This window comes from Oncorhynchus masou, chromosome 28 (assembly GCF_036934945.1).
Source record: "Oncorhynchus masou masou isolate Uvic2021 chromosome 28, UVic_Omas_1.1, whole genome shotgun sequence".
Lineage (NCBI taxonomy): Eukaryota > Metazoa > Chordata > Actinopteri > Salmoniformes > Salmonidae > Oncorhynchus > Oncorhynchus masou.
In genome coordinates, this window is record NC_088239.1 from 48,814,292 (window position 1) to 48,939,848 (window position 125,557).

Below are 125,557 nucleotides of genomic sequence, written 5' to 3' on the forward strand. Positions count from 1 at the left end.
ATGCAAGCCGCCTCACTTTCGAGGGGCTGATGCGGTTTCTTCTCTCAGTAATTATTTGTCCCGGTTTTGAGAAGACCCTCTCAGAGGGAACGGATGTGGCCACTGTGCAGTCTCCCTGTCATGACTTTAGTAAGCCGTGGGTAGACAGAGGCCTTGTTCTTTCACCAGCTCAGAGGATCTGCAGATCTTTGGAGGCGGGTCTCCTACAATTAGGATCGGACCTCCATTATGACATCTGCTGAGGGATTCCTTCGTGCTGCATTCCCAGTTGCTCTCTCGTCAAACAGCATCCAAACAGCAGACGTTTGTGGCACTACTGCTGGTGCTTCTGCTCCATCTGATCCCTCTTCTTCCTGTTGTCCCTGCTTGCTGCTGGGGTTATTCTAAGAAGAGCCTAATCATTCTCTCTGGCATCACTGAAGGCTAACTTCTTAAGCCTGGGGTCAAGTGCAACAGTTTCTGATAGCACTTGATTATATTCCATTCTGTGAAACTTTCTGTCCATTGATGAACATAGGGTGTCCACCAACTCTGTCACATGTCCTGTGGTTACATTTGCTTGTCTCTGGCAGCTGGCTGTGATAGGCTGCAGATGCTTACACAAGAGTATCATTTTGTTCATGTTGTGTCTACTGATACAACATTATTTAATCAAGTATTATACATATATATATATATATATATATATGTGTGTGTATAATACTTGATTAAATAATGATGTAGTAATAACTGCTTACTGTACCTCTCTCCACTGAACTCCACAGTAACCTGCTCAAAGGGTTCCAGGACTCTGTTCCAGGACCCCCCCCCCCCCCCCACCACCACCACCTCCCATTCCTCTTGGGTCAAAGCATCAACAGGTGCATTGACAAAGGCTAGGGTAAAGATGATGGCATCCTTTGACTCGAGAAACCGCTTCAACATGTAAAATATTGAATTCCACCTTGTAATGCCGTCTTGTTTAGGCCTCAGCTTAGACATCCCCATCTGGCGTTGTGTAGACTTTAGTTTTTCAGCACCTACTATGTTCCTGTGTATAATACAGCTGCTTTCACTTTGTCCACAGTGGGCTTCATCACCTTCAGAGCATCTCTTACAATCAGGTTGATTGTGTGGGCAAGACATGACATTCAAATTCTCATGGCTTTGGTCATGTTAGCTGCATCATCGCTAACTTAACAGACCATTTTTCCATCTACTTGCCATTCTCTGGCCACTCTCAACAGTTCCTCTGCCAAGTTCTCTGTGGTGTGTCTGTCGCTGAACTCATAGCAGTCCAGAAGACAGCTAGACATCGAAAAATCTTCAATGAAGTGACATGTAACCGACATGTAAGAAGTGGTTACCCTTGATGTCCAGCGGTCAGCGGTAAGGCAAACTGCAGTAGCTTTTTGGACTCTTTCCCGCACTGAAGCCTGTGTGCTCTCGTACAGTTGTGGAATAAGTGATTTCGAAAGGGTGTTTCTGCATGGAATTGTGTGCATTGGATTTAGACTATTGCTATAATTTCTAAAACCATTGTCCTCCACGATTGAAAATGGCTGGAAATCGGTGGCAATCATTTTAGCCAATGCAATATCAATTTGGCCTTGTTTTTTACAGACATAGACGTTTGGCATAAACTGGTTCATAGAAGACTACGTTGCTGTGGGTCGCGGAGTAGGCCTACTTGACTGAGTGGATCCACCACTATCACTGGCAGGCCCGCTAGTTTCTCAAAGCTCCGCTCCAGCTAGCTTCGCAGTTGGGTGCACAGTTCGCATTTGCCTGTGTAGGTTGTGTGTAGAACCGGCTTTATATGAGATTTTGTTTTGGCAAATTCTACACTGTGCTCTAACGTTGTCTACATTATTAAAATGCATCCAAATGCTATTGTGCTTCCAACTCATTTTCCAGCTGTTGTTTTCACAGCTGTCCTTACTCTCTCTCCTCTGCTGCTAAGTGTGTGACGGTGAGTGAGTTGGCTCGGCTCTCCCTCACGCATCTTTGGTTCATTGGTTGACACTGCGTGTCTGATTGACAGGAACAACAGGTGAGTCTGTTAGTCTGAGCAGACAGTCAGAACGAATGTGTGTGCTTGAGTATTTAGGCCTATATTATTTTATTTATTTTTTAGTTCTTTGAATTAGTTCATTCTATTCATTTAAATCTTTGAATTATTCATATCTTCATTTTTGTATATATTCTTTTTATAGTCTCGGCTCTTCTGATATGCAAGCCAGCTTCCAACGTTCACCTACAAGAGCCGGCTCTTAGAGCCGACCCATCACTACTGCAGATTCAATTTCTGCACTCTCTTGAAGGCTGCGCCTCGTGTTGGAGCACAAAAATAGCAACACTCCTGTCTGTATAAACTCCAAATAGACTTTGTAGTATAGTTGGCCGGGCAGTCAGTGCTGTGCAGTTCTATCTATTTTTCTGCTTTGCCCACCAATGCACATCTTTTTTTACTTCTGATACGGTTGGCTATGTCTGCTTTGATGCTCTGTCTATATCCCATGTAAACAACTGTGATATGATAACTCTCTTCTCCTCAGCAGCATGGTTTATTACAATCACAAACATTTAAAAACCATACTTCAGGGCATTTTGAATCATCCATGAATCCATGTTACAAAGACATTTGGCTGGATTAATGAAACAACAAAAGCTGCCTTAAGCAGTGGTAGCCTACATCTGTCGAAATACTAATCCACGTTGCCATAGGCTTTCACCGGCCTGGTTATGTTGTATATTTACAGTAGGCCTATGTCAACTGGAATGTTAATACTGTGATGGAACACTTCCTATGGGTCCCCACGACCAGGACTGAAGAACAGCCTATCCCAGACCCTACCTAACCCCAATTTTGTTTCAGCATGTTGGAAATTGAGCCAACTCTACCGTGAAGACTACCGGAGGAGTATCTCAATCATGATGTAACGGCAGTGAAATATCTTCCACTGAGGGTTTTGTGGCAAAACCGTCGGAGATTAATGAGGTCATGAGCAAAAAAAAGAGATTGATGTGTGTAGATCTACTTATTTTATCCTATTTCTTTAACTAAAACTGTTAACAGCGATGGGACATTTCTGCACCAAAACTTTCCTTCTATGCACCTTTTTCTTGTCAGGTCTGGCATTCCTCACTCAAAATCATCTATAAAACATGCCATTAATTTCAACTAATACTCACCCTGAGATTGCATCAATACTGCAGTTGTGTGATGTTACTCTGTGTGAGGCACTTTCTTAAATACTTTGTCCAGTAGATGGTGATAATGCTCTGTAATTTCCTCTCTACTCTCGTTCATCAGTATGGCGCTGAGGCCTGTGAGTCGTAAAGTGCGAGATGCTCTGCTCTGGAGATATATAACCATTGTGAACATAGCGGACCTGGCTATTAGATTGCCACTCTCTGGTCTCCCTTGGCTCAGAGATGAGATTGCTTGGCTGAGTCATAGTGGGCTGAAGTATGAACCCACAATTAGGCTTCTACTCTCTGATTGAATCAACTGTCAGACATGTTATGTGTTTCTCGTACTTACATTGATTGAAGCGTTTTACTTTGACATGACACACCCACAGAAAACGATCTCATGACAGCACAGGAGTGAGCTCTAAAAATGGTATTGAATTCCCTATATTTTTATCTTGTTATTTTTCCCAATTTCCCCAGGTTTTTGGGGCATAAGATTGGTACTGAAAGTTGCAATCCTCCAGCAAAGACACTTCTGCTCCCATGAGTCTCTCCTCTCATTAACATTGTCATCCTCTTCATCCATCATTAGTCTGATGTCAGTGTTATAGTATTTTAAAATCAAGAACATCTCTATATTAGTTTTAGAAATAATGGTAGCCAATGAGAAGTGTTGTTGTTGAAAAACTTTTACGTTTTACTGCATAATTAAATATATTTTGCAGACAGCACAAAAGTGAATAGTTGTTATTGTGCTTCTCTTTGCTGTGGTCTTTGCAGTTCATTCTTGCCCTGTGACTCTTTACATATTTGTATAATGTGAATGTGTGCTGTGCTGCACTTACCGAAGTATTTACATGGTTTCAACAGAGGGCATCCAATGCTTAATGTTTAGCTCAGCTTGAGAATGCATGGAAATTCTTCACACAATTTTTCAGTGAAACATGCATCCTCTAGAACAGTGGCGATTTTAGCATGTAAATCTTGTTGTGGCAAACACATTTTTGGGGGGGATACATGCCAACAAAGTCACTACACAACACAACACTAAACAATACATGAATTGCACTATAACGGTAACAAATTGTGCCCACAAACTTTTAGGCCCTACATAAAGCTGTCCCAACAGCAGTCCCAAAACCGTACCACTGCTACACCTGGCTATCAGCGGAGCCTTGTCTGGCAGTGAAACAGTTAATTCAGCCTAATTTACTACTCTTAAAAAGAACATAGCTGATATGATTGACTTGCTGAAATAAATATGTTTTCTACTGACAATTGAGATGTACAAACTATGGCATAAGAGGACAACAAGCAGATAAGAGGCAGACAAGCAGATAAGAGGCAATCCGTAATTTCGATTAAGACATTAATGAGCGAGCTAGGACAAACGTTGTCAATATAACTATTTGTTCAGCACTTTTTGAAATGTACAGCGACAGAATTCAGAACATGGGCTGTTCTTACAGCATTCTCCCTGTACATCAAGTCAGAACCATAAGATAAATCAAGGGGGCATATAAGCAGACAATTAAAGCTCTTACAATATTCAATGATTACATTTATTTAAAACAGGTTATATGCTACGTGTGCACCACCAAGTCAGAACAGTAGGCAAAATTAAGAGGGGAAAATGGACCAAATTATTAGGGTGAGGCACATGGGCTACTAACAGCTTACTACACAAAACACACTTAGTATTACTTTCTTAGCTGCAGTATACATATCTCCCTGGCATGTTACACATTTTTTGGACTCACCTTGTTGTGCTGTGCTCACTTGAACAGGAAGGTCCTTCGTGGGCAGATTTTGTCATCAAACTTTGTCATCAAAGTTTGTCATTCTCTGGATTTATGGTGTGTTCAAGACAACTGGGAATTCGAGAAAAAAACAGGAGATATATAATGACAGCAGTGACAGCAGTGATCTTCAGGTCGTAGCTCTAGAAAGAAACCAGAGTTTCTGACTAACAATTCCGATTTGGATGACCGTTCAAAATGTATTTTCCCAGTCGGAGCTCGTTTTTTCCCGAGTTCCCAGTTGTCTTGAAGTCACTGAAATCAGATTTCCCAGTTCTGAGTTTCCAGTTGTTTTCAGCACAGCAGAAATTATGCTAGATTTGACAGCATGGCCAATGTTGAATGTTTACCATTTTAAGCTTGGAAACGAGACCCTTAAACCCAGAATTGGGACCACACACCCACTCCACTGAATAGCAGGCTATGGATTGCTTTGCAATGCTTGCAGTTAGCCACTGATTACCTCCAAACCACTCATGTTGAATTTGCAATTTCCACTTTGTTGTGTAATGTTTATGTCCAATGGCCGATGAGCCCCGATATGTTTTATCTATAATTTCTCTTCATTATTTATTTTCAATTGACAAGGATAAAAAATAATTTGCCAGTAGATTGTCGACTTGATTCATGATGATGACTGCTAGCTAAAATGTTCAAAGTATCAGTCCAATCAAAGCTACTGTAGATATAACCTGATTTGATGTAATTTTATCTGTGGCCAATGACCTTGAGCCTTCTTGGATGGGCACTTCTAATGTAATTCTATGGCAGCACCCAAGGGGATTGAATTTTTGACCTCTACCCTTAATTTTGGCAGTGACGTAGTGTCCCCATGAGTGACAGAACACTGAGCCAATCACAGCCTAACTAGAGAACATTAGCAACCCCTACGCTCCGTATTTTCCGGTGGCGACCCCACCACCACAGAAACACCTGCATTTTGGAGCTGTCTTACTCAAGAAAGCAAAAAAGAGACCATGGTTGTATGTAGCTTTATTAACTCAATTATTTATTTTATTTTGTACATGTTTGCAAACTAATATGTGACACGTATTAATGCCAAAATAACAAGCAAAACAAGTAAACCCACCCACAAAAAAAATGTGGGGCTCAAATTGTTACTTTTTTGTTATTGTTTTTTTGCTAAAAATGTGGGGCTCACATTGTTAAGCATAGAAATGTAACCAAGCTGTGTGACCCACACAAGCAGATATACAGTTGTAGCCTGACGCTCATGGACAGTTCAAGCTATAAAAAACAGAAATGCCGGCGAGATAATGGATAGAGCTGAGCTAAAGCTGATGTCCTACAGAGATGTCCAACAGAGAAACCTTGTTTGACACATTGAGATCCAGCAAAGACAACCGCTCTCCCTAAAGGAAATACATAAATGACGGGTTGCCACTGCTCTAGAAGGAAAAAGAAAACTGTCAGGAAAAAGTGAACACCACTATAGTTGCAGTTACTCTTTATATTAAACAGAGAGGCAAACGGGTGATGACAGAAACACATGTATTGTATGAGCCTTTTTGGCCCAGGAGCTGGACTGTATTTGATCCAGGTTCAAACAATCTATGGTCTGACCCATTATATCCTTACAGTATGCCAACATTGGTGGTATTTGATTGATGTTTGATGATCTTGTGGATCCAATCCATGTGTCTTTTGGAGAACCGGGTGTACACTCCAGGCTTCTTGGGGTTGCCACAGCCCAGTCCCCCAGAAACTAAGCCTACAAAGGCTTTCTTACACTCCAACGGACCACCAGAATCCCCCTGGAAAAAGTCAACAAACATTTGACCTTTCATGCAGGTTAACATGGATGTTGGTTGGACCAACTAGAGCTCATGGCATGTGACTGGTTCAAAGGGTAATGCAACAAATTCCCATGAAAAAAAAACACACAGTCAGTATCTTGCAACAAAATGGTAATCAATGTAGTTAGATCTATCAGTTCCCCCACAAACCTTACCTTGCAAGCATCTGCCTGTCTTTTGTTGTTGCTAGCACAGAGCATGTCCTGGGTGATCACAGGGTTTCTGTTGTAGAAGCAGTCACAGAGCTTCCTGTCCAGTATGTCCACCTCTGCCACCTGCAGTGTGTCTGACGGCATGCTACCCGTAGCACTTACCACCCCCCATCCTATCACCTGGCACTGTGTGCCAACCTGGAGGTCTTTGCCAGACTTTGAAACCTCTTTCACCTTCACTGCCTTGCTGTTTACCTTGACTTTCATCTTCAGCTGTAAGAACAAAACACCCCCTACTGTTAAGCATCAGGTGATTAGCTTGTGAAGATGACATGCAGACTTGGCGTATCTTGCGCTGCGTGATGCAAGCGTCCTCATGTGATCTTCAATAAACAAATAGAGTTGAAGTCGGAAGTTTACATACACTTAGGTTGGAGTCATTAAAACTTGTTTTTCCACCACTCCACAAACTATAGTTTTGGCAAGTCGATTAGGACATCTACTTTGTGCATGACACAAGTATTTCTACCAACAATTGATTACAGACCGATTATTTAACTTATAATTCACTGTATCACAATTCCAGTGGGTCAGAAGTTTACATGCAATAGGTTGACTGTGCCTTTTAAACAGCTTGGAAAATTCCAGGAAATTATGTCACGGCTTTAGAAGCTTCTGATTCTAATTGACATCATTAGAGTCAATTGGAGGTGTACCTGTGGATGTATTTCAAGTCCTACCTTCAAACTCAGTGCCTCTTTGCTTGACATCATGGAAAAATCAAAAGAAATTAGCCAAGACCTCGGAAAAAAAATGTAGACCTTCACAAGTCTGGTTCATCCTTTTGCATCGCCTGGTTCAGCAATTTCCAAACACCTGAAGGTACCACGTTCATCTGCACAAACAATAGTACGCAAGTATAAACACCATAGGGGGCCTCCCGGGTGGCGCAGTGGTTAAGGGCCACCAGAATGTGCCACCAGAGACCCTGGGTTCGCGCCCAGGCTCTGTCGTAACCGGACGCACAATTGGCCTAGCGTTAGGGAGGGGTTGGCCGGTAGGGATATCCTTGTCTCAACGCGCACCAGTGACACCTGTGGTGGGCCGGGCGCAGTGAGCGCTAACCAAGGTTTCTAGGTGCACGGTGTTTCCTCCAACACATTGGTGCAGCTGGCTTCCGGGTTGGATGCGCGCTGTGTTAAGAAGCAGTGCGGCTTGGTTGGGTTGTGTATCAGAGGACGCACGACCTTCAACCTTCGTCTCTCCCGTAAGCGATGAGACAAGATAGACAAGATAGTAGCTACTAAACAATTGGATACCACGAAATTGGGGAGAAAATGGGGTAAAAAAAAACACACACACACAAAAAAAAAGGTATAAACACCATGGGACCATGCAGCCATCATAGCGCTCAGGAAGGAGACGCGTTCTGTCTCCTAGAGATTAACGTACTTTGGTGCGAAAAGTGTAAATCAATCCCAGAACAACAGCAAAGGACCTTGTGAAGATGCTGGAGGAAATAGGTACAAAAGTATCTATCAACAGTAAAAATGGTCCTATGTCGACATAACCTGAAAGTCCGCTAAGCAAGGAAGAAACCACTGCTCCAAAATCACCATAAAAAAGCCAGAGTACGGTTTGCAACTGCACATGGGGACAAAGTTTGTACTTTTTGGAGAAATGTCCTCTGGTCTGATGAAGCAAAAATAGAACTGCTTGGCCATAATGACCATCGTTATGTTTGGAGGAAAAAGGGGGAGGCTTGCATGCCGAAGAACACCATCCCAACCGTGAAGCACAGGGGTGGCAGCATCATGTTGTGGGGGTGCTTTGCTGCAGGAGGAACTGGTGCACATCACAAAATAGATGGCTTCATCAGGAAGGAAAATTATGTGGATATATTGAAGCGACATCTCAAGACATCAGTCAGGAAGTTAATGGTCGCAAATGGGTCTTCCAAATGGACAATGACCCCAAGCATACTTCCAAAGTTGTGGCAAAATGGACAACAAAGGACAACAAATTCAAGGTATTGGAGAGGCCATCACAAAGCCCTGACCTCAATCCTATAGAACATTTGTGGGCAGAACTGAAAAAGCGTGTGCGAGCAAGGAGGCCTACAAACCTGATTCAGTTACACCAGCTCTGTCAGGAGGAATGGGAATTCACCCAATTTATTGTGGGAAGCTTGTGGAAGGCTACCCGAAACGTTTGACCCAAGTTAAACAATTCAAAGGCAATGCTACCAAATACCAATTGTGTATGTAAACTTCTGACCCACTGGGAATGTGATGAAAGAAATAAAATATGAAATAAATCATTCTCTATGCTATTATTCTGACATTTCACATTCTTAAAATAATGTGGTGATCCTAACTGACCAAAGACAGGGAATTTATACTTTATTAAATGTCAGGAATTGTGAAAAAATGACCAACTAACGAGGCACAGCGCCCCAGAGTGCATGCTTTTGCTGTGATTAATTCACCTTGATTAACATGATGTCATCTTCCTTGGTTCTGTCACTGTAGGTGCCAGGCACATAATACTCCTCAATGGCTACACGCTGTGTGTTTTTGCTGCTTGTCAGAGAGTGGGCTCCAAGGAGGGCTTCCACAAATTTCTTAGACTCACCGAAGACACTGCAATTCAAGACCACGTTTTTCTTGCTCACATTACATAATTTCATCTGAGCTGCCATTTCCAAATACTTTATCCACATGCAAATGAGGTAAAAGCAAAAAAAGCACTTATTTTCTAAGCATGGTGTATGTACATGTCTGTATGTCTTTTTCTATGGTTTTAAATGTCTGTTTGTACACAATGTTTTCATGTTCATATGTTCACCTGCCGGGGACTGCAGATGTCAATTGGCTTTCAGATAAATCTGGTGCAACGTATCACTTCTCATACTCTGACACATATGTTTTGTTGTACACTGTCGCTGCCAAATAAACGTTATAAATAAAAATAAATATGGTGTCCTTGCCTGAACTCAGTAATTGAGATATTAACATGGTGTTAAATCCAAGTTATCAGCCAATTAACCTACCCCTTACAGTGAGCTGCCGTCAGAACCCACTGGTCTCGGATCAGAGTGCCCCCACATATGTGATTGTTCTTGACCTGAAGGGACACCATCCACGGCCTGGAGTGAGGCTTGACCTCATGTCCCCCCACGATTGTAACCTCAGAGCAAGCTGAGAGAAGAAGACATCATCATTGCAATGTGTCACAATAGATACAGCACAGCGCTTTAGAGTGGCACAACGTGACACAGCCAGGCACAGGTTGAAAGATAGACATAAAAGTGAATTGCCCTTACCTGCTAATTTCCAAACAGAGACAATCAAGAGGGTGGTTTGCAGCAGTGGTCCCCCAAAACGTATGATTCTGCTGAATCTCTCCATCTCAACTCACTGAGTCCATGGAAGAAGGCACATTTTATGAGTGTTCAGTAGGAGAGATAAGGGGGCTGAGATGGCTCTGCTTTTGCTGTGAGGTTGCTCTTGTGGTTTGTACAAACACATCTGCTGTTCACAACACCTGCAGACAATGCCTTGGTTTTGACACCTTTGCTCTCTCACTGTTACACGGCTTGCAAAATACGTGAACCTGAGCTGGAGAAATGTGTCATGTGTTTTAGAATTGTATAATTAAGAACAGAGTAAACATTGAAGTGGTGTACAAGATAGGTGGATAAAGGTTTGATTTAAGGAGGAACTTCTGAGATAACTTCTGAGATAAGTTCAAGACATACTCAAATGAGTGCTACCCCACTGGGCACAGACGCCAGTTCAAAGTCTAGTTTTGATTTACATTTGGTTGAGTTATCAACTAGTGTGAATTCAACGTGAAGTCAACAAACAGTTTTACCCTGTCATTCGATTTAGGTTAAAAGTTGGGTGAAAAAAAACCACACAATTCCTTTATGTCAATTAGTTTTTGCAAATCCAATCAGTTTTCCACGTTGAGTCAACGTCATCACATTGATGAACATTTTTTATGATGTGGAAACAACGTTGATTTAACCCGTTTTTGCCCAGTGGGGTGCTAGAATGTTATTAATCTTGCTTTTATATGACACCAGTCTAGGCTGTGGAGATGCACCTTTCTGGCTGTTTCCTCTGAGACAGTAACACTGTTGTTTTAGAAGCAGCTTGAGAGAAGGGCTTTCTTCCCAGCTCAGCGCTGCTTAGTCAGACACTGCAGAGCATGGTTCCTGTCAACACTGTTCACTCACACCTTTTTTGTCTTCACCCCTTGAGATCACACACTTGAGGTATACATTTTTTTTCACAACTGTTAATGATATACCTCAATGCTCATAACAGACGGCGATGTACAATTTCCTTGCAAAACTGACAGTGTGAGTTTGAAGACTTGATTTACTCTCTGTGGTGTTTCTCTACAGAGATCTCTAATATGTCGAATGATGTTAAATACATTGTCTTGCTTTATACATTGTCATTCTTGAAATGGCAGCCCTGTGTAAGTTTAACATCACAACTGTGCCAAATTTTACACTGGCAAATTAGCCACTTTTAAAAGACTTTGACATTGACACTCAGGGGTTGTCTGCTTGGAATGATATGGTTTTTTATGCAGAAAACCTTGGCCATGTCACAGACTAACCCCAGGCTACAACCCCCAGTTTCCTTTAAAAAGCGTTACCTCTCAAGTCTATTATTGAGAGCTTAAACAAAAAGCTGAGAACCATGTTTTCTCTTGTTAGAAAATGTCAGAATCACAGAAGTCAATACCATTGAACAGATGGTTCAGATTCTCTTATTTACCCCCAAATAGGCACAGACATTCAAATCACACCGAGTTAAAAGTGGAAGTGTGTTGAACTGCTGAAAAGTTGCATCAGGAAGAACACTGTCACCCACTTGCCCTGTGACAGAGTTTGGTAGGCTGCTACCTTTACATTCCATGACATCCCTATGTTATTTTCCTGCCGTGCAACAGTAGATCACCTTTCATCTCATTCCAGAACGATTTGAAGGAGAGTTTACCTGAGATAAAAGTGTCTTGCTTAATCTATTATTCATTAACTTATATGTCTCTGTGTAAGGCCTACCTCACACCTGTAGATTACACACATATTCATCTTTATACTGTCTGCGGTGAGTTTTTTTCATCTTCATGCCATTTTAATGTTGTTTTCCTGTTAGTTCTATCAAAGCAAACAAACAGACCATTAACTATGAATAACTTAACTTCATATAACACCATGGCCGGAATGTTCTTTATGCTGTGCCAAAAGATGTACAACACACCGCCCAATCTGGTTCCTTGGACACTCAAAGTTGACATGTACATTGACGGGTTCAATGCAAAGCAACAACAGTTCCGAATGTCTTTGTTCTACTTTCACCACAGATGCTATGGGTGTATAACCAAATGGCTGGTGATAATTACACTAAAGGGTGTGTACTGCAGACAACCTTTATAAAAGATGAAGACAGCCGACTGCAACTCCTCATTAATTATTGAAGGGATTTGGCCCTTCAATAATTAAGTTGCTGTGAGACACAAAAACACGCCAGATGACCTGGGACCAAGAGCACTACCATAAGACAGTGTGAATTCAGATCACCCGTTCAGAGCGTAAGGTTTACCGTTCAAACAAGGTATAGAGACTATGTTGTGTGTATGACTTGTGGATAACAACCCCCTATCCCCACTTCTGAAGATGATAGACAAAAAGAAACTAAGAGTTTACAATACACCACACAATACATGATCTTTCGCTTACTGTTTTATCATATTGATAATAACCGAACAGGGTATTATACCTCAAAAGAAACTGGACACAAACAACAGAGATGAGGCCACTGTATGTATTCTTCCCACACATTTCCCCAAGGCAAGAACAGGAAGGATAGAAGATAAAAGGACATGTTTAAAAGCCCATCAGACACAGCTCCTACTCTGACCAGCTCTATTGCCATGGCCATCCATTAGCCTTGAGGTAAACAAAACTAGAATAGTCTGAATGAATTGACCATGAATTGATACCTGTGCATTATCACCTTAATGGTCATTTAGACGTTTTCTTCACTACTGTAACTACTGTTTCCAAATACTGTACTTCATTTCTAACTAAATATAACAAGTTGGGGAAAAAATACTAAAATAAAAGGAAAAGGAAACGCTTACTACCTCCTGGGTATAACTAATATTATAGTTTGGATGTAAAATACCTCACACACTGTATTTTTCCAGAGGTAATTCTTATCATGTAAATTATAAATGTAGTTGAAAACAGCATGGAAAGCACTCTATTCAACTCTAACAAAGTTGTTATATTGCTTTTTCACTTCCAAGTCTCTCACTGAAATAATTGTAAAAACATGGTGGTGTCCAGCTGTCATCTTTCAGCTGAATATGTGTTTTCAAAGAAAGGTGGTACAATTGAATCAAAGGGACGTGTTTTAAGTTTCAATGCCCCAAGTGTATGTGAAAGAGGTTGCCAAGTGACAATGACAGAGGCCTTAGCAGTAGATAGTAAAGAATTACAGGCAGGCCTTGAAGTGAGGCACTCACACCTTGACAATGCCTTTCAGATCCTTCCCATTGGGATTGCCGTGTGCGTGTGTGCGTGTGTGCGTGTGTGCGTGTGTGCGTGTGTGCGTGTGTGTGTGTGTGTGTGTGTGTGTGTGTGTGTGTGTCTGTGTGTCTGTGTGTCTGTGTGTGTGCGTGCCTGTGTGTGTGTGTCTGTGTGTCTGTGTGTCTGTGTGTGTGTGTGTGTGTGTGTGTGTGTGTGTGTGTGTGTGTGTGTGTCTGTGTGTGTGTGTGTGTGTGTGTGTGTGTCTGTGTGTCTGTGTGTCTGTGTGTGTGCGTGCCTGTGTGTGTGTCTGTGTGTCTGTGTGTCTGTGTGTGTGCGTGCCTGTGTGTGTGTCTGTGTGTCTGTGTGTGTGCGTGCCTGTGTGTGTGCCTGTGTGCATGCGTGGGTGTGTGAAAGAGAGAGAAAAAGAGAGATGGGGTCTTGATAAAGCCTTTGAAAGTGTGCTTCTACCGTTGAGGAACAGGTTTTCTCTCTGGGACTAAATTTAAGCTTTTCATTAAGAGGTGAATATGCTGTAGCTTCACACTATGCCACTCAAAGCCTTCACCAGCGAAGCACAGTTCTCTGTTGAAAACAACTGCTTTCTTCTCCTTTCATCTCTTACTTTTCATCACTGCTCCAAGTACCACAGAGAGGACAAACCACCAAAACAAAAATAACTGATTAATCTTTATATAGCGATAACTCAGTTAACATGACATGTCTTATGGAAGATTAAAACATGTCCTTTGATGGTATGGTTGTTGTCAGCATCTGATGTCTTCCCTTTTCAAGACTGTACGATTTCATAATCCTTTTAAAACCATGCGTGTAACCCTGCTCATCCCAACTACCAGACTCTCACTATAGTAGATAAATAAATAAAAACATTCTCACAGATCATTCTGCATGCATACTAATAACTGTGCTGAGACTTGCTGAATAGCTTCAATTTGACTCTTCAACTAAAGCAGATAACTGATGATTGCCACCTTGTGGTGTCTTGCCCAAACAGCAGCGAGCTTGAACTTGATACAGTATCATTGAAAGTTGACATTTAGATAGTGCACAATATTGAGCGTCGACCACCCAGGTACATGCTTGTATGACGATCCCGATCACATAAATGCACCACTTTTAAAGTCAGTAAAGTCATCAGATGTATGAATAGGATTTCTCTCGACTCTAACTGTGACAATATTAACTTTAGTATATCTGAATATTGACTTTTAATTAATGTATGCCATTTAGCAGGTGTTTTTATCCAAAGCGACGTACAGTCATTCGTGCATACATAACCGTAGGACTTGTAGCGCTTGGAAATATTCACAGTCCTCGCGCTTCCTTATCACGTGGCATTTACTCAGGAAAATGTAAAAAGCAGAGAGAGAGAGTAGAGAGGTCGGAATTTAATGGAATAACACAAGCAGTGAATGTGAATAATGTGTGAGAGAAAATCCTTGATTGCCAACTGAGGGACGTGATGATTTACCATGGTGGTGTAAGATCGTTACAGGTTGTATCCAATATAGGAGGTGGTACCATGCACATACAGTACAGTGCAGGTATCCAGGTGCAACAGCCAGGGTTGAAGATAATTTCACAAATTAAATTGTAATTCAATCCTTTCTCCTTGTAAATGCCATTCAATTCAATTGAAATTCCAGGTCAGTCTTTGAATTCAGAGATAATTCAATTACTCGCAGTTCCATTGTTAGGTAAATTTCAAGAATTCAACCCCAATTCAATATTATCCCCAATAATTCCACAAATTCCTATTGGAATTAAATTCCCTCAGGCTTTTAGGCTGATCATGTCACTGTTCAGACAATTTAGCTATACTGGAAATATAGACATAATAGTTGAAATAATTTAAAATAAATCATGCAGTTAAATATTGATACTAAGTGCATTAATTCCATTAACTGGAAATGTACAAATATTGAATTCCAATTAAATTCAAATCCAAAGATTAAATGTTTTAACAATTCCAATTACTTTCCAATCCAAACAGTCCATAGAGTCTAATTCCAACTCAATTCCAATTAATTTCCAATCCAAACAGTCCATAGAGTCTAATTCCAACTCAATTCCAATCCAAACAGTCCATATTAATTCCAACTCAATTCAAAATTTCAATCCAAACAGTCCATAGAGTCTAATTCCAACTCAATTCCAATTAATTTCCAATCCAAACAGTCCATAAATTCCAACTCAATTCCAATTACTTTCCAATCCAAACAGTCCATAGAGTCTAATTCCAACTCAATTCCAATTAATTTCCAATCCAAACAGTCCATAGAGTCTAATTCCAACTCAATTCCAATTAATTTCCAATCCAAACAGTCCATAGAGTCTAATTCCAACTCAATTCCAATTAATTTCCAATCCAAACAGTCCATAGAGTCTAATTCCAACTCAATTCCAATTCCATGACTTGGAGATTGTGGCAATTGAATTGAATTAAACATGAACTTTCCACTTCATGAGTGAATTCAATAATTTAATTGGAATTTCAAATGAACACTGGCAGCAGCTGGCAGCATCAGTGTTAATTATACAGTGTCAAGGTGTAAAACAGGTGAGGATGATCAAGATAATGATTGCCAACTGAGTGACGTGGTGATTTACCATGGTGGTGTAAGATCGTTACAGGTTGTAATATATATATATTCTCTCACTGCACAATCAGTCAATTAATGAAGGCATTTTACATCAACAGTTGTCAGAAATGTATTTAGAGTGGATGACGGAGATTGTACAAAAATGGATATATACATATAATAAATAAAAAAAGGGGGGGTATTTGTAGCCTAGTGGAAGCCTGACTGGAAAGCATGGCTCTCTCACACAACTGTGGATAATGTGGCAGTGGAATTGAAACCACACTTTTAATTTTATAATATATTGAAGTTTTGCAGGTGACATGGAGCTCTCCAGAAATAATGGCAGAGTAATACCAATCATTGGTCTATGATTAATGCATGAGCTCAAACGGTTTAGGACTCCCTTATCGTTCCATTAAATATGTATTGTAGTGGGGAGCAGAGGAGAAGCTATTTGATTTTGATATATCCTTTGTTGCTCATGCACAGTAAATAAACTGCCCGAAATCAGCACTGCGGACCGTAAGTGCACATGCGTGAAAAAGGCAGATTGTCCAATCCCCGCGAAGACGCTTGACTAAAACGCGTCCCCAGCAGATCATTTCAAGTCATATTACAGTAAACACTCAGAGGAAGTGTCCCGTCATGTTGTCTTGATAATATAACTGGTCACACCATATGACTTTTCGCATGATAAATTGTAGTTATTAAAAAAAGAATCATAGTAAGTTTAGTGCTTCTATCAAAACTTGATAATGGATACATGTATGAAAACACTTTTACTTTTATGTCAGTTGTCATCTGGGATCGGGTTTCGACCATTTCAAAGTGGATTTGACACCTAGCAGGTTGTTGTGTGTTAGCACGTTGCAACAAGAACACTACCTATGGGATTTAGGGAGACTGCCGAGGCTGCAGCAGGTGCGTCTCAACAGTTGGGATACCCATAACATCCAAGGCAACTGGCAGAGCATGGAATGGATTTTCTTAACGGCAGCAGTGCTGGGCTGAGGTCGGAGATGCAGGGGAAACTTGCCGATGAAGGTTCCGGATTCTATCCTGTTTCTTCGTTGAACTTCTCTTTCATGCTTAATGAAACGAATCAGTCCTTTGATTTCGTGGGGGATGGATCCGCCGTCCTGAGAATAATCATCTCTGTGATTTACTCTGTGGTCTGTGCTTTGGGGTTGATAGGAAACATCCTTGTCTTATATCTAATGAAGTCTAAACAAGTATGGAAAAAATCGTCAATTAACCTTTTCGTGACGAGTTTAGCAGTGACTGATTTCCAGTTTGTATTAACTCTTCCCTTTTGGGCAATAGAGAACGCTTTGGACTTCACTTGGCTTTTTGGAAAAGCCATGTGCAAGATAGTGTCTTACGTGACGGCGATGAATATGTACGCAAGTGTGTTTTTCCTGACTGCTATGAGTGTGGCACGATACTGGTCCGTTGCTTCTGCGCTCAATAGCAGGCGGCGCCGTCCTCGCTGCTGCTCAGCAGGCTTTATGAGCATTGTCATATGGGTTGCTGCTATATTCGCAGCCTTGCCCCATGCGGTGTTTTCCACAACCGCGACTGTCTCCAACGAGGAACTGTGTCTTGTTAAATTTCCAGACACTGTCGACGCACAATTCTGGCTTGGACTTTACCATAGCCAAAAAGTACTGATCGGGTTTCTAATCCCACTGGGGATCATCTCCGTCTGCTACCTGCTCCTTCTGCGCTTCATCACATCCAAGAACGTGAACACCTCCACCGCAAAAAGACGCTCCAAAGTGACTAAATCAGTGACTATAGTGGTTCTGTCATTTTTCCTCTGTTGGTTGCCCAACCAGGCACTAACGGCTTGGGGGATTCTTATAAAACACAACGTTGTGCATTTTAGTTGGGCATATTACACCACGCAGGCATATGTATTCCCAGTGTCTGTCTGTTTGGCGCACTCTAACAGCTGTCTAAACCCCATATTGTATTGTCTAATGAGAAGAGAGTTCAGAAAGGCTTTGAAAAAACTTTTTTGGCAAATAACGTCTCCATCGGTGACCAACATGAGACCGTTTACGGCAGTGACCAAGCCGGAACAGGACGAGCACGGCCATGGGATGGTTCCGTTAGCTCTCTGTCCGGCAGAGCCAGCCTTGGTTTTCTATCCACCTGGTGTTGTTATTTACAATGGGAAAAACGATATGCTCCCGAACAGTACGTAGCCTGTCCTAATACATTTGCCCCAGCTGTCTATGGTGCCGATTTAAAAGTCGATTTAAAATGAATGAATTATTTGAATGAATGTATTGCTGTGTTGATCGATGTATTTATTCAATGTATATTTATAGATGTATTTATTCATTTCTATCACCACTATTTTGTCAATTTTACGCATCAATCAGAAGTGGCATGCTCTCGACTGATTGAAGCAAAAACTAAATAAAGGCTGTTCAAAATGTATTTAGATGCAAATCATTAATGTATAAAATCAGCCAGTTGGTTAATCTGTAAATTGTAGGCTTTAATGTATATGTGTGACGCATCAAAATAAAGACCAGGATAATCTTGACATTCACCCCTCTGGTGAATGATGTGGTAAATAAATCCTACACATGCTCATGAGTTGTACATCCCTAATTACTTGCCTTGCCTTTTTATAATCACAGTGCTAGATCTAACCTGTGGGGAATGTGTTCAGTGGGGGCAACATATATTTCAGTTGTGCAAAGAAGTTATAAATCACTAATTGAGGTGGAAATGAAATGGGCTATCATAGCCTCTCCTCTCACATTCATGTGGATGACCTGTCCTTTAACATCGTTTAGAGTTCATTTTAGAGGTGTAGTACAGAGATCGTCACTATAATAGGAGCAAACACCAGCAGTGACAAGTCCTTTATTCTGAGCTAATTGCTTCTAGGAAAGATGGGTATGCGAGTGGTGTGCAGGGATGATCTGTAGAGTTTCTTATGAAAGGTGGGCAGTTGACAGACACATACTCACTCTCCCTGGAAGTGGAACAACTGAAAGAGCACTGCAAGGGGCACATCATTGCCAATAACCCTTTGCGCAGAACACACGACATAATGCACCTCTGTGCATACATACCACATGATATACAGTGGCTTGCGAAAGTATTCATCCCCCTTGGCATTTTTCCTATTTTGTTGCCCTTACAACCTGGAATTAAAACAGATTTCTTTTTTTTGGGGGGGGGGGGGGGGGGGGGGGGGGTTGTATCATTTGATTTACACAACATACCTACCACTTTGGAGATGAAAAATATTTTTTATAAACTTGAGCGTGCATAACTATTCATCCCCCAAAATCAATACTTTGTAGAGCCACCTTTTGCAGCATTTACAGCTGCAAGACTCTTGGGGCATGTCTCTATAAGCTTGGCACATCTAGCCTCTCTGATTTTCTCCCCATGCTTCAAGGCAAAACTGCTCCAGCTCCTTCAAGTTGAATAGGTTCCGCTGGTGTACAGCAATCTTTAAGTCATACCACAGATTGTAGGCTTTGACCATTCCAAAACATTTAAATGTTTCCCTATAAACCACTCGGGTGTTGATTTAGCAGTATGCTTAGGGTCATTGTCCTGCTGGAAGGTGAACCCCCGTCCCAAGTCTCAAATCTCTGGAAGACAAACAGGTTTCCCTCATGACTTTTCCTGTATTTAGCACCATCCATCATTCCTTCAAATCTGACCAGTTTCCTAGTCCATGTCGATGAAAAACATCCCCACAGCATGATGCTGCCACCACCATGCTTCACTCTGGGAATGGTGTTTTCTGGGGTGATGAGAGGTGTTGGGTTTGCGCCAGACATATCGTTTTCCTTGATGGCCAAAAAACTCAATTGTAGTCTCATCTGACCGGAGTACCTTCTATATGTTTGAGGAGTCTCCCACATGCCTTTTGGCAAACACCAAATGTGTTAGCTTATTTCTTTCTTTAATCAATTGCTTTTTTCAAGCCACGCTTCCGTAAAGCCCAGCTCTGTGGAGTGTCTGGCTTAAAGTGGTCCTATGGACAGATACGCCAATCTCCGCTGTGGAGCTTTGCAGCTCCTTCAGGGTTATTTTTGGTCTCTTTGTTGCCTCTCTGATTAATGCCCTCCTTGTCTGGTCTGTGAGTTTTGGTGGGCGACCCTCTCTTGGCAGGTTTGTTGTGGTGACATATTCTTTACATTTTTTAAATAATGGATTTAATGGTGCTCTGTGGGATGTTCAAAGTTTCGTATATTTTTTTTATAACCCAACCATGATCTGTAATTCTCCACAACTTTGTCCCTGACCTGTTTGGAGAGCTCCTTGGTCTTCATGGTGCTGCTTGCTTGATGGTGCCCCTTGCTTAGTGGTGTTGCAGATTCTGGGGCCTTTCAGAACAGGTCTACACAGTTGAAGTCGGAAGTTTACATACACCTTAGCCAAATACATTTAAACTCCTGACATTTAATCCTGGTAAAAACGTCCCTGTCTTAGGTCAGTTAGGATCACCACTTTTTTTTAAGAATGTGAAATGCCAGAATAATAGTAAAGAAAATGATTTCTTTCAGATTTTATTTATTCCATCACATTCCCAGTGGGTCAGAAGTTTACATACCCTCAATTAGTATTTGATAGCATTGCCTTTGAATTGTTTAACTTGAGTCAAACTTTTCGGGTAGCCTTCCACAAGCTTCCCACATTAAGTTGTGAACTTTGGCCCATTCCTCCTGACAGAGCTGGTGTCACTGAGTCAGGTTTGTAGGCCTCCTAGCTCACACACGCCTTTTCAGTTCTGCCCACACATTTTCTATAGGATTGTGGTCAGGGCTTTGTGATGGCCACTCCAATATCTTGACTTTGTTGTCCTTAAGCCATTTTGCCACAACTTTGGAAGTATACTTGGGGTCATTGTTCATTTGGAAGACCAATTTTCGACCAAGCTTTAACTGATGTCTTGAAATGTTGCTTCAATATATCCACGTAATTTTCCTCCCTCATGATGCCATCTATTTTGTGAAGTGCACCAGTCCCTCCTGCAGCAAAGCATGGGATGGTGTTCTTCGACTTGCAAACCTCCCCCTTTTTCCTCCAAACATAACGATGGTCATTATGGCCAAACAGTTTTATTTTATTTTCTATTTTTGTTTCATCGGACTAGAGGACATTTCTCCAAAAAGTAAGATCTTTGTCCCCATGTGCAGTTGCAAACCGTAGTCTGGCTTTTTTGTGGCGGTTTTGGAGCAGTGGCTTCTTCCTTGCTGAGCGGCCTTTCAGGTTATGTCGATATAGGACTGTGGATATTGATACTTTTGTACCTGTTTCCTCCAGCGTCTTCACATGGTCCTTTGCTGTTGTTCTGGGAATGATTTGCACTTTTGCACTAAAGTACTCTAGGAGACAGAACACGTCTCCTTCCTGAGCGGTATGATGGCTACGTGGTTCCATGGTGTTTATACTTGCGTACTATTATTTGTACAGATGAACGTGGTACCTTCAGGCATTTGGAAATTGCTCCCAAGGATGAACCAGACATGTGGAGGTCTACAATTCTTTCTGAGGTCTTGGCTGATTTTTGTTTGATTTCCCCATGATGTCAAGCAAAGAGGCACTGAGTTTGAAGGTTGGCCTTGAAATACATCCACAGATAAACCTACAATTGACTCAAGTGATGTCAATTAACCTATTAGAAGCTTCTAAAGCCATGACATCATTTTCTGGAATTTTCCAAGCTGTATAAAGGCACAGTCAATTTAGTGTATGTCAACTTCTGACCCACTGGAATTGTGATACAGTGAATTATAAGTGAAATAATCTGTCTGTAAACAATTGTTGGAAAATACACAACTTTTCAAAACCATAGTTTGTTAACAAGAAATTTGTGGTGTGGTTGAAAAACGAGTTTCAATGACACCATCCTAAGTGTATGTAAACTTCCGACTTCAACTGTATATACTGAGATCATGTGACAGATCATGTGACACTTAGATTGTACACAAGTGGACTTTATTTAACTAATTATGTGACTTCTGAAGGTAATTGGTTGCACCAGATCTTATTTAGGGGCTTCATAGCACCACTTTACTGTTTAAAAAAAAAATGTAAACAAGTATTTATTTTTTTCTCTCCACCAATTTGGACTATTTTGTGTATGTTCATTACACGCAATACAAATAAAAAATCAATTTAAATGACAGGTTGTAATGCAACAAAATAGGAAAAACGACAAGGGGGATGAATACTTTTGCAAGGCACTGTACTGCACCTCTGTGCATACATACCACATTATATACTTTACAATACATCAGTTCAATATCTAGTTTTGATTAACATTTGGTTGAGTTGTCAACAAATGTGAATTCAACATGAAATCATCAGAACATTTCACTATGTCATTGGATTTAGGTAAAAAGTTAGGTAAAATAAATTAAAATCCCTTACATTGATTACTTTTCGCATGTACATTTTTTTATTTTAATTATTTATTTTCCCCCCCTTTATTTAACCAGGTAGGCCAGTTGAGGATAAGTTCTCAATTACAACTGCGTCCTAGCCAAGATAAAGCAAAGCAGTATGCCAAAAACAACAACACAGTGCGACAACATCATCACATCAAAGTTTTGGGTTGAAATGATGTGGAAACAATGTTGATTCAACCAGTTTTTGCCCAGTGGGATGCTTCTGTGCACATGTGTTTCAAAGGAGGTAAACCCACATGAAATAAGAGTCTAGGATTTCTAACTTCTTTCGTTTCAACGAATTCAATTTTGAGTGATGTACTTGACAGAATTCATTTGGGGCAACTTGGCTCGCAGTTTCGACTTTGATACAGATGGATTTATATTGGTTAAAAGCCTCGCCTAAGGGCACACCATTAGTATGCCCCATCTGTCTTCACCAACATATTTTTTAGAACATCTACTGGTATAGCAAATGGGGAACATAGGGAGGATGAGTGGAACACATTGATCTGCACAGTTTGTTTTGCCTTGCTCAAGAGCATATGAAGAAGCTTTTAATCCATTTACAAACACCTTTATGGGTTGTAAGGAAGAGGGAGACAATGTTAAAGGGTATAAGTAAATAACTTTATTAAGAGGTTATTCCACGTATCTGATGAAGAAGGCGATGAACAGACAGCCAATTAGAGACATTGTCGACGCTGATAGGACCACCACAATCACACTTCCTGCCATGTTAACCAATGCCCCCAGTCCCGCCCCCACGATGATCTGAGCCAGCTGCACCATACACGTGAGTGCAGCACAATCCACGCCGGTGCCTCGATCCTGTCCTGCAGGATTCCCTTTCCCCATCTTCCTCTGCACCTGGTGTCACAACAGGAAGAATCCATTTCAGAAATGCTACTTACTGTATAAAAAACACACTCTCATAGTCGCACATACAGTCCACCCAGTGTATGACACGTTGTGAAAGAACATGTTGTAAAACTAAAGGAAATGTAACCTGTTGTGACACATCACAAGAACAAGAGCAGCTGGGGAAGTCTTTTGTGAACATAGCCTAGTAAGCAGAATTACAAGCAATGCTTCAGCTCCAAATCAATAAACTAGTTAACACAAATCCCCTTCCAAGTCCTGCTCTAAAGGGCGTTAATAGATTGATAGGAAATGGAGCTGAAACAAGATATGTTTGGTTTGATATAAATTGGTGTAATTGACTAATCTTTCAGAGGGGAATAGTGGAAAAACAGACATGAACATGATAGTGATATGAAGGGAAAATACAATGGTGGAAAACACTTTTGCTTTGTCAGTTGGAGACATTGTTGGAATCTTCCATCTGTTTGATTATGCAGTATGAGTCTTTCCCTAACTCTTGGTTGTGCATTGGCAGACTGGACTACATTGATGTTCTCCTGTGGATAGCATATCACTTGCCTATAAAAAAGCAATATATGTTTGTTTTTTTAATCTAACTTTCCCATTTTCGTTGAGATAAAATGTGCGTTTCATCAATCTAAATGATTTGGATTAAAAGTATTTCCCCACGTCCTGAGATTATAGAATATATGCGTACTATTTTCACAATTAAACATGGAGCGCTGTCCAGAGATGCCCTTACTAAAGCTGACAGAATGTGTTGAATCCAAAGTGAAGTGCAGATTGGCTAAACTGAATCTCATTAATCCCTTTTTTCCATCCAAAGCCAAGCCTTTCCCTATTTACATAATGAAAGGGTGTTCACTGCTTAGCCAAAGCACTAACAGCAGCTTGTCTAAGCGAGGCCTGTTGAGCATCAGCATTAAGGAAAGGAACAGGTTGTCCAATCTGTCTGTAGAGACAGGGGAGGGTGTTTGAGAGGCCTGTCTGTTGTGAAGGGCACACCTGCTCTTAGCATGGGGCCCATGCTGACCAAAACAGCGTTGACCACTCAACATTGACAAGCTCAACAGATAGCTGGGATCTATGGCCTGGCAAAGAGTCATGCTCATGGGGAGTGGGGAGACGGGGGTTGGGAGGACAGAAGGTCACCCATCTGATGGTGAAGGGAAGTGGTAATGTAATCAGAAGTGTCCACTATGTCATCATCTCACTGTATTAAGACACATTTGGATGCCATTCCTCACCACTCCTTGTCTTATAATATGCTCTTCTTTGGAAGGGTGATGGGTATTGATTTAGACAGTTTGGGAATCAATTCAAAAGAAATGTGGGTACAAAGTTATTTCCCCTGAATGACATTCAAGTATTCCAGAGAAAGCAACCTATTAGTGGGAATACATTTGCATACAAGTGATTAATGACACTCTCGCAGGACTGAAAACAGAATAAAGACAAAATCAATCAATAGAATTAGAAAGTAACTCTACGCCTTCATGAAAGCGAAAAGGGGAGCTGTGATACCTGACTCATGGTGAGTATTCAAGTTACAGATGTGCATCACTCCATGTATGAGCTACAGACAAGTGGTGGATGAGGTTCGCAACTCCTAGACATTAGTAGCTTGTAACGTAAGCTGCTGCAGCCTCAGAATGTACTATCCACTATCAGTTCCAACTATCTGACGTGTGAGAGAGTAGCCTGGTCCCAGATCTGTTTGTGCAGTCTTGCCAACTCCTATGGTCATTGTAGTGGGACAACCAGATCTGGGACCAGGCTATGTGAGAGAGGGAACTGACCTCCTCCTCGCGGTGGTACTCTGAGATGAGGTTGAATGGGATGGTGTACAAGGTGCTGGACATGACTCCGAAGACACTGCACAGGATGAGGGTGGTGATAATGTTGGGGAACAGGCCGATAAGACTGGTGCCCAGACCAAACACAAAGTATCCTACGAAGTAGAGCCCCTTCAGACCGATGTAGGGCAGCAGCAGCCTCTGGACATCTGCAGACACATCAGAGAGAGAGGGAAGGAGGGGAGGGTGGAGAGAGGGTGAGAGGGAGAGCGAGAGAGCGAGAGAGCGATTTCAGCTTTAACCCTTCTGCTGTGTTCCGGTCAAATTGGAACTATTTATATGTTTTCTTTCTGAAAAATATAGTTCATTTCATCTAATTGTCACAAGGTTCCATGACTTTGTCCACAAAGGCCATCTGAACACACTAAATACATTTAGATGATTTTCATAAAATGTTGGGTGTTTTATTTAACTGTTGTACACCTGTGGTATTCTCAGTCAAAAATGACCGGTCATTAGAAATGAATGGGTGAGACTACAATTAGTGTATAAAATTGAGTTCAAGCACATGCTCAGATGGACCCACTTCCATTCCCAGAGCCCCACATGCATGTGTGTTTGAGCACACACACACACACACACACGGCAACCCCCACGGGAACCTTCCATGGCAACCCCCACGGGAACCTCCCACGGGAACCTTTCCTCAATATAATCTTTCCCCCACAGGAACCACACCTGTTGGCATTCTCACAAACAATCGCAACATTTTTTCAATAATAAATATAACTTTTCTCGCACCTCTGGTATATAAAGCTTTTTTGAGGCCTTGCTCACAATTCATACTGTGGCAGCACAATGACCAAACGATACACTGTATCTGAGGATCTTGATCATATCTTTGATCATGACACTGGTGAGGAGGAGAGAGTCCTTGTTAAACTTTGACACAAAGTAGTCTGTGATAAATAGCACAATATGTTTCATCTGAGTATTTGTTATAGTCAAAATAATCCATACATTATGCTGCTTTAAATTTTTTTTATTTTTACTCAAAACCAAGTTGTAGGAGCTCAGGTCAATGAGGCCTACAACTATAAATAGCAAATAGAAGTTCAAAACTTGTAATGTTCACAAGAACTTAAGTTGATAAAAAGATCTAACACAACATTAGGTATTATTATGGATTTAAAATCAGCTATATTGGGGCGGTCATTTTGGACCGGGAACACAGAATGAATTAACATGAAACAAACACAACAGAAGGGTTAAACAGTATGTGGACTGGTACTGCCAAGTAAGCATTTTTTTGTTACATTATATACTACTGTTAATAAACTGGGAGATTCGAGTCCTGAATGCTGATTGGCTGACAGCCATGGTATATCAGACCATCTACCACGAGTCTGACAAAAAAATGTATTTTTACTGCTCTAATTACGTTGGTAACCAGTTTATAATAGCAATGAAGCACCTCGGAGTTTTGTGGTGTATGGTCAATATACCACGGCTAAGGGCTGCGTCCAGGCACTCCGTGATAAGTCGTGCATAAGAGCCGCCCTTAGCCGTGGTATATTGGCCATATACCACACCCCCTCGTGCATTATTGGTTAAGTATAAGAACACAGAACGTGTCCAAGAGATTGTATGGGGCGGCAGGGTAGCCTAGTGGTTAGAGCGTTGGGCTAGTAACCGGAAGGTTGCAAGTTCACACCCCCGAGCTGACAAGGTATAAATCTCTCGTTCTGCCCCTGAACAGGCAGTTAACCCACTGTTCCTAGGCCGTCATTGTAAATAAGAATTTGTTCTTAACTGACTTGCCTAGTTAAATAAAGGTTAAACATTTTTTTTAAACAAGGTATAATTAAGTAGGGGATATTCAATGAGTGGCTATGCGTTCTATGGAAAATAATGAATAACGTGGAAGGTGTGTTCCATGACACGCTAGCGCTCCAGAGCGCTCAGGACCTCCGAATGGGGTGAAGATTAACCTTCCCACAGGACACACTCACTTCAAACTGAAGCTGGAAATATAGCAAACTAGCTGTATTTCGTTTAGTTTTACGTGTTTTTCTATTGACATTTCTTTGTATATATACAGTAGCAGTCAAAACGTTGGACACACCTACTCATTCAAGGCATTTTGACTATTTTCTTTATTGTAGAATAACAGTGGAGACATCAACATTATGAAAAAACACATATGGAATCATGTAGTGTTAAAATGTGTTAAACAATTCAACACGTATGTTTAGATTCTTCAAAGTAGCCAACTTTAGCCTTGATGACTGCATTCTCTCAATCAGCTTCATGAGGTAGTCACCTGGAATGCATTTCAATTAACAGGTGTGCCTTGTTAAAGGTTCATTTTAAGTATGACACCTTGACTTTTTCCATATTTTGTTACGATACAGCCTTATTCTAAAATGGATTAAATGAGATTTTTTTCCTCATCAATTTTCCTCACACAATACCACATAACGAAAAAGCGAAAACATTTTTTTTTTTACATTTCAAAACAAAAATACCTTATTTACATAAGTATTCAGACCCTTTGCTATGAGACTCGAAATTTAGCGCACGTGCATCCTGTTCCCATTGATCATCCTTGAGATGTTTCTACAACTTGATTTGATTGATTTGGAAAGGCACACACCTGTCTGTATAAGGTCCCACAGTTGACAATGCATGTTAGAGCAAAAACCAAGCCATGAGGTCGAAGGAATTATCCACAGAATTCCGAGACAGGATTGCATTGAGGCACAGATCTGGGGATCAGTACCAAAAAATGACTGCCGCATTGAAGGTTCCCAAGAACACAGTGGCCTCCATCATTCTTAAATGGAAGACGCTTGGAAACACCAAGACTCTTCCTAGAGCTGGCCGCCCAGCCAAACTGAGCAATCTGGGGAGAAGGGCCTTGGTCAGGGAGGTGACCAAGAACCCTATGGTCATTCCGACAGAGCTCAAGAGTTTCTCTATGTAGATGGGAGAACCTTCTCTGCTGTTGGATCTGCAGAGAAGAATGGGAGAAACTCCCCAAATACAGGTGTGCCAAGCTTGACTCAAGCCTGTAATCGCTGCAAAAGGTTTTTCAACAAACTGGTTGTGCCACCTTTAGCTGCAACCAAACACTTCCTGTAGTTATTGATCAGTCTCATGTCACTGTGGAGGAATTTTGGCCCATCTTCCATGCAGAACTGCTCTAACTCAGCAACGTTTGTGGTTTTCAAGCATGAACTGCTCGCTTCAAGTCCTGCCACAGCATCTCAATTGGGATTAGGTCTGGACTTTGACTAGGCCATTCCAAAACTTCAATTTTGTTGCTTTTTAGACATTTTAATGTAGACTTGTGTGTTTTGGAAAATTGGTCTTGCTGAATGACCCAGCTGCGGTTCACCTTCACCTCACAGACGGATGGCCTGACATTCTCCAGTAGAATTCTCTGACACAACACAGAATTTATGGTTCCTTCTATTAAGGCAAGTCGTCCAGGTCCTGAGGCAGCAACACATCCCCAAAACATCACACTATCACCACCATGCTTGACCATATGTATAAGGTTCTTACTGTGGAATGCAATGTTTGGTTTTCGCCAGTCATAATGGGACCCATGTCATTCAAAATGTTATCATTTTGATTCACCTGTTCATAGAACATTCTTCCAAGATTCTTGATGATCATCCAGGTGCTTTTTGGCAAACTTGAGTCAACTTTTTGGATGAGATGGGTTCCATTATGTGTTATTTTTAAACTCAGGTTCCCCATCTAATACTGGGTTTTGGTTGAAGATGTGATAACATTCAGTATCAAAAATATGCAAGTAGAGAAAATCAGAAAGGGGGCCTTGAGCTAAATCACATGTTGTGGACATTAGCTGACTCCAATAATGTCTTATGCTTGCTGCGATACGACTTACAGGAGTAAAGAGCAGAGGAGACGGCGTTGATGCAGAGACCCCAGCATCCAATCTCCACCCCCCTCTCATACCGCTCGTAGGCTGTGGAGTTATGGTCCGCATATGGGTTGCCCTTGTACACAATCTGTCAACACACACAATCAACTCAACCATTATTATACACAAGTTATGACAAAGTATGATAATTGTGATAATCACATACAAAATGGAGGCAAAGTCACCCCCACAAATAATCAATAAAAGTGGTGGTATGGGTGTTGAGGATTGACATAAAAGCTAGTGCCGGCATGAAGTGATGGATAATGATGACGATTATGATCCATTTGCTTTATAGTGCATGTGCTGTACAGTAGCTTATAACAGTTAACAAGCTCCATCCCATTTGTTATCATATAGCTGCCAAAGCCTGTATCAACATCATAAGCCATCTCTGTGCCACAGCTCTCTGTTGACACAGCCGAAGCAGGTTTTGTTCACGCCTGGCATGCTGCTCAATCTGCCTCAGTCTGCCTGCAACCACTAATTCACCATGACCACCATGTAACTGTGGCCTGTTTGAGAGTGCTTGTAGCATCCAGATCAGCCGTGATCACTATAAAGCCTGTCTGTCATTACAGACCAATTCATCTGAGCACACAAAACCAATCAGCTAATGCTGTGACAAGAGACTACCCACCAATCAGGGTTTGTTGTGATGGAGCTAAACCAATAGAGGAAGCGTATTAATGAACACGATGGCAAACATTTTGCTATCGCCTCACGTTAAAGACGACATGAGAATTTAAATTGAGTGAAAAGATTCACTTCTTTAATGACCACTGTCAAATAAGAGTAATCATTAGTAGTGCATGAGTGATAGCATTAGTTTAATGTTTAATGGTAGCGACACAGAACGAACGACCCACTCCTCCCGCCGCACATACATAGAAACAGACACGCGCGTACACACACTCTCACTCCATCTCTCTCTCTCTCTCTCTCTTGCTCTTCTCACCTGTCCCATGAAGTCTGTGAAGAAAAGCATGTTGCAGAGGAAGGCAGTCCAACCCAGCAGGTGACTGACACAGAGACAGCGGTAATGACTAGGCATGTTAATCATGGCCAGGAGACATGACTTCAGAGTCATCCTCTTCTGCTGCAGTACAGAGAAACACACAGGGTCAGGTCATGAGACTTCAGAAGGACTCACACAGGAACAGCAGGAGGTCAGAATAGAGGGAATTAAAAAAGAACAAGGAACAGTAGGGGGTCAGATAAGAATAAAGAAAGAGGTCAGATGAAGGCTTTTAGCTAATGATAGATATACTAGCCTTATCCTGCAAAAGTCCTGTTTTAACAAGTCAGGAACAGAGGGGCAAAAAAACTAAGGACAACGTATTAAAGACATGGGTGAAATAAAATGTACTTGGTGTTCAATTTCTGTAATCATGTTCTGGTTTAGTATAGTAACTAAGGTTCTTCTCGGATTGAAAGCTTTTGTATATTATGTAAATGTACACAGAGTGGCCTGACAGCACACAATAACTAATGTTATTATCCCCAAATAAATTGCCAATCAACATTTTCTAGGAATCCTGTAAAGTGGCTGTACCCATTGAAATAGACTATGAAAATCTATGGTTGCACCAAAGAACCCTGTCTGACTACTGTGATAATCGAGGACCCTTGCCTGCTGGAATAGTATCAACTAAGGACATACAGTAATCATTCCAGTCTCTTTTCATAAAATGTGGGAAAACTGAAAAGTCGGTCAGAATTCATTTGCAGCTATAGTTACACGCTGGGCGTGAATACAGTCATTACATTTCCATTGTTATGGTGCTGAATTAGATTGTTGAATACTCGTCTGGGTTTCAATGTGTCTCTTTCAGAGCACTGGTTTGAATGGCTGCCTGAGCCTTAGAGGTCATGTAATTCATTTCATTCCAGGGGCTGAGCTACCTATACCTGTAGCAAGTGGCGGATTTAGGTAGAGGCGACATGGGCAGCCGCCCTGGGCGGCATCTTGCCAGGGCCGGCACAGGGTGCCCGCACAAAACAATTAGGAATGGTGACATTTGCGTGATCGGTTTTCTATCGCTCATTTGCACGTCATGTCAATGATATCATGTCACCGTGTGGGACTGTGGGTCAATTAACCTTGTCGGAGTGGGCGCCCTGATTCTAGTTTGTGAGCTTTGCAGGCTACTGCCTGGGAAGGTCTCCCATACAGAGGTATGAGATGGGAAGGGGGGGGCGGGGCGGGGGTAGGTTGACCTCAGGTCTCCCCACTGGAAGCCCGAGGTAGGGGGAGCGGGAGAATCTATCAAAATGTGCACCTCTAAATTTGTACAGTCACACTACGAAATGCTACCAGATAAACCATAATTAATTCATAATACTGATAATATATAGTTTCACAGACATATTGTTGCAATTTTGTCTGGTTTGTGCGAAATCGTTAAGAATAATATAAAACCAGTCTGCACACCACCAAGGTGAATTGGTTTAGTCTTGACACTTGGTTGACAGTGTTGGGGGATGGGTAATGTATTGATGCTCGAGTGCCAAATCAACATTTGTCTTTGTTACTTCTTTTTGATATTTATTAGTCTTAATTTTGTATATATTTTTATATAGTTTGAAATGTTATGATTACAAGCTAGACCCGCCACTGCCACAGTACAGTATAATGATGGTTTACATGGCTTTCTCGTGTGAGGTGACATTGCAACCTTTTAGTGGTTGTTTTACACTCTAGCCAGACCTGATGACTGCCTGGTCTAATCAGCATCAAGGTAACCATGCATGTAATCCAGCTGACGCTGGTAACTAAGAAAACCTGTTTCCTCCATTAACACTGGGTTTGGGAACAGACAGACACTAGTTACTGTTTCCTGCTTCTTTAAATAACTGCATGACCCTTGTCCTCTAACAATCCTTCTGTCTCCAATCCCCACCGCCCACCTTCTCTATCCACTCTCCTCCATCCAAACCATATATGGAAATTGTACACATTGAAATACTGTAAAATACTAATTATGTGGTTACTATGGCAATGCCGGTGGAATTGTCACCATTGCCACACACAAGAGCAATGCTACACCATAGAGATGTGAAAGCACATATCTCACACAGCGATACCACATTTGACTAAGGACACAGACCACTCACAATGGTCCAAAGAGAGGTATGCACACCCAGACTGTTTGCGTAGTCTAATATTGAGAGTATTGACACTCATGGCTTTATAAACGACTTGTTCTCATACTTAAAGCTCAAGTATTAATTTTGCATTATCAGTATACAACAGAGTCATTGTTACTAAAACATAAGTACTTGACATAATTCCCAGGCTTTAACCTATCAAAGACAAACCTAAAGTCAGAGCCTGGAGCCTGGGGGTTAGGGCCTGCGTGCGAGCACGGTTTAGTGAGACGTGTGTCAGAAAACACAAAGGTCACACTATACTGTGTAAATAGTATGTAATTACATATCTCCTCACGAGGAAATCAAGAGCTTTTACCCAAGGAGATACTCGAGAGGTAGTCACCTCTTTTCAAATGCCATAGAAGTGCCATGAGATATGAACATAAAACCCTAAATCAAAGCATTTATACTTCAGTGTACATTAAGATTACTCTACAGTGTGATCACATTCTTCTTAATAAACACTTATGCCATGACACACTGATGTGTTTCAAAGGATTTGACATTCCATTAGTGTGTGTAGTTTCATAGACTGATCTCTTTGTTTTGTTACCTGTAAAACACGGTATTGGTATCAAAGTCAGGATCTCATAGAGAAGCTCCGCCAGACTAGACTTCATGGTGTGTCTTTGACATACCTCTTTGTTGGGTTGCTTGGCACTGGATGTGACGGAATTGGCTTCCCCCAGGGCAGAGAATGAACGAGGCCGGAGGTCTGCCTCCGACTCTTGGGACATTGATCCATGCAAGGATCCATAGCCACCACTGCTGCTGTGTGTGCTGAGGAGGAGGAGGGCATTGGGGGTCAACACGTCCAAACTAATGTCCTTGGCCAGGGGTGTCTCTGGGATGCTGAAGAGATGCACGATGAGGAATACCATCCAGGTCAGAGCAGAGAAGAAGTAGATGACCTGGTACTCTGACCCCAGCAGTCGGCCCAGGGACGAGTGACCCCAGTCCATGGCTCCCACGAGGTACCCAAAGGCACCCCCAAGCCCTACAACAGACAACAGGCACAATAGAGATTGGTTATCAGGTCAGTTGGTGGGGGTCCTAGGCCATTGGTCATAGCACAGTCATCAGACGGCATCTGCAATCCAGGAATTGTAGTGAATATTTTCAAAAACATTTCATCATTAATAATAAGAACTTGGAGGGTGGTTATATTTGTCCTATTTCACACATGTACAAGTATGTATCATACACGTGTGAATTGGTATGTGTTTTTGGCATATGCAAACTCCCCGAGACACCCTCTGGGAGTGGGGTCACGGCTAAGGTCTTAACATTAGGATTAAGTGTCTTGCTCAAGGGCACATCAGCAGATTGTTCACCTCTGTCTGATCTGAATTTGAACTATTAACCTTTCGGTTACTGGCCCAACGCTCTAACCGCTAGGCCACCTGAGACCATTTTGCCTGTGGTGGTTTTGAATTTTCCAAGGAAGATAACGTGGGCTGTATTTAATAAATACAGTGTCTGATTTATAAAATAATGCTTCTTGCATCTCAATTTAAAGCTCATGTCACAATGTAACGTTTAGGCTGGGTGTTCTCAGAGAAGCTGGGAGTAATGTTGTGATAAATGCGTTGTCACGGAGTACGATCCTGCACACAGATAAGTGGCTTGTTCTGTCAGACATATCCCTATAATCTGGACATACTACTGTCTGTTCCCTAAATTCTTACACCAGCATCCTACATTGAGAAGCCTGTAACACAAACCTTCTCATAAATTATGCAGCAATTTTGAGGACGTCTAACGAGGATTTTACATCAACTGTGTCTGCATTCTAATGAACATACAGTACAAGTCAAATGTTTGGACACACTTACTCTTGCAAGCAAAATATATGGAATCATGTAGTACTCAAAAAAGTGTTAAACAAATCCAAATATATTTTAGATTTTAGATTCTTCAAAGTAGCCACCCTTTGATGACAGCTCTGTACACTCTTGGTATTCTCTCAACCAGCTTCATGAGGAATGCTTATCCAGCAGTCTTGAAAGGGTTCCTGCATATGCTGAGCCCTTGTTGACTGCTTTTCCTTCACTCTGTGGTCCAACTCATCCCAAAACATCTCAATTGGGTTGAGGTCGGGTGATTGTGGCCAGGTCATATGACGCATCACTCTCCTTGGTCAAATAGCCCTTACACAGCCTGGAGGTCCTGGTTGAAAAACCGATGATAGTCCCAATAAGCGCAAACCAGATGGGATAGCATATCGTTGCAGAATGCTGTGGTAGCCATGCTGGTTAAGTGTGCCTTGAATTCTAAATACAGTTGAAGTCGGAAGTTTACATACACCTTAGCCAAATACATTTAAACTCAGTTTTTCACAATTCCTGACATTTCATCCTAGTAAAAGTTCCCTGTCTTAGGTCAGTTAGGATCACCACTTTATTTTAAGAATATGAAATGTCAGAATAATAGTATAGAGAATGATTTATTTCAGCTTTTATTTCTTTCATCACATTCCCAGTGGGTCAGAAGTTTACATACACAATTAGTATTTGGTAGCATTGCCTTTGAATTGTTAAACTTGGGTCAAACGTTTCTGTCACGACTTCCACCGAAGTTGGACCCTTTCCTTGTTCGGGTGGTGTTCGGCGGTCGACGTCACCGACCTTCTAGCCATCGCCGATCCACTTTTCATTTTCCATTGGTTTTGTTTTGTCTTCCATCACACCTGGTTCCAATTCCATCAATTACATGTTGTGTATTTAACCCTCTGTTCCCCCTCATGTCCTTGTCCGTAATTGTTTGTTGTAGTGCTTGTGCACGGTATGCTGGTATTTACCGGGTGGTTTATGGTTATTAAACACAACCGTTGTAAATCAGTTTCCGCTCTCCTGCGCCTGGCTTCTCAGCCACCAGTAGCATCGCATTACAGAATTACGGACCAGCTATGGAGTCAGCAGGAGCAGGTACCCCGGGTATAGGAGTGGAGGAGCGCATCCGGGAGTACACAGCAATGCTCCAAAATCTTGGCACGGCCATGGACCGCGTTGTCCAGACAATGGACCGCTGGGAGAGACAGGGAGTTCTGCCAGCGCCTCCACCAGCACAACCGGGGTCTCCACTGAGCGCCCCTCATCATCCTGGTCCCAGTGGGATTCGTCTCTCCCTGCCCCAGGAACACGATGGGAAGGCTGCGAACTGCCAGGGGTTCCTTCTACAACTGTACCTATACCTGGCCACCGTCCACCCGGCTCTGTCGGGCCGTGAGAGGGTGTCTGCTCTTATCTTGTGCCTCACCAGGAGAGCCCTGAAGTGGGCCAACACAGTGTGGAGAGAGGGAGATGCGGCGTTGAACCAGTTTGAGCAGGTCACCCGTCGTTACCGGGCAGTCTTCGACCACCCGCCGAGAGTTGAACAGCGGGTGAGCGCCTCTTCCATCTGAGGCCAGAGACGAGGAGCACCCAGGAGTTCCTTTGTGGGATGGAGCGACAGGGCCCTGATGGACCATTACCGCTGCAGTTTGCGCGAGGATGTCCATCGGGACTTGGCCTGCAGAGACACCACCCTACCGTTTGACCAGCTGGTGGACCTGTCCATCCGGCTGGACAACCTGCTGGTTACCCGCAGACGTTCAGATCGGGGTCTGGTGGTTCCATCCCCTCGTACCCCCTCCCCGATACCTATGGAGCTGGGAGGGGCGGTGCGCAGGGAGACCGGAGGGAGTTCCAGCTCGTGCACCATCTGCGGCCGCAGAGGTCACACTGCCGGTCGGTTGGTTCCTCTGGGGACCGAGGCAGCAGGCAGGGCGCTCTGGCGTCACCCCTGGTGAGCCGGGACCATTCTCACCCAGAGCCCTCTGTTGCTCATATGTTTGTCTATGTCTCTTTTTATGTGTTTTCCCCGCATTCCCAGCATAAGGCGCTCGTCGATTCAGGCTCGGCTGGGAACTTTATAGATAGATCGTTCGCCCATAGTTTAGGGATCCCCATCGTTCCCGTGGCTGTGCCCTTCCCCGTTCACGCCTTAGATAGTCGACCATTAGGGTCAGGTTTGATCAGGGAGGCGACCGCTCCTCTGGGCATAGTGACGCAGGGGGGGGCACAAGGAGAGAATTAGTCTCTTCCTTATTGACTCTCCTGCGTTTCCCGTGGTCCAAGCCTACCCTGGTTAGTTAGTCATGACCCCACTATTTCTTGGCCACAGAGGGCTCTCACGGGGTGGTTGCGGGATTGTTCGGGGAGGTGTTTAGGGGTTTCTGTTGGTGCTACTACGGTGGAAAGTCCAGACCAGGTCTCCACTGTGCGCATTCCCCCTGAATATGCCGATTTGGCTTTCGCTTTCTCTGAAAATAAGGCGACTTAATTACCACCCTTTCGACGGGGCGATTGTGCGATAAATCTCCTTGTCGACGCTGCACTTCCAAGGAGTCACATGTATCCCCTCTCACAAGCGGAGACGGAGGCTGCGTCAGGGGTACATTTGGTCCTCCACTTCACCCATCTCGAGTTTCTTTTTTGTGAAGGAGAAGGGAGGTCTGCACCCGTGTATTGACTATCGGAGTCTGAATCAGATCACTGAGGTATAGTTACCCACTACCACTCATAGCCACAGCTCAATGCACAGGGCGCGCTTCTTCACCAAACTAGATCTCAGGAGCGCTTACAACCTGGTGCGTATCCAAGAGGGAGACGAGTGGAAGACGGCTTTCAGTACCACCTCAGGGTACTATGAGTACCTCGTCATGCCATACGGGTTTATGAATGTGCCATCAGTCTTCCAAGCCTTTGTAGACGAGATTTTCAGGGACCTGCATGGGCAGGTGTAGTGGTGTATATTGATGACATTCTGATATACTCCGCTACACACGCCGAGCATGTGTCCCTGGTGCGCAGGGTGCTTGGTCGCCTGTTGGAGCATGACCTGTACGTCAAGGCTGAGAAATGCTTGTTTTTCCAGCAATCCGTCTCTTTCCTAGGGTATCACATTTCCACCTCAGGAGTGGAGATGGAGAGTGACCACATTTTATCCGTGTGTAATTGGCCGACTCCCACCACGGTAAAGGAGGTGCAGCGGTTCTAAGTGTTTGCCAAATACTACCGGAGGCTTATCAGAAGTTTTGGTCAGGTAGCGTCTCCCATTACTCACTGCTGAAGGGGGGCCCGGTGCGTTTGCAGTGGTTGGCTGAGGCAGACAGAGCTTTTAATCACGAGGGCTCTGTTTACCTCGGCTCCAGTGCTGGCCCACCCAGATCCCTCTTTGGCGTTCATAGTGGAGGTGGACATGTCTGAGGCTGGGATAGGAGCGGTGCTCTCTCAGCGCTTGGGTACGCCACCGAAGCTCCGCCCCTGTGCCTTCTTCTCGAAGAAGCTCAGCCCGGCAGAGAAAAACTATGACGTGGGGGACCGGGAGCTGTTGGCTGTCGTCAAGGCCTCGAAGGCGTGGAGACATTGGCTTGAGGGGGCTAGACAGCCTTTTCTCATCTGGACTGACCTCCTCAATCTGGAGTACATCCGGGCAGCGAGGAGACTGAACACTCGCCAGGCAAGGTGGGCCATGTTTTTCACATGTTTTGTGTTTACCCTTTCTTATAGACCAGGCTCCCAGAACGCTAAGGCAAACGCATTGTCCCGACTGCATGACACAGAGGAGCGGCCCATGGATGCCACTCCGAAACTCCCCGACGCCTGCCTGGTGGCACCGGTAGTGTGGGAACTGGACAAGGACACAGAGCAGGTGTTACGTGCAGAGCCCGCTCCCGTCCAGTGTCTCGCTGGGCGTCTGTACGTCCCGTCTGCTGTCCGTGACCGGTTGACCTATTGGGCCCACACGTCACCCTCCTCTGGTCATCCTGGGATTGGTCGGACAGTGCTCTGTTTGAGCAGGAGGTACTGGTGGCCTACCTTGGCCAAGGACGTGAGGGTTTATGTTTCCTACTGCTCTGTGTGTGCCCAGTGTAAGGCTCCTAGGCACCTGCCCAGAGGTAAGCTACACCACTTACCCGTTCCACAGCAGCCTTGGTCACACCTGTCGGTGGATTTTCTGACTGATCTTCCACTCTCACAGCGAACACCGTGATCCTGGCCGTTGTGGATTGTTTCTCTAAGTCCTGTCGTATCCTCCACTGCCCGGTCTCGCTACGGCCCTACAGACTGCGGAGGCCTTGTTTACACACGTCTTCCGGCATTACGGGGTTCCTGAGGATATAGTGTCTGATCGGGGTCCCCAGTTCACGTCTAGGGTCTGGAAGGCGTTCGTGGAACGTCTGGGGGTCTCGATCAGCCTTACTTCAGGGTTTCACCCTGAGAGTAATGGGCAGGTGGAGAGAGTGAACCAGGATGTGGGTAGGTTTCTGCGGTCCTATTGCCATGACCGGCCCGGGGGAGTGGGCGGCGTTCGTGCCCTGGGCCGAGATGGCACAGAACTCGCTCCGCCTCTCCTCCACTAACCTTTCTCCCTTCCAGTGCGTACTGGGGTACCAGCCGGTTCTGGCGCCTTGGCATCAGAGTCAGACCGAGGTTCCTGTGGTGGACGACTGGTTCAGGTGCGTGGAGGAGACATGAGAAGCCGTCCGTGTCCGTGTCTTTCAGCAGGCCCTGACGCGCCAAAAGAAGAAGGCAGATCACCACCGCAGTGAGACTCCGGTGATCGCACCGAGGGACCGGGCCTGGCTCTCGACCCGAAACCTGCCCCTCTGCCTACCCTGCCGGGAGCTGGGTCCGCGGTTTGTGGGGTCATTTAAAGTCCTGAGGAGAGTGAACGAGGTTTGTTATAGGTTACAGCTTCCACCTGATTACCGTATTAACCCCTCGTTCCATGTTTCTTTCCTCAGGCCGGTGGTGGCTGGCCCGCTCCAGGAGGTTCCTCCGCCCCCTCTGGACATCGGGGGGCCCCGGCGTACTCCGTTTACTCCATACTGGATTCGAGGCATCGGGCGAGGGGCCTTCAGTATCTCGTGGAGTGGGAGCGTATGGTCCAGAGGAGAGGTGCTGGGTTCCGGTCGAGGATGTGTTGGACCCTTCAATGCTGCAGGACGTCTTAGGCCGGATCGCCCTGGGCCTCGCCCTCCGGGTCGTCCCCGAGGCCGGTGTCGACACACTGCTGGATCCGCTCGTCAGGGGGGTGTACTGTCACAACTTCCGCCGAAGTTGGTCCCTCTCCTTGTTCGGGCGGTGTTCGGCGGTCGACGTCACCGACCTTCTAGCCATAGCCGATCCACTTTTCATTTTCCATTGGTTTTGTCTTGTCTTCCATCACACCTGGTTCCAATTCCATCAATTACATGTTGTGTATTTAACCCTCTGTTCCCCCTCATATCCTTTTCCGTAATTGTTTGTTGTAGTGCTTGTGCACGGTATGCTGGTATTTACCAGGTTTTGTTTGACCCATCTATTGTATTATTCTGTTTACGGTGGTTTATGGTTATTAAACACAACCATTGTAAATCAGTTTCCGCTCTCCTGCGCCTGACTTCTCTGCCGCCAGTAGCATCGCATTACAGTTTCGGGTAGCCTTCCACCAGCTTCCAACAGTAAGTTGGGTGAATTTAGGCCCATTCCTCCTGACAGAACTGGTGTAACTGAGTTAGGTTTGTAGCTCTCCTTGCTCGCACATGCCTTTTCAGTTCAAAGACAAGGACACTTCTAAGCGACCCCAAACTTTTGAACGGTAGTGTATGTATTTGTGTATTTTCATGCATTTATCCACTAATTGACTCTCAATTTCATCACCTCTAAATTCACAGCCTAGTAAAGTTTTTGAGTTGTGAGGATAGTCAAAATTAAGTTTGGGGTGTTTTTTTATGTTTAAGTCGTGTGACTGCAATGATAAAACAGTACAAAAGAGAAATATCATAACAGCCAATTCTTGTGTATTAAGAAAACACACACACATTCATCCACATACCAGGGCTACGGTGACTAGCAGGTCATGTGCCTCCCCTCTCTCTCTTTCTCTCAGCTCCAACTCATGACTCCAACACATGACTGAGAATCTGCTGGATTAGAACGTACTGCACAAGCTCACACCACCCCGTGCCGGCTTCCCTTGCCATCAGCTGAGTCCACGCACTCGCTCGTTAGCACACTCGAATACTTACTCATGCGCTTGTTGACTGACTGACTGACTCCCTCACTGTGCGAGCTCTGAGGGCTGGGCTCCAGGTTACTAAACAGCCACTTAAAAGCACAGAGCATACTGAGAGGTATTTACATCACATGTGAATATGCACTCCGTGCTGCAATGTAAATGTAAATGCAAGGACCCTCTCCTCCCCACACCCAGACATACACTCTGCACTGAGCCAGTGATCCCAGTCCGGCTTCCACACATGATTGGGATGCCAGTTTTCTTATTCCATAACAATCACATTAACTACATGATAACACAACACAAAATATACATATAATATGAATAGAAAAGCAAACCTATATCAATAAGGACAGCAAATAAAGCAATGAATCTCCACATTTGCCTACCAATTTGAATGTCTATATTCCCACAAGCATAACAGTAAGAGCCTATCACTCAAACAATATTGAATCTGACTAATGGGAGTGAGGTTATATAATATTTTTCTTACCTGTGAGAAGGGCATGGTAGTGCAGTCCTCTTTCCTTGTCTGTGTACGAGCAGACGTCAAAGAGGTAGGCCTTGACTGGCCCATCGATGAAGTCTGCTGCAAAGTCAAATAGCACCACTCCAAACATGACTATGACGATGGCCCATATCCTCTTCAATGACCTATCCTGTACTAAGGCTGCAAAAGAGGAGAAAGACAGAAGTTTACTTCAAGTTACGGTTTCAGTCTGTCCGATTTTTCACTCATTACTACAACTAGATCCACTTTCAATAGCAGATAGTTCTGAATGCTTTTTGTGTGTTTGTTTAGGATGAGGCGTAGCAGCTGAATCATGTCAGTTTGCCTTAAGAAGTACCACCTTCGCTCATCCATTAACTTCAAGACAGACACTGGCCCAGCTGACATTTACAGATGCGATGAGACATATTTTCCAGGGCTTCTGAGGTAAACAGTGGATTTGTGTACAACTTGATCAAACCCTTTAGATCATGTAGTTTCAGTACATTGGTTCTTACGGTTTCGTCAAGATCGACGGGGGCTAATACAATCATGCATTCACCATATAGCAACGAACAGCATGTTTGAAACCACATTCCTTTTCTTCAACACAATGCAAGGGCAGTTCAAAAGGCACATGATTCATGTTTTGGGGTCTTTAAAAAGAAAATGAACTCAAATTGAAACAAAACATTGCCAGCGTGGCTCTGTCTGGCTAGAAAAACAACTCCTACTTAATTGTACGTTAATATCCTCAATCTGACACTGTGTCACAACATTTGTATAGGTAATCACAGTATCTAGTGTTGATGCTCATCAAAAAGAGATACTGTAGCAAATCAATCAGAATAATTATCATAATTATGTTGTGCACACGGCGGAGCGCAAACAAACAGAATGATGTCCTCAATCTTGAGTGAGAAACAATTGGCTGACAGATTGCAGCAGAATTAAAACCTACACAGCCGTATTTAAATTTGGGTGATTACTAATCCATTATAAATCCCAGTTGGGTGTTGTGTTGCAGTTGTATTAGGCATGCCGCATGCATTGAGGCCGACGTTTTGATCTTGGAGAAATTCAAGAACTTTCCTCAAAGCTTCGTTTTATCCCATTGTATCTACATATACTGTCCTGTACACTACAGTAGCTAACACACAGGGTGTGCATTGTCACAGATCCTGTTTTATTATTTACTACAGTGTTGAAGAATGGAAATAATCACCTTAACAAAAGTACTGTAAGTGGTCACACTTTGTATTGTACAGTATTATTACAAAGAAGGTGAAATCCGGCATAACTGAAACCAACAATGAAGGCATTCACTGAAAACAAAAAGTTAGGTTGTCAGATCAACGTACGATAGTGCTGCAAAAAGAAATCCAATCCAAGCCCTTATGGAGAGAATGGAGAGATTTCCATATTGTAGTATTATTCTACTTCCATTTATACTTTTCAATACACAAGCACAGCTCAACTATTTAAAAAGTAAAATAAATATGTATTTTGATACAGGTCTTATGAGCTAACCACAGACCTGACCCAATAAATTAAACAATCCCTTTTCAATAAGCTCAATTTCATGGACGGACAAGAAAATGAACAACATTAACAACAGTGGATGTAACAATGTGTGGAAAGAGGTACGGGCCGAACATATACACCGAGCAAAAATAGAAATGCAACATGCAACTATTTTAAAGATTTTACTGAGTTACAGTTCACAGTTCAAAACTTGAGACATCTGTGGCATTGTGTTGTGTCACAAAACTGTACATTTTAGATTGACCTTTTATTATCCCCAGCACAAGGTGCACCTGTTTAATGATCATGCTGTTGAATCAGCTTCTTGATATGCCACACCTGTCCGGTGGATGGAGTACCTTGGCAAAGGAGAAATGCTCACTGACAGGGATCTGTGCACAACATTTGAGAGAAATAAGCTTTTTGTGCATATGGAACATTTCCTGGATCTTTTATTTCAGCTCATGAAACATGGGACCAACACTTCACATGTTGCCTTTACATTTTTGTTCAGTGTACTTCTCAGGTGTAAAGATATGCCATATGTCTTTCATTTCTGTTCTTTGCAGACGATGATAGTTAGTTTTCCCCTTGAGACACAGGATTGTGTCCAGCATGTTTTTTTCTGAAATAATTGCTGAACATCTTGTGCAATCAACTTGGTGAAGGGAAACAGTCCAGTCAAAATAATAGGAACATTTGACCCTTCTGTCTAGACACACTAATGCACCCTCTCATTAATGGTTATGAAACAAATTCAACAGCCAGACAAACACACACACACACACACACACATCTAAATTATGCAGTAACGTGTCTGTAAATATGTAATATTATCATTCTTCGTTTTCAGTTATTGACCTCTTCTGGCAGATGTTAATTATTTTGACTATCTCAGACCGTGTCTGAGCAAAATGTTCAGATCATTTAATTAGCAGTTCGAGTTCAGAGCGTGATACCCTCATGTTTTTCCTAGGGTAGGGGTGGCTCGGGCAGGGCGTTAAAACAAATATTTACATTTTCTATCAACATTGAAACAGCCCATTAATTAAGCACAAGTTTAAATTAAATATACTACGTATGTTACAGTGAAAGTATTTTGGTTTCTCATATCCAGGCTAACCAACTCCATGACAACTATTGAAAAAACATAGACTAGTTCTCACATACATTTGTAGAACACTATGCCTGATAGCCATGGGCTCTTACCTGATATGACTGCATCTCCATTTAGAAACAAGGTAAGGCCCACCAGCATCATAATCCCCAGTGCGAGGATGTAGGGCCTCCGTCGGCCCCAAGGGGACCTGCAGTAGTCGCTGGCCGAGCCGATGATGGGCTGCAGCAGGAAGCCCAGGATGGGGCTGATCAGCCACACAAGGCTGTACAAGCTCTGAGGGAGTCCGACACTAAGCAGCACTGGGGTGACGAAGGCTGCCTCCACCGCATAGCAAAATTCCCTTCCAAACATCACCATGCCATGCAGCAGCAACCTCCCACGAGACCGCCTCGGTAGCTCCACCACCCCAAACACAACGGGCTCCATACTGTCCAAGTAGTCCTCCTTCGTAGACTCCCTACAGTCCACACTCCCCACGGAGTAACAGCCCAGACCTGTAATGTGTGTTCCGGGCTCCGGAAGCCTGCATGGCTGGGGTTGGTCCCCTGTGAGGAGGGACATAGCTACTGGGGGAGTTGGAGGTTGTATGGGTATAGCGCTCAGCCCGCTTGTCAATGGCAAACAGCCCAATCTCTGCTTCTTGGCTCAAGCTAATTCTCTACTGCATAGTTGAGCAATGAGACCAAGTAGCCTCAAGTCCTGATCTGAGGCAAGGAGAGGAGAGGCTGAGGAGATTGGAGGAGAGATGGGGTGTGGCTGTTGGTTTGATTTAGATGAATGAAGTTTCAACTTTCAGTTTTTTCTTTTTAAGCACGTGACTAGGATTGTGGCTTTTTAACCCCATCTCACAACACTATATTCCTTTACATCAAAATTATTCCTGGAATAAGGTGGTGTTCCATGAAATTATCACTTGATCGATTACCAGAAATTCAGTAGTCCTAACAGAGAGAATTGGATGGCAGGAGAATGACAAGAGATTAATTTACTACTCTGCTAAAGCATGTTACATTGCATGCGTATCTGAATCCTTGCTTTCCTGTTTTTATGCAGTTTGCTCACAAGGGCTCTTTTTTGGTCTGCCCGTGTGCACATCAGGTTGATCAAGTGATGTAGCATGTGATCCCCAGGGAGACAAGGAGGTGTAACCCTTTGATGGAAGAGTGGAGGGGGGATGGAGGAGGATGGCCAGCCAATGTATTTACAGTTAACAATTCCTGGAAGAGAAGCCTGGATGCCCAAAGACAAGGATGACAAAGTTATTTCCTCTATGTATTAAAATTCTAAAACGCTGTTAGTATTTGTCATGAGACACTAGCTAGTTGCCCTGCCTCAGTCATGTGAGACACTGAGGCAATTCCCAGGGGTTCTCATGGGAACCATGCCCACCGCCCACGTCAGAGGAACCTAGGGAGGCGTCAGACAGATTTAAAGGCCACATTCTCACCAGACCCCGAGTCCTAGGGTCACTAACATAGATACATTGTGTTCCAGAGTTAAAAATACCAATGAGTGAGGGCTAGGTACGGTCACGTGCTAGACTACTTTGAGTGGAGGAAGGAAACATTCTTATAAATGTGGTCCATCACGATTAGATGAATTATGCTAGAAAAGTGAAGGGGTCTGAATACTTTCTGAATGTACTGTGTGTGTGTCAATATGCCGTAAATGACATTCCTGATTTAAAGCGCTGTATCTATAGCTTTGGGTGATACTTCAATTATCAAATGTAATTCTAGGTTTCTGAACATCATGCATTCAATTGATCTAATAGCTGTACTACAAAATAAAATAAAAAAGAAACATCTCTTTAATTGAAGCATTTTAATACAAATTGTCAAGAAATATTATTAATGGGGTGCCCATCCATCTTTGAAAACATTCAAGATAAAATACAGGCATTTCAGTCAATAGCTGAGAATAATTTCTCACCATATTTATAGAATTACAAAAACTATTCAGAGGCACATTATGACACATTAATGTATTCGGTACTGGTACTCCTTGTATATACCCTCATTGTTTTTTATTGTGTTACTATTTCTTTATTTAGAAAATATTTGTCTTACTTTTTAACTATGCATTGTTGGGAATGGGATCGTAAGTAAGCATTCCATTGTAAAGCCTACACCTGCTGTATTCGGCGAATGTGACCAATAACATTTTACTTGATCATGTAAAAAAATCATCACAAACCCTTGGATACAGATAATAACTGATATGAAAGAGTACTTACAGTCAAGGGTCATCATTCTCTCCGCCTCCTCTATCTCACTCTAGTAATGACTGACATATTGTCATTGCTATCTAGCTATCAACATAATTACATCAATTACAATTAAGTGCTTACAGTCCAAACACATACAAAGGCGACAGGGCTTGCAGTTGGTGGAAGACGTTCCACTGAAGCAATTATTGCATGTAAGAGGGAAGCCATTACTACAAACACCAGTAAGTTACATATAATAATAACAATTATATGAATGAATTGCATTGGCAGTGTGATTTATCCAAGGGCTCCAAGTACTTAATGATTGAATAGCTAATCCATCCAGCATGGCACACCATGTATCAAAGACGGTTGTCCAACTTATAAACACTAAAGTGTACATTGGAGAGCCGGGGTGTTTTTCTTAAAGAAGGACAAAGGGACGGAGGGAAGAGGAGAGAGGCAGGAGAAGAAGAAAGGCCTGGCTACAACCGTGCTTTGGCTACGTTACACTCAATAATACCAGCTGAGAGCAACTGGTCTACCTCTGCTAGTTTGAAGCCAAACTCCTCTAGAACGGGGCGTGTGTGTTCCCCTATAATGGGGTCCTGGGCCAGGCAGGGGTCAGCAGGGGTACGGGACAGGACAGGTGCGGGGCTCGGAGTCACCTCCCCCTGGGCGTCCCTGTGGAAGGAGGCCCTCTCCTGGTTATGGGGGTGGGAGATCACTTCGTCCAGGGAGAGTACGGGAGTCACACAGGCATCCTTTCCGTCGAACACGTGACCCCACTCCTCCTGTGTCTTAGTCGCAAACTGCTTAGTGAAGATCTGCCTCACCACTGGCCAATCAGAGAAGCTCATCTGGGGAGGAAGGTTGGCAGCATCTAATCCCAGGCCTAGAAAAGGTGATATACAAATGATGAGATATGAGTAACACAGAGATATGGATGCAGTCGAGGAAATAGGTTCCCACACGATGTGGCAAAGTCAAAGAATTAGCTACATCTTAAAACATTAGATAGATTTTTTTAAAGTTAAGGTAAGATTTAAAATCAGATATTAAGAACAGAAGTTGTAAAAAATAGTTGGGGTTTATAACTTTGCCACTTGCCCAGATCGTGAAAATAGTTGGGGTTTATGACTTTGCAACCTGCCCAGATCGTGAAAATAGTTGGGGTTTATGACTTTGCAACCTGCCCAGATAGTGAAAATAGTTGGGGTTTACAGTGCCTTGCGAAAGTATTCGGCCCCCTTGAACTTTGCGACCTTTTGCCACATTTCAGGCTTCAAACATAAAGATATACAACTGTATTTTTTTGTGAAGAATCAACAACAAGTGGGACACAATCATGAAGTGGAACGACATTTATTGGATATTTCAAACTTTTTTAACAAATCAAAAACTGAAAAATTGGGCGTGCAAAATTATTCAGCCCCTTTACTTTCAGTGCAGCAAACTCTCTCCAGAAGTTCAGTGAGGATCTCTGAATGATCCAATGTTGACCTAAATGACTAATGATGATAAATACAATCCACCTGTGTGTAATCAAGTCTCCGTATAAATGCACATGCACTGTGATAGTCTCAGAGGTCCGTTAAAAGCGCAGAGAGCATCATGAAGAACAAGGAACACACCAGGCAGGACCGAGATACTGTTGTGAAGAAAAAGCCGGATTTGGATACAAAAAGATTTCCCAAGCTTTAAACATCCCAAGGAGCACTGTGCAAGCGATAATATTGAAATGGAAGGAGTATCAAACCACTGCAAATCTACCAAGACCTGGCCGTCCCTCTAAACTTTCAGCTCATACAAGGAGAAGACTGATCAGAGATGCAGCCAAGAGGCCCATGATCACTCTGGATGAACTGCAGAGATCTACAGCTGAGGTGGGAGACTCTGTCCATAGGACAACAATCAGTCATATATTGCACAAATCTGGCCTTTATGGAAGAGTGGAAAGAAGAAAGCCATTTCTTAAAGATATCCATAAAAAGTGTCGTTTAAAGTTTGCCACAAGCCACCTGGAGACACGCCAAACATGTGGAAAAAGGTGCTCTGGTCAGATGAAACCAAAATTGAACTTTTTGGCAACAATGCAAAACATTATGTTTGGCGTAAAAGCAACACAGCTCATCACCCTGACCACACCATCCCCACTGTCAAACATGGTGGTGGCAGCATCATGGTTTGGGCCTGCTTTTCTTCAGCAGGGACAGGGAAGATGGTTAAAATTGATGGGAAGATGGATGGAGCCAAATACAGGACCATTCTGGAAGAAAACCTGATGGAGTCTGCAAAAGACCTGAGACTGGGACGGAGAATTGTCTTCCAACAAGACAATGATCCAAAACATAAAGTAAAATCTACAATGGAATGGTTCAAAAATAAACATATCCAGGTGTTAGAATGGCCAAGTCAAAGTCCAGACCTGAATCCAATCGAGAATCTGTGGAAAGAACTGAAAACTGCTGTTCACAAAAGCTCTCCATCCAATCTCACTGAGCTCGAGCCGTTTTGCAAGGAGGAATGGGAAAAAAATTCAGTCTCTCGATGTGCAAAACTGATAGACATACCCCAAGCGACTTACAGCTGTAATCGCTGCAAAAGGTGGCGCTACAAACTATTAACTTAAGGGGGCTGAATAATTTTGCACGCCCAATTTTTCAGTTTTTGATTTGTTAAAAAAGTTTGAAATATCCAATAAATGTCGTTCCACTTCATGATTGTGTCCCACTTGTTGTTGATTCTTCACAAAAAAATACAGTTTTATATCTTTATGTTTGAAGCCTGAAATGTGGCAAAAGGTCGCAAAGTTCAAGGGGGTTGAATACTTTCGCAAGGCACTGTATGACTTTGCCACTTGCCCAGATAGTGAAAATAGTTGGGGTTTATGACTTTGCCACTTGCCCAGATAGTGACGACAGGAAAGAGAAGTAATATCTATTCAAACCCATTCCATATGTAATGAACAAGCACCCATCAATGTTTGACATTACAGAAAGGTTAAATCACTGATATTCCTTTTATCTGGCTCAAAAAGAATGGAGTGTCAATTCAAGCTGTGTGAGAATGAGGCACATTATTTTAGAGTTTAGAGAAATCTTTAAACAAACACAAATGCGTTAATCAAGAGGTGTCCTGTGGGTATTTACAGTGTCTACAGAAAATATTCATACCGGTTGACTTATTCCACATTTTCTTGTGTTACAGCCTGAATTTAAATATGTTATTCCCTCACCTATCTACACACAATACCGCATAATGACAACATGTTTCTAGACATCTTGGCAAACTTATTGAAAATGAAATACAGAAATCTCATCACACCCGATTCAATACTTTGTAGAAGCACCTTTGACAGTGATTACTCTAAGAGCTTTCCACACCTGGATTGTGAAACATTTGCCCATTATTCTTTTAAAAATTCTTCACGCTCTGTCAAATTGGTTGTTGATCATTGCTAGACAACCATTTTCAGGTTTTGCTATAGATTTTCAAGCAGATTTAAGTCAAAACTGTAACTCGGGATATTCACCGTCTTCTTGGTAAACAACAGTGTAGATTAGGCCTTGTGTTTTAAAAAAAATCTATTTAATTGATTTGAAATGAAGGCTGTAACACAACAACGTGAATAAGGTAAAGGGTGTGAATATGTTCTGAAGGCTCTGTATCTGTCCAGTTTTTAAACATGGATTTTCACAGCTGCAAGACGGTTACATGAAAAAGAATGGTGTGAGTGTTGTTTGCAGTATCTTGCTGTGCACGATGTTTTTGCGTGTGTGTGTAATATGCATTATACATGACGGACTGTTAGATGTGCTCAGTATGCCAAGGGAGGAAAGGAGGGATAATCTGCAGAGATGCTGATCAGCCTGTCTGGACACAGTTGGGAGAAGCGGTAGAGGAGCAGGAGGAAGGACAAGCAAGAGAGAGAAGCGGGAGAGAAAGAAAATAAGACAATCAGCGAAAGTAAAGTTGAGCAAAACTGACCATGGATGAGTTGGTTATAGAACTGCGTCTCAATAGCCCCGACAGCCATGTATTTCCCATCAGAGGTCTGGTATGTGTCATAGAATGGAGCTCCACTGTCCAGCATGTTCTCCCCGCGCGAGTTGTTCCACATGCCAATACTACGAGATTTCCACACAAACGAGCCGACATAGGCAGCTCCTTCTACCTGGAAATAAGAGGGAATATACTGTTTTACGATTGGCTTACAAACTGTAAACAAAGTTGCACTGATTCCAACATCATCCATGGCCTACATTTCCCTAAACATGTTTAAATCAAATGCTTCAGGGAAAATCTTTAGACCTGTCAATCAACGGATTAAAGGAGACGTTTACCCAAAATCTAAAAACGCTTAAGTGATTCCACACATTGACACTACACTGTACAAAAATCTAAAAACGCTCAAGTGATTCCACACATTGACACTACACTGTACAAAAATCTAAAAACGCTCAAGTGATTCCACACATCGACACTACACTGTACAAAAATATGAAAATGCAACATGGAAAGTGTTGCACTTTTATTTCCTGAGCTGAAATAAAAGATCCCAGGCATTTTCCAAACACACAAAAATCAATTTCTCTCAAATTCTCAGCACAAATGTGGTAGTGAGCTGGAGGCTGACAGCGCTAAGGGAGCATATCTGATGAAGGTTAGTGATAAAAAAGCGAGTAAATGTTTAAGCTTTCAGTTAAACTTGTACAGCATGTCTTACTTTTGTTAGACATAAATAAATTATGTTCATGATATCTTAAAGGGTCATGCAGAAATAGAGGCTTCTGTGCAAGGCAGAGATCAATATTTGAGCTGTTTAAGTGAGAGAGAGCAAGCATGCCCAGAGAAAGAGGGGCAACAAACAGATCGAGAGAGAGACAACAAACAGATCCAGAAAGAGAGGGAGGGACAACAAACAGATCCAGAGAGAGGGAGGGACAACAAACAGATCCAGAGAGAGGGAGGGACAACAAACAGATCCAGAGAGAGAGAGACAACAAACAGATCCAGAGAGAGAGACAACAAACAGATCCAGAGAGAGAGAGAGACAACAAACAGATCCAGAGAGAGAGAGAGGCAACAAACAGATCCATAGAGAGGGAGGGACAACAAACAGATCCATAGAGAGGGAGGGACAACAAACAGATCCATAGAGAGAGGGAGGGAGAACAAACAGATCCAGAGAGAGAGGGAGAGACAACAAACAGATCCAGAGAGAGAGGGAGAGACAACAAACAGATCCAGAGAGAGAGGGAGGGACAACAAACAGATCCAGAGAGAGAGGGAGGGACAACAAACAGATCCAGAGAGAGAGGGAGAGACAACAAACAGATCCAGAGAGAGAGGGACAACAAACAGATCCAGAGAAAGAGGGACAACAAACAGATCCAGAGAAAGAGGGACAACAAACAGATCCAGAGAGAGAAGGAGGGACAACAAACAGATCCAGAGAGAGAGGGACAACAAACAGATCCAGAGAGAGAGGAAGAACAAACAGATCCAGAGAAAAAGGGACAACAAATAGATCCAGAGAGAGAAGGAGGGACAACAAACAGATCTAGAGAGAGAGGAAGAACAAACAGATCCAGAGAATGAGGGAGGGACAACAAACAGATCCAGAGAATGAGGGAGGGACAACAAACAGAGCCAGAGAGGGAGAACAAACAGATCCAGAGAGGGAGGGACAACAAACAGATCCAGAGAGAGAGGAACAACAAACAGATCCAGAGAGAGAGGGACAACAAACAGATCCAGAGAGAGAGGGACAACAAACAGATCCAGAGAGAGAGGGACAACAAACAGATCCAGAGAGGAAGGGACAACAAACAGATCCAGAGAGGAAGGGACAACAAACAGATCCAGAGAGGGAGAACAAACAGATCCAGAGAGGGAGGGACAATATACAGATCCAGAGAGAGAGGAACAATATACAGATCCAGAGAGAGAGGAACAACAAACAGATCCAGAGAGAGAGGGAGAACAAACAGATCCAGAGAGAGAGGGAGGGACAACAAACAGATCCAGAGAGAGACGGACAACAAACAGATCCAGAGAGGGAGGGACAACAAACAGATCCAGAGAGGGAGGGAGGGAAAACAAACAGATCCAGAGAGAGAGAGAGGGACAACAAACAGATCCAGAGAGAGAGGGAGGGACAACAAACAGATCCAGAGAGAGAGGAACAACAAACAGATCCAGAGAGAGAGGGACAACAAACAGATCCAGAGAGGGAGAACAAACAGATCCAGAGAGGGAGAACAAACAGATCCAGAGAGGGAGGGACAATATACAGATCCAGAGAGAGGAACAATATACAGATCCAGAGAGAGAGGAACAACAAACAGATCCAGAGAGAGAGGAACAACAAACAGATCCAGAGAGAGAGGGACAACAAACAGATCCAGAGAGAGAGAGACAACAAACACATCCAGAGAGGGAGGGACAACAAACAGATCCAGAGAGAGAGGGACAACAAACAGATCCAGAGAAAGAGGGACAACAAACAGATCCAGAGAAAGAGGGAGGGACAACAAACAGACCTAGAGAGGGAGGGACAACAAACAGATCCAGAGAAAGAGACAACAAACAGATCCAGAGAAAGAGACAACAAACAGATCCAGGGAGAGAGGGACAGCAAACAGATCCAGAGAGAGAGGAAGAACAAACAGATCCAGAGAAGGAGGGACAACAAACAGATCCAGAGAGGGAGGGATAACAAACAGATCCAGAGAGAGAGAGACAACAAACAGATCCAGAGAGAGAGGGAGGGACAACAAACAGATCCAGAGAGAGAGGGAGGGACAACAAACAGATCCAGAGAGAGAGGGAGGGACAACAAACAGATCCAGAGAGAGAGGGAGGGACAACAAACAGATCCAGAGAGAGAGGGACAACAAACAGATCCAGAGAGAGAGGGACAACAAACAGATCCAGAGAGAGAGGGACAACAAACAGATCCAGAGAGAGAGAGACAACAAACAGATCCAGAGAGAGAGAGACAACAAACAGATCCAGAGAGGGAGGGACAACAAACAGATCCAGAGAGAGAGGGAGGGACAACAAACAGATCCAGAGAGAGAGGGAGGGACAACAAACAGATCCAGAGAGAGAGGGAGAACAAACAGATCCAGAGAAATAAATTAATCAAGCCCCTGCAGCAACTCCTTCCAGAAATGAGAGCGATTTAGGTGACACTGGGCCCAGACAAGTGAAGCTGAAGTTTTGGTACATTAAAAAGTGCATTTCAGCACTGCTGGTTTGAAATATACAAAATTGGGTAGCGTACTCTGTCCACAAAAACGCAGCATTCTGCTTTCCATTTTCTTCGGTAAACATGAGATGGCACACATACACAGAGACAGTGTTGTGGCATGGCAAAGCTACCAGGTAACTTGCAAAGGTACAATTATCCATCAAATGTGATGTCTCGATCTCCAGAATCTCAGAATGACAAGATTGAATGCTGTGCTCTAGAGATTACAGACACCATAGTCTCTGAGAAAGTCTGGAATGTATACCATTATGGTGGATGAGGTCAGGGATGGGCCGTCTGAACAGTTAGCTCTGTGTGTAAGATATGTGACAGAGAGGACAGTTAAGGAGCGTTTAGCACTAGCAGAAATCAAGTCATTTGATGCAGCTCCAAATGAGTCGGGTAGCAGGCCTAAAGTGTGTTGACCTATGATGGGGGTTGCAGGCCTAAAGTGTGTTGACCTATGATGGGGGTTGCAGGCCTAAAGTGTGTTGACCTATGATGGGGGTTGCAGGCCTAAAGTGTGTTGACCTATGATGGGGGTAGCAGGCCTAAAGTGCACAGACCTATGATGGGGGTAGCAGGCCTAAAGTGCACAGACCTATGATGGGGGTAGCAGGCCTAAAGTGCACAGACCTATGATGGGGGTAGCAGGCCTAAAGTGCACAGACCTATGATGGGGGTAGCAGGCCTAAAGTGCACAGACCTATGATGGGGGTAGCAGGCCTAAAGTGCACAGACCTATGATGGGGGTAGCAGGCCTAAAGTGCACAGACCTATGATGGGGGTAGCAGGCCTAAAGTGCACAGACCTATGATGGGGGTAGCAGGCCTAAAGTGCACAGACCTATGATGGGGTAGCAGGCCTAAAGTGCACAGACCTATGATGGGGGTAGCAGGCCTAAAGTGCGTTGACCTATGATGGGGGTAGCAGGCCTAAAGTGCGTTGACCTATGATGGGGGTAGCAGGCCTAAAGTGCGTTGACCTATGATGGGGGTAGCAGGCCTAAAGTGCGTTGACCTATGATGGGGGTAGCAGGCCTAAAGTGCGTTGACCTATGATGGGGGTAGCAGGCCTAAAGTGCGTTGACCTATGATGGGGGTAGCAGGCCTAAAGTGCGTTGACCTATGATGGGGGTAGCAGGCCTAAAGTGCGTTGACCTATGATGGGGGTAGCAGGCCTAAAGTGCGTTGACCTATGATGGGGGTAGCAGGCCTAAAGTGCACAGACCTATGATGGGGGTAGCAGGCCTAAAGTGCGTTGACCTATGATGGGGGTAGCAGGCCTAAAGTGCGTTGACCTATGATGGGGGTAGCAGGCCTAAAGTGCACAGACCTATGATGGGGGTAGCAGGCCTAAAGTGCGTTGACCTATGATGGGGGTAGCAGGCCTAAAGTGCGTTGACCTATGATGGGGGTAGCAGGCCTAAAGTGCGTTGACCTATGACGGGGTAGCAGGCCTAAAGTGCACAGACCTATGATGGGGGTAGCAGGCCTAAAGTGCACAGACCTATGATGGGGGTAGCAGGCCTAAAGTGCGTTAACCTATGATGGGGGTAGCAGGCCTAAAGTGCGTTAACCTATGATGGGGGTAGCAGGCCTAAAGTGCACAGACCTATGATGGGGGTAGCAGGCCTAAAGTGCACAGACCTATGATGGGGGTAGCAGGCCTAAAGTGCACAGACCTATGATGGGGGTAGCAGGCCTAAAGTGCACAGACCTATGATGGGGGTAGCAGGCCTAAAGTGCACAGACTTATGATGGGGGTAGCAGGCCTAAGGTGCACAGACCTATGATGGGGGTAGCAGGCCTAAAGTGCACAGACCTATGATGGGGGTAGCAGGCCTAAAGTGCACAGACCTATGATGGGGGTAGCAGGCCTAAAGTACGTTGACCTATGATGGGGGTAGCAGGCCTAAAGTGCGTTAACCTGTTGAAACTCTGGGGGCGCTATATCATTTTTGGATAAAAAGACGTGCCCGTTTTAAGCGCAATATTTTGTCACAAAAAGATGCTCGACTATGCATATAATTGGTAGCTTTGGAAAGAAAACACTCTGACGTGTCCAGAACTGCAAAGATATTCTCTGTGCGTGCCCTAGAACGTGAGCTACAGGCAAAACCAAGAGGAGACGGCATCCAGGAAATGAGCAGGATTTTTGAGGCTCTGTTTTCCATTGTCTCCTTATATGGCTGTGAATGCGAGAGGAGTAAGTCTGCCCTTTCTGTCATTTCCCCAAGGTGTCTGCAGCATTGTGACGTATTTGTAGACATATCATTGGAAGATTGACCATAAGAGACCACATTTGATTTGATTTGATTTACCAGGTGTCCGCCCGGTGTCCTGCGCCGAAATTGGTGCGCAAAAGTCAGCTGCAAGTATTTTTCCACAGAATTCAGAGAAGAATGCAGGCTTCCACGAACGATATATCAATGAAGAGATATGTGAAAAAACACCTTGAGGATTGATTCCAAACAACGTTTGCCATGTTTCGGTCGATATTATGGAGTTAATTCGGAAAAAGTTTGACGTTGTAGGTGACTGAATTTTCGGTTCGTTTCGGTAGCCAAATGTGATGTACAAAACGGAGCGATTTCTCCTACACACAGACGCTTTCAGGAAAAACTGCACATTTGCTATGTAACTGAGAGTCTCCTCATTGAAAACATCTGAAGCTCTTCAAAGGTAAATGATTTTATTTATTTGGTTATCTGGTTTTTGTGAAAATGTTGCGTGCTAAATGCTACTCAAAATGCTAAGCTAGCTTAGCATACTCTTACACAAATTAGTCAATTGCTATGGTTCAAAAGCATATTTTGAAAATCTGAGATGACAGTGTTGTTAAGAAAAGGCTAAGCTTGAGAGTAGGCGCATTATTTTCATTTTATTTGCGGTTTTCAGAAATCGTTAACGTTGCGTTATGCTAATGAGCCTGAGGCTTTAGTCACGATCCCGGATCCGGGATGGGGAGTTTCAAGAGGTTTTAATCTATGATGGGGGTAGCAGGCCTAAAGTGCGTTAATCTATGATGGGGGTAGCAGGCCTAAAGTGCATTGCACAGAACTATGATGGTGCAACTGTCATGAGTGGGTCCAAAGGAGGTGTGCAGCACATTTCAGAGTGCTGCATCCAGAGGCAATTTATGTACATTGCTATGCTCATGAGCTGAACTTGTACAACTCTCAAACACTCGCTGGGCATGCCAGCTGCGGTCCAGAAATGCAGTCCTGGACAATTTAACTGCTATTTTTGATTGTCTATCTGCCATTGGATCCCCCACGGCTATTGGTCTAAGAGCAAAGCTTCATCAGTTCTCCACCGAGTATTTCCTACTGATGTTTCAGTCTCATCTTTCTGTAACTGAGGGACGACACAAGTTCCTCCAGAAAGAGACTGTAGACCTGGCAGAAGCTCGTTTCAGCAAACAAGCTGCATGTGACACACTGATAGGCAAACGCACAGATGCATTTGCCACAGAACTTTTTAACAGAACCAAAGCACTCAGTGAAATTCACAATATTCCAGAGGCAGATGCAGCAAGAAAGCACAAACAAAGGAAAATGAGAGATTTTGTGGTGGAGACCTCCTTGGGTTTAGGCACAGAATTGTCATGTTCCCAAACAATGAAAACAGAGTTGTTGCTCCCCTGCTTGGACAGAGTGGTTTGTGAGCTTGACCATCTATTCTCGACTGTAGATGCAGGTCTGCTCAAAAGGCATACAGGCATGCAGCCCCAACTCAAAAAAACATCCTAGATACATCATGCTTAACGGAGTTTGCCAAGCACCACGGTATTGATGTTAAAAACAGAAGAGATGTTGGTGGCCAGAAACTTTCTTGCCCGGAAAAGAGAGGCTGGACGTCCTCCCAAAGTTATGCTTGTTGTGCATAACCTCCTGGATGATGATGTATCCTTCTCTGAAGGAAATTATTCAGGTTGCCCTCACAATTCCTGTGAGCTGCTGCTCCTGTGAAAGGTCCTTTAGTGCACTGCGCCGGCTCCAACCCTGGTTGCGTAAGACAATGGGTCCGAAAAGGCTTGCAGCCATGTCCATTGAGGATGAAGTACGTGGGCCACTAAGCGACAATAGTGTTAATGACCTGCATATCACTCACAGTATTTTGGCTACATAGTACAGCCATCTTTGTGCCTTTTGTTGGTGTTGGATGGACGCAGGGTTTTGAAAAAATTTCTAAATATGCTGTGTCCGTCTCGCAATGGAGCCTTCAACCGCAAGAGGGCGTTGCGTATGGCATATCGCAGGTAAAGTTAGCTAAGAAAAGTGGATGAAGAGATGGCAGCAACAGCAAGCTGGTGTTTGGTCCCTGGCTTCACTTTATACACGAAATAGGGAAGCCGGCACCAAATTTGACTCTTTTCAGATAAAAGATACAGAGAGATTGTCGAAGATTGTTTGGTAACAATTGGATGCAGTAAATATGATGTAAATACTTCTGCAGCCACCCTCGCATCGCTGCATGTGTACAGCAAGCACTTCAGCCATGATGTATATGAACGAGATATGAAATCTGAAGTGATGGGGAGAAAAAACCAAAGGACACAGCTGTTGCTACTGTAATTCCATGAAATGGATCTGGCCGGGGACCCCTTTCGTGATAGCAAATTCATCAGGGACCCCCTCATTATCAAAACACAACTCAAGTGAGATAAAAAAAATAAGAGTTATACTATGACATTTGGCAATGCACAGTTTGACGAACCAAGTCTTGGGCCCTGGGAAGGAACATTTAAAAAAAGGCCCATCTCTTATGAAAATGTTGCTGCTTTAAAGCTAATATCCTGCAATTCTACACATTTTGCCATGAGGACAGAGATAAACCTTTGCAGTTTTGAAACTTAAATTACAGTGCATTTATGTTAAAAGAAATGCAATTTTGGGGGGAATACAAGAAGTATTGAGTTGAAAAGTGCATAGAATCGGTATAGTACTGTGGATCCCATATCCCTGTGAGCCTCCCATGCCCATGTTGCCCAGGGTTAAGAACATACAATACAATGTTATTCTAAAATGTATTACACCATCAACTTTCTCCACGGATCCCTTGGCCAAAATTAGTCTAAATCTGTCATTGTTGGTGATATTCACCCCAATTATAATTATTTTTAAACTAGATTTTGAGATCTGGCCGTGGACCCCCTGCAGTACAGTGGACCCCACTTTGAGAACCCCTGCTATTCAGGTTATCATATGTGTCACCTTACATTGCAGAATAGAATTAACAAAAAACATTGTGATAAATAAACATAGGCTATACAGTGTTTGGACGAATGTGCAAACATAAACCCACTAAGGGTCCCTCTCATAGAGGTTAATGATAAGAGATCATTCAATAAAGTAAAGTTTAGCTATTTACTCATTTGGCCCAGCTGGAACAGGGTTGGGTCTCCAAATAGTTTTTGACGCATGGACTCCCCCCCAGGACATTTATGTGGGCTGCAAAATCCCTTTGTTTGCAAAAGCAAACTAACTGCTCTTCATCATCATCATCATCATGTTCCTCCATTTCCATAACTATTGTAGTCACATATTCAATTTCTCTGCAACGCAAATATTCCTTGGGTATGTGTTGGGGCTGTGGTCCAGCTGCTGCGGCGGCCATCTGAAGCTCAATTTGCCTCAATTATTGGTCCGAATACTCAGGCTCAAATAAATACGGGTTGACGACACCATCATTGTCCCTCCAGTAGTTTTCTTGATCACTCGCAAGTATTTTGTCGCCAGACATATTTGTAGGCTGTTGTTAACTTTGCATAAATAATGTGTAACGATGTCATCACTTCTCTGCCCGAAAAAACGTACATCTTTGAATAAGGGCATAACGTGCTGTTTCTACGTAGCAGGGATTCCCTCGAGAGGGTCCATGTGCAGTTGTTACCCATCTCCACTGCTATGGCAGTCGGCTACATAACATAACAATATAAAAGAATCACAAATGTTTAAAAAAGGTGGAAAAGTACACATTCCCTGACTCAAAACGGATATTACTTTTAACAAAAATAGGTAATTTGACCGTATGCTTTCAATAAAACAATGAATTTGCCCACACTTCGTGGATTTCTGAATCATGAATTCACTGGCAATGGAGCTGAGCGAGTCCTGCATACAGCAATGCCACGAGTCACGTGACCCGTTTTTGCAGCTGTTTCAGTACAGCACTAGAGAGAGAGAGAGAGGAGGGGGGACCTCCACTGAATTAGTTTCAATGTATGGAACTATTTGAGAGTTTCTGGATTTTGGGTGAACTTCTCCTTTAAATATTAGTCTTTAAAAACATAATTAGCTGTCGGTAGAGAGACGCTGGCACTCTATTGCAGCTGCAAAGAGGGCAATGTGTGAGAGATGGGAGAAAGCTGAGATGGGAGAAAGCAGAAGGAGGGACGAAGGCATCTCGGCTACAGCCAAGACTAGCTAACCTGTTCTCATCCTCCTAGATCTATCCTCTGCCTTCAACACCGTGAACCATCAGATCCTCCTCTCCACTCTCTCAGGGCTGGGCGTCTCAGGCTATGCACACTCCTGAATTGCATCCTATCTGACAGGCCTCTCCTACCAGGTGACGTGGAGAAGATATGTGTCTGCACCACATACTCGCACTACTGATATCCCGCATGGCTGAGTTCTAGGCCCTCTCCTCTTCTCTCTATACACCAAGTCACTTTGATCCGTCATATCCTCACATGGTCTGTCCTATCGTTGCTATGCGGATGACACTCAACTTTTCTCCTTCTGACACCCAGGTGGCGGCACGCATCTCTGCGTGCCTGGCAGAAATCTCAACTTGGATGTCGGCCCACCACCTCAAACTCAAAAACACGGAACTGCTCTTCCTCCTGGGGAAGGCCTGCCTGCTCAAAGACCTCTCCTTCACGGTTGACAACTCCAGTGTCGCCCTCCCATTGTGTAAAGAACCTTAGCGTGACCCTGCACAACACCCTGTCGTTCTCTGCAAACATCAAAGCAGTGACCAGCTCCTGCAGGTTTATTCTCTACAACATCCGTAGAGTATGACCCTATCTCACACAGGAAGCTGCGCAGATCCTAATCCAGGCACTTGTCATCTCCAGTCAGGACTACTGCAACTCAAACTTCCCATGTTCTCTCATGTCACGTAACTTTATTCCATCTTGCATTGCGTTAGTGAACTCTAACTCCACTTGCGACACATTGGGCCTCTTTGCCACTGATTGCCCAACACATTTTTTATCTCACCTTTATTTAACCAGGTAGGCTAATTGAGAACAAGTTCTCATTTACAACTGTGACCTGGCCAAGATAAAGCATAGCAGTGTGAACAGACAACACAGAGTTACACATGGAGTAAACAATAAACAAGTCAATAACACAGAAGAAATAAAAGTTAAATTAAAATAAACAACAAGCTACACACGTGAAGGCTACTGGTTGGGGCTACCAGTCTTTTTATGGTGCGCATGTCATAAAAACTACAATGAAAAGTTTGTTTTGTTAAATAATGTATCCTTGTATGTAAATAGTTGTTTTAACTCAGAAGAAGCCCTTTTAAAGTTAAAATAGGCCTATAATTTTATTTTGTATCAAATATTAATACTCGCACAAGTATTTGAATACTAATGTCCATTTGAATATTCAAATAACCGTGCACATCCCTAGCATTCGGCATTCACATCCCAGTTGTTGGCTTTATGCATTCATTATTATTAATGAATGATTAGCATCCGGCTATTAAATATATCATCATGCCTACTGGGAGAGGCCTCATATTAGTCTCTAGTACTCAGAAATAAGAATAGAATGAGAAATTAATTGTATCTACGTTTGAACCTCACCAGAGTGTTTATTACATCATTTTGGGAAGAACCTTCACAGTCAGCTTACTACATACTGGACTCTAGGGTTCAAAACACAATAAATCGATACAAAAAAATTCAGTCAGTGCCTTTACATTTTGTACCTCAACATATTCTGCATTTACGTCAACTTGGGAATAGCCCAACAGTGACAGCGTTCTTCCTTTTACACAGTGGATGCTTTTAAGCAAAAACCACAATGTGTTTCTGTCATGGCTGTTGAAGGAAGAAGAGGACCAAGGTGCAGCGTGGGGAGCGTACATGGTCTTTTTATTAGACAAGACGCCAAACAAAACAATAAACACTACAAAACAAACCGTGAAGCTAAACGCTATGTGCCATAAACAAAGTCAACTTCCCACAAAGACAGGTGGGAACAGGGCTACCTAAGTATGGTTCTCAGAGACAAGGATAGACAGCTGTCCCTGATTGAGAACCCTACCTGGCCAAAACATAGACATACAAATAATAGAACATAGAATACCCACCCCAAATCACACCCTGACCAAACCAAATAGAGACATAAAAAGGATCTCTAAGGTCAGGGCGTGACAGTTTCGTATGTTTTTGTTGATAGATGTAAATCAACTCATTGAAGGCACATTGACAGTGTAAAGCTATTTCCAGGGCGTTGTTGGCATGCTGGTTAGGTGTCCATTTCTCTAAAAGTTTGTCCACACTACTGGATTATGAAAAAAGCAGGGGACAGATCAAAGTGAAAACCCAGCATGCACCGACACTGAACTGTTTTGTTGGAGTGGCGAATCAGGGAGCTTTTGAGAAATTCTCCTTTGAAACAGCTTCTTTGTGGGTCACAAACCAGAGCCATGCACAAAACACATGCATTTCAAAATTTTGGACCATCAATTAAATCAATTCCTCAAAGGATCAGTAACCATCTCTATGCCAAATGATGTCAGGAACACAGTGCTAAATGTTCAAGAAGCCATCCAAAAGCATTCTAAGCAGTACTTTTCAAATAAAAGCTTGTGTGCATCTTCAGCCTTTTCCCCCAGTATTTTCCTTTGAGTGTGATCAGAAGAGCATCTGCCGTATGGATTTCAATTCCACATATCTTATAGCAACAGGAGTCCAGGAATAAGAAGTTGTTGGTACTTAATCCTCCTGAGTAAAAAAAACATTCATATGAACAATTTTCATATGAACCGTCCATTAATCTTCTCTTACTGGGGCGAATGAGTCAGAGAGAGGATGAGAAGAAAGAATGAGAAGAGGCTAAGGATTAACCGTTCTAGAAAGTGGGGAATCATACAGGCCTCCAGAAAGTATTCATATCACTTGACTCATTCCACATTTTGTTGTGTTACAGGCCGAATTCCAAAATGGATTAAATTGTTTTTTCTCACCCATCTACACACACTACCCCGTAATGAAATGTGTGCAAATGTATTGAAAATTAAATACAAAAATCAAATTTACATAAGTATTCACACCCCTGAGTCTTTACTTTGTAGAAGCACTTTTTGGCTAAGTCGAAGAGATTTCCACACTTGGATTGTGCAACATTTGCCCATTATTCTTTTGAAAATTCTACAAGCTCTGCCAAATTGGTTGTGGATCATCGCTAGAGAACCATTTTCAGATCTGGCCATAGATTTTCAAGTAGGGAGAGGGGTGGTCAACCGTGCTCGTAATTGATTTAGGCTTGTCCAAAATTGTTTATTTGGGGTATCAGGTTGATTGTGGAGGTCTGCACACAAAATAATTGAAGGTAATTTACTCTACAAATGCATTGAGATTCCGATCTGTCATTAACATGCCTCTCGCGACAAAAGCTCCAGCTGAAATGTCATTGCCAGAGTCCATAAATGAAATTGTGTAATGAAGCATGTGGAACTATATGAAGCAATGGTCTAAAGCCATTGTTTTACAAGTTGGATTGTACAACACTGAATGAAGGTTTGAAAGGATGAAGTGTCTGGTTTTGTGTTTATTTTGTCTACAACCCAGAATGAAGAGTTTGAAAATGTCTGTGGTTTTATGCGTCGATTTTGTTTACTTACTCCTTCGATAGTTTACAGTAATAACCAAATGAATGAAATGTTATGATTATTATCACAGAGTAAGTGATAAGAGGGAATGTGATGGAACATTTTATGTTTGTGCTTTTCTAATAACCAATTTCTGTGTTCATGCAAGTGACTGAACGTGCCTGGGAGCAATCCTCCCTATCAGTGAGGTATTGGTCGGTCACATACATGAACCAAACATTAATAATGAATGAATTATGAATAAGCTAAATCATGCAAATATAACTTGTCTGTGTAAGCAGTATATAAGAGAACTAAACGAGACTGCCCCAGTGGAACTCACTTCAGACCGGTACTTAATGCATCTAAGTTTGACTGTGACCTCTCCGGCATGCTGTTAATAAACAAGGACTCATTTAAGTTTGAAGTGTCCCTGTACAGAATCCAGTGCAATTTATGTGACTTGTTAAGAACATTTTTACTCCTGAACTTATTTAGGCTTGCCATAAAAGGGGTTGAATACTTACTGACTAAAAGACATTTCAGCTTTTCATAAATTTGTAAAAAAACATAATACTACTTTGACATTATTATTGTGTGTAGGCCATTGCAAAAACATCCAAATGTAATCAATTTTATATTCAGGCTGCAACACAACACATGTTTAAAAAGTGAAGGGATGTGAATACTTTCTGAAGGCATTGTAACGTGAACTAACTCACTTTTGTACATCGCGCTGGTCCGTACAATTGACCTTATTTTAGCGCCCAAAAAATGTAATACTTCCAGATCAAGTGTAACATCAATACCATTGTAAAGCACAATTTCTCTCCAATAAAATCAATGACAAGACCTTCATGATGTCCATCTCTGCATGATTCAAGAAGGCAATGAGCTCGGTCTGGTCTTTTTAAAAATTGCGAGGTGAGGAAGTGAAACCTATTGCGTGATAGCGAGAGGAGGAGAGATGTCGTGTGGGGAAATGGCTTTTTCACTCGATCTGCCCAACTTATCACCTTATCGCCTCTAAAAAGTAAATAACGCACTATAAAGTGTCATTACGCACTTATATAATGTGTCATTACATACCTATTTGAAGGTTTGTGTTGAATTTGAATGTTTTTTTTGGGACGGTGCTAAAGTGATCTTCAGAAGTAAACAGCGGCTTTTGAGAGTCATGATAGCTTGTAGTAATGACGCAAAAAATGACTCGGTATCCCACCGTACCCTGTCCCTTTCTTGTTTTAAACAGCGAGAGAAGTGCTACACCTGGTGGAGAGAGGCTGTAAGACAGAATTAGTTGCTTTATGCGTGCTGTACGTTACGCAATGACACGTCAAGATATAACGTACAGCATCGAAGGGGTCCGTTTTTTAAACTTTTCTGCAATAGTATAGAGCCATTACCATGTCAATCAACGCTTGAATAGAAATGTAGTTCACACCCCAGATTTTGATGTTAACACAGTCGCTACAGTCCCATTAGTTCTCTTTGCAGCCTCGTTTGAATGTCGCGGTTGCGCACATTTGTACAGAATGGGGTTAGCATACGTTAGATGAGTATAACACTAAGAAGCTCATCTCCACATGATGAATCTGCTTGCTCAGGCTTCCTGGAGGCACACCAGACATGTAACTGTGAGTAATCACTGAGCATCATCAAGTTGACCGCCAAGATAAACCTGCAAATGGTAACTCTGCAAATGGACGTCTGATGAACATGACATGTGAAACTGACGTACAAGTGTCAACACATGGACTACCAAAAGAAAACTGCATGAATTTGTGGGTTCAAGTTGTAGAGTTAGAATTCATTTGAAGAATCTGGAGGCGAATATCACTTGTCGTTGACTTTCATGAAACAAACATACAGTGCCTTGCGAAAGTATTCGGCCCCCTTGAACTTTGCAACCTTTTGCCACATTTCAGGCTTCAAACATAAAGATATAAAACTGTATTTTTTTGTGAAGAATCAACAACAAGTGGGACACAATCATGAAGTGGAACGACATTTATTGGATATTTCAAACTTTTTTAACAAATCAAAAACTGAAAAATTGGGCGTGCAAAATTATTCAGCCCCCTTAAGTTAATACTTTGTAGCGCCACCTTTTGCTGCGATTACAGCTGTAAGTCGCTTGGGGTATGTCTATCAGTTTTGCATATCGAGAGACTGAATTTTTTTCCCATTCCTCCTTGCAAAACAGCTCGAGCTCAACAAGGTTTTCACACACTGTTGCTGGTATTTTGGCCCATTCCTCCATGCAGATCTCCTCTAGAGCAGTGATGTTTTGGGGCTCCAGCAACATGGACTTTCAACTCCCTCCAAAGATTTTCTATGGGGTTGAGATCTGGAGACTGGCTAGGCCATTCCAGGACCTTGAAATCCTTCTTACAAAGCCACTCCTTCGTTGCCCGGGCGGTGTGTTTGGGATCATTGTCATGCTGAAAGACCCAGCCACGTTTAATCTTCAATGCCCTTGCTGATGGAAGGAGGTTTTCACTCAAAATCTCACAATACATGGTCCCATTCATTCTTTCCTTTACACGGATCAGTCGTCCTGGTCCCTTTGCAGAAAAACAGCCCCAAAGCATGTTTCCAACCCCAGGCTTCATAGTAGGAATGGTGTTCTTTGGATGCAACTCAGCATTCTTTGTCCTCCAAACACGACGAGTTGAGTTTTTACCAAAAAGTTACATTTTGGTTTCATCTGACCATATAACATTCTCCCAATCTTCTTCTGGATCATCCAAATGCTCTCCAGCAAACTTCCGACTGGCCTGGACATGTACTGGCTTAAGCAGGGGGACACGTCTGGCACTGCAGGATTTGAGTCCCTGGTGGCGTAGTGTGTTACTGATGGTAGGCTTTGTTACTTTGGTCCCAGCTCGCTGCAGTTCATTCACTAGGTCCCCCCGTGTGGTTCTGGGATTTTTGCTCACCGTTCTTGTGATCATTTTGACCCCACGGGGTGAGATCTTGCGTGGAGCCCCAGATCGAGGGAGATTATCAGTGGTCTTGTATGTCTTCCATTTCCTAATAATTGCTCCCACAGTTGATTTCTTCAAACCAAGCTGCTTACCTATTGCAGATTCAGTCTTCCCAGCCTGGTGCAGGTCTACATTTTTTTTCTGATGTCCTTTAACAGCTCTTTGGTCTTGGCCATAGTGGAGTTTGGAGTGTGACTGTTTGAGGTTGTGGACAGGTGTCTTTTATACTGATAACAAGTTCAAACAGGTGCCATTAATACAGGTAACAAGTGGAGGACAGATGAGCCTCTTAAACAAGAAGTTACAGGTCTGTGAGAGCCAGAAATCTTGCTTGTTTGTAGGTGACCAAATACTTATTTTCCACCATAATTTGCAAATAAATTCATTAAAAATCCTACAATGTGATTTTCTGGATTTTTTTTCTCATTTTGTTTGTCATAGTTGAAGTGTACCTATGATGAAAATTACAAGCCTCTAATCTTAAGTGGGAGAACTTGCACAATTGGTGGCTGACTAAATACTTTTTTGCCCCACTCTAACAATTCCCCAACAACTACCTAATACACACAAATCTAATGAATGAGAATACGTACATATAAGTATATGGATGAGCAATGGCCGAGTGGCATAGGCAAGGTGCAGTAGATGGTATAAAATACAGTATGTACATGTGATATGAGTAATGGAAGATATGTAAACATTATTAAAGTGGCATTATTTAAAGTGGCATTATTTAAAGTGACATTATTTAAAGTGGCATTATTTAAAGTGACTAGTGATCCATTTATTAAAGTGTCCAGTGATTGGGTCTCAATGTAGGCAGCAGCCTCTCTGAGTCAGTGATTGCTGTTTAGCAGTCTGATGGCCTTGAGATAGACTGAAAAACAGCTTCTCTCTGTCCCAGCTTTGATGGGACCGAGATGATAGATGATAGATGATCTGGATGATAGCGGTGTGAACAGGCAGTGGCTCGGGTGGTTGTTGTCCTTGATGATCTTTTTGGCCTTCCTGTGACATCGCGAGGTGTAGGCGTCATGGAGGGCAGGTACTTTGCCCCGGTGATGTGTTGTGCAGACCGCACCATCCTCTGGAGAGCCTTGCGGTCAAGGGCAGTGCACGATCATCTCCTTTGTTTTGTTGACGTTGAGGGAGAGTTTGTTTTCCTGACACCACACTCCGAGTGCCCTCACCTCCTCCCTGTAGGTTGTCTCGTCATTGTTGGTGATCAAGCCAACTACTGTTGTGTCGCCTGTAAACTTGATGATTAAGTTGGAGGCGTGCATGGCCACAGTCGTGGGTGAACAGGGAGTACAGAAGAGGGCTGAGCACACATCCTTGTGGGTCCCCAGTGTTGAGGATCAGCGAAGTGGAGATGTTGTTTCCTATTCTCACCACCTGGGGGTGGCCCGTCAGAAAGTCCAGGACCCAGTTACACAGGGAGGGGTTGAGGCCCAGGGCCTCCAGCTTGATGATGAGCTTGGAGGGTACTATGGTGTTGAATGCTGAGCTGTAGTCAATGAACAGTATTCTTACATAGCTATTATTTTTGTCCATATGGGATAGGGCAGTGTGCAGTGCGATGGCGACTGCGTCATCTGTGGACCTTTTGGGGCGGTATGCAAACTGAAGTGGGTCTAGGGAGGCCGGTAAGGTGGTAGTGATATGATCCTTGACTAGCCTCTCAAAGCACTTCACAATGACAGAAGTGAGTGCTACAGGGTGGTAGTCATTTTGTTCAGTTATCTTTGCCTTCTTGAGTACAGAAACAATGGTAACCATCTTGAAGCATATGGGGACAACAGACTGGGATAGGGAGTGATAACAGCCTCCACTCTCCTGGGATTTCCAGTAGATGTTGAAACATTGCTGCGGGGAATTGCTTCCATTCAGCCATAAGACCATTTGTGAGGTTGGGCACTGATGTTGGGCAATTAGGCCTGGCTCGCAGTCGGTGTTCCAATTCATCCCGAAGGTGTTTGATGGGGTTGTGGTCAGGGCTCTGTGTAGGCTAGTCAAGTTCTTCCACACCGATCACAACAAACCATTTCTGCATGGACCTCGCTTTATGCACGGGGGCATTGTCATGCTGAAACAGGAAAGGGCCTTCCCCAAACTGTTGCCACAAAGTTGGAAGTGCAGAATTATCTAGAATGTTGTAGATTTAAGGTTTGCCTTCACTGGAATTAAGGGGCCTAGCCCCAACCATGAAAAACAGCCCCAGACCATTATTCCTCTTCCACTACTGTTGGCACTATGCATTGGGGCAGGTAGCATTCTCCTGGCATCCGCCAAACCCAGAGGCATCCATTAAAACAGTCAGATGGTGAAGTGTGATTCACTGCTCCAGACTCCAATGGCCATGAGCTTTACACCACTCCAGCCAACGCTTGGCATTGCGCATGTTGCGCATCTTTTGTGCAGCTGTTTCGGCCATGGAAACCCATTTCATGAAGCTCACGACTAACAGTCCTTGTGCTGACGTTGCTTCCAGAGGTAGTTTGGAACTTGGTTTTGAGTGTTGCAAACGAGGACAAATGATTTTTAAGCACTACGCGCTTTAGCAGTCCCATTCTGTGAGCTTGTTTTGCCTACCACTTCACGGCTAAGCAGTTGTTGTTCCCAGACGTTTCCCCATTCACAATAACAGCACTTACAGTTGACCAGGGAAGCTCTAGCAGAGCATAAATTTTACAAATTGACTTGCTGGAAAGGTGGTCTCCTATGACCGTGCCTCGTCAGCAACGGGTGTGATTGAAATAGACAAATCCACTCATTTGAAGGGTGTCCACATACTTTTGTATATACAGTGTATTCCACAACTACCGGGTAGATTTGCTTGTTGAGTTCACATATGTCAGCTGCTACTCCTTCCTATGGGGGACTGGGGAGTGGAGATCAGAAGATCCCTCCTCTGAATAGGTTTGGACACCTGACTGACTACTTCCTGGATGTGTTTACTTATTCCAGGCAACCACACACCACTATCTAGCTCGCTCCCAGCGCTTCAAAACACCCTAACGTCCGTCATGTATGTGCTCTAACATCTAATTTGTCATGTTTTGTGGCACTACTATTCTATTACCATACAACACTAGTCCTTGTGAGGTTGAGAGGTGCTGTCGGCAGGTGTAGTAGGCTTTTAACTTGTCTGGCATACCTAGGCCATCTTGTTGTCACACTGTTTCACCATCTGCAGCTCTGCTTCTTGACGACGTCAAATGCGGTGGGTGAGATAGCATGCGGATCATACAGCATGGCCTCATAGGCCTCGATTTTACTGGTCAGCTCTGCAATCTTTTATGTAACAGCTGCCTGCAGATGTCTGGAACGGGTGTAGGGTTCTAACGCATCATGCTCATCAACGGTCTCTGGCTCCTCAAAGGCACTAAGTCAAGGTCTTTGCAGTGGAATGAGAGGTCTGGTATATCACAGTGTGAATGCATCTAGGCCATACAGATACCTGGTAAACTTCTCACATGCCCAGACAGCTGCGAGACACTACTTTTCCATCTGTGCATAGCGCTTCTCTGCATCGGTGAGAGTCCTGGAGCAATAAGCTACTGACTAACTGTCCATCGTATTTCTGTAGTAGGACCCCGCCTAACCCAGAACTACTGGCATCTGCACTGACTATGATAGGCTTTGTCATGTCATAAAATGCCAGAACAGGATGAGTTGCTTTAACTTCCTAAAGGCCTCCTCCTGCACTGCAGCATCACTCTTGAGCAACTCGTTGAGTGGTTTGGTGACATCAGCTAGACCCGGTAGGTACCTGCCTAGGTAGAGGATCATACCCAGGACACTGCTCAGATCAGTCACGTCGCTTGCCGGCTCCGGCAGGGTGACGGCCTGGATCTTGGCATCATCAGGAAGAATGCCATTCTCGTCAAAGCGAAGTCATATGTAGTTGAGACGTTTCTGTCGCAGTAGATGTTTGTCTGGGTTGAGCTTCAAACCTGCATCCTCCAGTGTGTATAGGAGTCTCACATCATCCTCTGGTGTGTGAGTAAATAAGGATCTCATCCATGTAAATGGCCACGCCCTCTTAGTCCTTCAGGAGCCCTGTCATCTCATGCTGGAAGATTTCTGGGGCACTAGTGATTCCAAATGGAAGTCTTCTGAAATAGTACCTTCCAAAAGACATTATGAATATGTTAAGCCTGACACACTCTCTCTCTAGTGGAATCTGCCAGAAGCCATTTCCTGCATTTAAAAAGAGAAAACACCTTGGCACTAGCCAGCTTTGGCAGGATATGTAGGTAGAATGTGTGACTCTCTTTTTACTGAGTAGTTTAACATTCTCAGATCAGCACATAACCTCAGCTGATTTTTGTTCTTCTTGGGCACTAGGAGCACACCGCTGTATGCTCCATGATCACGCCACTCGCCACCATGCGGTCAAGCTCCTTTTTCGCCTTGGGGGAGCATGGGCAGTGACACACGCCTGGAAGGGTTTACACTGTAGGGTACCCCATCATTTTTATTTTTGATTGTTTTTATCTTCAGCCTGTTCAGGTCTGCAGGATTAGCACTCGAGCGCCTCCGTGCTTTTGACCTCTTCTATTGTCTTTATCACATACACTTTGAACCTAAAACGGCTGTCCTTTCCAAATAGTTGTAACTGTAAAGTGACTCACAGTTCAGTTTACCCCCTGGGCTGTCTAGTTACTGTGCTCTTCAGTGGTGGCATGTTTTTTTAGTCTGCTATAAGTCTTTTCTGATATGACAATTGTATCTGCCCCCGTGTCAACCTAAAGGTCTATTGCAGTACATTTTACTGGCAGTTTCCAATGTCCATGCATTGTTTGAGTCACCAACATCTGACTTCTCCCAGGAAATAGAACCCATTCTTTTCTCCTCCCTCGTTGGCTGCAGTGACCTCTGACCACACAGGAGCGACAAACAACCGCAAAAGGCGCCGGCAACGCTATAATAAAATAGTTCCAATACAACACAAGGCCATAGTGACGAAATAATTACAATTTAGCATTAACACTGGAGTGATTTATGTGCAGATGATGATTTGCAAGATGAGATACTGGGGTGCAAAAAGAGCAAAAATAAATAATAAATATGGGGATGAGGTAGTTAGGTGGGCCATTTACAGATGGGCTGTGTACAGGGTGCAGTGATCGAGTTGACTTTGGGGATGACCAGTGAAATATACCTGCTGGAGCGCGTGCTACGGGTGGATGTTGCTATGGTGACCAGTGAGCTGAGTTAAGGCGGGGCTTTACCTAGCAAAGACTTATAGATGACCTGGAGCCAGTGGGTTTGGCGACGAATATGAAGCGAGGGCCAGCCAACGAGAGCATATAGGTTGCAGTGGTGGGTAGTATATGGGACTTTGGTGACAAAATGGATGGCACTGTGATAGACATCTAATTTGCTGAGTAGAGTGTTGGGGCTATTTTATAAATGAGTAGCAGAGTCAGTTTTACGAGGGCATGTTCAGCAGCATGAGTGAAGGAGGCTGTGTTGTAAAATAGGAAGACGATTCTAGATTTAATTTTGGATTGGAGAAGCTTAATTTGAGTCTGGAAGGAGTCTAACCAGACACCTAGGTACTTGTAGTTGTCCACATATTCTAAGTCAGAACCGTCCAGAGTAGTGATGCTGGACGGGTGGGTAGGTGTGGGCAGCGATCGGTTGAAGATCATGCATTTAGTTTAGCTTGCATTTAAGAGCAGTTGGAGGCCATGGAAGGAGAGTTGTATGGCATTGAAGCTTGTCTGGAGGTTAGTTAACACAGTGTCCAAAGAAGTATACAGAATGGTGTCATCTGCATAGAGGTGGATCAGAGAATCACCAGCAGCAGCGACATCATTGATATATACACAGAAAATAGTCGGCCCGAGAATTGAACCCTGTGGCACCCCCATAGAGATTGCCAGAGGTCCGGACAACAGGCTCTCCGATTTGACACACTGAACTCTATATGAGAAGTAGTTGGTGAACAGGCGAGGCAGTCATTGGAGAAACCAAGGCTGTTGAGTCTGCTGATAAGAATGCGGTGATTGACAGAGTCGAAAGCCTTGGCCAGGTCAATGAAGACGGCTGCACAGTACTGTCTTTTATCAATGTCGGATATGATATAATTTAGGACCATGAGCGTGGCTGAGGTGCACCCATGACCAGCTCGGAAACCAGATTGCATAGTGGAGAATTCAAAATGGTGGAATTCAAAATGGTCAGTGATCTGTTTATTAACTTGGCTTTCAAATACTGAAAAGGCAGGGCAGGATGGATATAGGTCAATAACAGTTTAGCACCTCTGACAAGATTGTCAGCAGTACATTTTTTGCTGTTAACATAGAACAGATCTTCCACAGTCAGCCTCGTTAAAATCCTCCAGACCCCAAAATGTCAGTACCGTTATTTTTGCCTGCTTAAAATTTGTAGCTAGATAGCTAATTAGCCAGATGCGTTAGTGTGGTTGCTAGCTAGCTAGAATTTGTAGTAAGCCCTTGTTTATACTAGCCAGATGGCCACAATTAGCTTAGCGAGTAACATTACAATTAAATCAGTATGGATATGTTTTTGAATGAAGCAGCTGCCTGTTAGCTGACGAGAGTCAGACTTCTAGATAAATAGCTAGTTACCTATTTTGTGTTAATTCCCATGAGTCTATGCCGTTGGGGGTGACATATGGAATTGTTTTTAGATGGTCATAACATGATTCATTTAGCTATTTGATTTAGAATTTTAGGACCCCTTTAACTGTTCCCCCCAAAAATATATACATTTGATATATTGAATTTGGCCTTTACTACTACAGCCCGTAGACCCACATTGAATAACACATTCATAAAAATGGCAACAAAAAGGAAAAAAAGGAAAAAAGTGGTGGATTACCCTGGGAAAAGTGCCGCTTTTTACCTCACGCAGACAGTAGTGCTCTTTGATTGGCTTTGCTGGCCACCGACAGGCAGACGATTCTACATTTTGAAACGTCTGGTTCGTTTGTACTCGGTCAGTACGCAGCAAGTGGTGTCTTTTGTTCTAGCAAGAGAAGGAATTACCTCCTACTGTGCTAAGTACCTATCGGCAGTCAGTGTGACCCCTCACAGTTGTGTTCATGTTTGCCTGGTTTTGATTGCCTGTGGCGATAGGTTAAGGGAATCTTTTGAGATGGTTGCCATTGAACAGAATGTCAGGGGTAATTGCCTTGCAGACCAACAATAACGATGTGATTGTCATGGCCCCTCACTGAGGCAGTTATCAGCATATTACATGTACTCCTTACTGATAAAGCATCAATCCTCTACATCCTCTACTAGGCATGAACAGGAAGTAGCCGGCAGCTTGTATACAATTTGTATGCCGACAGATGCTGTCTGGTTTACAGAATGCATTTTAATAGCTACAATATGATTTTTCCTGTAACTTAAACAGTCTAATTATTTGTAGGGGTCCATTTGGAGATCTCCTTAATATACAGTATTAGCCTTAAAATTGGGGTCACTAACTTTAGAAAAGCTATGGAAAAGTACCAACAATCCCTGGAGGGAAAAGAAAAGTACAAGCCTTAGGCAAAATGTAATGTTGACAGCGATCATGGAGGGGACGTTAATATATTCATTGAAAATGGTGCTTCAGGCATCGTGGCGTCGAGGGAGCTAATAAAAATATGACATAGTGAGGTGCGGCAAAAGTCAATAAAACCACATCTTGAGCACATCTAGTGCTTGACTTGGACTGAAGTAGGTGCTGGTACTCATTTTAAGTGCTAGTATCGTTTATGTACAGAACAAAAATATAAGCGCAACATGGAAAGTGTTGCTCATGTTTCGTGAGCGGACATAAAATATCACAGAAATGTTCCATATGCACAAAAATATTATTTCTCTCAGATTTGGCGCACAAGTTAGTTTACATCCCTGTTAGTATTACTCCTTTGCCAAGATAATCCATCCACCTGACAGGTAAGGCATATCAAGAAGCTGATTAAATAGCATGCTCATTACACGGGTGCACCTTGTACTGGGGACAAAAGGTTACTATAAAATGTGTAGATTTGTTACGCAACCCCATAGATGTCTGCAGTCAGTATGCCAATTGCAAGCTCCCTCAACTTGAGACATGTCCACCAGAGCTGTTGCCAGACAACTGAACGTTAATTTCTCTACCAAACGCGGTTTTAGAGAATTGTGCAATACGCCCAACCGGCCTCAAAATCACAACCTCCACATCCGGCTTCTTCACCTGCGGGTTCGTCTGAGACCAGCCACCCTGACAGCTGATGACATTTAGGAGTATTTGTCTGTGATAATGCACTTTTGTGAGAGAAAAAAGAAAAAAAGAAGTCTGATTTCCTGGGCCTGGTTCCCAAGTTGGTGAGACTATGTTCTCCCAGGCCCACCCATGGCTGAGCCCTTTCGCAGTCATGTGAAATCCATAAATTAGGGCCTAATGAAATTATTTCAATTGACTCCTTTCTTTATGAACCATAACTCAATAAAATTGTTGAAGTTGTTGCGTTTATTTTTGTTCGGTATATTTAGATGCAGGAACTCCTCAATACTATTCTATACGAGGCGCAAGTACTCAGTTCCGGTGAGCTCCTGCCTAAATCAAGTACTGAGCACATCTTACATCCCACCTAATCTCCATACTGGACATGAATGGCATTTAAAATTCACATGCTACTGTACATGAGAATGCTTAAAAATATCACAGATACAGTGCTCTTTACTTTTTTCAGTTGTCATTGTGGTACTGGGTTAGTTTAGTGATGGAATTGATCTGGGATTTTACAAAGTGTTGTGAGACTGTACTGAGCTAACCACAAGACATGCTGATTGTGTTGTGATTTCTGTGCCTGAGCAGTGTTCAGGTTAAAGGGGTAGGAAAGAAAAAAACAGTTTGGAAGTTTCTGCTGTTGTTGAGTGCCCTTGTTCAATGTCACAGTGTTATCTACTGTTAAATATACATTATATCAGTGGTGGGCCGTCAGGGCCAGCAAGGCCTTCTCTGCTGGCCTAAACATCAGAATATAATATAATAAAATATATATATATATATATATAATTTTCCCACAAATATGTATTAAATTATTCCCCGGAGTAAGAGTTACACTCTTCATTTCATAGCGTTCCTCTTGGTTGCACTGCTTCCAGCCCCAGGTTGAGATTTGGAGGGCTGGTCTTTATGTTAGATATTTTATCCTATCATATTCAGCCATCATGTGTTGCCAGGGGTCTAGAAATCTGCCCTCAGGCCTTCAGAATCAACAGTGCGGGCACTTGTAGCTTAAAGTGAATGGAAATTAAAAATTAGTGTCAACCAATCAGCTTTAGAGTTGGCTATTGTACGCCTGCTGGCTGGCTCCAGTGTTACACAGGAGCCAGCTAGCAGGCGTAGTGCCTGCACGTCTTTTGATTGGATTACCAACTAGGAAACTGAAATTGATCAACGATTGATCAACAAATTAATTTGGGTACTACTAAACTGTTTTTTCAACCCACAATGGCGGAAGGAGAAGATATCGATTTGGTCGAGGATATAATTATAACGCCCTTCTCAAGACAAACTTTTCAAGAAAAGTTAGACATTGTCAGGAGAGGTAGACGCCGACACTACAAAGCCGACGCTATAAAGACAGGCTCCGAGGAGCACTGCAAACTGTACTGCTGGGAATGCCTATTATTTGCAAGTGATCGATTTGGTGTTTGGAGCCACACTGGCTTTGCAAACCTGAGTTGTCTAACCAAGGCAGCAACGAGACACCAAAGTACAGTTGGGCACTTCCAAACAATGGTGCTTTTCAAAACTTTTGGGGACACCCGAGTGGATCTACAGCTCAACGAACAAGCACGCAGGGCAACGAAGCTGCACAATGAAAAGGTATTGTAGTCTTCCCCTGCAATTCTCTGAATAAAAATGTCAATTTCATGGTGACGCAACGCCTGGTTATACTGCGTTTGTCTAAATGTATAGTGTCTAGAGCCATGGCATCATAATGATGGTAAGAGGTGGATTAATTCGGGTGGGATTGTGTAGGACTTCACTGAAGGCCCAGGCCCCAGAACCACGGCACGCTACTGCATTATAACCTACGGCATTCTTCAGGCAAAAATCTGTATGCTGCAATGTACAAGCCTTTAGAGGATATGGAGGTGTACAGAAAACAGTACTGTAGGTGTTGTTGATGCCTGGCAGCGTACTGTGAACAGCACTGTGGGTGTAAATGTCGCTTATGAATCTGCTCAGACCTCAACTGAGCTGATGTGATCTCGTACTCACCATGCTGGTATCAACGACCTGCCCTCTTCCCGACCTGGTCCTCTCCAGCAGGGCCAGGACCACCCCGAGGGCACAGGTCAGACCCCCGCCTGCAAAGTCAGCCAACAGGTTCAGAGGAGCGTAGGGCTTCTCGTGGCTCCGGCCCAGCATGGACAACAAGCCTGACACAGGAGGAGAGGAATACATGGAGTGAGAAGCAGAGATGGAGGAGGATACATCATCCTTTCTTAACGTCTGTATGAACCATGGTATAAAACCTAAACAAAGTAAATGATCTAAAACAAATCTCGTCTAAATGAAAAGTCCTTACAGTGGCTTGTGAAAGTATTCAACCCCTTGGCATTTTTCCTACTTTGCTGCCTTGCGACCTAGAATTAAAATAGATGTTTGGGGGGGGGGGGGTTGTATGCCTACCACTTTGAAGATGCAAAATATGTTTTATTGTGAAACAAATAAGAAATAAGACAGAAAACTTGAGTGCATAACTATTCACTCCCCCAAAGTCAATACTTTGTAGAGCCACCTTTTGCAGCAATTATGGCTGCAAGTTTCTTGGGGTATGACTCTATAAGTCTGGTACATCTAGCCACTGGGATTTTTGTCCATTCTTCAAGGCAAAACTGCTCCAGCTCCTTCAAGTCGGATGGGTTCCGCTGGTGTACAGTGGGGAGAACAAGTATTTGATACACTGCCGATTTTGCAGGTTTTCCTACTTACAAATGTAGAGGTCTGTAATTTTTTATCATATGTACACTTCAACTGTGAGAGACTGAATCTAAAACAAAAATCCAGAAAATCACATTGTATAATTTTTAAGTAATTAATTTGCATTGTAATGCATGACATAAGTATTTGATCACCTACCAACCAGTAAGAATTCCGGCTCTCAGACCTGTAAGTTTTTCTTTAAGAAGCCCTCCTGTTCTCCACTTGTTACCTGTATAAAAGACACCTGTCCACAAACTCCAACCTCTCCACAATGGCCAAGACCAGAGAGCTGTGTAAGGACATCAGGGATAAAATTGCAGACCTGCACAAGGCTGGGATGGGCTACAGGACAATAGGCAAGCAGCTTGGTGAGAAGGCAACAACTGTCAGTGCAATTATTAGAAAATGGAAGAAGTTCAAGATGACGGTCAATCACCCTCGGTCTGGGGCTCCATGCAAGATCTCACCTCGTGGGGCATCAATGATCATGAGGAAGGTGAGGGATCAGCCCAGAACTACTCGGCAGGACCTGGCCAATGACCTGAAGAGAGCTGGGACCAAAGGAAACCATTAGCAACACACTACGCCGTCATGGATTAAAATCCTGCAGCACACGCAAGGTCCCCCTGCTCAAGCCAGCGCATGTCCAGGCCCGTCTGAAGTTTGCCAATGACGATCTGGATGATCCAGAGGAGGAATGGGAGAAGGTCAAGTGGTCTGATGAGACAAAAATAGAGCTTTTTGGTCTAAACTCCACTCAGCATGTTTGGAGGAAGAAGAAGGATGAGTACAACCCCAAGAACATCATCCCGACCGTGAAGCATGGAGGTGGAAACATTCTTTGGGGATGCTTTTCTGCAAAGGGGACAGGACGACTGCACCGTATTGAGGGGAGGATGGATGGGGCCATGTATCGTGAGATCTTTTACCAACAACCTCCTTCCCTCAGTAAGAGCATTGAAGATGGGTCGTGGCTGGGTCTTCCAGCATGACAACGACCCGAAACACATAGCCAGGGCAACTAAGGAGTGGCTCCGTAAGAAGCATCTCAAGGTCCTGGAGTGGCCTAGCCAGTCTCCAGACAGGAAACCAATAGAAAATCTTTGGAGGGAGCTGAAAGTCCATATTGCCCAGCTACAGCCCCAAAACCTGAAGGATCTGGAAAAGGTCTGTATGGAGGAGTGGGCCAAAATCTCTGCTGCAGTGTGTGCAAACCTGGTCAAGAACTACATGAAACGTATGAACTCTGTAATTGCAAACAAAGGTTTCTGTACCAAATATTAAGTTCTGCTTTTCTGATGTATCAAATACTTATGTCATGCAATAAAATGCAAATTAATTACTTAAAAATCATACAATGTGCTTTTCTGGATTTTTGTTTTAGATTCCATCTCACAGTTGAAGTGTACCTATGATGAAAATTACATACCTCTACATGCTTTGTAAGTAGGAAAACCTGCAAAATCGGCAGTGTATCAAATACTTCTCCCCACTGTGCATCAATCTTTAAGTCATACCACAGATTCTCAATTGGATTGAGGTCTGGGCTTTGACTAGGCCATTGCAAGATATTGTTCCCCCTTAAACCACTCGAGTGTTGCTTTATCTGCATGCTTAGGGTCATTGTCCTGCTGGAAGGTGAACCTCCATCCTAGTCTCAAATCTCTGGAAAACTGAAACAGGTTTCCCTCAAGTATTTCCCTGCGCCATCAATCATTCCTTCAATTCTGACCAGTTTCCCAGTCCCTGCCAAAGAAAAACATCCCCACAGCATGATGCTGCCACCAACATGCTTACCTGTGGGGATGATATTCTCGGGGGAATAAGAGGGGTTGGGTTTGTGCCACACAGTGTTTTCCTTGATGGCCAAAAAGCTCAATTGTAGTCTCATCTGACCAGAGTACCTTCTTCCACATGTTTGGGAAATCCCCCACATGCTTTTTGGCAAACACCCAACGTGTTTGCTTACTTTTTTCTTTAACAATGGCTTTTTTCTGGCCACTCTTCCGTAAAGCCCAGCTCTGTGGAATATATGGCTTAAAGTGGTCTTATGGACAGATACTCCAATCTCCACTGCGGAGCTTTGCAGCTCCTTCAGGTTTATCTTTAGTCTTTGGTCTCTTTGATGCCTCTCTGATTAATGCCCTCCTTGCCTGGGCCGTGAGTTTGTGGGTGGCCTGTTTGGAGAGCTCCTTAGTCTTCATAGTATCCCTTGCTTAGTGGTGTTGCAGACTCTGGGGCCTTTCAGTACAGAGATGTATATATATATATACACATACATACATATACACACACACACTGAGATCATGTAACACTTAAAGTCCACCTGTGTGAAATCTAACTAATTATGACTTCTGAATGTAATTGGTGGCACCATATCTTATTTAGGGGCTTCAAAGCAAAGGTGGTGAATACATATGCACGCACAACATAAGTTTAAAAATAAATCAATTAAAACACGTGATTTTTTCCCATTTCACTAGACCAATTTGGACTATTTTGTGTATGTCCATTACATGGATTCCAAATAAAAATCTATTCAAATTACAGATTGCACCAATATAGGAAAAGGCACAGTATATGCACACACAAGGCCAAAAGTATGTGGACACCCCCTCAAATTAGTGGATTTGGCTATTTCAGCCACACTTGTTGCTGACCGGTGTATAAAATCGGGCACCTCCATAGACAAACATTGGCAGTAGATTGGCCCGTACTGAATAGCCCAGTGACTTTCAATGTGGCACGGTCATAAGATGCCACCTTTCTAACAAGTCAGTTCGTCAAATTTCTGCTCTGCTAGGGCTGCCCCGGTCAACTGTAAGTGCTCTTATTGTGAAGTGTAAACGTCTAGGAGCAACAGCGGTAGGTCACAGCGGTAGATCAGTGCACAGTACGGGACTGCCAAATCGCCTGTCCTCGGTTGCAACACTCAGTTCCAAACTGCCTCTGGAATAGAGGTCGACCGAGTAAAATCGGAATGGCCGATTGATTAGGGCAGATTTCAACTTTTCATAACAATCGGAAAATCTGTATTTTATTCGATTTTTATTTTATTTCGTATACCTTTATTTAACTAGGCAAGTCAGTTAAGAACACATTTTCATTGACGGCCTAGGAACGGTGGGTTAACTGCCTTGTTCAGGGGCAGAACGACAGATTTTCACCTTGTCAGCTCGGGGGATACAGTTTTGCAACCTTACAGTTAACTAGTCCAACGCAATAACGACCTGCCTCTCTCGTTGCACTCCACTGTTACGCGAATGCAGTAAGCCAAGGTAAGTTGCTAGCTAGCATTAAACTTATCTTAGAAAAAACAATCAATCATAATCACTAGTTAACACATGGTTGATGATATTACCTAGCGTGTCCTGCGTTGCATATAATCTGACTGAGCATACAAGTATCTGACTGAGCGGTGGTAGGCAGAAGCAGGCGCGTAAACATTCATTCAAACAGCACTTTCGTGCGTTTTGCCAGCAGCTCTTCGTTGTGCGTCAAGCATTGTTTAGGACTTCAAACCTATCAACTCCCGAGATGAGGCTGGTGTAACCGAAGTGAAATGGTTAGCCAGTTAGCGCGCGCTAATAGCGTTTCAAACGTCACTCGCTCTGAGCCTTCTGGTAGTTGTTCCCCTTGCTCTGCTTGGGGTAACGCTGCTTCGATGGTGGCTGTTGTCGTTGTGTTGCTGGTTCGAGACCAGGGAGGAGCGAGGAGAGGGACGGAAGCTATACTGTTACACTGGCAATACTAAAGTGCCTATAAGAACATCCAATAGTCAAAGGTAAATGAAATACAAATGGTATAGGAGGGAAATAGTCCTATAATAACTACAACCTAAAACTTCTTACCTGGGAATATTGAAGACTCATGTTAAAAGGAACCACCAGCTTTCATATGTTCTCATATTCTGAGCAAGGAAGTGAAACGTTAGCATTCTTACATAGCACATATTGCACTTTTACTTTCTTCTCCAACACTTTGTTTTTGCATTATTTAAACCAAATTGAACATGTTTCATTATTTACTTGAGGCTAAATTGATTTTTATTGATGTATTAAATTAAAATAACTGTTCATTCAGTATTGTTGTAATTGTCATTATTACAAATACACTGCTCAAAAAAAATAAAAGGGAACACTAAAATAACCCATCCTAGATCTGAATGAACTAAATACTCTTAAATACTTTTTTCTTTACATAGTTGAATGTGCTGACAACAAAATCACACAAAAATTATCAATGGAAATCAGATTTATCAACCCATGGAGGTCTGGATTTGGAGTCACACTCAAAATTAAAGTGGAAAACCACACTACAGGCTGATCCAACTTTGATGTACTGTCCTTAGAACAAGTCAAAATGAGGCTCAGTAGTGTGTGTGGCCTCCACGTGCCTGTATGACCTCCCTACAACGCCTGGGCATGCTCCTGATGAGGTGGCGGATGGTCTCCTGAGGGATCTCCTCCCAGACCTGGACTAAAGCATCCGCCAACTCCTGGACAGTCTGTGGTGCAACGTGGCGTTGGTGGATGGAGCGAGACATGATGTCCCAGATGTGCTCAATTGGATTCAGGTCTGGGGAACGGGCGGGCCAGTCCAGAGCATCAATGACCCTCCTCTTGCAGGAACTGCTGACACACTCCAGCCACATGAGGTCTAGCATTGTCTTGCATTAGGAGGAACCCAGGGCCAACCGCACCAGCATATGGTCTCACAAGGGGTCTGAGGATCTCATCTCGGTACCTAATGGCAGTCAGGCTACCTCTGGCGAGCACATGGAGGGCTGTGCGGCCCCCCAAAGAAATGCCACCCCACACCATGACTGACCCACCGCCAAACCGGTCATGCTGGAGGATGTTGCAGGCAGCAGAACGTTCTCCACGGCGTCTCCAGACTCTGTCACGTGCTCAGTGTGAACCTGCTTTCATCTGTGAAGAGCACAGGGCGCCAGTGGCGAATTTGCCAATCTTGGTGTTTTCTGGCAAATGTCAAACGTCCTGCACGGTGTTGGGCTGTAAGCACAACCCCCACCTGTGGACGTCGGACCCTCATACCACCCTCATGTAATCTGTTTCTGACCGTTTGAGCAGACACGTGCACATTTGTGGCCTGCTGGAGGTCATTTTGCAGGGCTCTGGCAGTTCTCCTCCTGCTCCTCCTTGCACAAAGGCAGAGGTAGTATTCCTGCTGCTGGGTTGTTGCCCTCCTACACGTCTCCTGATGTACTGGCCTGTCTCCTGGTAGTGCCTCCATGCTCTGGACACTACGCTGACAGACACAGCAAACCTTCTTGCCACAGCACACATTGATGTACCATCCTGGATGAGCTGCACTACCTGAGCCACTTGTGTGGGTTGTAGACTCAGTCACATGCTACCACTAGAGTGAATGCACCGCCAGCATTCAAAAGTGACCAAAACATCAGCCAGGAAGCATAGGAACTGAGAAGTGGTCTGTGGTCCCCACCTGCAGAACCACTCCTTTATTGGGGGTGTCTTGCTAATTGCCTATAATTGCCACCTGTTGTCTATTCCATTTGCACAACAGCATGTGAAATGTATTGTCAGTGTTGCTTCCTAAGTGGACAGTTTCATTTCACAGAAGTTTGATTGACTTGGAGTTACATTATGTTGTTTAAGTGTTCCCTTTATTTTTTGAGCAGTGTACATTATTTTATTTTTTTAATGTGTCCTTGCAACACCAGGGTTGTGGGTTTGATTCCCCCGAAGGACCAGTATGAAGGACCTGTAGCACACGCTCCAGCAGGTATATCTCTAGTCACCCCCAAAACCAATTCTTTCTTTGGCCGCCTCTCCTTCCAGTTCTCTGCTGCCAATGACTGGAACGAACTACAAAAAGCACTGAAACTGGAAACACTTCTCCCTCACTAGCTTTAAGCACCAACTGTCAGAGCAGCTCACAGATTACTACACCTGTACATAGCCCACCTATATTTTAGCCCAAACAACTACCTCTTTCCCTACTGTATTTAATTTATTTATTTTGCTCCTTTGCACCCCATTATTTTTATTTCTACTTTGCACTTTCTTCCATTGCAAATCTACCATTCCTGTGTTTTACTTGCTATATTGTATTTACTTTGCCACCATGGCCTTTTTTGCCTTTACCTCCCTTATCTCACCTCATTTGCTCACATCGTATATAGACTTGTTAATACTGTATTATTGACTGTATGTTTGTTTTGCTCCATGTGTAACTCTGTGTCGTTGTGTGTCGAACTGCTTTGCTTTATCTTGGCCAGGTCGCAATTGTAAATGAGAACTTGTTCTCAACTTGCCTACCTGGTTAAATAAAAGGTGAAATAAATAAATAAATGGGAAAAAGTATGAAAATGTACGCACTCACTACTGTAAGTCGCTCTGGATATGAGTGTAGGCTAAATAAAAACAAAATGTAAACATGACACCACATTCATGTCAATAGGAATTACACTAATTTAGTCTTCCATTGTGTAAAAACACTCAACAAAAAAAATAGATTTTAAATTGTAGTAAACTTCACAAAATTACTAATTCAAGAAGTATAATTATATTATACTTAAATATTATCTACATATAAATATATATTGTGGTACAGCAGGTCAGCCACCAGGGGGAGACTCGTTGAGGCCTGGTGACAGACGGAGTATACATCACGAGGCGATGCCTCCATCTGCTGGACGTGCCAGGCCTCGAAGGGCTGATTGCTCACCAGCTGTACAAGCCACATAAGGTGCCAGAAGGGCAGCACACAGAGGAGGACTGCGGGAAGTAAGGTGACATCCGTGTAGTTGGAGACGGTGCCCGAGCTAAGACAAGGGAGTTGAGTTTGTGTGCCCGACAGGATACAGCGAGACCCGGAGCCCAGAAGACGGTATCCTGGAGAGGGTCTCATGAGGGAGACATATCCTTTTCTTTTGATTTCTTATTTAATAAACACCCTTGAAACAGAGCTAATCATACTCGGTCCGTGTCTGATCTGTGTAAACATCTTGACCAAACCCCCTGGTCTGCCACAAGTGGTAGAGAATGTGGGAAATCTGATAACGTGGTCAGATCAGGGTTGACGCTTACGCAGCACCAGCATGGAGAAACAGCGATTACAAAACATCCACCTCGTTGAGGAAATCAGGAAGCTGCAAGGAGGAGCTTCTCCTAAATCACATCCGTTAGTTTGAGTAAAAACTGGTTGAAGACGATGACGTTGAAACCTACCATTGTACGTTTGAACGGTTCCACGACTGGAGGTTTGTAGCCGATGCATCCCCCCGAGCCCAGATGAGCGACCTACTGAGGGTTACCAGGGCATGGCTACCAACCCGACGCATCCACCCTCTCCATCCTCGACAAAGTGGTCCTGGATCGCTTCTTACAGGCGCTACCCCACAACATGAAGAGGGAAGCGAGCTTATGCGCACCCCAGACCTTGGAGGGCCTCCTGGAAGCAGTGGAGACGCATCAGAACACTCAGGCCCTGCTGAGTGGGAGCCGGGCAGAGTCGGCGACCAGTTTGAGGGGAAGGAAGGACAGCCCCACCGCTGTGTACCCCGAACCGACAGTCGGAAGGGCCAAAGGACCGCAAACCCGCGGAGAGACGGCTGGGGTAGGGTCGGCCCGCCACCGACGACCCCAGGTAGAAGGAGACCAAAGGAGGTGTTTTGAGTGTGGCTCGACGGGGGCATATTGCCTGGCATTGCCCGGGTCGAGAGGACTTGGGGCCATCAGCAAGCCCCGGAGGCGTGGTGGGTCACGCCGTGAACTGTCACCTCCTGTTGGGCACACCCCGAATCAACTGCAACCATGGTCCCGGTGAAGGTTGACGGACATGACACGGAAGCACTATTGTACTCCGGAAGTATAGTTACACTCATAACCACGAGCCTGCTGAGCCAGGAGACCGAAAGGGGTAGGGGGATGTCCATTTCCTGTGTTCACGGTGACAAAGCGGAATCCAACCGTATGGACCAACATCGTGATCGAGAAGTACCCCCAATCCTCCACTGCGTTTTTCCCCGTTCGAACTCTACTTGAGGAGGCCTAGCGGCCTACTGGCCCTCGCAAAGGAGGTGTGGGAAGCCCAAGACGATGAGCGAGCGGATGACAGCCATATGGCCTGTTGTGAGGGAACATATGGAGAAGGCCCGACGCGCCCAAGCCCAGGTCTACAAATCGGGAAGCCCAGCCACGAGAATTCCAGGTAGGAGACAGGGTGCTGGTCTTAATCCCCTCGGCCGAAAGTAAGTTCCTGGCAACATGGCATGGGCCATACGAGGTGGTCGAGTAGCTGGGACCTGTCGATTACCGTGTACGGCAACCGGGGAGACGGGAACCTCAGATTTATCACATGAACCTGTTGAAGAAGTGGCACGAGAGGACAGCCTTGGCCGTGTTATGGTCGGGACCCAGGATTCCAACGGTACCAGTGGAGGTCCCGAGCAATGAAGACCTCGACCCGGCCCAGAAGCAAGAGCTCAGGGAGCTTGTCGATCTGAACACAGCGGAATTCTCTGACAAGTTGGGCCACACGACCCTCATTGAACACCACAGCCGTACCCGGCCCAGCGAAACGGTAAGAAAGAGGACATATCAGATTCCGTAGGTCCGAAGGAAGGTTGTGAAACAGGAAGTGGAGGCTATGCTGAGGATGGGGGTTGTTGAAGAGTCACACAGTGCATGGTTCAGCCCCATCATGTTGGTGCCCAAACCAGACAGTAGCCTCAGTTTCTGTAACAATTTCCGGGGGGTGAAAAACATCAGCTTGTTCGACGCCTATCCCATGCCGAGGGTGGACGAGCTCATCGACCGATTGGGAAAGGCCCAGTACATCAGCACCCTTGACCTGACAAAAGGATATTGGCAGGTACCGTTGGCAGCCTCCTCCCGGGAGAAGGCAGTGTTTGACACCAGACGGGTTGTATCAGTACCGGCTGTCCCATTCGGTCTCCACGGAGCCCCGCCCACATTCCAACGGCTGGTGAACAAAGTACTTCGACTCCACCAGCAGTACGCAGCGGCCTATTTGGATGACATCATCATCCACAGCCAAGGTTGGGAAGAGCACTGGATGCGCTCAGACGAACCGAGTTGACAGCGAACCCAAAGAAATGCAAACTAGGTTTCGAGGAGGTGGAGTACCTGGGGTATTTGATCGGACGGGGGAACGTCAAGCCCCAGGAGAGGAAGGTTCACGCAGTACGCGACTGGCCCGTTCCACACACCAAGACACAGGTCAAGTCCTTCCTGGGACTGGCAGGATACTATAGCTGATTTATACCCAACTTTGCGGCTATAGCTTCCCCCCACTCACCGGATCTAACCAGGGCCCACCTCCCGAAAACAGTGAAATGGACGAACGAGACAGAAGCGGCATTCAGCTGTCTGAAGGAAGCTCTGTGCTCCCATCCGAAACTCGTAATGTGTGTGATACGGGACTAGGCGCCGTTCTGTCCCAGATACATGGGGTGCTCCTCCCCATCGTACATCAGCAGAAAGCTGGTTCCTAAAGAGAAAATGTACTCCATTTTTGAGAAAAAGTGTCTAGCGATGAAGTGGGCGCTAGACACTCAAGTATTACCTGTTAGGTACCCACTTTACCCTGGTCACAGACCACGCTCACCTGGTCTGGATGGCCAGGGGAAAGGACAAACAGAGTTACCAAGTGGTTCTTGTCCCTTCAAAGCTTCTCTTTTTCTGTTGTGCACAGGTCAGGGGCGAAGCATGGAAACGCGGATGCCCTATCGAGAAGGGAGACATACGTCGCACTGACGACAGTCCCCTCCCCAACAGAGCTAAGGGGGTGGCGTACAGCAGGTCAGCCACCAGGGGGAGACTCGTCGAGGCCTGGTGACAGACGGAGTATACATAGAGGCGATGGCTCCATCTGCCGCCTAGGACTAATTGTGACTGATTGTGGAGTTGGTGAGTAATCAAGGGCTGATTGCTCACCAGCTGTACAAGTCCCATAAAGCTGCCAGAAGGGCAGCACACAGAGGAGGACTGGGGGAAGTAAGGTGACATCCGTGTCGTTGGAGACGGTGCCCGAGCTAAGACGAGAGAGTTGAGTTTGTGTGCCCGACAGTATACAGCAGAAGACAGTATCCCGGAGAGGGTCTCATGGGGGAGACCTATCCTTTTCTTTTGATTTCTTATTTAGTAAACACCCTTGAAACCGAACTAATCATACTCTGTCCGTGTAAACATCTTGACCAAACCCCCTCGTCTACCACAATATATATTTTTAAATAATCATAAATGTGACCAGAGGACAATACTCAAAGTATTTCAAAACCCAATTTCCCTATAAGATTTGTAGGACAAATTCATGTCAGTGTTTGTATTTAGCCTACAACATGTCATGAAACTTCTTGAAGCACAGCTCCACCCTACAAAGTGGCACAAAATGAAAAAAAAAAGATAAAATAAAAAAGTACTTTGACAATAATTCAGTAAATGCAATAAGTATTAGATTGAGAAAGATTTTTAAAAATGCACCCATACAAAGTAGGCTATTGTATCGACAAAGATGTTTACTTTAATGTAAAAATGCAAACTTAATTACTGACTATTGTCCCTCCCCATGGGGAAATTTTGTTGCAGTATCATGTACACTTTAATACAGTAGAAAACAAATTTACAATACAACATTCATAACATACCACTAAATAAGAGACCAGCCTGCTGCCCTTCCTGGGTCAATAGGAGCATTAGCCCGAGCTGTTTAGGAGGGATATCACACCTGGCACAAATGATTGTCTAGTTCCGTTTTTCCTTCCGGGGGTGCCCTACACCTGCACCCAGAGGGGAGTAGTTCAAAGTTCAGGTACAGGGGATGGCTTGAGTCTAAATAATTGTGAGCCTTGCTGAGGGCCTGACCTTACAGATCTCATCCAAGCTGCTGTGGTGATAATCCTTCTCCGCATATTTTTCTGGCTGACAGTGGCATTGCCAAACCAACAAGCAATACAAAAAGTTAATACTCTCAATTTTACAGGTTTTAGTAGGCACAATTGACTCTCAGAAGTTTACATAGTCTGAAACGATGTGTGAGTTTGTTAAGATCAGAGCTGCTGTCCTCATACCTCTCACATAGTACATTCAAAACACCCTTGGAGACGAGTGATACTATTATCGTTCCAGATGAGGACAGTTTTAACTGTAGGCTTCTCCCTCTCCAGGAGCAAACAGTCGGTTGGCCGAAGGTAGACAACATTGTGGTCTGAAGTCCCCAGTGTAGGTCTGGTGGTGGCAGCAGAGAAAGCATTTGGTATTGTCCCATTGCACAAATTTTGAGTCTTATATTTCCTGGTGTGACATTTCACTTACTGTTGGTACGTTCGTAGGACCTTGTGCAAAGTGCAGTTGTTAAAATCCCCTAAAATGTATTTCGGGTGTGTCGGGGAGATGGATTCCAGTTTCTGTGACAGAAAAATAATGTCTGATCACAGTCCGCTCTGACCAGTGTGAAGCCGGCCGACTTCCCTGTCCGGGACTCTTTCATCCAGCCAAGTCTCAGTAAACGGCAGCAAACAGGCCTCCCACTATTCATGTTGGAAGCGCAGAGTCGCTGACAGCTCATCGGCTTTTACCCTCGCTGACTGGGCGTTGATCAGTAAGGGAAGTTAGTTCTTACATATTTTTTTAAGTCTGATTCCCCCGCGTTCTACACATTTGGGTTTGTAATCCACTCGCAGACATTCAGGGATTAGATGTGCCACTGGGATATCCATTGCGTTCATGTTTGAGTTGCATTGATGTAGAAACTATCTGCTGTATATTGGAAACTGCTGCCAGCAGTGTTTTCCTAATTTAGTCCTTTTGTAGCAGGTATGTACATGATCAGTCCAACACCACTGTAAAGCCATCGTTTCTCTCCATCTCCAATTCCTCCCTGCTTTCTGCTGTTGATCCGACTCCCCACATTACTTCCCTTGTTTTCACTGAACCGAGAGGAACAGACTAACAGAGGGAGAGAGAGGAGTGGAGCAACAAATAGGCTACAGTTGTGGTCTAGAACATCATCTCTCCTTCTCACACGTCTCTTGCTTCTTCCTTGGAAGAGAGCATACACATGAGCTCTTCCAAATAATCACCTCTTAGGGCAGCGGTTCCCAAACTTGGGGTTTCAACACCATGTGGGGTCAACTGATATGAAAATGAGGTCGCAGGAGAATTTCCAAAACTGGTCTCAAAATCATTGTAATATGGTTAACCTTAAGGACAATTATTTAAATCTAAAAAGTTCACATCAACCACATTACTTGCATCATGGGAAAAGGCAGTACTTGACCGTTGCACTTTAATCATTCCCACGGTGAATGGCTAAGCCTGCTATGAAACCACAAACTATTACAGAGACTTATATTACCGGCCACAAATAATATAGTCTTATTTTATTTAACTAGGCAAGTCAGTTAAGAACAAATTCTTATTTACAATGACGGCCTACTCCGGCCAAATCTGGACGATGCTGTGCCAAATGTGCGCCGCCCTAGGGGACTCCCAATCACTGCTGGATGTGATACAGCCTGGATTCAAACCAGGTACTATAGTAACGCATCTTGCACTGAAATGCAGTGTCTTAGACCGCTGCAACACTCGGAAGCCCGGGAGAAAATAGTGAAAACAAATGTGTGGGGAGGCAGAAGCACAGACACTCACATCAATACCTTTGTCAGATAACACTGAAACTAAGAATTGATGCTATAGTTAGCAATCAAGAGGAAACTCTGAATGATTCAAAAACATCCCACCTTAATCTCTCCAAATGGACGTTAGATGTGGAAACCGCGATGAACAAAAGTCAATGCATGTCGGGGGATGCTATTCACGAGGACATATTGTTCTGTCTCACTATTCCCGAGCAGGAAACGGCACAGGGGATGTTCAGTGTGCTGTGTGGCGATATTGACGAAAAACAGATTCCATAGGATCAAATGGTGGGATATTGCACAGATGGGGCACCATCTATCATGGAACAGTGGGCAGGCCTCTGCATTTAAACTCATGGCACGCAGATTCAGTTCTCTCGTCTGCATTAAAAACAAATATCAATTCAGGTTGGATGTGACAGGAGAGATTAGGTCAACCACATCCCCTGACTTTGAGGTGCATCAAGCATACCCATCTCATTAGTGGTGCTGAGATAAAATTGTCAGACTAATTTGCAATTGACTGTCATAGCCCCATATTAAAAGTACAGTTGAAGTCAGAAGTTTACATACACCTTTGCCAAATACATTTAAACTAGATTCCTGATATTTAATCCTAGTAAAAATTCCCTGACTTCAGTAAGTTAGGCTCGCCACTATTTTAAGAATTAAATATTAAGGAGTAGAGAGAATGATTTATTTCAGCTTTTATTTTTTATTTCATCACATTCCCAGTGGGTCAGAAGTTCACATACACTCAATTAGTATTTGGTAGCATTGCCTTTAAATTGTTTAACTTGGGTCAAACGTTTCAGGTAGCCTTCCACAAGCTTCCCACAATAAGTTGGGTGAATTTTGGGCCCATTCCTCCAGACGGAGCTGGTGTAACTGAGTCAGGTTTTTAGGCATCCTTGCTCACACACACACTTTTTCAGTTCTACCCACAACTTTTCTATAGGATTGAGGTCAGGGCTTTTGATGGCCACTCCAATACATCGACTTTGTCCTTAAGCCATTTTGCCACAACTTTGGAAGTATGCTTGGGGTCATTGTCCATTTGGAAGACCCTGACTGATGTCTTGAGATGTTGCTTCAATATATCCACATACTTTTCCTAACTCATGATGCCATCTATTTTGTGAAGTGCACCAGTCCTTCCTGCAGAAAAGCACCCCCACAACATAATGTTGCCACCCCCGTGCTTCAGTTGGGATGGTGTTCCTCGGCTTGCAAGCCTCACTGCCTCTACTGTGGATATTGATACTTTTGTACCAGTTTCCTCTGGTGTCTTCACAAGGTCCTTTGCTGTTGTTCTGGTATTGATTTGCACTTTTCGCACCAAAGTACGTTCATCTCTAGGAGACAGAACGCGTCTCCTTCCTGAGCAGTATGATGGCTGCATGGTCCCATGGTGTTTATACTTGCGTACTATTGTTTGCACAGATGAACATGGTACCTGCAGGCATTTGGAAATTGCTACCAAGGATGTACCAGACTTGTGGAGGTCTACAATTTTCTTTCTAAGGTCTTGGCTGATTTCCCCATGACATCAAGCAAAGAGGCACTGAGTTTGAACGTAAGCCTTGAAATACATCCACAGGTACACCTCCAATTGACTCAAATTATGTCAATTAGCCTATCAGAAGCCTTGACATAATTTTCTGGAATTTTCCAAGCTGTTTAAAGGCAGTCAACATAGTGTATGTAAACTTTTGACCCACTGGAACTGTGATACAGTGAATAAGTGAAATAATCTGTCTAAACAATTGTTGGAAAAATTACTTGTCATGCACAAAGTAGATGTCCTAACCGACTTGCCAAAACGATAGTTTGTTAACAAGAAATGTGTAGAGTGGTTGAAAAACGAGTTAACGACTCCAACCTAAGTATGCAAACTTCCGACTTCAACTGTATACACTCCAATTTAGGCACTCCACCTTCTCTCCAATCCTTACATCTTTTATGGTTCGACAGGAAGATGAAGTAATAGGGTAATAAACCATAATTTCTCCCTTAAGGGGATCTGACCTGACCTCAACCCCTGATTTGCCTAATCCACAGATGTCCATCCGTATCCTCTGTAGCAATCCTGTGACTTCCTACCAGCCACCCAACACATTCCAAAGCCATCTGGCTCCTACAGAACCATTAACTTCTGATGTAAAAACCAGTCTCACAATCCTTAGATACGATACTTGAGTATAATGTTCCAAGTTTAACCCAGAATCTAACAAAAGTAAAAGATTAAAGTTGACACTATTTGCAGGTTTAATATAATGAATCTATTTTGAAGACGCATAGTTAACTAATTGTCTTTGTAGGGAGACGATCAAATGACAGGGTCGCAAGTGAAGCACAACGGTCTCCAAATCTCATTTTCTTGCCTGACATACTAAACTACAGAATTCTCCAATGTTAGCTGATTAGTTACGAAGCTGGGACAGTATCCAAATGAATTGCGTCGGTAGAAACAGGACAAAACAAGTACCTTGTTAGCTGGCTATGTAAACAAACATCACAACAACTCAATATCATATGACCTCCACTACGCGGGCATCTGCCCTAAGTAACATGACAGCTAAACTGTAAAATAATAGGAAAACAAGGCAATGTATAGCCTATGAATATCTGTGCCTAGTAAACATGACAAATCATAGCATAAGCCCAAAAGAAAAACCCAAATTACTTGAATCTCCATTTCTGTGGCTAGTTAGCTGGTTGTCTGTATGGCTTGCTTGTGAAAGTGACAGGTGAGGTTGACGCGTTGCAAGCGCAGCCCAAATTTAAAACCAAACTTTGTGTCTGACAGACTAGCTAGCAAGCAGATAGGGCCATTTCCATATTAATTACATCGGTAGAAACAAGATAAAACAACCAACTAGTTAGCGGATTATATACACAGCTAAACAGTGCAACTATTTGAGACATAGAGCAATCATTCGAGCTCCTGCGCCACAGCTGTGTTCACCTGTACCAGCCAAGTCATCATGACAGGATTTGCTAAATCTGAGAGCTATTCCCCAAGTTTCACAGCATCAAAACACCAAACATATCTGCTGTTTACTTATTTCACTCACCTCGACATCATCGCTTTGAACGTGCAAGGACATGTTCGAATCCGTATTACCAGATACAACCTCTTCCACAGTGAAAAGTCGTGGCCGCATCGGCGCCGTCATTTTTAGTAATTAATTTGGGGTTTTTTTAAGTTAAATTTCCGGTTGATGACAGACTCGCAAATACGAAAACAGGTTGCTAGAAAGTTAATTTTGCTACAATGCTGTTCGCGAGCGCTATAGTAATATAAAGACCATTGATGGAGGAAGGGGTTCTAAAGGGTCTTCCATATCACTCCTCATCATCAGCAATGCTGTTCACAGCCAAGGCATTCCAGAGCTGCCTTTGATTTGCAAGCATCAAAGGACACATCTTGGTGATGATGTCCATCTTTTTGAACTCATATAGCTCTACTGCATGAACGGACATTGACAGGAATAAAAACCTAGTGGCACCTTGGGTCCGCATAGATACTTTTGAAATCCTTCCAGCTTTATGCAAGTCAACAATTCTTAATCGTAGGTCTTCTGAGATCTTTTGTTCAAAGCATGGTTCACATCAGGCAATGCTTCTCGTGAATAGCAAACTCAAATTGAGTGTCTTTTTTTTAAAATAGGGCAAGGCAGCTCTAACCAACATCTCTATTATCTCAATGATTGGACTCCAGGTTAGCTGACTCCAATTAGCTTTTGGAGAAGTCATTAGCCTAGGGGTTCACACACTTTTTCCAGCCTACACTGTGAATGTTTAAAATTATGTATTCAAGACAGAGAAGAAAAATACAATAATTTGTGTGTTATTAGTTTAAAACACAATGGGTTTCTATTTTTGTGACTTAGATGAAATCAAATTTCATGACCAATTTATGCAGAAATCCAGGTAATTCCAAAGGGTTCACACACTTCTGCTTGCCACTGTGCAGTACCAGTCAAAAAAAAAAAAAAGTGGGCACTTATTCATTCCATTTAAAAAAAACTATTTTCTACATTGTAGAATAATCTAAACTATGAAATTATGTAGTAACCAAGATATTGTTCAACAGATCTAAATATATTTTATATTTGAGATTTAAAATTAGCCTTGATGACAGCTTTGCACACTCTTGGCATTCTCTCAACCAGTTTCATGAGATAGTCACCTGGAATGCATTTCAATTAACAGGTGTCCCTGGTTAAAAGTGAATGTGGAATTTATTTTCATCTTAATGAGTTTGAGCCCATGAGTTGTGTTGTGACAAGGTAGGGGTGGTATCCAGAATATAGCCCTATTTGGTAAAAGACCAAGTCCATTTTATGGCAAGAAAAGCTCAAATAAGCAGAGTAACGACAGTCCATCATTACTTTTAAGACATGAAGTTCAGTCAATCCGGAACATTTTCAAAATCTTTGAAAGTTTCTTCAAGTGCAGTTGTAAAAAGAGCTATAATGAAACTCTCTCTCATAAGGACTGCCACAGGGTAGAAAGACCCAGAGTTCTCTGCTGCAGAGGAAAAGTTAAGAGTTACCAGCCTCAGAAATCTATAATTAACTGCACATCAGACTGCAGCCCAAATAAATTCAAGTAACAGACACATTGTTCAAACTGTTCAGAGGAGACTGCGTGAAATCAAGGCATCATGGTCAAATTGCTGCAAGGAAACCACTACTAAAGGACACCAATAATAAGAAGAGACTTGCTTGTGTTTCTTGGCCCAAGCAAATGGACATTAGACCAGTGGAAAACTGTCCTTTGGTCTGATGAGTCCAAATTTGAGATTTTTGGTTCCAAACATGTGTCTTTGTGAGATACAGAGTAGGTGAACGGATGATCTCCGCATGTGTGGTTCCCACCGTGAAGCATGGAGGAGGCGGTGTGATGGTGCTTTGATGGTGACATTTAGAATTCAAGGCACACTTAACCAGTATGGCTACAACAGCATTCTGTAGCAATAATCCATCTCATTTTGTTTGAGCTTAGTAGGACTATAATTAGTTTTTCAACACACCTCCAGGCTATGTAAGTGCTATTTGACCAAGAAGGAGAGTGATGGAGTGCTGCATCAGACGACCTGGCCTCCACAATCACCCAACCTCAATCCAATTGAGATGGTTTGCGATGAGTTGGACCGCAGAGTGAAGGAAAGGCAGCCAAGTGCTCAGCATATGTGGGAACTCCTTCAAGATGTTGGAAAAGCATTCCAGGTGAAGCTGGTTGAGAGAATGCCAAGAGCGTGCAAAGCTGACATCAAGACAAAGGGCGGCTACTTTGAAGAATCTGAAATACAGTGGGGGCAAAAAAGTATTTAGTCAGCCACCAATTGTGCAAGTTCTCCCACTTAAGATGAGAGGCCTGTAATTTTCATCATAGGTACACTTCAACTATGACAGACAAAATGAGGGGAAAAAAAATAAAATCCAGAAAAATCACATTGTAGGATTTAAGGAATTTGTAAATTATTTGGTAAATAACAAAAGTTTCTCAATACTTTGAAATATACCCTTTGTTGGCAATGACAGAGGTCAAACGTTCTGTAAATCTTCAAGGCTTTCACACTGTTGCTGGTATTTTGGCCCATTCCTCCATGCAGATCTCCTCGAGAGCAGTGATGTTTTGGGGCTGTTGCTGGGCAACACGGACTTTCAACTCCCTCCAAAGATTTTCTATGGGGTTGAGATCTGGAGACTGGCTCGGCCACTCCAGGACCTTGAAATGCTTCTTACGAAGCCACTCCTTAGTTGCCCGGGCGGTGTGTTTGGGATCATTGTCATGCTGAAAAACCCAGCCACGTTTCATCTTCAATGCCCTTGCTGATGGAAGGAGGTTTTCACTCAAAATGTCATGATACATGGCCCCATTCATTCTTTCCTTTACACGGATCAGTCGTCCTGGTCCCTTTGCAGAAAAACAGCCCCAAAGCATGATGTTTCCAACCCCATGCTTCACAGTAGGTATGGTGTTCTTTGGATGCGACTCAGCATTCTTTGTCCTCCAAACACGACGAGTTGAGTTTACCAAAAAGTTATTTTGGTTTCATCTGACCATATGACATTCTTCCAATCTTCTTCTGGATCATCCAAATGCTCTCTAGCAAACTTCAGACGGGCCTGGACATGTACTGGCTTAAGCAGGGGGACACGTCTGGCACTGCAGGATTTGAGTCCCTGGCGGCGTAGTGTGTTACTGATGGTAGGCTTTGTTACTTTGGTCCCAGCTCGCTGCAGGTCATTCACTAGGTCCCCCCGTGTGGTTCTGGGATTTTTGCTCACCGTTCTTGTGATCATTTTGACCCCACGGGGTGAGATCTTACAAGGAGCCCCAGATCGAGAGAGATTATCAGTGGTCTTGTATGTCTTCCGTTTCCTAATAATTGCTCCCACAGTTGATTTCTTCAAACCAAGCTGCTTACCTATTGCAGATTCAGTCTTCCCAGCCTGGTGCAGGTCTACAATTTTGTTTCTGGTGTCCTTTGACAGCTCTTTGGTCTTGGCCATAGTGGAGTTTGGAGTGTGACTGTTTGAGGTTGTGGACATGTGTCTTTTATACTGATAACAAGTTCAAACAGGTGCCATTAATACAGGTAACGAGTGGAGGCCCGAGGAGCCTCTTAAAGAAGAAGTTACAGGTCTGTGAGAGCCAGAAATCTTGCTTGTTTGAAGGTGACCAAATACTTATTTTCCACCATAATTTGCAAATAAATTCATTTAAAAAATGTTTTTTAAATATCATACAATATGATTTTCTGGAGATTTTTTTTCTCATTTCATCTGTCATAGTTGAAGTGTACCTATGATGAAAATTACAGGTCTGTCATCTTTTTAAGTGGGAGAACTTGCACAATTGGTGGCTGACTAAATACTTTGCCTCTGTATATTTTGATTTGTTTAACACTTTTTGGTTACTACATGATTCCATGTGTGTTATTTCATTGTTTGTTTTCACTAATATTCTACAATGTAGAAAATAGTACAAATAAAGAAAACCCTTTAAATGAGTAGATGTCCAAATTGACTGGTACTGTACTTCCATTCATTTTGATACCGGGGAACTTCAGACGAGTCTTGTGAGGCGTCCTGGAGCAAAACACCAGTGTTCGAGAGAGCATCTTTCAATAGAGCGGTGATAATAGGCCAAACCGTTCAGACATTTTCATGAGAAGACCGATTTTTGAGATGTCTCATTGTCTGACAAGCACTCCTCTAGCTTTGCCACCTTTCACTACAGATGCAGAAAGGAAATATCGGCGGATTGAGATGCAGCCCATGCAAAAAATATTTTTTTTAATCTTAGACTGATGGGGATTTTTTTATGTTAATTTGATTTCTGCAGGGGCGTGACCATTGTTGGCTAAGGGTTAATAACCTCTCTAGGCTAGGGGGTGGTATTTTCACACCCAGATGAAAAGTGTGCCCAAAGTAAACTGCCTGCTACTCAGGCCCAGAAGCTAGGATATGCATATTATTAGTAGATTTGGATAGAAAACACTGAAGTTTCTAAAACTGTTTGAATGATGTCTGAGTATAACAGAACTTATTTGGCAGGCGAAACCCTGAGGATAAACTAACCAGGATTTTTTTTTAGGTCACTCTTTTCAAATGGGTTTTTAATGAGAGTCTAGATTTCTAAGCACTTGCTTGCAGTTCCTATCACTTCCACTGGATGTCAACAGTCTTTAGAAATTGGTTGATGATTTTCCTTTGAGAAGTGAAGAAGTCAGGTCGTTCAGAACGAGGGTCGAGTGAAGTATACTGTTGTGGTTGGGGTGCGTGATCTGAAAGCTCGCTCCACTTTGTTTTTATCCGCGATTGAACACAGTTTATCCCATCTTAAATTTGATTGAATATTTTTTTACGTAGATAACTAAAGTTGTATTAGGAAAGTTGTTTGAAATGTTTGGACAAAGATTACAGGTAACTTATTGGATATTTTGTAGTTATGTTGCGCAAGTTGGAACCGTTGTTTTTCTGGATCAAACGCGCCAAATAAAATTGACCTTTTGGAGATATAACGATGGAATTAATTAAACAAAAGGACCAATATGGGACATATTGGAGTGCCAACAAAAGAAGATCTTCAAAAGGTAAGGCATGAATTATATCATTATTTCTGAGTTTTGTGTCGCACCTGGCGGGATGAAATATGATTGTCTGTGTTTGATGGGGTGCTATCCTCAGATAATACACTGCTCAAAAAAAATAAAGGGAACACTTAAACAACACAATGTAACTCCAAGTCAATCACACTTCTGTGAAATCAAACTGTCCACTTAGGAAGCAACACTGATTGACAATAAATTTCACATGCGGTTGTGCAAATGGAATAGACAACAGGTGGAAATTATAGGCATTTAGCAAGACACCCCAAATAAAGGAGTGGTTCTGCAGGTGGAGACCACAGACCACTTCTCAGTTCCTATGCTTCCTGGCTGATGTTTTGGTCACTTTTGAATGCTGGCGGTGCTTTCACTCTAGTGGTAGCATGAGACAGAGTCTACAACCCACACAAGTGGCTCAGGTAGTGCAGCTCATCCAGGATGGCACATCAATGTGAGCTGTGGCAAGAAGGTTTGCTGTGTCAGCGTAGTGTCCAGAGCATGGAGGCGCTACCAGGAGAGAGGCCAGTACATCAGGACATGTGGAGGAGGCCGTAGGAGGGCAACAACCCAGCAGCAGGACCGCTACCTCCCTCCGCCTTTGTGCAAGGAGGAGCACTGCCAGAGCCCTGCAAAAAGATATTCAGCAGGCCACAAACGGGCATGTGTCTGCTCAAACGGTCAGAAACAGACTCCATGAGGGTGGTATGAGGGCCCGACGTCCACAGGTGGGGGTTGTGCTTACAGCCCAACACCATGCAGGACGTTTGGCATTTGCCAGAGAACACAAAGATTGGCAAAATTCACCAATGGCGCCCTGTGCTCTTCACAGATGAAAGCAGGTTCACACAGAGCACGTGACAGACGTGACATAGTCTGGAGACGCCGTGAAGAACGTTCTGCTGCCTGCAACATCCTCCAGCATGACCGGTTTGACGGTGGGTCAGTCATGGGGTGGCATTTCTTTGGGGGGCCGCACAGCCCTCCATGTGCTCGCAAGAGGTAGCCTGACTGCCATTAGGTACTGAGATGAGATCCACAGACCTCTAGTGAGACCATATGCTGGTGCGGTTGGCCCTGGGTTCCTCCTAATGCAAGACAATGCTAGGCCTCATGTGGCTGGAGTGTGTCAGCAGTTCCTGCAAGAGGAAGGCATTGATGCTATGGACTGGCCCGCCCGTTCCCCAGACCTGAATCCAATTGAGCACATCTGGGACATCATTTCTCGCTCCATCCACCAACGCCACGTTGCACCACAGACTGTCCAGGAGTTGGCAGATGCTTTAGTCCAGGTCTGGGAGGAGATCCCTCAGGAGACCATTCGCCACCTCATCAGGAGCATGCCCAGGCGTTGTAGGGAGGTCATACAGGCACATGGAGGCCACACACACACACACACAACTGAGCCCCATTTTGACTTGTTTTAAGGACATTACATCAAAGTTGGATCAGCCTGTAGTGTGTTTTCCACTTTAATTTTGAGTGTGACTCCAAATCCAGACCTCCATGGGTTGATAAATTTGATTTCCATTGATAATTTGTGTGATTTTGTTGTCAGCACATTCAACTATGTAAAGAAAAAAGTATTTAATAAGAATATTTCATTCATTCAGATCTAGGATGTGTTATTTTAGTGTTCCCTTTATTTTTTGAGCAGTGTAGTATGGTTTGCTTTCGTGGTACAGCCTTTTTGAAATCTGACACACAATCCTAAGCATAACACTTGTATCTTTCAATATTTATGATAAGTATATCTAATTTGTTTTGGCTCTCTGCAATTTCAAATGGCCGGATGTTATTTGAGACAATGCATTACCAAACATAACGCGCCAATTTAAACTGAGGTTTTTGGACATAAAGAGGGACTTCATTGAACAAAACAAACATTTATTGTGTAACATGTAGTCCTGGGAGTGCCACCAGATGAAGAGCAAAGGTTAGTGAGTAATTTAATCGCTATTTATGACTTTTGTGAGCCATCTCCTTGGCTGGAAAATGTCTTTTTTTGTGGCTAGGTGCTGTCCTAACAATCGCATGGTGTGCTTTCGCCGTAAAGCCTTGGATTAACAAGAGGTTTATCTTTTAAATGGTGTATAATACTTGTATGTTTGAGCAATTTTAATTATGAGATTTCTGTTGTTTGAATGTGGCGCCCTGCAATTTCACTGGCTGTCCCACAAATCCCAGAGGTTAAAGGGAATGTAATAGAACATGGTTTTAAAATGCAATAGGGGTGCACAATTTATATTTACAATATCAAAAGGGATGCAAAAATGGCACTCTACTCGTGCAGCCACAGAGATGGTTGCCATCGAGACCATTCAATAATTGTAGTGCTATCAGTCCTAACTAATATGCCATTGAATAGTGTGTATTTCTAGATCTGATTTTCAACTGAAGCAGTTCCACATCTTATGTCCCGGATGGACGTAATGTCAAGTTGTTTCTACCTGACATGGCGAGGTAGTTGATGTCATGACCAGCAGCCTTGGCATAGGCTCCACTCTGGCCGTAGCCAGTGAGGCGTGCGTAGATCAGACGAGGGTTCTCCTTCAGTAGCTCCTCTGGACCCAGGCCCAGCTTCTCCATAACTCCTACACAGAAAACACACAGTTCAAGGAGAGGAACAGACTTTGCATACCTTCAAATTAGGAATAAAAGTACAGAGGCGTAACAAAGTGTACCATTAGCCAGGCACAGCTTATTCAACACCAAACACTTAAACCACATCCACAGAAACAGAAGACAATGCACCACAAAGCAAATAATACCTGAAGCTTCTTGCAAACCACTAAAGTCTGAGTCATGTAGTTGAGGTTGGTCCAGGGACACTGTCTGGCACGGTCTATTTCTTTCTATAGACCCTGCACTCATGACCATCAGACACATCAAACCAGTGCAAACCCTGGGAAAAATGTCCTTTCAATACAGCCACCAGCTGAATTGATGGAAGTGGGAAAGTACAACTCACATTCAACAGAAATACTACCAAAAATTATTTACAGAAACTTGTTACAAATGAAATCACCAAACTATATTTTGAAAGAGGAAGCAAAGTACTTTAAGCATATGTTGTTCTCATTTCAGGCTCCTCCCATCTCCACTAACTGAATATTTGTTCTGTTAAAAGTGTAAAATTAACAGCTGTACAGAAAGACTAATGTGAAGGACAAATTAGAGGACCTTCATCACACAATTAAAGCCTTTAAATCTGGGAAAACTCCAGGGCTGGATGGCATACCAGTTGAGGTATATCAAACCTTTTTGATGTACTCAAAAGGTCCTTCATTATGATGTTTTAGGCTACCATTTTTATAGGAGTGGCTATCAGACACTAAGCAATGTGTTTTTTTTAATTATACGAGCAAAAAATATTCAATTTTATTTGGAAAGTCAAGCCTGACAAAATTACAATTATATACTGAACAAAAATATAAAAACGCAACAAGTGTTGGTCGCATGTTTCATGAGTTGAAATAAAAGATCCCCGCATTTCTCCTTTGCCAAGATAATCCATCCGACAGGAGTGGCATATCAAGAAGCTGATTAAACAGCATGTTCATTACATAGGGGACAATAGAAGACCCCTCTAAAAATGTACAGTTGTGTCACAAAACACAATGCCAGATATGTCTCAAGTTGAGGGAGCGTGCAATTGGCATGCTGACTGCAGGAACATCCAGAAGAGCAGTTGCCAGAAAATGTAACGTTTTTTTTCCACTACCAACGTTGTTTTAGAGAATTTCGCAGTACGTCCAAGCAGCCTCAGAACCACTGACCATGTATAACCATGCCAGCCCAGGCACTCCACATTCAGCTTCTTCACCTGCGGGATCATCTAAGACCAGCCACCTGGAATGCTGATGAAGCCATCTCAGGCAAGCTCATCTGCGTACTTGTCATCCTCACCATGGTCTTGACCTAACTGCAGTTTGGCGTCGTAACCGACTTCAGTGGGCAAATGCTCACCTTCGATGGCTACTGGTATGCTGGAGAAGTGTGCTCTTCAAGGATGAATCCCGGCTTCAACTGTACCAGGCAGATGACAGACGTCGTGTGAGCGAGCGGTTAATGTTGTGAACAGTGCCCCATGGTGGTGGTGGGGTTATGGTATGGGCAGGCATAAGCTATGGACAGCAAACACAATTGCATTTTATCAATGGCAATTTGAATGCACAGATATTATGCCGAGATCCTGAGGCCCATTGTCATGCCATTCACCTGCTGCCATCACGTCATATTTCAGCATTATAATGCACGGCCCCATGTCGCAAGAATCTGTACACAATTCCTGGAAACTGGAAATGTCCCAGTTCTCCCATGGCCTGTATGTGTCTTCTGCATTTAACCTGAGCAAAGAGCTTAGCCTTTTTTACACCACAGGAGAGAAACTCACATTGTAACCCAGCACAGAAGTAGATCAGATGAGAGCAATTGATTTCACTCTGGTTTTAATTACAGTGTTTAGGAATGGCTGCTTCGACCCATTTAATAGGGAAAACAGTGGACTACATTTTAACTATGATTCTTTTTTTTTAAGGAGGCTTCTTCATGAAAATAAAGAGCTAAGATTGTTCCCTTGATTAGCAAGGAGGAGTCTCATTTTATGAATTGATGGTACAATTTCTGATACTATACTTTGGAATGTATCCCAAGTGCACTGCACACTTGGAAGATGTCCCTCCGAATCCATTTTGATTTCTGAGCTGAAAATAAAATGCACTGGTCTACACATTGCGGTCTATGGATAAACCAATGTGTCAAAAGGCTTATAGTTCCATCACATTTCACTTTTACGTGTGTTCTGGGCAGAATACATGTGGGAACAATCAAACTGTGTATGGGAATCCTTTCCTTATTTATGACTTGGCCAACACCAGCTGGTGCATACAAATGCATTTTCTTACACTGTATAGTACATCCACTCCCAATCAGGCCGTGGTGGACATGTAATGTCGCTCTCTTCATTTAGTAAATGGTTGATACCTTTAACCCCGACTCTCATCTCTTATCACCTGTCAATAATTGACCACGTTTCTATAGAATAAAGTGGCATTCAATAACCCCATATATCTAGTCTTTAAGGGGGCATTTTCACAATTCAGTAACTGAAATATTCAAAGATGGCCAAATATGAACATATCTGACCTTTGCGGAAGGGCTCAAGGACTACATCTGATTGAATGCAGAGTCTTTTCAGCACAGCTACTCCCTCTGGGCTCTTCAGGTTGATTGCCACCGAGCGCTTGCCTCGAGCCTGCGTGTCCATTGCCATTGCAACCTTGGTCCGGTCCACTCGGATCACCTTGGCGCCAAAGTCAGCCAGAATCATGCCGCAAAAGGGCGCTGGGGCCAGGCCCGCAAGTTCGATGACACGCACACCAGCAAGCGCCATGAATGGAACCGCTGTTGAAAGATGGGTGTTCTAATGTATTGTATGTGATGTAATGAACATGCTATTCAGTGTGACAGTGTGCGGTTAGCCTATCATAACAATTAAATCATTTGAACACCTTTATTAACTATATATATTATTTACATTTTGTTACATACTACTGTGCAGTCAATATAGGTTGATAAAGGGTTTTGTACAATATAAATCTATTCAATGACTGCCGCGGGCAACTTACAATGAATATGGGTCATAGTTCACATGGCAGGGTTACTTCCATCACTATCAAGGCTAAGTTCTCTTTTGGCATGCTATGTAGATAAATAGCGAACACGCAGTACATGTGCCAGTGTTTGAAGTATTAAATTATAGTGTTTGGGCATAACTCTATTTCATAGAAACTCAGAAACACCTACCTTTGCTGGACAACAACAAAACCCAACCAAATATTTCTGACGACGGGTACTTCCTGGTGACGTCCAACTCCTGGTGGTGCATGGGAATTGACGTCTTTAAATAATCACGAAGCGTGGAGAACTCGTATTGGACAGTCATTTGTGGAGAATAGAAGGCATTGCATCAGCGTCTATTTGTAGGTACTAACGGAGGCCATAGTCTGATTAATCCAGCTGTAAATACACAATTAATTGGTATACAACATGAAACGAATGCTTGCAAAATCGTGTAAATGTTCCTTACAAACCAGAACGTTGAATACAATTACATTTGAACTTACTTTACCGGTATGCTGTGCGGTTTGTCCTTCAGCTGACATTTGGGACAAAATATCCACAAGAATGTATTGTTTATCCAAAGAGGAAGAGGCGAAGCGAGAGGTTGTACTGTCGAATTTGGTCAACAACATTTTTAATTGCTCAATCGCTATTTGGGGCTTATTTGATCGAATAGGCGTTTTGTAATAATTAGGTTATTACAAATCCACTGATATAAGTGGACAAAATTGGCATTTCGGCAACTTTGAAAAAAACAACAACTTTACATCAGAGTTGTGCCTATTGTCGTAGAGATAGATAGAGGACTCATCGTGGATACATTTTAGCACCGCCATTGAGACAGGGCTGACAACTTTTGAAGAAAGCTTGGAGTGACTGGGGGTCTTCCCCCAGTAAAATGTTACGGTTTTAAAGCTAATTTCCTGCCATTGTATGTATTTTGACATGGCTTAGGCCTATTACCATGGTGTAAAATAAAACAAATACAAAACACAGGTCAGGCATATTCAGCATGTTTTGAACAATAAATCAACACTCAAAATGTGAAAATTTTGTTACCTTGGGGGATGAAATTTTAAGTATGCTAATATTTTTTAAACTAATTTTTGGGGTGGTTTGACACTTTATTCAGACAGTAATAACATGAGATGGGGAGACAGGCAAATGGAAGAAACAGTGGGAAGGTTGGAAGTAGGGACTGATCTCTGTTCTCAGGTGGAAAGCTGAAGTGTTAGTACTAAACCTGGCTCTGCACAGGAAATACGACTATTAATGGTTGATGGCAGTGGACTGCTTTCAAGGTAAGGACAAAAACATTTTGGATTTTGTCATTTGAAATAGGGCTGGAAGAAAATCTTGCTTGCTCTACAGGAGGGTTGGCCACCCCTGATCAATGTTTCCCAAGCGCTTGGTGTTTGAAAATGTTCTTGTTATAAGAATACTTTTTTCTCAAAATCATCCAGCCTTCAAGAATAATCGAATGAATATCAATATTCAGGTGGTTTATGCCTACTAGTTGAAGATCCTTGCAATCATCTTACTCTACATAGACAAAATATTATGTGTTTATGAGTTGTGAGTCCTCCTACCTATCTCTGCCTAGCTTGTGCACAATTTAAAATTAAATTAAATGTACACCTACCACGCTGCACCTTGGTCTTCATTTAACGACGGACGTTACAGAAGATCTCACCACCAACAGACCAAGCAGCGTGGTCAGGAGGACTGGACCTGGGAGGAAATCCTGGACAAGGGCCAGGGAGTATCACCATCCGAAGGAGCAGATGGAGGCAGTGAAAGTGGAACGGCGACGTTACGAGGAGTTAAACCAACAAAGCAAGCACGAGAGGCAGCCCCCCCCAAAACATTGGGGTGGGGCACACGGGGAGATTGGCGGAGTCAGGGTTCAGACCTGAGCCAACTCCCCGTGCTTACCGTGGGGAGCGAGTGACCGGTAAAGCACCGTGTTATCCGGTTCTGCGCACCATGCCTTCAGTGCGCATCCACAGCCCGGTGCGCTCTGTGCAAGCTACCCGCAGTTGCCATGCTAGAGTGGGCATTTAGCCAGGACGGATTGTGCCGGTGTAACAGTATAACTTTAGACCGTCCCCTCGCTCATACCCGGGCGCGAACCAGGGACACTCTGCACACATCAACAACAGTCACCCACAAAGCATCGTTACCCATCGCTCCACAAAAGCAGCGGCCCTTGCAGAGCAAGGGGAACCACTACTTCAAGGTCTCAGAGCAAGTGACGTCACCGATTGAAACACTATTTAGCGCGCACCACCGCTAACTAGCTAGCCGTTTCACATCCGTTACACTGGCTCAGCGCTCCTGGCCTCCGGTGCGTCTCTTCGGCCCAGGATATCCTGCGCCAGCTCTATGCACGGTATCCCACAGTTCGCCAGCACTCGCCAACCCAGTGCGGCCTGTGCCAGCTCCCCGCACTTGCCATGCTACAGGGGGGATTCAGCCAGGACACGTTGTGCCAGCTCTACACTCCAGACTTCCAGTGCACCTCCACGGCCCAGTATATCCTGTGCCGGCACTACGCACTATGACTCCAGTGCGCCTTCATAGCCCAGTGCGTCCAGTGCCAGCTCTCCACACTCACTGAGCTAAAGTGGGTATCCAGCCAGGACGCGTTGTGGCAGCTCCACGCACCAGGCTTCCAATACGTCTCCTCAGTCCGGTGAGACCTGTTCCGGCTCCACGTACGAAGCCTCCAGTGATGATCCATGGCCCGGAGCCTGTAGTGATGATCCATGGCACGAAGCCTCCTGTGCTAATCCATGGCCCGGAGCCTCCAGTGAGGATCCATGGCATGAAGCCTCCAGTGAAGATCCATGGCCCGGAGCCTGTAGTGGTAATCCATGGCACGAAGCCACCAGTGGTGATCCATGGCCCGGAGCCTGTATTGATGATCCATGGTAAGGAGCCTGCAGCGACGGTCCCCAGTCCGTAGCCTGCAACGTTGATCTGCAGTCCGTAGCCTCGGCAGTGGTTCCCGGTTCAGAGCCTCCGGTGACGATCCACAGTCCAGTTCCACAGAATCGGTGGGATCAGCTTAGGGAGCGGGGTCTACGTCCCGAACCGGAGCCGCCACCGAGGGTAGATGCCCACCCGGACTCTCCCCTATAGGTTCAGGTTTGCGACCGGGAGTCCTCACCTTTGGGGGGGGGGGGTACTGTCACGCCCTGACCTTAGAGGTCCTTTAAAATCTCTATTTGGTAGGTTAGGGTGTGACTAGGGTGGGAAATCTATGTTTATATTTCTTTGTTGGCCGAGTATGGTTCCCAATCAGAGGCAGCTGTCTATCGTTGTCTCTGATTGGGGATCATACTTAGGCAGCCTTTTTTCCCACCTTCTGTTGTGGGATCTTGTCTTTGTGTGTTGCACTCCCAGCTTTACGTTCGTTGAGTTGTTTATTGTTTTTTTAAATTAAAGAAAATGTATGCCTACCACGCTGCACCTTGGTCTTCATTTAACGACGGACGTTAAATATCCAATGCTTATTTGTATGAGTTATTTAAAACTGTCCATGGGTGGCTTCAACAATACATAGCCTCATTTAATTCATTTTCAAAGACACAAATAGGCATATCAGATTTAAAATATGTGATTACACTGGCAAAATTGGGAAGAAGTGGAATAATAGAAGTGTGGGGAATAACAGTAGTGTTCTTGGTATAAGCACAGTAATTACCCTATATTTTAGCCCACTGTTAAGAATGAGAATTGTTCCACTGATTAGGCTAAATAAAGTAAATAGATAATAAAATCTCCCGAAGACAAGTTGACATACATTTTCCCCTATACCATAACCAAATTATTTTAATATTTATCTTCCCCGCTCCCCCTCCCTGGCGCTCGAAGGCGCAAGCCTCCCCAGCATTACACACTCCTGCCACCATCATTACTCACACCTGCCTTCCCCCTGTCACGCGCATCAGTGATTATTGGACTCACCCGGACTCAATCATCTCTGTCATTATCTCCCCTATATCTGTCTGGTTCCCTGCTCTGTTCCATACTTCAGCATTGTCATATGTCCTTGTATACTCGTGTGCTGACACTTCCTGTCTTGTTTCATGTCTGTTCCTGATTAAATGTTTGACTCCCTGTACCCGTTTCTCATCTCTGGCATAGGTCCTTATACCCCTCTAGAATCAAATGTACACTTTTGGGTTCACAATCTGTTTGACAAAATTACTTTTGCGGTTACTCGTCAGGTTACCCTACCAAACTTCCCTGATAAAACATACTGTAGGTCTGTCTGATGCCTTTTCATTGTCACAGCCTAAATGCCAATCACCAAACGAGGGGACTAATGCAAGTGTGGATTAAATCGACTGGTGTACATGCTGTCAAAAGCCTGTATTCTGCAATAGGGACGGGAGTAACATCAACCTAATTTTGTTGGCAACATTGTACATAATACAGCGCTACCATGCTGCACTTTTTACAGTTTTATAACTCAGCAGAGAGTTCTCTCTCTCCATTCAGCTCCACTCTAATCTTGAGGGGTGTTTCTTGAAAATGTCTTATGCTTCAATGTAACGCGGTTCACAGTGCTGTGGCAGGACAGGACAATGATAGAGGTTTCCGCTCGTGATGTTAAATTGCAGGTTCAGATGCTCCGATTTCAAAACGATTTGGAGCACAGTTGAAAATGCAACGTACTGACTATACAATGGACTAGATATAAGAGGTGTGGCGTGTGAGCGTCAGAAGATAATCAAATGTCTCATGGCCAATGCATGAGAGTTGGCAGCTCTGGTGAGGGCGTCCACCATTTTAAAGTAGTCAACTGGGTGAGGATTCCTGTTGGTAGCAATCAGCCAATGAAGAAGAAAATTGACTACTTTAAAATGGAGATAGTTTCAATGTTGCTGCTTAAGCTGTCACAGATGCTATAATTGAGCCACACAGTGGACACATCATAATACCCATAAAACCTAGAGGTCAAACAAGGAAATGGTTCCAATACTTTTTCCAACATTCATGTTATTCACTCTGGATTTGAGAAACACTTCAAATAAGGGCTGTGTTTTGTGTAGGCTTACCCTGTGGTTACGTTTTGATAACCGTGTAAATCTCTCTCTGAAAAAGTGACTTTTCAATATATTCAATATCAATATATTCAGCTCTATTTACTCTCAGATTCGAACATGCTAATCAGCAACAAAGTAGACTTCATGCGAGACTACAAATCCATGCAAGTTCCAGCCATCTCTAGCTGACACCTTTGCTGTCAACTAGCTAGCTACCTTGATCCAAAACGAAAGATACACTGAGTATACCAAACATTTGGAACACCTTCCCCACCCTAGCTTTCACCTGGATTAACCGGATCATTCTATGTCATGCAAAGAGCAGGTGTTCTTAATGTTTTATATACTCAGTGTATATTGAAAATGTTAATTTACTGATCCAAATTTTGTTTAACTAATATTTGTCTTATGTATTTGGTCTTGCACAGAATAATATCCTAGAAGCAGTCAGATACTGTATTTATAATGTGCAATGAATACTAGGCTATTTTTTTTGCAACAAAGCTATATAGCCAGCTAGCTACCTAGATGATGTTAGCGACATACGCTTATTTTACCAGATCCTATTTAGCCGGTGGAGGTCTTTATTTAATCCCTTATAATTTCTGGCAAGTCTATGAACAAGGTGAAATCTATTTCAATTCATGGTGTCAGAATGCACTGCTGTATGAAAGCAATTCAGAACTAACTTGTTGACATGTTCTGTTGCAGATTCAAAGCCAGATTAAGTCATTGCAGAATGTATCCATAATCATGAATGAACAAGTGAAGAGTACCATTTGAACCTGTCACGTTCTGACCTTTATTTCCTTTGTTTTGTCGTTATTTAGTATGGTTAGGGCGTGAGTTGGGGTGGGCAGTCTGTTTGTTTTTCTATGATTTTGGGATTTCTATGTTTCGGCCGAGTATGGTTCTCAATCAGAGGCAGGTGTCATTAGTTGTCTCTGTGTTATGAACTTGAGTGAAGACCCAAAAGCGGTTTTAACAGAAAACAGAGTTCTTTAATGAAAATACAGGAATGGCATAAATCCTCTTCCAACGTTGTCAGCGGAACAAAAAGAACGTTAGTATAGTGCAGGATGCTCCTGCCAGGCAGACTCCGACAGGACAGGACAAGGTGGAAGCAAACGAGACGACAGCTTGCTTCTGGCATCAAAAAACACAAACAAGAATCAGACACTGAAAGTAGCAGGGACAGAGAGAGAAATAGAGACCTAATCAGAGGGGGAAGAGAGAACAGGTGGGGAAGAGTGAAAGAGCTAGTTAGGGCAGATGTAGAACAGCTGAGGAATGAGAGACAGAGAAGGTAACCTAAAAAGACCAGCAGAGAGAGAGTGAAGAGAAAGGACAGGAACAGACATAACAAGACATGACAGTACCCCCCCACACTCACCGAGCGCCTCCTGGCGCACTCGAGGAGGAAACCTGGCGGCAACGGAGGAAATCATCGATCAGCGAACGGTCCAGCACGTCCCGAGAGGGAACCCAACTCCTCTCCTCAGGACCGTACCCCTCCCAATCCACTAGGTACTGATGACCACGGCCCCGAGGGCGCATGTCCAAAATCTTACGAACCCTGTAGATGGGTGCGCCCTCGACAAGGATGGGGGGAGGGACGAGCGGGGGCGCGAAGAACGGGCTTAACACAGGAGACATGGAAGACCGGGTGAACGCGACGAAGATAGCGCGGAGAAGAAGTCGCACTGCGACAGGATTAATGACCTGGGAAATACGGAACGGACCAATGAACCGCGGGGCCAACTTGCGAGAAGCTGTCTTAAGGGGAAGGTTCTGAGTGGAGAGCCATACTCTCTGACCGCAACAATATCTAGGACTCTTGGTCCTACGCTTGTTAGCGGCCCTCACAGTCTGCGCCCTATTACGGCAAAGTGCCGACCTGACCCCCTTCCAGGTGCGCTCGCAACGCTGGACAAAAGCCTGAGCGGAGGGGACGCAGGACTCGGCGAGCTGAGATGAGAACAGCGGAGGCTGGTACCCGAGGCTACACTGAAAAGGGGATAGACCGGTAGCAGACGAGGGAAGCGAGTTGTGGGCGTACTCTGCCCAGGGGAGCTGTTCTGACCAAGACGCAGGGTTACGAAAAGAAAGACTGCGTAAAATGCGACCAACAGTCTGATTGGCCCGTTCGGCTTGACCGTTAGACTGGGGATGAAAGCCGGACGAGAGACTGACGGAAGCCCCAATCAAACGGCAAAACTCCCTCCAAAATTGAGACGTGAACTGCGGGCCTCTGTCGGAAACGACGTCAGACGGAAGGCCATGAATTCGGAAAACATTCTCGATAATGATCTGAGCCGTCTCCTTAGCAGAAGGGAGCTTATCGAGAGGAATGAAATGAGCCGCCTTAGAGAATCTATCGACAACCGTAAGAATAACTGTCTTCCCCGCTGATGAAGGCAGTCCGGTGATAAAATCTAAAGCGATGTGAGACCACGGTCGAGAGGGAATGGGAAGCGGTCTGAGACGGCCGGCAGGAGGAGAGTTCCCAGATTTAGTCTGCGCACAGACCGAACAAGCGGCGACAAATCGACGCGCGTCACGTTCCCGAGTGGGCCACCAGAAACGCTGGCGAATGGAAGCGAGCGTACCCCGAACGCCGGGGTGGCCGGCTAACTTGGCAGAGTGGGCCCACTGAAGAACGGCCGGACGAGTAGGAACGGGAACGAACAGAAGGTTCCTAGGACAAGCTCGCGGCGACGGAGTGTGAGCGAGTGCTTGCTTTACCTGCCTCTCAATTCCCCAGACAGTCAACCCGACAACACGCCCCTCAGGGAGAATCCCATCGGGGTCGGTGGAGACCTCAGAAGAACTGAAGAGACGAGATAAAGCATCAGGTTTGGTGTTTTTGAGCCCGGACGATAAGAAATAACAAACTCGAAACGAGCGAAAAACAGAGCCCAACGAGCCTGACGCGCATTAAGTCGTTTGGCTGAACGGATGTACTCAAGGTTCCTATGGTCAGTCCAAACGACAAAAGGAACGGTCGCCCCCTCCAACCACTGTCGCCATTCGCCTAGGGCTAAGCGGATGGCGAGCAGTTCGCGATTACCAACATCATAGTTACGTTCTGACGGCGATGAGAGAAAAACGCGCAAGGATGGACCTTGCCGTCAGAGAGAGAGCGCTGAGAAAGAATGGCTCCCACGCCCACCTCTGACGCGTCAACCTCAACAACAAACTGTCTAGAGATGTCAGGTGTAACAAGAATAGGTGCGGATGTAAAACGATTCTTAAGAAGATCAAAAGCTCCCTGGGCGGAAACGGACCACTTAAAGCACGTCTTAACAGAAGTAAGGGCTGTGAGAGGAGCTGCCACCTGACCGAAATTACGGATGAAACGACGGTAGAAATTAGCGAAGCCCAGAAAGCGCTGCAGCTCGACGCGTGACTTAGGAACGGGCCAATCAATGACAGCCTGGACCTTAGCGGGATCCATCTTAATGCCCTCAGCGGAAATAACGGAACCGAGAAAAGGGACAGAGGCGGCATGAAAAGTGCACTTCTCAGCCTTCACATAAAGACAGTTCTCCAAAAGGCGCTGGAGGACGCGTCGCACGTGCTGAACATGAATCGAGAGAGACGGTGAAAAAATCAGGATATCGTCCATGTAAACGAAAACAAAAATGTTCAGCATGTCTCTCAGGACGTCGTTAACTAGTGCCTGAAAGACAGCTGGAGCGTTAACGAGGCCGAAAGGAAGAACCCGGTATTCAAAGTGCCCTAACGGAGTGTTAAACGCCGTCTTCCACTCGTCCCCCTCCCTGATGCGCACGAGATGGTAGGCGTTACGAAGGTCCAATTTGGTGAAAAACCTGGCTCCCTGCAGGATCTCGAAGGCTGAAGACATAAGAGGAAGCGGATAACGATTCTTAACTGTTATGTCATTCAGCCCTCGATAATCCACGCATGGGCGCAGGGACCCGTCCTTCTTCTGAACAAAAAAAAACCCCGCTCCGGCGGGGGAGGAGGAGGAGACTATGGTACCGGCGTCGAGCGAAACCGACAAATAATCCTCGAGAGCCTTACGTTCGGGAGCCGACAGAGAGTATAATCTACCCCGGGGGAGTAGTTCCCGGAAGGAGATCAATACTACAGTCATACGACCGGTGTGGAGGGAGAGAAGTGGCCTTGGAACGACTGAACACCGTGCGCAGATCGTGATACTCCTCCGGCACCCCTGTCAAATCGCCAGGCTCCTCCTGTGAAGAAGAGACAGAGGAAACAGGAGGGATAGCAGACATTAAACAGGTTACATGACAAGAAACATTCCAGGATAGGATAGTATTACTAGACCAATTAATAGAAGGGTTATGGCGCACTAGCCAGGGATGACCCAAAACAACAGGTGTAAAAGGTGAACGAAAAATTAAAAAAAAGAAATGGTTTCGCTATGATTACCAGAGACAGTGAGGGTTAAAGGCAGCGTCTCACGCTGAATCTTGGGGAGAGAACTACCATCTAAAGCGAACAAGGCCCTGGGCTCCCTAACTGTCTGAGAGGAATGTCATGCTCCCGAGCCCAGGTCTCGTCCATAAAACAGCCCTCCGCCCCAGAGTCTATCAAGGCACTGCAGGAAGCAGATGAACCGGGCCAGCGGAGATGGACCGGAAAGGTAGTGCGTGATCCAGAAGGAGAGGCCTGAGTAGTTGCGCTCACCAGTAGCCCTCCTCTTACTGATGAGCTCTGGCTTTTACTGGACATGAGGTGACAAAATGACCAGCGGAGCCGCAGTAGAGACAGAGGCGATTGGTGATTCTCCGTTCCCTCTCCTTGGCCGAGATGCGAATACCCCCCAGCTGCATAGGCTCAGCATCCGAGCCGGCGGGGGAGGGCGGCAGTGATGTGGAGAGGGGAGCAACGGAGAACGTGAGCTCCTTTCCACGAGCTCGGCGACGAAGATCAAACCGTCGCTCTATGCGAATAGCGAGAGCTATTAAGGAGTCCAGACTGGAAGGAACCTCCCGGGAGAGGATCTCATCCTTAACCTCGACGTGGAGACCCTCCAGAAAACGAGCGAGCAAAGCCGGCTCGTTCCAGTCACTAGAGGCAGCGAGAGTGCGAAACTCAATAGAATAATCCGTTATGGATCTATTCCCCTGACATAGGGAAGACAGGGCCCTGGAAGCCTCCTCGCCAAAAACAGAACGGTCAAAAACCCGTATCATCTCCTCCTTAAAGTCCTGATACTGGTTAATACACTCAGCCCCTCGCCTCCCAGACTGCCGTGCCCCACTCACGCGCCCGTCCGGTAAGGAGAGAAATGACGTAGGCGATGCGGGCTGCGCTCCTGGAGTAAGTGTTGGGCTGGAGAGAGAACACCACATCACACTGAGTGAGGAATGAGCGGCACTCAGTGGGCTCCCCAGAGTAACACGGCGGGTTGTTGATCCTGGGCTCCGGAGACTCGGAAACCCTGGAAGTGGGCGGTGGATCGAGGTGGAGTTGGTGAACCTGTCTTGTGAGGTCGGAGACTTGGACGGCCAGGGTCTCAACGGCATGTTGAGCAGCAGACAATTCCTCCTCGTGTCTGCCTAGCATCGCTCCCTGGATCTCGACGGCGGAGTGAAAAGGGTCCGGAGCCGCTGGGTCCATTCTTGGTCTGATTCTTCTGTTATGAACTTGAGTGAAGACCCAAAAGCGGTTTTAACAGAAAACAGAGTTCTTTAATGAAAATACAGGAATGGCATAAATCCTCTTCCAACGTTGTCAGCGGAACAAAAAGAACGTTAGTATAGTGCAGGATGCTCCTGCCAGGCAGACTCCGACAGGACAGGACAAGGTGGAAGCAAACGAGACGACAGCTTGCTTCTGGCATCAAAAAACACAAACAAGAATCAGACACTGAAAGTAGCAGGGACAGAGAGAGAAATAGAGACCTAATCAGAGGGGGAAGAGAGAACAGGTGGGGAAGAGTGAAAGAGCTAGTTAGGGCAGATGTAGAACAGCTGAGGAATGAGAGACAGAGAAGGTAACCTAAAAAGACCAGCAGAGAGAGAGAGTGAAGAGAAAGGACAGGAACAGACATAACAAGACATGACACTCTGATTGAGAATCATACTTAGGTAGCCTGAGTTTCACTGTTTGTTTGTGGGTGATTGTCTATGTTAGTTGCTTGTGTCAGCACAGTTCTCATTATAGCTTCACGGTCGTTATTTGTTTATTGTTTTGTATAGTTTGTATTCTGTGTTCAGTGCTTTCTTTAATTAAAAAATCATCATGAACACATACCACGCTGCATTTTGGTCCGCTCCTTACGACGATCGTGACAGAACCAGTATTACTATCCATGAGAGCACAGATTTTTCCATTTTAGGAATTAGACCATGAAAAAAAGGACAAAATGTAAAACAGCATTGTGTTTTTGGTTGGTGAGTTACAAATGGAAAAACTGGATATGTAAGGTAGGCTTTATATACAATACTAGGTCAACTCCAGCAGAAACAGAAACACACTTTACAGACAGAAAACAAGAAAGATATGCCTAAAACACAGCTATATCAACACAATTCTTATCAATTTAACAGGTCCATGGTGATGCTTTCAGTTGTGAGCAGCACATTTAACACTGCATTCAGTCTGAATCCCAGAATAAGCAGGAGGATGACATCATTACACAGGTGAAAAGACGGTAGCAAAATCAGTACACCTGTCACGTTCGTTGAATGGAGGAGACCAAGGCGCAGCGTGATGTGAATACGCTCTTCTTTTAAATGAAACGAAGAACACTTAAACAACTAAATGAACGTGAAGCTATATATAAACAAGTGCAGACACAGGCAACTAACCATAGACAATAACCCACGAAATACAGCTGCCTAAATATGGTTCCCAATCAGAGACAATGATAAACAGCTGCCTCTAATGTCAAACCCTGACCTAACCAAAATAATAAAGAAAACAAAGAATACTAAGGTCAGGGCGTGACAGTACCACAACACTTTTAAATGCGTTACTGAATCTATTATGCTATCAAATCAGGAGAAGAACAAGTGAAGGAAGAGTTCCAAAGTATCTGAAGTTGATGGACCATCAGGCATAAAAGGCATAGTGTGGAATAAGGGGTAGGCAGAGAGATGGTTGGCCATGGAATAAACATACAATGGGGTGCTGGTGTGCTTCTGCACCATTTTTAGATCTTTGTACCAAATATACAGCCCATGTCCAGTCATACTCTGGGTCTCAGCGCATGAATGTCTTCGGGTCTGCATCTATAAAGGTCAAGTACACAAAATGGAGGAAGTTAACCATCTGTGGCTTAGATTTAATTCAAAGTTGACCCAAATGATAAACTAAGCAATACGATGCAACAAACTACTACACATATGAAAGACTGTACCACACAGGACAGAATAATATCCTGCACATGGTGAGGAACCTAAAGGCACATACTGTACCAACCAATACTACTCACCCTACAGACAGGTGCCTTGGCTGCTTTGGCTGCAGTCTTCTGGTGTACAGCTGCTCCCATCTTCTTAGAACCCGCCGCAATGGCATCAGTCAACAAGTTCAAGTTCAACTTGAGAGTGAGCATGCGTTATATAGCCACAATGGATCAAATGAATGGTGAAAAAACTATTTGAACCATTTCCGTGTTTGACCGCTAGGTTTTATGACTCATACAGTGGTAGACAATGGTACAGAAACAAAGATGAGTCTTCTATCTATCTCTATGTCCCATTGTTGACACACTTATCTGCCCTCTAATTGGCTACAATGGTCCCACCTGATCTGGCCTCCTCTCCCGCCTGTCCTTCCATCTTTGAGCACATGTATTTCCATTGTTAGAAAGGTCACTCAACTATTTTTTTAGAGAGCAGGTAGGTGGCCTATATGATTCTGCAGGGATTTAGTTCTGGTGGTTTCTTCCCTACCTTCTTCCTGGCGGTGGCGAGAATGTGTGTGCACTGCGGACGCCAATCATAACGTTGAAAAAAAACTGTGTGTCTGCCTTGATATTCATAAAACCCCACAGACCTCCTCTTGCGCAGTGAAACCTAGAAGTGACCACTTGCTTACGGCATCACCGTTCTGCTGAGGTCACCCAAACCAGAGTGGCCACCCAAGGAGCATGATCCTCTCTGGAAGTTGCTGTAGCTCTGCTTGGTATGTTTAGCCTACATTGGCTATTGGTTGAGATGCAGGACCCGTTCTCGATTGGTATGTCAGGGTGGGCAATTGAAATGTGAATTGGTCCAAGTTAGAGGTAATAATGTATTTAAGTTATAGTTTATTAAGATGCATGCATACATCACACCAAAAGCTTGATTTTATGGCTGTTTTAAAATGAATTTCCTGCAATTCTACATAGCAATGATTTATGTTCACTACTTGGGCAATTGATCTAATAGCATGTCTAATCGATGCAAATACATTCTATGAATTTATAGTTCACCTCTCTGTTTTCTTTAATTCTGTAATAAGGTATATTGTAACCATATGTTCAAGCTAATCAAATCAAAGTGTATTTATGATACAGCGTATAAGATACACAATGCAATGATATTATGCTATATGTAGGCTATTTAAACTTACATTAGGCTAAAGCCTACAAATAGCTATACCACGTAGTGTTAGGCCTATTATGCTATACTGCTAATTATTGTTGCTTGTTCCTGAGCATAGGCAGATGTTGCAATTGGAGAATGCATTTTATGCATATTCAAATCAAATAAAACTTTATTTGTCACATGCACAGAATAAAACAGGTGTAGACCTTACCGTGAAATGCTTACTTACAAGCCCTTAACCAACAGTGCCGTTCAAGAAGGACTTAAGAAAATATTTACCAAATAAACGAAAGTAAAAAATCATTTAAAAAAGTAACACAATAAAATAACAATAAAGAGGCTATATACAGGGGTACAGGTACCGAGTCAATGTGTGGGAATACAGGTTAGTCGAGGTAATTTGTACATGTAGGTAGGGGTGAAGTGGCTGTGCATAGATAATAAACAGTGAGTAGCAGCAGGGGGGGGGGGTCAATGTAGATAGTCCGGGTGGCTATTTGATTAATTGTTCAGCAATCTTATGGCTTGGGGGTAGAAGCTATTAAGGAGCCTTTTGGTCCTAGACTTGGCTGCAGAGAGTGGTTGCAGAGAGAACAGTCTATGACTTGGGGTGACTGGAGTCTTTGACAATTTTTGGGGCTTTCCTCTGACACTGCCGAGTATAGAGGTCCTGGGTGGCAGGAAGCTTGGCCCCAGTGATGTACTGGGCCGTATGCACTGCCCTCTGTAGCGCCTTACGGTCAGATGCCGAACAGTTACCATACCAGGCGGTTATGTAACCAGTCAGGATGCTCTCGATGGTGCAGCTGTAGAACTTTTTGAGCATCTGGGGACCCATGCCAAATCCTGAGGGGGAAAAGGTGTCGTCGTGCCCTCTTCACGACTGCCTTGGTGTGTTTGGACCGTGATAGTTTGTTGGTGATGTGAACACCAAGTAACTTCAAACTCTCGAACCGCTTCACTACAGCCTTGTCAATGACTAGTCATTTACAACATTTACAACATTAACAATGTCTACACTGTATTTCGGATCAATTTGATGTTACTGTAATGGACAAATATATATATTTTTTTCTTTCAAAAACATCAACATTTCTAAGTGAATCCAAACTTTTGAACTGTAGTATACATTTTATTCATTTTTAGTATTTTACCACCTTTATCAATTTTGTCTCATCACTGCAATTCCCCAATGGGCTCGGGAGGTCGAGCCATGCGTCCTTCGAAACAGGACCCGCCAAACTGCGCTTCTTAAAACCTGTTGATGCTCTGGGGGCGCTATTTCATTTTTGGATGAAAAACGTTCCCATTTTAAACAAGATATTTTGGCACAAAAAGATGCTCGACTATGCATATAATTGATAGCATTCGAAAGAAAACACTCTGACGTGTCCAGAACTACCGAGATATTTTCTGTGCGTGCCCTAGAACGTGAGCTTCAGGCAAAACCAAGATGAGACGGCATCCAGGAAATGAACAGGATTTTTGAGTATCTGTTTTCCATTGTCTCCTTATATGGCTGTGAATGCGAGAGGAATGAGCCTGCCCTTTCTGTCGTTTCCCCAAGGTGTCTGCAGCATTGTGACGTATTTGTAGGCAGATCATTGGAAGATTGACCATAAGAGACCACATTTACCAGGTGTCCGCCCGGTGTCCTGCGCCGAAATTGGTGCGCAAAAGTCACCTGCCAGTATTTTTCCATGGGATACAGAGAGGAAAGCAAGCTTCCACGAACTGCATATCAATGAAGAGATATGTGAAAAAACACCTTGAGGATTGATTCCAAACAACGTTTGCCATGTTTCGGTCGATATTATGTAGTTAATCCGGAAAAAGTTTTACGTTGTAGGTGACTGAATTTTCGGTTCGTTTCGGTAGCCAGACGCAATGTAGAAAACGGAACGATTTCTCCTACACACAGACGCTTTCAGGAAAAACTGCGCATTTGGTATGTAACTGAGAGTCTCCTCATTGAAAACATCAGAAGCTCTTCAAAGGTAAATGATTTTATTTATTTTGTTATCTGGTTTTTGTGAAAATGTTGCGTGCTAAATGCTACTCAAAATGCTATGCTAGCTTTGCATACTCTTACACAAATTAGTCAATTTCTATGGTTCAAAAGCATATTTTGAAAATCTGAGATGACAGTGTTGTTAAGAAAAGGCTAAGCTTGAGAGCAGACGCATTATTTTCATTTTATTTGCGATTTTCAGAAATCGTTAACGTTGCGTTATGCTAATGAGCCCGAGGCTTTAGTCACAAACCCGGATCCGGGATGGGGAGTTCCCACCCACCTGCTTAATCCAGAAGCCAGCCGCACCAATGTTAGGGCGGCAGGGTAGCCTAGTGGTTAGAGCGTTTGACTGGTAACCGGAAGGTTGTGAGTTCAAACCCCCGAGCTGACAAGGTACAAATCTGTCGTTCTGCTCCTGAACAGGCAGTTAACCCACTGTTCCCAGGCCGTCATTGAAAATAAGAATTTGTTCTTAACTGACTTGCCTGGTTAAATAAAGGTAAAAAATAAAATGTGTCGGAGGAAACATCAATGGTTGCCTTTATGGTAGAGTGCCCAGACGGAAGCCACTCCTCAGTAATAGGCACACGACAGCCCACTCCCATCTTGGGAGTTTGCCCGAAAGACACCTAAAGACTCTCAGACCATGAGAAACAAGATTCTCTGGTCTGATGAAACCAAGATTGAACTCTTTGCCTGAATGCCAAGCGTCACATCTGGAGGAAATCGGGCACCATTCCTATGGTGAAGCATGGTGGTGGCAGCATCAGCCAAGACAACGCAGGAGTGGCATCGGGAATAGTCTCTGAATGTCCTTGAGTGGCCCAGCCAGAGCCCGGACTTGAACCCAATCGAGCATCTCTGGAGAGACCTGAAAATATCTGTGCAGCAACACTCCCCATCCAACCTGACAGAGCTTGAGAGGATCTGCAGAGAAGAATGGGAGAAACTCGCCAAATACAGGTGTGCCAAGCTTGTAGCATCATACCCAAGAAGACTCAAGGCTGTAATAGCTGCCTATGGTGCTTCAACCAAGTACTGAGTAAAGGGTCTGAACACTTATGTAAATGTTATATTTTCGGGATTTTTATTTTTGATAAATTAGCAAACATTTCTAAAAACCTACTTTTGCTTTGTCATTATGGGGCTTTGTATGTAGATTTATGAGGGAGAAAAAACAGATCTGGGCTTTACATAAGAACAGAGTATGCTATTCTGTTCTTCTGAAATAGATTCTTCTGAGCAACATTTTCTCCATATCATGTGTCTTTAGACCTGTCTCAAATAAATAATGGATTTATTTGGACTTAAATGGATTTATCAGACTTTTTAAACTGTAGATGTTCCAAAGGTCTGCATCAGTGGCTTGAAGGGTATGCATGGAAGCCAGGAGATGCTAAATGTTTTTACGTTAATTAATGGTCAATTACCGTGAGACCGGCAGATATTTGCTTGACAATCACTGGCTGACAATTTCATGACCGCCACAGCCCTATGTGTGGTACAGTTTACTTATACGTTTTAAACTACATTTTTGTCCTCCATCCACTTTCATGGGATTTCCTCAACTTTCTAAAGGACCCATTGTGACATGACTTCCAACATTCTATTCTATTAGCTGTAAACAACAATGTTTTACATAAATCAGCTACAATGACCACTTTCCCAACAAGTTAGACAAAAAGTATGACATCTTGGTGCCTCCTTTGCCCCGGGCTAACGGAGATTTTAGCCCAGGGCTAAGTGAGGGTTTACACTTGCACATTAGAAAGTGGGCTAGCACCAACCTTAGCCCAGGGCGAGCTGACTCTGCTCCAGAGCAGGATTAGCGACGACTTTTTAGCCCCAGAACACGGTGCCAAAATAGCCAATGAGAAACAACAACGAGAATGTTCTATGTCCAATCACAAAAGTTGCACGGTCAATTAATTTACATACACTCGTGATGCCTGTAACGTGTTCTGCATGTTAGTAACACTTTCATCCTTCCATCTGAATGACCAAAAACGTACTTTCATCCGTGCAAAAACAAAAATGACTGCTATGCAGACTGGATAAAGTCTTCTCACTTAGCCAAATAAAGGTACAAACTACACAGCTTGAAGGGCAGAATAGTCTCCATTTTCATCTGTTTTCATAGCTTTTCTATTGACATTTAATTGGATATATCTATAATAATATTGATGCATTATTTACCTGGATCAGAAAAGTTGTTTGTGCACAGCATTCTCTGTACAGGGGCAAGATAGAATTTCAAAAGTGGAACACTGTTTCAAAGGCCGGACAGGCAGACAGTAAGGTTTGTACAAGCCATCACTGTTGGAAATCAAATGCTCGGCTAGAAGCAAGATGAAATAATGTGTTAATACATGTAAATAAGGTATTTACGTTTTTATTTGTAATACATTTGCAAAAATGTCTAAACACCTGTTTTCACTTTGTCATTATGGGGTGTTGTGTGTACTTTGATGAGGAAAAAATGTAATTGAATCAATTCTAGAATAAGGCTGTAACGTAACAAAATGTGGATAAGGTGAAGGGGTCTGAATACTTTCTGAATACACTATACACAAGACACTCAATTGAATGAACTAGGCAGGATATCCTTGAATAAAGCATTCTGTTGATGGTTCTGAAGGGCTTCTAAAGCCTCAGAGAGAGACTACAATGTTTTGTATTTCTGTATAAAAAAAAAATCCGTTATCAACATAGTTGCAAAGCTACACATGCAGAGATAAACATCCTGACGAGTGTGTTGGGTTTTCATGGAGCAACTCTGTGCTCATCTGAGAACCTGCAGCTGTGAGCCATTAAAATCAAACGGGGGCTTATACCTAGCAGGCTTAATTTGTCTGGCTTTTTTCTTTAGGTCTTGGTTTGAAAAAGAAACAGATGAAAGGAAACGGCCAGGGCTGTCATTTCCCTAATGATATGATGAGAGCAGGAGGGAGTGAAACGGAACTTCAGGGTCTCTAAAGACATGCACTACTGCAAGGATGTAACTTCATTCAAAGACTAACCCAATGTCATTACTTTGCGAAATGTAGGCACGCTGTGTATAGACGTGACAGCTTCCCAATATGTTTCCATGTGTTGTATACACTGAGTGTACAAAACATTAGAAACACCATCATAATATTGAGTTGCACCCCCTTTTTGCCCCCAGAACAGTCTCAATTCGTCTGGGCATGTACTCTACCAGGTTTCAAAGCATTCCACAGGGATTCTGGCCAATGTTGACTCCAATGCTTCCCACAGTTGTGTCAAGTCGGCTGGATGTTCTTTGTGTGGTGGACTTTTCTTGATACACGGGAAACTGTTGAGGGTGAAAAACCCAGCAACGTTGTCGTTCTTGACACAAACCGTTCTTGACCCAAACCGGTGCTCCTGGCACCCGTTCAAAGGCATTTAAATATTTTGTCTTGCACATTCACCCTCTGAATGGCACACACACACAATCCATGTCTCAATTGTCTCAAGGCTTAAAAAATATTATTTAACCTGTCTCCTCGCCTTTATCTACACTGCTTGAAGTGGATTTCACAGGTGGATAATAAGGGGTGGCATTTCCAAAAATAATAAACCCCCTGTCACGCCCTGACCTTAGAGATCCTTTATTCTCTATTTTTGGTTAGGTCGGGTTGTGACTAGGGTGGGCATTCTGGTTTTGTTATTTCTATGTTGACCTGCTATGGTTCCCAATCAGAGGCAGCTGTCTATCCTGGTCTCTGATTGGGGATCATATTTAGGCAGCCTTTTCCCACCTGTTTGTTGTGGGATCTTGTTTATGTATTGTTGCTTCATAAAGTTTCATAAATTAAACATGTGGAATTCTACGCACGCTGAGCCTTGGTCCATTTATTACAACAACGATCGTGAAACACCCTCTCTATCTCTGGTTGATAAAATCTGACATTTTAGTCGATAGGTATATTTGCTCCAGAACTCGATAAGCATACAGTAGCTGTCAAATGCAATACTCTTTGATTGGTTATGTGACAATGATCTGCCACTGGCATTAAACAAAGCATGTGTGTCCATGGGGCGGCAGGGTAGCCAAGTGGTTAGAGCAATGGACTAGTAATGGACTAGTAACCGAAAGGTTGCAAGTTCAAATCCCCGAGCTGACAAGGTACAAAATCTGTCGTTCTGTCCCTGAACAGGCAGTTAACCCACTGTTCCTAGGCCGTCATTGAAAATAAGAATTTGTTCTTAACTGACTTGCCTAGTAAAAAATAAAGGTATGCTAATGATTCAACCATATACACGTCCGCAACCACAGCTTATGAAGTCACTGAAACTCTTAACAAAGAGTTGCAGTCTGTTTTGGAATGGGTGGCCAGTAATAAACTGGTCCCGAACATCTCTAAAAGTAAGAGCTTTGTATTTGGTACAAATCATTCCCTATGTTCTCGACCTCAGCTGAATCTGGTAATAAATGGTATGGCTGTTGAACAAGTTGAGGAGACTAACTTGGCGTTACTTTAGATTGTAAACTGTCATGGTCAAAACGTGTAGATTCAATGGTTGTAAAGATGGGGAGAGGTCTAGCTGTAATAAAGAGATGCTCTAGTTTTTTGACACCACGCTCCAAAAAGCAAGTTCTTCAGGCTCTAGTTTTGTCTAATCTTGATTATTGTCCAGTCTTATGGTCCAGTGATGCAAGGAAAGACCTAGTTAAGCTGCAGCTGGCCCAGAACAGAGCGTCACATTTTGCTCTTAATTGTAATCAGAGGGCTGATATAAATACTATACATGCAAATCTTTCTTGGCTAAGAGTTGAGGAGTGACTGACTACATCACTTCTTCTTTTTATGAGAAACGTGTTGAAAATCCCAAATTGTTTGCATAGTCAACTTACACACAGCTCTGACACACACACTTCTCCCACCAGACATGCGGACAGGGGTCTTTTCATAGTCCTCAAATCCAGAACAAATTCAAGAAAACGTACAGTGTTATATAGAGCCCTTATTGCATGGAACAAGCAACATCTCGCGGCACAACGCCTCTCCCCTATTTGACCTAGATAGTTTGTGTGTATGTATTGATATGTAGGCTGTGTGTGCCTTTTTAAAAATGTATGTAGTTTTGTCCTTGAGCTGTTCTTGTCTAATGATGTTCTGTATTAAGTAATTCTGTATTATGTTTCATGTTTTGTGTGGACCCCAGGAAGAGTAGCTGCTGCTTTTGCAACAGCTAATGGGGATCCTAATAAAATACCAATACCAAAAATACATCAGGACCCATTTACCCAGAGCAACAAAATAGTGTCTGAAAACAGCTTGTGAATTTAACAGACTTGGTGTTGTTACTAGACCACCAGTTAAAATAATATAGCTAGAATTCAATCAAAAGCACAGTATTGGCATTATTTTTACCAGGTAAGTTGACTGAGAACACATTTTTATTTACAGTAACAACCTGGGGAATAGTTACAGGAATGAGCCAATTGTAAGCTGGGGATGATTAGGTGACCATGATGGTATGAGGGCCAGATTGGGAATTTAACCAGGTCACCATGGTTAACACCCCTACAATAAAGTGCCATGGGATCTTTAGTGACCACAGGGAGTCAGGGCACCCATTTAAAGTCCCATCCAAAAGACAGCATCTTACACAGGGAAATGTCCCCAATCACTGCCCTGGGGCATTGGGATATAATTTTAGACCGGAGGAAATCACTCTGGACAAGAGTGTCTGCAAAATGACTAAAATGTACTTATTAAATTGGTAAAGAGAAACTGGCACATAAGTTTTGGGTCAGTGGCAAGTAGCAAGGAAACATAAATGTGATGGGCCAGTAACCGGAAGGTTGCTGGTTTGAATCCCTGAGCCAAATACATAAAAAATCTGTTGATTGATAAGTGTCTGCTAAATAAAATGTTAAAAATTAAAAAGTGTCTGCTAAATAGCTCAAATGTAGATGTTTTCTAAAAAGGCTGTAACGTTACAAAATGTGGAAAAAGTCAAGGAGTCTGAATACTTTCTGAGTGCACTGTATATAGGGCAGCAGCCTCGAAGGTGCAGGGTTGAGTAACCGGGTGGTAGCCGGCTAGTGATGGCTATTTAACAGTCTGATGGCCTTGAGATAGAATGTGTTTTTCAGTCTCTTGGTCCCAGCTTTGATGCACCTGTACTGACCTTGCCTTCTGGATGACAGCGGGGTGAACAGGCAGTTGCTCGGGTGGTTGGTGTCCTTGATGATCTTTTTGGCCTTCCTGTGACATTGGGTGCTGTAAGTGTCCCGGTGATGCACTGTCAACTGTGGGATACAGCCCGACAGGATGCTCTCAGTTATGCATCTGTAAAAGTTTGTGAGTGTCTTTGGAACCAAGCCGAATTAGAATATAATATTTGACAAACTTTCTTGTTTTTTCGAAGCACCGCTACACTTGTGAACCCTGTGATTTACTTTGCTCAAAGTTTACAAGAAATAAAGCAAGAGGATAACAAGTTATGCACAGAAAAGACTGAGGTCATGGAAAGAAACAAAGAAAGTTACAAGACAAGAGGTACATTGAGGCGATGGAGACAGTACAGTTTGTGTGAGCGTTCAATAACCATGAGAACTGCAGCGATGTATTGCTATGGATTGATTGAGGATCACCCCTGCTGTTGAATGTCCACTAGCTCTATATGGCTGAAGAGCTTTCCCCATACAAAAAGGTGTTGAGAGATCAATCGTCTGCCTGTCCCTCTCTGCACTATCTTTGTCATTATTCAAGATAGCAGGCGTGCTATGAACCAGATCAATGGTGAGCATCAGGGGTCGAAGGACAAGGATAAAATACTAG

General features: G+C 43.7%; 4 protein-coding genes across 5 annotated transcripts; 1 reads left to right on the plus strand and 3 right to left on the minus strand.

Moving 5' to 3' along the window:
• Positions 1 to 5,952: 5,952 nt before the first annotated feature.
• On the minus strand, positions 5,953 to 10,501 carry gzma (granzyme A). Its single transcript, XM_064942361.1, has 5 exons — positions 10,271 to 10,501; positions 9,998 to 10,145; positions 9,434 to 9,587; positions 6,949 to 7,218; positions 5,953 to 6,751 (listed from the first exon to the last, which is right to left on the minus strand). Exons 1-5 carry the CDS (start codon positions 10,353 to 10,355, stop codon positions 6,572 to 6,574), a joined length of 837 nt encoding a protein of 278 aa, XP_064798433.1. The 5' UTR covers positions 10,356 to 10,501; the 3' UTR covers positions 5,953 to 6,571.
• A 6,285-nt stretch (positions 10,502 to 16,786) lies between these two features.
• LOC135518604 (relaxin-3 receptor 1-like) lies at positions 16,787 to 18,665 on the plus strand. Its single transcript, XM_064943759.1, has one exon. It carries the CDS (start codon positions 17,082 to 17,084, stop codon positions 18,312 to 18,314), a length of 1,233 nt encoding a protein of 410 aa, XP_064799831.1. The 5' UTR covers positions 16,787 to 17,081; the 3' UTR covers positions 18,315 to 18,665.
• Positions 18,666 to 23,152: 4,487 nt separating this feature from the next.
• Positions 23,153 to 44,235, minus strand: slc45a2 (solute carrier family 45 member 2). Of its 2 annotated transcripts, none has more exons than XM_064943761.1 (7): positions 43,597 to 44,235; positions 40,867 to 41,043; positions 32,966 to 33,324; positions 30,133 to 30,270; positions 29,139 to 29,262; positions 25,223 to 25,428; positions 23,153 to 23,408 (listed from the first exon to the last, which is right to left on the minus strand). In XM_064943761.1, the coding sequence occupies exons 1-7, from the start codon at positions 44,066 to 44,068 to the stop codon at positions 23,181 to 23,183; spliced, it is 1,704 nt and encodes a 567-aa protein (XP_064799833.1). In that variant the 5' UTR covers positions 44,069 to 44,235; the 3' UTR covers positions 23,153 to 23,180. The 2 variants fall into 2 exon arrangements, with proteins under 2 accessions (XP_064799833.1, XP_064799832.1); XM_064943760.1 differs by having other exon boundaries at positions 30,133 to 30,273; positions 43,597 to 44,234.
• Positions 44,236 to 45,316: 1,081 nt separating this feature from the next.
• On the minus strand, positions 45,317 to 103,452 carry amacr (alpha-methylacyl-CoA racemase). Its single transcript, XM_064942362.1, has 6 exons — positions 103,342 to 103,452; positions 102,682 to 102,939; positions 99,984 to 100,127; positions 76,052 to 76,212; positions 49,707 to 49,893; positions 45,317 to 46,611 (listed from the first exon to the last, which is right to left on the minus strand). The coding sequence occupies exons 1-6, from the start codon at positions 103,421 to 103,423 to the stop codon at positions 46,202 to 46,204; spliced, it is 1,242 nt and encodes a 413-aa protein (XP_064798434.1). The 5' UTR covers positions 103,424 to 103,452; the 3' UTR covers positions 45,317 to 46,201.
• Positions 103,453 to 125,557: the final 22,105 nt, after the last annotated feature.

Excerpts from the sequence above, each read along its gene's own strand:
- amacr (XM_064942362.1), bottom strand. The coding sequence starts at position 103,423 with ATGCACCACCAGGAGTTGGACGTCACCAGGAAGTACCCGTCGTCAGAA. Across the intron at positions 102,940-103,341 it reads TTTGTTGTTGTCCAGCAAAG|CGGTTCCATTCATGGCGCTT; the intron begins GTAGGTGTTTCT and ends ATCTTTCAACAG. Across the intron at positions 49,894-76,051 it reads AGGTCGTTGATACCAGCATG|GTAGAAGGAGCTGCCTATGT; the intron begins GTGAGTACGAGA and ends TCTTATTTCCAG.
- slc45a2 (XM_064943760.1), bottom strand. The coding sequence starts at position 44,068 with ATGTCCCTCCTCACAGGGGACCAACCCCAGCCATGCAGGCTTCCGGAG. Across the intron at positions 25,429-29,138 it reads CTCCTCTGCTCTTTACTCCT|ATGTCCAGAGGCTGCTGCTG; the intron begins GTAAGTCGTATC and ends ATGTGTCTGCAG. Across the intron at positions 23,409-25,222 it reads AGTACCACCGCGAGGAGGAG|GTGCAGAGGAAGATGGGGAA; the intron begins GTCAGTTCCCTC and ends TTGTGACACCAG.
- LOC135518604 (XM_064943759.1), top strand. The coding sequence starts at position 17,082 with ATGGATTTTCTTAACGGCAGCAGTGCTGGGCTGAGGTCGGAGATGCAG.
- gzma (XM_064942361.1), bottom strand. The coding sequence starts at position 10,355 with ATGGAGAGATTCAGCAGAATCATACGTTTTGGGGGACCACTGCTGCAA. Across the intron at positions 10,146-10,270 it reads CTCTGTTTGGAAATTAGCAG|CTTGCTCTGAGGTTACAATC; the intron begins GTAAGGGCAATT and ends TTCTTCTCTCAG. Across the intron at positions 6,752-6,948 it reads GACAGGCAGATGCTTGCAAG|GGGGATTCTGGTGGTCCGTT; the intron begins GTAAGGTTTGTG and ends GACTTTTTCCAG.